Below are 144,179 nucleotides of genomic sequence, written 5' to 3' on the forward strand. Positions count from 1 at the left end.
CAGTCCCTCCAAAATAGACTGCAGAGATGGTTTGTGGGAGGTAAACTCTCTCAGCTTTTGCTTATCTGGAAATTGTTTAATCCCTCCTTCAAATTTAAATGATAATCTTGCCGGATAAAGTAATCTTGGTTCCAGGCCCTTCTGCTTCATGGCATTAAATACATCATGCCACTCCCTTCTGGCCTGTAAGGTTTCTGCTGAGAAGTCTGATGTTAGTCTGATGGGCTTTCCTTTGTATGTGATCTTATTTCTGCCTCTGGTTGCTTTTAACAGTCTGTCCTTATCCTTAATCTTTCCCATTTTAATTACTATCTGTCTTGTTGTTGTCTTCCTTGGGTCCCTTGTGTAGGGGGATCTGTGGATCTCCATGGCCTGACAGACTATGTCCTTCCCCAGATTGGGGAAATTTTCAGCAACTACCTCCTCAAAGACACTTTCTATCCCTTTTTCTCTCTCTTTTTCTTCTGGTATCCCTATAATGCGAATATTGTTCCTCTTGGATTGGTCACACAGTTCTCTCAATATTCTTTCATTTTTAGAGATCATTTTTTCTCTCTGTGCCTCAGCTTCTTTGTATTCCTATTCTCTAGTTTCTATTTCATTTATTCTCTCCTCCACCATATCCAACCTGCTTTTAATGCCCTCCATTTTGTTCTTTAATGATTGGATTTCTGACCTGAATTCATTCCTGAGTTCTTGGATGTCTTTCCTTACCTCCATTAGGATGTTGATTATTTTTTTTTGAACTCCCTTTCAGGAAGAGTCATGAGATCCATATCATTTAAATCTTTCTCAGGAGTTGTATTAACAATTTTACTCTGGACAAGTTTCCTTTGGCGGTTCATGTTTGTATATGGCGCCCTCTAGTGTCCAGAAGCTGTAGTCTCTGGAGCTGCTGAGCCCCTGAAGCAATGTCAGGGGTTGCAGGGAGCAGTACTGGGGGGAGGAAGGAGCTGTTCCCTGCTTCCTGGCTCCTGTGCCTGTCTCCACTGTCTGAGCCAGTGGGCTGGGCACACAGGTATAAGTTTTTGTCCCAAAGCAGCCAGATATGGATCCCTGCTTTCCACAAGCAGCCAGAATCCCAGTGTTCCCAGGAACTTGGCCTGTATTAACTTTCCCACCTGGTAGTCATGCGAGTCTCATGAAAGCACCATGAAATGTAGGTTTGTGATCCCTGTGCAGATCTCCGGAGCTATGTATTCAGCAGTCACAAGTCTTCCACTCCCTCGCTGCTCCGTTTCTCTACCTCCCACAGGTCAGCTGGGATGGGGGAGGGGCTCGGGTCCCATGGAGGCACAGCTCTGGTATGTTACCCCACTCACTGAGGTCTGCTCTTTTCTCCAGGTATGTGCAGTCTGACGTGTCCTGTTTCCTGTTGCTCTCTCAGGATTAGTTGCGCCTATTAAATTTTATAATTGTATCCAGTTTTAGGAGGAAGTCTCTGTCTCTCCTCTCACGCCACCATCTTTGCTTTGTATATTTTTAAACATGGTATTAGGATCAAACTTTTGTCTTCTTTAAGACATAAAATAATTTTATAGTACAATTTATTAAATATAATTATTTTACATTGTATTCAAATGCCAATTTTGTCATTGTGTTAGATTTTATTGCTACTTTACAAATTACTAAAAATTTGGGAGCTTAAAATAATGTATATTTATTACGTCTGAGTTTTGTGAGTCATGCCAGGCATGAGTGAGCTTTCAGGGTCTCATCAATTTGCAGTCCAGGTGTTGGCTGGGGCTGTGATGTCATCTGAGGCTTGGGATCCTCTTCCATGCTCTCTGATTTGTGGCAAAATTTAGTTATTTTACATTTGTAATACAGATGTCCTCGTTTTCTTGTTAGCTGTTAAGTGGGGATCATTATCAAGTCCTCCTAAAAGCCATTCTCTCATTCTTTCCCTGTGGTCTCCATTCTAGGCAGTTCTCAACATGTTTGCTTCTTCAAGGACACCAGGAGAATCTTCTGTGCTTTGAATCGCTCCCAGCAGGTAGGCCTGGATCCATTTTAAAGGCTCATCTGAAAGGAAAGGCTCACAGATAATAACATAACCTTTTATTTTAACTCAGCATCTATTGCTTAGGGATCTTAGTTATCCCTGCAAAATCTCTTTCTTATATAATGTAACCTAGTCATGCGAATGAAATCCCATCATATTCCCAATTCCAGCCTACACTCCATAGGAGGGGATTCCAGCAGGTATGCCTTGGAGACTGCAAACTTAAGGGCTGTCTCAGATGCTGCCTACTGCTGTCTATTCACTTTCCTGTGTGTAGGTTCTCTTCTAGTCCAGTGCCTGTCTGTCCTATTGATTACTATAAATTCAGTGTCATACTGATTTGATTACAGTGGCTTTACAGAACTTTATGATATCTGGTAACTCCAGACCTTCATTATCAAGTCATTTGCACATCATTTTCATACTTTCTATGACTATTCTAAGGATTTTTTGCTTTCCTATTAAAATTAGATGACTTTTTTCCATTTCCAAACAAAATAAAATAAAACTGAGATTTTAATGTGAATTGCACTAAGTTAATTTATTAATACTCAGAAAAAAATTTTATCTTTCTGCCTAAGAATATGGGGTATTTTCAAGTTGTTAGATCTTGTTTATTACTCTCCAGAAAGATTATATAGATTTTAAGGTCTTACTCAATTTACATTTGTTTTTCTGAAATATTATCTAGTTGCAAGGTCAGTGTAATTTAATCAAATATGGACTTCAGAGCTAAACCTCCTGGGCTTGAGTAACAGCTCCTTTACTTACCCTATCTTTAATTTGCCAGTTGTTTGAATTTGGGTGATTTCTTATTCTTTTCCTGCTTCAGTTTCCTCGTCTGAAAGACAGGGATAATAATAGTACATTATTATGGGGATTGATTAAGTTAACCTATGTGAGTCACTTAGAATATTGCCTGGCACCTCTGTAAGCATGTGGTATTATAAACTTACATACTTGATTTATTATAGTACCTTGTAATTTTATTTACATTTCTTTAATAAATAATGAGGTTGAGAACTTTCTTTGTGGCCTTTTGGACATGAAGATATGCCTTTTCAACTCTTCTGCATGTATTTCCATTGGTTATCTTTCTTTTTCATACTGCTTTTTAAGAATGTTTTCTATACCCAGATATGGGTAGTTGTCACATATTTGTATTGGAGCCATCTCCTCACATTTACTTGCTGGGCTTCTCACTCTCTTAAATTTTTCTTGTGATGAGCAAGACTGCTTCCTTTCACGTAATATAAATTATTAATCTTTTTCCTAAGGTTCATGGTTTCAATGTCATGTTGAAGAAATTTTCCCTGCTGCAGGGTCATAAGGGTATTTTAAATTGTTCTATCTTAGAAATTTTATTGCTTTACATTTCTAAATTAGAGCTATCATATATCTAAGACAGATTTGCCAAAGTTCATTATTTTCCAATTAATGGGGCACCATTTATTAGATCCAAAGTGCTTCAACTCACCTGTGTTTTGTAAATCAAGTAACTGCACATCTGTAGTTCTTTTCTTAAACCTCCTATGGTGTTGCATTGTTGTATGTGTCTAACATCATAAAATGCCAACAGAGTAAATACAAAATAAAAATAACAATCTTACTGTAGCTTTTAATATTCCTTGGCATGTAGTAGTATTAATTCTCCAGCTTAATTTTTTTTCTTCAAAATTTTCTCGACTATTCATGGTCTATTTCATTCACAGATACATTTTAGATTCTGCTTGTTCCTTTCCCCCTCTTAAACACATGTGTGCACAGACACAGAGACAGCCTTCTATGATTTTGATTGTGATTACATCAAATTTATAGACCATTTTGAGAATAATTAACACCTTCATGATACTGAATCTTCTAATGCATGAAAATAGCATGTTTCTCCATTTTACTTAAGGTCTTCTGCAATTTCTCTGAATAATATTTTTTTTTCCTGTGAGATTTGTATAATTTTTGTTAAATTTATTGTCAGGCATTTTATGTTTTTTGGTATTATATATGAACGATATTATTCTCAAATGTTTGTTTAGTTGATGGCATATAGAAATGTGATTGATTTTGTTTATTGACTATATCCATCAGCACTGCTAAATTCATTTATTACTTTGAATAACTCTCTAGTTGGTATGTTTGATTTTTCTTTGTAGGTAATCATATCCTCTGAAAATAATAGTTTTAGTTCCTCTTTTCTTTTCTTGCCTCATTGCATTGGTGAATACCTCCAGGACATAGTGAAATAGATATGGTGATAGCTGCCTTCCTTTACTAATTTCAATTTAAGAGAGAAAATCTCAGATTAAAGTAGATTTTCTTATTCCATATATGTGTATACATGTATAATGAGTGTTATATTTTATCAATCTTTTCTTCTGTATCTATTGAGGTAAGCACATAATGTTTCTCCTTTATTCTGGCTTTAAGGGTAGAGCTTGTGAACAAACATCACCATTTATATATATGTGAAAGGATAGATGTCAAAAGGTAACCTACAGAACCAATAGGAGAGATGTTAAGTTTAAGCAGGTTGGTACAATTTGACCTAGGCAACAGTCATCTAGGAGGAAAGCATGGAGTAGATGAGAAGCCAGAAGAGGGAAAAATGCTGTTGAATAGTACAGTTAGTTGTATTATAAAATTAAATAAAATAAGTCCAAATTGGGTGTGGTGTTAGAGCCTAAGAGAAAAGAATTCAAACCTATAATAAGGATATTGACATAAAGACTTTAAATTAAGGATATTGACTCATGGTCTCATTCAAAAAAGAATAAATCTTTTCTTAGGTGCTTAAAATTAAATTTACTAGTCAAATTGGACTGATATTCAGATAAATTAGAATGAAGTTGATTTAACTTTGGACTCTCTAATATAACTTTGGAATTTCTAACATAAGCTGATTATTCACAATTTGGTTGCCTGTGTACATTTTAAACACCTGAATCTTTAGAATACAGTAGAAGAGATTATAGAATCCAAATGTCTCACTTAATGACGATTTTAATTGCCTTCTTTAGAGAAATTATTTAGAACAAAAAGCGGCCAAGTTATTATAGTCCACATGCCTACTTATAAATAATGGATATATTAATATGTTTTACTTTCTGTCTAGTTATTATAACAAATAGATTAATGTGTATTAAGTACTTAGTAAATATACAATACTGTATTATTACTGCTCAAATAGCTCTTCACATTTATTCTCTAGATGGTGACAGTGAACAAATCGTTTGATGGTATATCAATCATTGAGCAGAGAAGCAGAGAAGTGATATGGCATGAAGGGTTTACTATAGGGATTTGACTGATGCAGTTGTGGAATCTTGGCAAGCCATTCACTATAGCTATTATTTCTGCATTTGTTTCTGGGTACGTAGGCAACTGGAGAGACAGTGGAGGCAGTCAATACTAAACAAAAGACAAATCGAAAGTTGGGAAGAAACAAAGGCAAACTGAAGCCTTCATGACCTGGAATAATAAGGTAATCATGGACCCTCAGCTATATTTTATTACATCCTGGCTTCTAACTTTGATGATTGGGTGATGTGCTGGAAAAGTCTGTGCTTTTCTTCAAGAAGCTCAGAATGCCCAGGGGTCAGAAACACTGATCAAGTCCACTCCAAGTTCAGTTCAATATAAGCTGGAGAAGCTGGGACTCACCAAGTTGTGCCAGGAATAGAGTGACCAACTGTCCTGATTTGCCTGTGAGGCTTTTCCCAGGATGAGCAACTTACACTACAAAACTAGGGACAGTCCTGGTTCAATCAGAAGCTAGCAGGAGATCTCCAGTAACTTACGTGGCCTGCAACAGAGTCAACACACTTGACTGAACTTGCAAGTATAAACATGGCAGCTGCTTTACTTAAACTTCCACATCTCTTGCAAATTTCTTACATGGTCTAGCCTGGCATAAAGGGAAGGGAATTCTGGGAAGTGTAGTTCACGTTCAGCTAAGTTTACATTAGTACAGTCTGTATGGATATTCACTGAACATTCTTTTGATTTGATTTTATATTTCAGAAAAAAGTGTAACCTCCTTTACATAGCACTTTGGCTGCAGCAAATTCATGAAAGTCCCGCTCTTCAGAACTGGGAATATGTCTAACTGATTTAAAGTGAGGCACAATGTTTTAGCAAATACTGATAGCAGCTTGTAAATTATCCATAATTTCTGTAAAATTATTTAACATTCCAAAATCTCTCTGAGTACGTACTTTATTTTGGGATAAACTAATGTCTACAAACATCTTGCTTCATAAAGTTTTCCTTCATTATTTTCAAATATTTTCTTTTATTTAAACAACAACAAAAAATGGAAAACCATCTTTGTGTTTCTCATACATAACAGGCTTTTTCTTATCTTGTTCTTTGTTATTTTAAAAGTATTTAGTGAATTTCCTTTAAATTATGATTATAGAGTGTTAAGAAGAAATGTATCCTTAATAAAGAGACATTGGGCCTTTTTATCTACATAGAAATGATCAAGGTAATCCACTGATGAATTGTTTTAATGATCTTTATCAACTGTGCTAAAATGGAGGCCTTTCTTTGGAGAATTCAGGCCATAAAGAAATCACCAGAGCTTGATTTTGTGATTTTAGCCTTCAAGCGATTCCTTTTCACTTTTTAAAAAAGAGCTTAACTTTTCCCAGTTTAATTATTACAAATTAAGCCATTCACCTTTTCAAAACCAAGCCTTATCACTTCAATTTTGGAGAATATAGAGGAACTTCCAGGCAAAATTGCTGACAATTCAAAGTAGACGGCAATTCCTCTATGAGGTGCCATGAGATGTAAGTGGGAGTAGCCAGGGTAAAACTTAATTACAGTCTTTTAAAACACTGAAGCTGCCAAACATGTTTAGTTTTGAGAAGAAAAGCTTTAGTAGCTGATTTCAATTATTTGAAATGTTTTTGTGTAGAAGATAATGGATTTTTTTGTATATGATTCCAGGAGTAAAGGAAGAACTCATCAGGAATCCCGAGTGAGTTCCTAATGGCACTATCCAATGTCTGTTGAAGATTTAATCTCAATAATCTATCCCCCATGTCCATTTAAGATAAATTTTTCCCTTCTCTTAAAAATTGCCTTGTTTTCTCCTGCTTGAATGCTCCTGCTTAGTCTTCTTTTTTTATGGCTCCAATTCCTTTATTTAATCCTAAAAATTGGACATTTCTGAAGTCTCATCCTTGTTTTCTGCTTCTCTTCTCACTCTATTATTGGCTTCTTGTTGATCTTACCCATTTTCAGAATTTGAGCTGCTTTCTTTTCCCTAAACTGTAAATTCAGTCAACAGTGGTTTATTTTAGTAAGTTCCAGATCAATATATCCTACTGGGAATCTCTCCACAGAATGTCCCAATATCACTTAAAACTCAGCATTGCCTGTGTGGAACTTATTAACCTCCCTTTCCCAAACCCAAGTTGGTAAATTTTCTTTCTCTTATAGTCTGAATTTCTGGAAATGATAGCATCATTTGCCAGATCACCAAGGCCAGAAATCAAGGAATGTTCTTTGTTTTCCTCCTCTCTCTTATAATCAAATTCCATCAATCAAGAATGCTTGAATGTTTGATCTTTTTAACATGTTTTGTAACTGCTCTTTGTTATGTAATGCCACTGAGGTTGCCATGGTCTTATCCTTCATTATATTTCAGTCGAAAGATTGCAGTAGTTTCCTGGCTAATATGCCTGAATTCAAATTTCTCACATTCTTATTCATCTTTATCTGTGTGTTAGATGGTGCATATTATGGAGGAAAATAAAAGAGAAAAGGAGATGAAAAGTGTTGGGTAGTATTTAATTTTATAAAAGATGGGGAGGTTAAGTTTTCTTGAGACACCGACGTTTGAATTAAGAATGGAACAAACTGGAGAACATGCAATGAAGATATCTAGGGGATGAATATTTCAGGCAGAGGAAACAGCAAATACAAAGATCCTGAGATAGAAGCATGGGAGCCTTTGCTACTACAAGAGAATGAGTGAAGAGGAAAATAAGATGAGGTTAGAAAGTTACTGAGGGTATTTGGGATGGCAAATGGTGTAGAACCTGGTAAAACACTCCAATGATTATAAATTTCACTCTAAAAGAGATGGAAAGCCACAAACTATTACAAGTTGACTTATATATTATAAGGATTACTGTGGGTGCTACACTGGGAAGAAGGGTGAGTGCTGGAAAGTATGGCAATAGAGGGGATAGTTACACGTGAGGGACAATGGTGACTTGGACCAGGATGACAATATTGGAAGTCTTGAGAAGTTACTGGAGTCTTTGTAATGTGAAAAAAGAAGTGACACTATTCCTCAGAGTATCTAAAGTACCTGATTTGTAATACAGTTTTAAAAAATGCTTTCTTCACCCAGTTTTGAGGCTCTTGCTAGAGGTTGGTCAGTTTCCCTTCTTGAGCAGCTAAATAAGTTCGCATATCAAATCACCTCCCTTATCAGGCCCTCACGTCTGCCTTAATTGCCCCAGGGCCTGCAATTAGACAACCAGGGAAGGCCCCCATTCTCTAGAGCCCAGCTGAAGTTATTCAAATTAGCCAACCCTGAACCTGTCTGCACTGCCTCACCTTCCCCTTCCCACAGGAACCACTGTAAAAACACTTGTTCAGTTTCCCTCCCTACCTCTGCCTTGTGACTGAACCCTGGTGCTTCCCTGAGTGATCCTGTGCTGTTCCTCCCCTGGGAACTGGGATTATTATTATAACAAGGGCAACGTGAACACGAGAGTGAAACTCCTTACAGTTTCTTTCTCTCTTCATCTGCATCTGGCTTCACCATACCTTACTCAAGGTAATACTGTTAAAACAAAGACATAATACATATCTCATAAGTACATTTATTGAATGAATGCTACTCCTTAGAAAGCATTTTGTCTCTAAAAGTTTAGGGACTTGCCAACAATTGGTAGTTGCTCAATGAATATTTGATGACTTGAATTAATATTAAGAAGAATTTTCTAACATATCAATAGGGAAGATAATGCCTTTATGTGCCCACTCTTCAGGGATTTTCACTAATATGTTAGTTTAAAAGGGACTCAAGTGTTGGTAAAGATAATTATATTTTAGATTAATGTTTGGCACACTGGAGATTTTCTGATTTTTTGATGACTACTTTTGATGATGATTTTGATTTTTGTTGGAGATAAATATAACAAAAAAATACATAAATATTATAGCACAAATGTGGAAACATTAGAGCCATCTTCTTTGTTAAAGGTTATCTTTAAGGGTTGATATTAATGGTTGGCAAGTATAATTTCTAAGGAAGACAGGATTTGGGTAAAAGAAGAGAGGAATATAGATGTTTAGGAGTTTCTAGAAAAGAATACTTGGGCACCATTGAGTAAAATGTTGTGATAAATCTTCTGCGGACAGACACCTATTGATTTCCTTGGCTGGAATTGAAAAAGTGAGACTGTCAAAGTGCTATAAATGAAAGCAATTAGATAAAATTGAAATAACAGAAATCACCAACACCCTTTATCCAGTTATTCCCCACTGGTAACTATCTTGTATAACTGTAGACCAATATCACAACCAGAAAATTGACATTCATTAATTAAACCAATAATATCAAGCACTTCAATAAAAACCTGACTGTTCAGGTTACATCAGTGTTACATTACCAATTATGTATATATTTAATTTCATATAATTTTATCACACGTGTAGATTTATGTGAGTATTAGTAGAGACACCCAGTGGTCCCATCACAAAGATCTCTGGAACTACACTCTTATAGCCACAGCTACCTTCCTCCTTTCTCTACCCCTTAATTCCCAGCAACCACTAATCTCTATAATCTCTCTACAGTTTTTTCATTTCAAGAATGTTATATATGTAATGTGGTATCTAACATTTTGGGGTTAGCTTTTTTCACTTAACATAATTCCCTGAGATTTATCCAAGTTGTGATGTGTATCAGTAGTTCATTCCTTTCTGTTGTTGAGTAGTAGTCTGTGGTATGACTGTATCACAGTCTGTAAAACTCATGACCATTTCCTCATTAAAGGAAATTTGACTTGTTTCTGGTTCTGGACTATTATGAATAAAGCTGCTATGAACAATTACATACAGGTATTTGTGTAAACATAAGTTTTCACTTCTCTGGAGTAAACTCCCAAAAGTATAATTGTTGGATGATATGCTGAACACATACTTAGTTTTGTATGAAACTACATACATAGTATTTCCCAGAGTAATATACAATTTTGTGTTCCTACCAACAATATGCAAGTGATTCAGTTTTCCACATCCTCACCCATATGTGGTGTTATGACTATCGTTTTCTATTTTAGCCACTCTGATGTATGTGGAAATTGCGGTCATTGCGGTTTGAATATGCATTTCCCTAATGACTAACGATGTTGAAAAGTCATGTGCTCATTTTTCATCTGTATATCCTCTGTGGCAAAGTATCTATTCAAAGCTTTTGACTTTTTATTAAATTGTGCAGTTTATGTTCTTGTAATTAAATTAGATGTAGGAGGAATTTCCAGAGATCGCACCAACAATTGTGAACAAACAGAATAATTCACTAAATTGGAACCAGAGGCACAGGGAACCCAGGCTCCTAGTACTGACGAGGCAATTGCTGCAAATCCCCCCTTCCCCCAGTGAAACTAGATATGCTTCTACAAATGCATCTTATGAGGGGTCTAGCTGTGTTTGGTAAAGAGGTGGCATGACCCAGTTTCTACTTACTCTTGATGTGGAAGCAGAAATCCAAGTTTTTTTGGTTATGCAATAAATTTCGTACCAATTCTTGATGAGGCCAAAGCAGAAATCCAAGATTTTTTCATTTGTTTTGGCAAGGAATTCCTTACCAGTTCTGGAATTCTTGCTGCTGAAGTACCTCATTTACTAAGATTTACCCATTATTCTTTTATCCTTTCCTTGATCATCATAATCTTACTTCATCTTTGACTTTCACATACATACTAAGCAGTTTTTTAGAGAAAATTAGAGTAATGCTTCATCAATTTCGTTTTTCATACCGCTGCATTTTACTGGGAGGGTATTTATTATATGCAATTACATACCTATGTCAGAAATGCTGTAGCCTTTCTTCAATAATCATCTTAATAAAGATAGACAAGATATTCAGCATTTCCCTAAGTAATGCAAGCATAGTCTAAGGTATATGGCTCTAGTGAAGCTCAGTAGAGAGCAGAGTTCAACAAATCTTGAACTCATGACTACAAAATAAACCTAAATGTCATCCAGCAAAAGCCACTAGATATGTGTGTCACATTTTGTCAAGCCAACTTTACAAATGGTTCTGAAATCCAAATAGAAATATTACTTTTCTCAAAATGCTCTCTACTTATTTATGGGATGCACACACACTTGATACTCTCACAGCCAAGTGTCCCTGAGGTTTTCCTCTGGTGCAACACTCTTCTCTCGTTCCCTTTCTGCTTGCGCACATCTGCAGTTTACAGCGTCATGACAAAGAAGTGCCTACCATTAGGATATCGGTGCCTGAGCCCCTCGGTTTGTCGAAGTATTCTGGATTCCAGGCAGGGAGCAAGAAAATCCTCCTATCTGCAAAGCTGAGTCCCAGTCAGGTATGCTCCATGTCTTACGGAGGGCCCATAGCTCTCAGCGCACCATTTCAACTCTTGGCTCTGACATTCACCTGTCTTGTTAGCTCATGAATCAGTCCTGCCAACTTCGAGTCCTCTTCCACTGTGGCTAATAACTTCTCCAAGAGAAGGGAGGCCACATCACTGCTGCTGCGCGTTCAGGCTTCTCTCACATTTTTGCTTCTCCCACTTTCCCCTTCTTCAATTAATAATCACAACACCTCTGTAAATAGCTGTGGTACCTGTAAGATCCTGGGGCTGAAGTGGGGTGAGGAATCGCACAGCTTGAGTGCGCCAATATTGTTTGAATCCTGACTCAGGTTGCAAAAACATCCTTTTACTGAATTTAAACAAGTTTTCTTTAAATAAGCTAGCTTTAACATTCCATTCCTTTACTTCATAATCTTATGCTGCTAACTCTACTCCCAGTAAGGGAGCAGGGGCATTATCTATAAAGAGCATTGGGACAAAATGAGACAGCTGTTTGCCAACAATGAGTCAATTGCCCTAAGTCCTATTTGAAAAAATAAATTTTAGAAAGAGAAATTTTGAATATTTCTTACACTCATAATCTAAAGATTAGCCAAATAAAAGAAAATAAAAAATTAACATTTTTAGGCTGTTAAATTATTAAATATCTATTATCACTAGATAGACATATTTTAAAAGATAGATACTGAAGGTTCTGCTTCCATTAAACTTCAGTATTTTCCTTGGCATTGATTTCTGTGACTTAGTTCCAGGTTGATTCTTAATAAAAACCATGACATTTTTTTTAAAGGTTTTAAGATTCAGTAAATAAGGAGAAAAAATATTCTTTTTCATATCTAATTCTCAGCTAAGTAAATTTTTTTGCTTGCATTTATCTTATAAAAATCTTCTAGTTCAACATATAAAACTAAGTTGAACGTTTGAAGTCACCATTTCTTATAAAATACATAACTTATTCTAAATTCATATATTTTTTCTCTGTTCTCATCTTAAATAGCGAAAAGTTTAGAATCTATGTGTACATATTCTTACCTATGTTTGTGTTTGTGTATATGTATGCATATATATATATGCATATATATATATATATATATATATACATGAGGATATACCCATCTATTACATGATCATTTATTATACACAGACATATACTAGTGACTATATGCTTACACATTTCAATATAACATGTCTTGCATCTGATCAGTTGAATCTCTGAATGAATCTTAAGCATAGACAGGAAAAAATAACTAAATAAAGCTGTTTTTAAATTGAAAACTGGAAATAAATTTCAAATTTTTATTTACTTCACTGTGAATGTGATTAAAATCTAGAATAGAGGATATATATTTTCTTAAATTGATCAATGCAGCAAAATTTATTGAAACTCCACTCAGTGCTAAATCTGGTAATGAGGGAGGGTGGTTCCCTACCTTCATCCCTCTTTTCTCCCTCTCTTCCTTTCTTTCATTCATCCTTCAGAAAGTGATTTTAAAGACACTGGTTGAAATTCCAATTTGTATTGACTTCAAGGAGAATGATTATTTGTCTTCTCATTTAACACACTGTATGTTCTTTACATATAATAAATAAATATAAAAGTAGATAGCTGATCATTCTTGTTAATTAACGTTTTAACTTGTAGGTGTACAGTTTTGCCCTTTAGTAAGTATTTGAGTAGATTTGTGTTAATATGATTTTTAAAACAACTTTTGTCTTTCTGAGTGTTCGAGTAATATGTGTTAAGTAATGGAAAATTTTAAATCCAAAGAAGTCCAGTGAGAAAGCAATATTAAAGAAATATGATATTGGGATATTGTACAACTGTTCAATTAATATTTTATAAATATTTAATAAACTGATAAAAATGTAAATGATAAATGAGAAAGGATATGAATATGTGAATACAAGTATGGTTTATGGTTCAGTAATGTGAAAATTTGAATGTATGTTCTTAAACTATGTTCTCAGTATTCAGCCAAAATCTATTTTGGTTTCATCTTTTGTATATTGCTTTTTGTATATTGCTATTTTACATTTCATCTTTGAATTCTGGAGGTTAAAGGTTCTCTTAAATGTCATTTACAAAATCCTTGAACTTCACAAAAACGATTTGATCATAGAATGGTATTGCTAATTTACATATATAAGTATCATGACAATGTCAGCAGTGCATGCAAAGCATGCATTTGGAATTTATTGTTAATATCTGATCACTTGAATATCGACTTTCAAATATACGTCAACATTTTTGTCTCAGCTTCTATTAAGCACTTACATGCTTTATGTGGTACAATTCTATTTGTCAGGGGAAATATGAAGTTTTTATTCTATCAAATGCAATACTAATAATTTTGAAAAATTCTAATTCCACATACAACACCATTTATTGAGAAAACTCAACTGTTTAGATTTATTAAAAATATATTAATAGTAGGATTGCTAAAAGAGAGGGTATCAAATAGACTCACAGAAACTGAGAAGTGACTGGTGGTAACCATGTAGGTGTGGTTGGGGGGTGTGGTGGGGAGGTTAAGGGGGATAAAAGGACACAGAAAATTCTCAATCATAATATAAGTTGGTCATAGGGATGGTAGTACAGCATGGAGAATATAACCAAGGGTTCTGGTACATATTCTTATGTTGACAGATGGTAACCATGCTAGTGGGGATGAGGATTTAATAATATGGGTAACTGTTGAACCACTGTATTGTATACTAAAAACCAATGTAAGATTGTATATCAACTATACTTCAATTAAAAAAATAAAGGGCAGGGTAGAGCTAGGATGGCAGTGTGAGTAGAGCAGCGGAAATCTTCTCCCAAAACCAGATATATCTATGAAAATATAACAAAGACAACTCTTCCTAAAATAGAGACCAGAGGACACAGGACAACATCCAGACCACATCCACACCTGCAAGAACCCAGCACCTCGCGAAGGGGGTAAGATACAAGCCCCGGCCCAACAGGACCCTAGCGCCCCTCCCCCCGGCTCCCGGCGGGTGGAGAGGAGTCAGCAAGGAGGGCTAGGGAGCCCAGGACTGCTGAACACCCAGCCCCAGCATTCCGGACCAGAGCGCAGACACAGTGCATGCGTGGGGTCCTGGATACTAGGGAAACAGGGTGGCAGGACTGGTGAGTGGGTGCCTGAGGCTGACACTGGAGAACAAAGAAACGGGAGCAGTTCTTTTTTTTTTTTTCTTTTATTGTTTTTTTTTTTGGAGAGTGCTTTTTGGAAGTCTTAAAGGGACAGGGACCCTAATACTAGAGAAACAGGGCAGCAAGACCAGTGAGTGGCTGCCTGAGACTGGTGCCTGAAGACAAAGAAAATCGCACTATTTTCCTTTTTTTTTAAATTATTTAATTTTTTTCCCTCTTTCTTTGTTGCTGTTGTTGTTTTGGTTTGGAGAGTGCTTTTTGAAAGTCTTAAAGGGGCAGGAGAGGACACTTAGCCCAGAGGCAGGGAATCTGGGGATCTCTGGGCACTCTAACCCCCTGGGCAACAGGGAGCACAGAGGCCCCTTACGGAGATAAATAGCCTACTGCTCTCTCCCTCTCCAATGGGGCTCCACCATTTTGGAGGAGCAGCTCCAGCCAGGCCATGCTCACAGCAAGAGTGGAGATAAACTCCATAGCAACCGGGCAGGTAGCAGAAGCCCTGTCTGCACACAGCTGCCAAACATAAGCCACTAGAGGTCGCTATTCTCCCAGGAGAGGAAGGCCACAAACCAACAAGAAGGGAAGCTCTTCCAGCTGTCACTCGTACCCGCTCTACAAACTATCTCTATCACCATGAAAAGGCAAAACTACAGGAAGACAAAGATCACAGAGACAACAACTGAGAAGGAGACAGACCTAACCAGTCTTCCTGAAAAATAATTCAAAATAAAAATCATGAACAAACTGACAGAGATGCAGAGAAAAATGCAAGAGCAATGGGATGAAGTCCAGAGGGAGACCACAGATACCAGGAAGGAGATCACAGAAGTGAAACAATCCCTGGAAGGATTTATAAGCAGAATGGATAAGATGCAAGAGGCTATTGAAGGAATAGAAACCAGAGAACAGGAACATATAGAAGATGACATAGAGAGAGACAAAAGGATCTCCAGGAACGAAACAATACTAAGAGAACTATGTGATGAATCCAAAAGGAATAATATCCATATTACAGGGTACCAGAAGAAGAAGAAAGAGGAAAAGGGATAGAAAGTCACTTTGAAGAAATAATTGCTGAAAATTTCCCCAAACTGGGGGAGGAAATAATCGAACAGACCATGGAAATACACAGAACCCCCAACAGAAAGGATCCAAGGAGGAAAAAACCAAGACATATAATAACTAAAATGGCAAGGATCAAGGACAAGGAAAGAGTTTTAAAGGCAGCTAGAGAGAAAAAGGTCACCTATAAAGGAAAATCCATCAGGCTAACATCAGACTTCTCAACAGAAACCCTACAGGGCAGAAAAGAATGGCATGATATATTTAATGCAATGAAACAGAAGGGCCTTGAACCAAGGATACTGTATCCAGTGTGCTTATCATTTAAATATGATGGTGGGATTAAACAATATCCAGCCAAGCAAAAGCTGAGGGAATTTACCTCCCACAAACCACCTCTACAGGGCATCCTACAGGGACTGCTCTAGATGGGAGCACTCCTAAAAAGAGCACAGAACAAAACACACAACATATGAAGAATGGAGGAGGAGGAATAAGAAGGGAGAGAAGAAAAGAACCTCCAGACACTGTATATAACAGCTCACTAAGCAAGATAAGTTAGGCAGTAAGATACACAAGAAGCTAACCTTGAACATTTGGTAACCATGAATCTAAAGCCTGCAAGGGCAATAAGTACATATCTCTCAATAGTCACCCTAAATGTAAATGGACTTAATGCACCAATCAAAAGACACAGAGTAATAGAATGGATAAAAAAGCAAGATCCATCGATATGCTGCTTACAAGAAACTCACCACAAACCCAAAGGCATGCACAGACTAAAAGTCAAGGGATGGAAAAACATATTCAGGCAAACAACAGTGAGAAGAAAGCAGGGGTTGCAGTACTAATATCAGACAAAATAGACTTCAAAACAAAGAAAGTAACAAGAGATAAAGAAGGACAATACATAATGATAAAGGGCTCCATCCAATAAGAGGATATAACCATTCTAAATATATATGCACCCAACACAGGAGCACCAGCATTTGTGAAACAAATACTAACAGAACTAAAGAGGGAAATAGACTGCAATGCATTCATTTTAGGAGCCTTCAACACACCACTCACCCCGAAGGATAGATCCACTGGGCAGAAAAAGTAAGGACACATAGGCACTGAACAACACACTAGAACAGATGGACCTAATAGACATCTGTAGAACTCTAAATCCAAAAGCAACAGGATATACATTCTTCTCAAGTGCACATGAAACATTCTCCAGAATAGACCATATACTAGCTCACAAAAAGAGCCTCAGTAAATTCCAAAATATTGAAATTCTACCAACCAATTTTTCAGACCACAAAGGTATAAAACTAGAAATAAATTCTACAAAGAAAACAAAAAGGCTCACAAACACATGGAGGCTTAACAACATGCTTGTAAATAATCAATGGATCAATGAACAAACCAAAATAGAGATCAAGGAATATATAGAAACAAATGACAACAACAACACAAAGCCCCAACTTCTGTAGGATGCAGCAAAAGCAGTCTTCAGAGGAAAGTATATAGTGATCCAGGCACGCCTGAAGAAGGAAGAACAATCGCAAATGAATAGTCTAACATCACAATTATCGAAACTGGAAAAAGAAGAACAAATGAGGCATAAAGTCAGCAGAAGGAGGGACATAATAAAGATCAGAGAAGAAATAAACAAAATTGAGAAGAATAAAACAAGAGCAAAAATCAATGAAACCAAGAGCTGGTTCTTTGAGAAAATAAACAAAATAGATAAGCCTCTAGCCAAACTTATTAAGAGAAAAAGAGAATCAACACAAATCAACAGAATCAGAAATGAGAATGGAAAAATCACGACAGACTCCACAGAAATACAAAGAATTATTAAAGACTACTATGAAAACCTATATTCCAACAAGCTGGAAAACCTAGAAGAAATGGACAACTTCCTAAAAAATACAATCTCCCAAGACTGACCAACGAAGAAACACAAAATCTAAACAAATCAATTACCAGCAAAGAAATTGAAGCGGTAATCAAAAAACTACCCAAGAACAAAACCCCGGCACCGGACGGATTTACCTCGGAATTTTATCAGACACACAGAGAAAACATAATACCCATTCTCCTAAAGTGTTCCAAAAAATAGAAGAGGAGGGAATACTCCCAAACTCATTCTATGAAGCCAACATCACCCCAATACCAAAACCAGGCAAAGACCCCACCAAAAAAGAAAATTACAAACCAATATCCCTGATGAATGTAGTTGAAAAATACTCAATAAAATATTAGCACACAGAATTCAACAGTATATCAAAAGGATCATACACCATGACCAAGTGGGATTTATCCCAGGGATGCAAGGATGGTACAACATTCGGAAATCCATCAACATCATCCACCACATCAACAAAAAGAAAGACAAAAACCACATGATCATCTCCATAGATGCTGGAAAATCATTTGACAAAATTCAACATCCATTCATGATAAAAACTCTCAGCAAAATGGGAATAGAGGGCAAGTACCTCAACATAATAAAGGCCATATATGATAAACCCACAGCCAAAATTATACTGAACAGCAAGAAGCTGAAAGCATTTCCTCTGAGATCGGGAACAAGACAGGGATGCCCACTCTTCCCACTGTTATTTAACATAGTACTGGAGGTCCTAGCCATGAAAATCAGACAAAACAAAGACATACATGGAATCCAGATTGGTAAAGAAGAAGTTAAACTGTCACTATTTGCAGATGATATGATACTGTACATAAAAAACCCTAGAGACTCCACTCCAAAACTACTAGAACTGATATCGGAATACAGCAAAGTTGCAGGATACAAAATTAACACACAGAAATCTGTAGCTTTCCTATACACTAACAATGAACCAATAGAATGAGAAATCAGGAAAACAATTCCATTCACAATTGCATCAAAAAGAATAAAATACCTAGGAATAAACCTAACCAAAGAAGTGAAAGACCTATACCCTGAAAACTACAAGTCACTCTTAAGAGAAATTAAAGGGGACACTAACAAATGGAAACTCATCCCATGCTCATGGCTAGGAAGAATTAATATCGTCAAAATGGCCATCCTGCCCAAAGCAATATACAGATTTGATGCAATCCCTATCAAATTACCAGCAACATTCTTCAATGAACTGGAACAAATAATTCAAAAATTCATATGGAAGCACCAATGACCCTGAATAGCCAAAGCAATCCTGAAAAAGAAGAATAAAGTAGGGGGGATCTCACTCCCCAACTTCAAGCTCTACTACAAAGCCATAGTAATCAAGACAATTTGGTACTGGCACAGGAACAGAGCCACAGACCAGTGGAACAGATTAGAGACTCCAGAAATTAACCCAAACATATATGGTCAATTAATATTCGATAAAGGAGCCATGGACATGCAATGCCAAAATGACAGTCTCTTCAACAGATGGTGCTGGCAAAACTGGACAGCTACATGTAGGAGAATGAAACTGGACCATTGTCTAACCCCATATACAAAGGTAAACTCAAAATGGATCAAAGACCTGAATGTAAGTCATGAAACCATTAAACTCTTGGAAAAAAACATAGGCAAAAACCTCTTAGACATAAACATGAGCGACCTCTTCTTGAACATATCTCCCCGGGCAAGGAAGAGAACAGCAAAAACGAGCAAGTGGGACTACATTAAGCTGAAAAGTTTCTGTACAGCGAAAGACACCATCAATAGAACAAAAAGGAACCCTACAGTATGGGAGAATATATTTGAAAATGACAGATCCGATAAAGGCTTGACAACCAGAATATATAAAGAGCTCACATGCCTCAACAAACAAAAAACAAATAAACCAATTAAAAAATGGGCAGAGGATCTGGACAGTTCTCTAAAGAAGAAATATAGATGGCCAACAGACACATGAAAAGATGCTCCACATCGCTAATTATCAGAGTATTGCAAATTAAAACTACAATGAGGTATCACCTCACACTAGTAAGGATAGCTGCCATCCAAAAGACAAACAACAACAAATGTTGGCGAGGCTGTGGAGAAAGGGGAACCCTCCTACACTGCTGGTGGGAATGTAAATTAGTTCAACCATTGTGGAAAGCAGTATGGAGGTTCATCAAAATGCTCAAAACAGACCTACCATTTGACCCAGGAATTCCACTCCTAGAAATTTACCCTAAGAATGCAGTAATCAAGTTTGAGAAAGACAGAAGCACCCCTATGTTTATCGCAGCACTATTTACAATAGCCAAGAATCAGAAGCAACCTAAATGTCCATCGGTAGATGAATGGATAAAGAAGATGTGGTACATAATCACAATGGAATACTACTCAGCCGTAAGAAGAGGGAAAATCCTACCATTTGCAGCAACATGGATGGAGCTGGAAAGTATTATGCTCAGTGAAATAAGCCAAGCGGAGAAAGAGAAATACCAAATGATTTCACTCATCTGAGGAGTATAAGAACAAAGGAAAAACTGAAGGAACAAAACAGCAGCGGAATTACAGAACCCTAAAATGGACTAACACGTACCAAAGGGAAAGGAACTGGGGAGGATGGGTGGGCAGGGAGGGATAAGAGGGGGGAAGAAGAAAGGTGGTATTAAGATTAGCATGCATCGGGGGAAGGGAGGAAGGGGAGGGAGGGCTATACAACACAGAGAGGACAAGTAGTGATTCTACAACATTTTGCTATGCTGAAGGACAGTGACTGTAATGTGGTTTTTAGGGGGGACCTGGTATAGGGGAGAGCATAGTAAACATAGTATTCTTCATGTAAGTATAGATTAAAGATTAAAAAAAAAAAGAAAAAAGAAAGAAAAGGGGGATTACTCCTTGATAGGATAAAACTATTGGTAAATCAAAGATTAACACATGCTTTAAATATCCTTAATTTTGTTCACTTAAAGGGTGTCAGATGATCGGCTATGGAGGTACTCTTTTCTGATAATATTCCTTTCTCTTAATAAAAATAAAAAAATTAAAAAATTAAAAAAGAAAAAGCAGTTCCTGTGTGCTGACCTCCAATGAGTTCTACACAGTGGTATAGAGGGCATTTCAAAGTGTGGGCAAAGGGTCTGTTTGTTTTTATGCAGAAGATCAAGGCCTAGCTTGGCTATCCAGAAAATGAACTAAGATATGATCTGAGGAGGAGCTTCCGGCATCAGCGCTCTCTGCAGGACTCATGCCAGGGGATGATCATCAAAAAGCCTCCACAGGGATCCGGGCGATGCTGCGGTTCTGGCTGCGTCCATCCCACCATTTCCTGGACTTGCCACTGGAATGAGGAGGGAAATGTCTAGGCTGGCATGTGCATACAGTGAGACAACAAATTTGAGTGGATCTGTACTCTTGGAACTCAACCAGGAGTTGGGAGGGGTGCAAGTTGTAGCGCTCCAAAATCTTACGACTATAGACTATCTACGGTTAAAAGAACATATGGGTTGTGAACAGATCCCAGAAATGGGTTGCTTTAATTTGTCTGATTTCTCTCAGACTGTTCAAGTACAGTTGGACAATATCCATCATATCATAGACAAATTCTCACAAATGCCTAGGGTGCCTAACTGGTTTTCTTGGCTTCACTGGAGATGACTGGTAATTATAGACTTGCTTAGTTTATGTAACCGTATTCCTATTATGTTAATATGTGTGCACAAGTTAGTTAGTAGTTTAAAACCTATACATGGTTAAGGTACTCTACAAGAAGATACGTCAAAGAAATAATCAATCCTCCCATGTTTTCTTCCATATGCTACCTCTATAGCTTTTCTTCTTCCTTCCTAATTACAACCCTTAAATAGAATTCGTGCCTCATATCGAATTTACTGAGTATCATAATTCCTACAGGTGGTAAAGATACTTCGAGACAAGTGCTGGGCATAGAAGCCACAGGGCATAAATCTGCAAAGAAGTAAAAAAACTAACCTTTTCAAACAATATGGCTTCTCTCTCACTTACCATCTTTACATTTCCCTGTATGGCCCCGGAAGATGACTGGTTAACCAGAAAGGGCAAGATTCCTCAAGGGAGGAACAACCTAAGACAGGCACAGTCGAAGGGGGGCCATCAGGTGAGAAATCGGTGAACAATAGTGGTGAAGCTTAGAACCTCAACGCCCCCTGTCTTGAGAGAAAGCTTCTGCATCCGTGGATGTTTTATTGCCCTTGTCTAGGTCGGATTAACACATAGTCTACAGGCACACACCTGATCATCTACATTTGCTGTCTTACAACACTAAACTATGTTTTCTACCTTTATCTTGCATCTACCTACCACTTCAGCATTTTATTAAAAATAAAAATAATAATAATAATTAAGGGAGAAAATAAATAAAGGGCATCAGGTAGGTAACTTTTGGAAGAATATATTTTTTAAACAAATAATATTTACAAAGCTCTAAGTAATATAATGGGGATATTAAATTACATTGTAATACTAAATTTTTGTGTGTAGTAGCATTTATACATTAAGCAGAACAAGACCTCTATATGATTGCTATATCTTCAATTCCAGTTATACCAAGTCTTCCTAGCAAAGAACTTACTTTGTAATTTCCTGCCTATTATGAAGATGAAATAAACATAGAATACCAACTCTGCCAACTCAAAATTTCATGACATAATTATGTCATTGATGAAACATTATTGATACACTTAAAAAATGATGTACTTACACCTGAAACTAATGTAATACTGTGTGTCAACTACCCTTCAATAAAAAATAATTATCTACAAAAAAATGATTTACTTAGAAAAAAATGAACTAATAATTAAAAAATACATGAGTTACCCCCAAATATCTTGCTACTTCATTGACTTCATTCAGAGTGCAACACGCAGCCTACAGCAGTGCAGGGCTGTCAGTGAAGAGGAATTACTGCTCCTTTAAAGTATTGAAAATTTAACCACTAAAAGTTTTGATAAGCCAATTATAAATATGTTGTTATTTTGGAAATGTCTGCAGTTTATTCTTGATCTCAGCAAGTCATTAAAGGCTGTTAATAATCTAAAGCAAACTATTATGATAACCTCTGGCTTCTGGACATTTGGACTACATTCATGTTCAGAGCACCTCTAAGTATGCATATGCATAGGACAATATGAAGAGAAATTCAGAAAAGGAATCATTCATTAGCTGTATTATCTCTAGACCTCAATGTGTACTTTAGTTCTTTCTTCTTTTCTTTCTTCATGAGACCATTATGTGAGACACTTGACTAAGTCAAAAAGCCAACATCAATAAAAATAATTATTGTTTCTTTAATAGTAGAATGAAATTCCATGTTTCTGAGATTTGGCAGTGCAGGGTACTAAATCACCAATAACAAACATAATTATGTTGAATAAAAATCTGTTTTAACACAAAAAACCTGGAAGATATCCATTACTGTTGATCTCAACACAACAGTTTTAAAGGGATTATTCATGCAACATGTATTTATGGATCACAAATTACATAACAAGTACCAAGTTAGGCATTTTGGAAAAAGTAGTAACCATAAAACTCTCATTTATTGAGAGCTTTTAAATGCTAGATCTAATCCAAACACATTATGTACTTTTCAGTACTCACAATAACAATTTGACATTTTAGTGATAAGAAGGATAAGGCTAGTTGGATAACTTGTTCAAGGCAATACAAAAGCAGGTGTAAGCACTCCTTCTAATTAGTGTCTATATAGCTATAGCACCAGTGTGCTCATCACCAGTGTACAATATATACTATTGTTCCTCAGTGCACATGGAAGGGAGACAAATCTAACATACATCAAATAATTTGTGAGCAAGAAAAGAAGTTTGAATTATGTGTTAAAGACAACATATGTTATTAGAATTGAAATAGAGAGAGACGACTGAGGGCTGGGGCTTTAAAGGTTTTATTTGGAAGAAGAGAAGAAGGAAAACATTTTACATAAATAATCAATAATGAGAATAAAGATACTTGAAAGGGCTACTGTTTCTATGGAAGTAGGGAAATACTTTTTTTGGTGGAAGGAGCAGTGAATCCACTATTACTATTATTTCCCTAAGCATATCTCCACAATTTAAATCTTTATAGCTTAGATGTCCTGTTATTCAATGACTTATGTTAAAGACACAGACTGGATAGAGGCTGTTTAAGGCATTCCATAATAAATACACCACCATGTTAAAATTGATGATTAACAGATAATTAAAAATAATACTGTCTAAGTATTCTGGCATAAGTATTTCCTCTTTCTTCTTCTGCTACTGCAATGAAGTAAATCGCTAAGGAAGTATATCTCATTTATAGATAAAGATACTTAAGAGAGAGTAATTTGCCTAAGTACACACATCTACTTACCAGATTCTAAACCTGTGATTTTTAGGGAGTCAACAGTCAAATTTTTACAGGGGTTTATAGCTATTTCTCACATATTTTTCAGACTCAATCTTATCATCCACAAGAAATCTTACTAAATTCAACTTTCACTTTAAAAATTGTCTGCTATTTTGGAATTGTCTTAAAGCTTTATTTCTGGGGTTAAAATAATAAAAAAATGTATATAGGCATATAACTTAAGATTGGGTCAGTTAGTATGTGAGAAATAGTTGTCATATGTCTGGCATCAGAATCTATTCACTGATTGTTAGACTGAAAATATTTCAAAGAAAGTCACTGATGTGCCATATCACTAAAGCACTATATACTAGATTTTTTATTCCATGCTCTTTTTTAATCAAGAACAGTCCAAAATTTCATACAGTCAGGCAGCTCAATATTGGATTTGGAATGCACATTTCATGGGATTCAATTGTACAATTCTTTTCCCCACTAAGCTTGGGATCATACATATACTGCTCTTCTGAAATGTACTTTTTAGATACCAGTTTCTGGGAGAAAGATTACACAAAGATGAATTTAAAGGTATCCATTAGAATCCAGAGATAACTACCAGAGACTGCATGATTCTCTTTCTAAGACAAGTATTAGAGATTGAAACAAATTTCCACAATACTTAAGTATATAATGTATACAATGTGGTATGTGTGTTGGTTGTTTGGTGGGAGTGGCTGGTTCAGAAAAATATTAGAATTAAGTTAATTCCAAATTCTTATTCTGTCATCCTAGACCAGAAACACATAGGTGGATAGGAATATCCACTGTTCGTAGCATGGCCTTCTGGGGAACATTATTATGGAGAGAAGAGAGGGAGAAGATATCACTTCCAGCTGGGTGCTGCTAATTCCCTGCTCAATTCCTAGAAGTAAATAATTTGAAGATAGGAGACTTGCTTTCCCATCAGCAAAGTAAGTGAATGGCGGTATATTTTTAGAGTGTTGTATTAATCAAGTGCAAACATTTCTGCAGGACCACTTTATAAGTACTAGGGTGCTGCATAAATTTTTTATCATTATCATTAGAGCTAATACCCACATTTCATGAAATTCACCTGCATATGAAATTTAGAATCTCTTACTGTAAAGATTTCCTTCATTGTCTGCCTTTCAACATTGAGGAATTTCTATTCACCTCCAGGAAACCTCTGGAAAACCACAGGAATTATTTCTCAGTCATTCTCTTCAGCATGGAGTTTCCATCCAGGAGGCTGAATATGGAATGGTGTTGAAATTCCATCAGGACCAAACAGAGTTTAAAATGTTGTGTAAAGATAAGGAATGCAGGGAAAGGAAATACAGTAAAATGAAAACGGTGGTTAGATTTAAAAAATGAGTATTTTTTCCTTTTTCTTTAAATAATATTCACATAACATTAATAAAATTTCTAGAAGAATATAAATTACACAAATCAGGAAAGAAAAAATACTTAGTTCTTTAAAAAGTATCAACATGACTTCATGACAACGTTTTAGAGTATAAAACTCTATCATAACTATACAATTGTAGTAATTACATGGTTTTTGCTTCCTATGTTTTAAAACCACAGAAATAGTGTCACATTTGGAAGAGTAAACAAGCCTGTGTAACTTTAGAGGAAGGCATGTGTCAATAAATGGCTTCATTAGCATTCTCATGGTTACAATTTAGAGCATTACAGCAGGAAATTATATTGCTGCAAATTAGATACTCTAATTAGGTATTTTTCCAGCTTGAATTCTCATTATGAAAATATGGTTACCTCCTCATCTAAATTTGCCTTCATATCCGTGATTTAAGAGCAGGCTGCAAGATAGGTCAGTTGTGCTCTTCGAAAGTATCTATAACTTCATGGAAGAATGGGTTGCATTTACAGTCTGCAAAGCAACTGAACTAGAAAATCAAATGCTGTGTTTGTGCTGATTTACTGTCACTTTAATGTTATGTTATCACAATCCTCTTATACTTTTATATTCTAGGGTAGTTTTAGGTTAATGCACATTTAATGAAAAGTGAAGTACCTGGTACTGGGCATATGCAGATATAACTGTTGTCACCTGAGTGAATTCCTTCTTGGTATTAATAAGAGCATAGAGCATAAAGACCTCTAAAGTACAACCCTGGACTGGTATAATTGAGAAAGCAGAGTTTTAAATTCTTCATAGGCTTGAGATGAGATAGGAAACAGGGTTATTTGATATTCAATGCCTTGTTCAAACACAAAATCTCCCCTTGTTCATGGGCAAGTAGGGCTGAAGATGCAGGGTTGTACAGAAGTTCCTGTCTTTTGAAGAAAAAGCATTTTCCTCTGCTTTTAGGGGACACAAGAAAACTTCATGGAAAGAGAGGAGCTTCACAATGTTGGACACAATAATGTTCAGTCATGTAAAGAGAAGTGCAGGTACATTGTTAAGAAACTACTCATCCACTGTTGACAATCCTTCCTCAAAAATGTGTTTTCAAAAATGGTTTACATTTGTCTAACACACATTTTTAGGGAGGTAAAAGCCATTGGAAATATAGACATACTTCATAAACTGTTTATCTGTATAGGTGAATGTATAGGAATGGAGCAGCCTAACTGCCTTGGCACATATGTAATGGGTATGGAACCATGGTTTCCATGGCCCAGAACAGAGACCCAGGTTCCAAACTACACTTTGCCACTTTTCTTTGCAGGAAGCCTTAGTTTCCTTACTTGCACAGCATAAGGTTGTCTGAGATTGTCTTGAGGGTCACCAGAAATTTTCCATTCTATCATTTAGATTACGCCTTGTGGTCAAGGATAACCCAAAACATTCCTATTTTGGCAAGGCATGTTATTTTGCTTAACTGTCCTCAGTGCCTTTGATAAAATTAAGTTTTAATTTTTTTCAATTTCTCTAAACATCCTAGCATCCTTTCATGCTAATCAAAGCTTTACAAAAGAAGATGTGAGAAGATATTAGATTGAATGATGACTTTTAACTCATAAGAATAAAAAGTCATTTTAGTTCAGACTATATCAGCAAAACAAACAAGCAAGTTAAAACAGAAAGACATTTTGATTGTAACTTTCCTTACATGTAAATAATCAGATTAGCAGAGAAACCTCATTTACAAATGATGCCAAATTCATTTACTCAGATTGTAATCCTTGTTTTCTATAATATACTTTGATTAAAGAGTGACTTTAATTGGAGAAAGCTGGAACCGTGGCTTTGCCTCAGGAAATGTTAGTAATAGTATCGGTGTCCAATAGTAATGTGTTTCTGTGTCCAAACTGAGCTACCTGTGACCTTGGGAAGAGCATTCTGTTTGCAGGAACATTGGGGGTGAGGGAGGAGATTTGAATGTAAGTCCTTTTTGGGAACAGATGTGTGATGTTTGATGAAGGAGAAGGAGAAGAAGAAAAGTGAAAAGAAACATGTGTTAATGTTCCTGCTCCCAGAATTAGAACATCAAATTTGCTTTTGAGGTGCACAGCTTTCTCTTTTTGGAAAACACCAATAGTCTACATGGTTAGAGAAAAGGAAAACAATATGTGTTCAAGCGGAGCAGTTTGTAACAGTCAAGAGTTAACTGCTTTGCACAGAAATGTCAAAGGACTGTATTCCTTGAATATAGAGATGATTGTGATGTGAAATGACTTCTGGCTGCTAGTTGAGCCAGAGGCTATGATTTGAGGCTGGGAGTTTGAGAAACAGGGCAGCAGACAGGGAATGCTGCTCAGAGAGATAGGAAAATACCAATAACCTGGCACAAGTCTGAAGAGAGGACATGGCCAAACAGATAATCTGGACAAGGAGGAAATGTGGGTGGGGCACTATCTGGAAAAAATAATCAGGTTTCAGGTTCCTCCTCTGCACTGGAATCCCATGTGCTCTTGGGAAGCCGTAAGAGCATCTGTGGGGCACTTTCACCTTGTGTGAGTTGTATGCCGAGGAATGAAAGGAAAGGGAGTCATTTAGCAGCATGGGGCACAGTGAGCTGGGACAGGTGCAGTGGGGGGAATGGCATATGAGGGGCAAGTGCTGTCCAGAGAAGGGTGGAGTGAGAGGGACAGTGATGGTAATATTGCACATTTGTCAAGCATTTCTATGTGCCAGGCATTGTCCTAGGTTCCAATGAGATGCCTGAGGGATCCTCAGCAATATTTGGGGAGGGTCCTAGACTTCCTATAGAAACGTGATGTGTGGCTCAGAGTATTATTACTGACTTATTAAAGAGAAGGTGAGGCAAGAGCCTGAAGACCCAGGAAGTGTTGGATGGATGTTATCATCCAACATCAAAGGAGAGACTCACACACACACACACAGTCTTTTCTAGTTTATTTCCAGAATAAGACTTCATTCAGTGGAGGAATAGTCATGGAAGACATGGAATAAAATAGACATGGAAGACAATCCTATAACCTGTTGTAAGAGCTAAAACTATCCTGTCACAAATTCTAAGGGTCAGAGTTCCAGTCTGACTTTATAACACATCAGCTATGAGTCCTAGGGCAAACCCCATGACTTGCTTGAGTTCCATTTTTTGTATCTGCTATGCGGTTTGCTAAAAAGATGAAATGAGATTACATACAGAGATGTTGAATGTTATCAGATGTTATAAAAATTTTATAGAATCTTAAAATGGTAGCCATTCTTATAACCTTACTTCTTTTTAATCTCCTTTTCTAGTCATTCCATAAAAAATTAGTGGAATAACACATTTGGGGAAGAGGATAAATAAGAAATGAAATAGTTAAATGAAAAATTAAGAGCCATCCTTATCCATCGTATTCTGATGGTTCCCTCTTGGTTCTTCAAGCACTGGGACAAGATATTTAGGGAATCGTACAAAGCCACACACCTTAGTTTTTTCCTTGAAAATTCAAGTCTTATGTTGATTGTTCATGGTAGCATTTTTCCAGTTTTTAATATTACTAAGTTACAAAATTTAAAAGAGTAGACAAAACTGTGACTAACCATCGAAAAATACAGTTAATAAGCATTTATTAATAAACAAAAGGCAAAAAGCAAAAGGTAAATTATATATATTGTTCACTAATTTCCTTATCAGGAGCATTATGGGGTATAATATAAAGAATAACAAACATAAAGATCAGAATGAGATCTAAGAGTAAAAATATTTAAAGGATGTCCTTTTCCTGATTGGCCATGAAAACCTACAAAATCTAGTGTAAATTCTAAATCATAATATAAGTTGGTCATGGGGATGGTAGTGCAGCATGTAGAATATAGCCAGTAATTCTGTAACATCTCCTGCGTTAAGAGATAATAACTACACTACTGGGGGGTGAGGAGTGAGTAACATGGGTAACGACTGAACCACTGTGCTGTATACTTGAAACCAGTATAAGATTCTCTATCAATGATACTTCAAAAAAAAATGTCTGATGTATACTATTCCAGAGGGATGTGAAAGATCATGAATGACTGGGTTAGTGATTTAACAGAATGAAGTAAATGTTTGAAAGTTTTTTTTAATTGTTTTAAATAGTGGGATTCTTGGCCCCAAACCACAAAGACTCAAATTAGAAAGAATTTGTTCTTGCCAAACACAAATAAATTGGTCATTTAAGGTTCAGAACTCTAAGAGACAGATAGCAGTCTAGTGTTTCCAACAGTCATTCTGTTTCAGATAAAATTTAGGTATTTATTTTTAAATCAATGTTTTAATAAAAATTAGGAGATCAAAAAATGTTAGAGGCCTGCCCGAGATTGCTCAAATAAAGTGAAAATATAAAGACTGTAATCACATCTCCTAAAGCTTATCTATCAACACTTCCCCACTATATTTCATAGCCTCTTATAAATTCATGTTTTTATATAGTCTGTTTTTAAATAACAGTCTTCCCTGCTAGCTTTTTATGATCATTTTGATCATTTAGAGAATATACTCCTTTTCTATCTAGATTAATTCTTATCCTGTAGAGGGTAAGAATGGATTTCTTTGGCATTTGTGAGGAAAAGGTTAATTTACTAAAGACAATTCCCCTATGGTGCCAGAGAAAAGAAGTTGGCCTCCTACAAGCTCCATGGAAACTAACTATAGCCAAGTGCATGGAAGAGTCCAATCAACCATAAGGCTTGGAATCTGTCCCTGACCACACTGGTTATCACCTGGCTGTGTATGCTGAGCTGGCAGGTGGGGCAGAAGCCAAAGTTCTGCCACATCCTAGTGCTATTGTAGAAGCGCCTCTGATTGCATGACCATGCGCTGGAACTTGCCTAGTCATAAAGTGCACAGTCCTACCACCCAGGATCACAGTCCCTCTTCCAAAGGCTGCCATCCAGTACTGTCAGATGGCTGTGAGCTGCCTCAGTATGTCTAGGTGGTGGGGGACCCACACACCTACTCCCAGTCTTGTCTCCGTAGGATTTAAGCCAGTGTGTATCTCCACCAGTGGGCCTGACCAGCATGCCACTCAGCACTTACCTTTGTATTATGATCTGGTGTTCAAGAATTCTGTGTATGTGGGTTATTAAAATCAAGAAAATAGATATTGCTACATATTTCTATAAGCATCCCTTTTAGTAGTTTTGTAAGTATATATACTCTCTCTCTCTCTCTCTCTCTCTCTCTCTCTCTATATATATATATATATATATATATATATATATATATATATATATGTATTAGGTCACTATAATTAATAGAAGTAAAGTAGGTTGACTCCATATCAAATTCTTATTTTAACCATTTTTCATTTACAAAAAAACCAGTCATTTCTTATTACTATTACTAGATGTTCTTTCATCCAGAGTTCAATTACAACTGTTCCCCCTTTTACTTCTTAACTAAATAAATCTTTCAATATATACTATTCAGTTTGAGAAAAAAATATATATGTATGCACAATTCATATTTCACAAATGTTAATAGGTGTTAACATTTTGCTTATTTTCTTTAGGAAAATCATACTGCAGATACAACAGTAGAGCCCTTCATGTCCCTTCTGGATGCTGTGTCTTTTCCTCTCCTGTTACAAACCTAGAGACATAAGCCCTGAAAAGAGCTCTGTGAACAACAGAGAGTATCATTTTACATGTCTTAACAATTCTTACCTTCCTAGATGTAATAGTGGTATTGTGGTTAAGAGGAAAAATGTCCACGTTAGCTGGATATATTATATTTAGATATGAAATGGCATAAGGCTTGCAAATTATCTTCAAATGGTTCATGAAGATGTGTGGGCACACGTGTATGTGTGTAGACTAACAGCAAGTATGACAAAATGTTAATTATTATTTTAGATTTATGGGCGGTCATCTTACTATTCTCTCAACTTGTTTTTCTGTAGATTTGAAATAAAAGGTACAAGTTTGGAAATTTTGAAGCACCCTATATAATTAGCATCAACCTATGTATATCAATAAATAAGTTCTACTTTTTTCATAACTCAATACTGCACTTGAGATTTATCCTATTTGTCACATATATGTCTAATCCATTTATTTTAACTCAAATTTAAAATGCTGTACATTATCCTTTCCCCTCTTAAAGAGAATTTAGGTTGTTTCTATTTTAATAATGATACAGTACATCCTTGTGAATTGCTCCTTGTGCATAGTGTAACAATTTCTCTATATGTAAAGAATGCTGCATATAAATATGTGTATCTTTAGCTTTGTTTTGGAGACCCAGAATGGTACATGTTGTCTCAGATTGGTGAGAGATCTTGACTTGGAAGCTACTCAACTTTGGGACTGCACTTGATGTCATATGCTCCAAACTCTGTTGGATCATATACAAGACATGGAAGCAGTGCACGTTTGGTCTGTGATTCTGGCCCTCCTCTCAATGTATTTCTGGGGATTATTTAGTTGGCTTGCAGTCTCCACTGATATCTCCCTTCTTTCCCACTCTGTCTGCAGCCTTCCTGAACCTATACTCGCAGTCCAAGAGGATGATCTTTCAAATAGAGGGGGAACGTTTTTTGCTCACTGGCATACAAATAGCAGTGCTGTCCTGTGAGCACTATAATGGATATTTTAATGTTAAAATGCATCAAATACACACTTAATTTAATGTAGCAGGGCACCTTTAATTTTGTTCACCTTATGGGTTTTATTTCGTTATTTAATCTGAGTTAATTTAAGGTTTAAATTCACCTTTCAGCAAACAATAATTTTTCACAAATTTTAACAGTGTAATAAAATAATCTTTACAGTATAAAATGATGCATCCACTTCGGAAAACAAGTTTGACAGTTTTCAAAATGTCAAACCTGTAGCTGGTTATATACTCAAGAGGAAGAAAAACATATCCATACAAATATTTGTACATGAATGTTCATAGCAGCATTATTGCTAATATCCAAAAAGAGGAAACAACCCAGATGTCCATCAACTGATAGTTGTATTGATAAAATATGTGCGGTATATCCATACAATTAAATATTATTCATCAATAAAAAGAAATGATGCGCAGATTCATGAGACACCATAGATGAACTCTGAAAATATTATACTAAGTGACCGAACCACAAAAGGCCATATATTGTACAATTCTATTTACATGGGAATTCTAGAATAGGCAAACCTGTAGAGACAGATACATTGGTGGTTGCTTGGGGCTGGAGTGGGGATCTGAGAAGTGATTACTAATGGAGAATTTCTTTTTGGGGGATGATGAAAATGTCCTAAAGTTAAACCATGGTGGTGATTGCACAACTCAGTGAATATAACAAAAACCACTGAATTGTATACTTTAAAAGGATGAATTTTATAGAATGTGAGTTATATATCTCAATAAATCTGTTAAAATTAGTCTTCTTTTATGAAGTTAGGCAAAACAAAATACTTTAAGACTGATTGTAAATATGAGACTATAAATGATCTTTGCTTATTAGGGATTTTATAAAATGGCAACCTTGATGTACTAAAAGGTGAGAAACCATATTCACATTAGGGATGAGTAATTAAAGCTGGCATTATAGATTTATCTGAAAATGTAGCAGTTGTACCATTTGTTGATTATAGTGTTTTTCTGATTATTGTTCAGGCACTACAGTTTATAAAGAGGATAGAAATTCTTCAGAAGTGCATTTCTTGCTGTTACCCTATGTTTTTTCAATTTTGGATGAAAAGGCAAGGAACATTGAATAAAAATATATTTTTAAGAAAAAGTCATTAGCTCTTATTTTTTTATTTCATAAGGAACAATTTATATGCCAGTTGTATATTGATGTTTTAAATAAATTAAAATTCTCCTAATACATGAACAGTCTACATAAAAGTCATTCAATGAGGCCTTTGTGATGCTTTAACTTTTATGCAGCAAAGCAGAAACATTAAACAAAAATCCCCATGAGGCTTACTTTCCAGGAGTGGATAGTGAATACAAGCCCTAAGCATTATCAATAATTGACTTGCATAGTATGTTAGGAAATAAAAAGATCATTGGAAAAAGAAAAAAAAGAAAAAACAAGAGCAAAGAAAGGGGACCAAGAACACAAGGGGCCAAAGGTTAGAGTTGCTGCTACCGAAATAGGAGAGGCTAAAGGGAGAGCAGGTTTTTAGTATGTAAGTGCAGGAGATTGAGTTCAATTTTGACATGTTGGTTTTGAGATATTTATTAGATATCCAAGTAGAGATGCTCACTTGGCAGCTGCACAGGTGAATGTGGAATTCAGGGAAGTGATTTAGGCTGGGGGGCATTAACTGTGATATGTACCTATGTAGAGTTAGCATTTATAGATGTCATACTGGATCACATCAAGGGAGTGAATGTAAGTAGAGATTTCGCAACACTCAGAGGTCTTATAGAAAAGGAGGAATCAGCAAAGAAGACTGAGAAAAGAGGTAGCTGTTAGTTTAGCCACAAATAGTATGGCACCCAGAACTGGCCCTTGGTTATAACTTTGTCATTATCAGTGGCTATAATTGCAAAGGCAACATTAGTGAGCTGAGAACATCTCCTTTTTAGGTTAAGGTCCCAACCCTTGAGATCTGACAGGATCACCCATCTTGCCTCAAGTTATGGTGTTCATAATGTTCAGCTTCAGTGGAGAGAAGGAGATATTGAGTTTCTTAATCAGGCTGTTAATAACAATTGAGGAATTGCCTTATTAGGTGAGAAAAAATTGGTGGAGGGAGAAGAGAAAATTATGTTCAAAGTTAAAAGTTAGGGACTCTGAGTCATTTGATAATTAAAATCTATTTTGTACCCCATCCTGATGAATTTGATTTATTTATTAGAACTAAAATTCCACATTCTAGTAAAATATTTCATGTAAAAATAATCTTTTAAAGTATTTGCAATACCCTCAGTGCCTTCTTGTTTCTTGCTTATAGGCTAGTGATGCTAAGGCTAACAAAAGGATTTAAAATTACTACAAGTATATTACACAGTCATACCACCTATTTAGTGTAGGTAGACAGTAAAGGCAGTAATTTTCAGATGTATCCATAAAGAAATAGAAGTTGAAACACATCAAAACTAGCCAACCTTAAGCAGGTAGGCAGATAATTCTGTTCATTTTAATCCCTAAAGAATCCAAGCTGAGAGGAACACTATCAATTTCTAACTCTGTCTTATCAATGTGAGGCTTCAGGTTTCTCCAAGACTGAAGCCCAGAGTGGACAATGGGGACTGAACATTAAAGGCTTAAGCTGTGAAGACATGTCTCTCAGCTTACATTGTCTTGACCAAAACATGTCACTTGGCAACGCCTGTTTCTCTAGGAGCAAACAAGACTAACTTCCTTGTGCCTGGCATCAGAGAGGAGCCCGGAGCACTGGGGAATGTCAGTGATGTCTCTTAGACTCAGTGTCCCTGTGACCTGAGCCTGCTACATCTCCTACTACATTTAGAAGCTTGTGAATTTGAATTGCATTGGAGGTGGTGAGGAAAGAAAAATAGTTCCCTCTGACCCTTAGGGTTTCTATCTGAAAAAGGAATGGGATGGAAAAAGGAAGGGTAGAGGGTCAATATTTTCTTAATACGAGAGGCTAAGATTGTCTTTGTAACAGTATTTTGAGCTATTAAGTGATATGCTTTTATATCCTCTTCTTTCCCTGTTACATTTAGTCTCTCTCTTACTAGGAGGAACTTCTGCCAGTTAGAGTAAACCATGTCACCCATTGATGTGGAGATGGGTAATCATATCAAATGCATGATGGCAGGAAAATTAAATTTAAATTAATATATTTAACTTTGCAGTCTCGTAAGTAAGATAGAAAAATGTGAGTCTGTTTGAGCATAGTGGATTTCCCTGGCTACATTGAGACTCCTTTGGTTGGGGGAGGATTCTGAGAGACAGCCCACAGAAATACGATGTGGGCAGGAAGGGAGCACAGAACAGAAACTCTCTTCAAACATTTTCTGCAAGTCTTAGATGATAAATGTCTCAGAAAAGGAGAGACATCTGCAGGAAGTTAGAGTGTAGTAAGGATGTGGCAGGGCCTTAAGTGGAATTTGGGCATATGAACAGCTGACATTGAACAAAGAAGTTGATGAGGCATAAAGAGTAGGCTTACAAGCACCAACGTGAATTTAAAGAGTGTAAATTTAATGTGAGCCAAGAAGACTCTGATGTGAAAATTTCTGCTTTGTTGCCTGAAGCAAGAGAGAGCAAGAGAAACTTAGGGGACATGGTTGGGGGCATGGTAGTAAAGGTTATAGGAGGTTAATGGAAAATCCTGGGGCACTACTTCTTTGAAGTCACAACCATACTATCTTACACAATGGATTATTATAAGATAGCACTAGCATATTATAGTGTGTTTTTAAAGTTCTTAAGAACAAAACTTTCAGAAAGAAAAAAAATGATTTTCCTTAAGATGCCATTTTAGAATCTCCTAAATTGTTTATTCATTTTATCCACTCTGGAAATGTTAAAAGCCTTTTGGGAGTGTGTTGATGTTGAAAGAAGTTAATGCATTCCACATGCTTCTATGATTTTCTATTAAGTTCAAGTAATTTTACTCATAAAAAGTAACACAATAAATCCTTTCGATTTTGTTCACTTTAGAGTCTGTGCAGTTTTCCTGGATGAGAGGCAGCATGGTATAATAGTAAACACAAACACCTGATGGCCAGATACAGTTTATTAGATGGGTGCGCATCAATGTTCCCAGCTGTAAAATGGCTATCATAATACATCACAGGTTTCTTGTGAAGGCTAAGTGATTTATGTGTTTAAAATGATCAGCAAAGTGCCTGGCACAGGAAAGATATCTGGCCAAGGTAGATTACTATTTTTATCACAAGAAATCTTTGTCATTAAAAACAGCTCCTCTCTTTTGATAAAAATGCGTTCTTTACAAAAATGAAGAAAAGAAGACGTAGAAGGATCTCTGTAGCATGGACTTCAGTCTCCCACCAGAACTGGGCTTGTGTCTTGAGTTCCAGACAACATTCACCCAACGTAATGGCTAATTTCGTTGTTAGCATGCACGTGGCATTAGAAGGGTGCTAAACTTGATGAAAGAGAGATTCTGTTTTTAAAACATTGTTCTACTAAATCCAGCTCCTCTCCAACCCTTTGAGAGTCTCACACACTAGTATTTATTCTGCCTTTGGAACAATAATAATGAGAAAAGCATCTTCTATCTTTTACATGGAAATCCTTGAAATAACAAAGCATTAATATGTTCCCCCTGCTCTGATATCTCAGGGCAAAAGTAATCTTCATGTAATATGTAGATTATGGTGTAAAATCCTTATCATTCAGTAAATACTCATTTCTGAGAGCATGACTCAATTAAAAAATACGTTTTAAAATGGTTATCTCTCATTTTATCCTCCTCTAAAGGAATATTACTCTCGGTCACCCTGAACTCTGGTAAAAATGACAGTTATTATCTAAATCTCTGGGTAATGAAATAGGAACTCATGATACATACAAGTTAACCAAATAGTTTTTAGGTTGGACAAGATTAAAAATTCTATATCATGTGGGAAAATATAAAACAAAATCTCCCAATGCAGAAAATCTCTGTACAGAAAGAAAAACATTTTTATTATTGTGTAAGCATTAAACCACATTGTGATATGCATCACAGGTAATCAGCTGAAGATTGCAGAGACAGAAGAAATCTCATTCTTTTATAAAATGAAATAGATGTATATTGCATACATGTTTTTATAGAGAAAACATTTTATCTCAATGAAGATCACTTAATAACACCACTTATTACACATAATTTGCCCTAAATTCACCTGATAACTGGGGTGACTATCTGTGTTAGTTAATTTTTATATAAAGGAAAAATAATCTTCTCATATCTTTAATGATAACAGGTAGTTTGCAACTGGGAGCAAGGCACCCACTGAAGTTAGGTTCCTCCCTCCTATAGAAACTGGGAGATGGAGGTGCTATCTTCCTGAATGTTTACATTTCCAAAAGATGCCTCACAGATCCTTTAGAAGGACATTCCTGGGTCATAAAGATGGTAACAGCCTCATCTAACTTTTAAAATGATTGAAATACATTTCAAAGAGACAAAAAAAGAACTTACAACTTTTCTAAATTTAATTCTCTAAAAACAGAAAGGGGGCAAAAATATCTTCCTTTATTTTCAAAGGAAATAATTAAATCTCTTATTTTTTATTTTTATCTGTCCTTACACTCTATAATTCATGTTTGTTATTAGATTTTGGATTGTATAATTATCATGGAATACTATGAACTTCAGAGGTTCATTCCTGGGAAACTGAAAAGCCCAGGAATTCCATGTACCATGTAGAGACACATGAAAAATTTGGAGAAGATAAGGAAAGAAATTTGTGTGTGCTATCAAGAGAACTTTGACACCTAATTTTATCCATTAAGAAGAGGAAGGGATAGGACTTTGTTAGAACCCCTGGAGCATCTGAGCATTCATCCTGAGCTAAGAAGAGATGGAGAGAAATAATCTACAGTTCACCACACAGTAAATCACTCCTAAACCTGATATTTACAAAACATGTGCCTGCAGTTCACACCAGGAGTTTTAAGGACTCAGTTAAACATTCAGAAGCCCGAGTCACTTGGTTTGAGTCCACTGAGGACAGGAACCACAGCCTCCTAGCAGGGCAGCTCCAGGCATTCTCTGTTCCTCTCTGCGGGGGTCCCAGCATTAATAGTCCACATGGTGGCTCACAGAGCCGACAGGGAGCTTTCTCCACAAATGAGAGCTCATGTCTGAGGAGATGGGACCCTTGGCAAGTGTAGGAGTTGCTGTAATTTCAGGGTTTCTGCTTAGAGGCTTCATGCCCCAAAGGAGAGAATACCTCTTGTGTCCAGGATCTCTGAAAGGGATAAGAGTCATTGAACCCAAGGAAGCTGAAACTATGGCATCTCTATCAGGAACTTGGAGTTCACTTATAGCTCCTTCCACTCCAATGCAAACTACCAATCAGGGGTCATTCTTGTAATAATAAATGTTGACTAGTATGTATATACTAGACATTTTATATTTAGCAGAAGTATAGTGTCAAGTTGGAAGTGAAATGGCAATAGAGAAAGGTTGTTAACCCTCGGTCCATCATGATCTTCAGCAAGTTCTTCAGTTGCTTAACCCCAAACTTTCTCATCTTTAAAATGGAGGCCATATCCTTATCTCATAGTGTAAGCTGTGTAGTTTCAAAATGGCAATGGGAAAGAGGGCATCAGAAGATCAGCAAGTATTCTTTGAAGCGGTCTGCGGTGTTCCATGAAGTTATGATGGTTTAGCTCCTATGTATAAAAAGTTCTGCTCTCTAGGGAGCTATTGAGAGAGGAAACCTGAAGGATGAAAATAGTTCCCACCCTCAGATCTGGAAATGCCTTTTCAAGGGAATAGCCTGTGGCAGAATTGTAGCAAATGCATGGTTAGAATCAACTTGGATCACAGGTTTCATATCAACAGTGGACAGGGAGTGTGAAGCCAGGGGAGGCAGGTATCAATCTAAGCCCCATCACAGTTAGTTGACAAAAAATCATGTAATTCAGTGTAAATATACATGAATCAAGAGAAGATTAAAGATGGTGGCATGAGAGGTGAGACAGAAGCTTCCTCCCAAAACCACATATAATACGAAAATACAATCAATACAACTAATCCTGAAAAAGCAACAGGAAAGAAGGATGTGCCAGACTGATACACCTGGAGAAGAGAACACATGTCACCGAACAGGGTAATGTACCAAAGCTGTGATCTGGTGGGACCCAAGCCCTTCCCCCACCCCAGCTCACAGGCAGGAGGAAGAGAAATGGAGCAGGGAGGGAGTGGAGGCCTAGGACTGTTGAAAACCCAGCCCTGGAGGTCTGCTCTGGGAGCACGACCTTACATTGCATGATGCTCTGCAGATTAATGGGGTTGGAAAGCTAAGACAGGTGGAATACCTTGAGAGACTGAGATTCTAGCCACTTGTGGAAAACAGTGATCCAAATACAGCTGCTCTGGGACAAAAGAAAGGGGGGAAGTCTGAGAGAATTCCTAACAGTGAGAGGGATGCTAAAGGGGAAAGGAATACACAGAGTTTACTGTTCAGAAGAAAAAACGGGTAGACAAAATTGTCTGTGTGCATTCTGCCCAGCAAGTTGGGAACTTTCAGAAGCTTCAGGTACTCTATCCCCCTAGCTGGCTACACAGCTCCAAGGCTCCCCACCATGATACACAGCTTACTGAATCTTCCTCCTGGACAACACACACTGGTTTGCAAACTGGCAGTACCTGCCCTGGCATTAGGCCTGCCACAGGGAAGCCCCACCCATGGCAGCTACAAATGCTAAACATAGAGACTCACACGTGTGTGCTCAGCCCACTGGTTCTGGCAGTGGAGACAGGCACAGCAGCTGGGAAACAAGAAACAGGTCTTTCATCTCCACAGGCACCAGTGCCACTCCCCTGCGACCTCCAACATCACTCTAGGAGCAGAGCAGCTCCAGAGAGTAGAGCTTCTGGGCACTAGAGGGCGTCATATACAAATATGAAATGTCAAAGGAACCTGGTACAAACCAAAATTCCACAAACACCAGAAAAAGGGTCAAGTGAAACTGAACTCATCAATCTTCCTGAAAGAGATTTCAAAATAAAAATCATAAACATGCTCATGGAGGTACAGAAAAATATTCAAGAACTCAGTGAAGAATTCTGGATGGAAATCCAATCATTACAGAATACAGTATCATAAATGAAACATAAAATGGAGGGATTTAAAAGCAGATTAGATATAGTAGAGGAAATAGTAAGTGGAATAGAATTTAGAGAAGAGAAATAGAAAGAAGCTGAGGCACAGAGAGAAAAGAGGATCTATAGGAATGAAAGAATATTGAGAGAACTGTGTGACCAATCCAAATTGAACAATATTCACATTATGAGTGTACCAGAACAGGAAGAAAGATAAAAAGGGATAGAAAGTATCTTTGAGGAGGTAATTGTTGAAAAATTTCCCAATCCGGGGAAGGAGATAGTCTCTCAGGCCATGGAGGTGCACAGATATCCCAACACAAGGAACCTAAGGTAGACAACACCAATACATATAATAATTAAAATGGCAAAGATCAAGGATAAGGAGAGACTATTAAAAGCAGCCAGAGAGAGAAAAAAGATCACATACAAAGGAAAACCCATGAGGCTATCATCAGATTTCTCAACAAACCTTACAGGCCAGAAGGGAGTAACATGATATATTTAATGAAATCAGGTGGAAGGAATTTGAACCAAGAATAGTCTTCACGTGCTCACCAGTCCCAAGCTTTCTTCATCCTTGAAACAAGTTTGGAACCCTTCAGAAGGGGAACTTTTTTCCTGCATGTGAGCACTTGTTACTGAACTCTTATCATGTGCTTAGATGCTGCTTTTTAAATTGGACTCTTTTGCACCAGATTTATGCTACTGAGCTGACTTTGCTGGGCTCAGTCTTTTAGCAAGATGAGGTTCTCTGAAGCAAACTAGTTCTGCCCAATCCCCAGCTGAGGTTCACATTCCATTCAAAACACACTAACTTATTAATAGCATTTTATTTAGAAGACAAAACAAAAAAAAATAGCCCCCAAAAATCCCCAATTTTAACTATGCTTTCTAAATCACAGATAACATTATTAAATTACATCAAAGCGCTACAAAATAATCTAATACTTATAATTTACCAGCTACTAAATGTAATATTTATTTTCTATTTCTTTAAGCTAAATTTAATGGTGAAGAGTGGTAAGAGAAAAGCTAGTGCTTAAATAGAAATGAAAATATGAATTATCTTTTAGCATAGAAAATGTAGGCTAACAGTGAAATATCTTTTTACTGTTTAGTTTTTGGGATACTTAAGAACTTTAATTCAGTAAAGCAACTCATCTATCTAGAAAGAAAAATGCTATAACCTTTTTTTTAAGTTTCTAACTGATCATTTTATTGTCAATTTGTGTGACCTTCAACTTTTAATTAGCTGGATGGAATATAAATGTCCATTTTGTTTTTCACAAGGCTAGATATGACTATTTTATTTCCAGAGAAACATTGTTCACTTACATAATCATCATATGATCTCAAGCGTTTCAATATTCTTCAACTTTTTTTATCACTCTTAGCTGTATACATGCACACACACACACACACACACACACACACTTACACACACACTATAAATAAACTTCAGTAGGACAGAAAATATTGAGGCAAACATATAGACAGAAGGAATATTTTGCAGATCAACAAATCTCCTTTCCTATAGATGATTTCCCAAATTAGTGTAGATATATGCAAGGTATTTTATGAATACAATTTGATGAATGCTATGAATATAATGTAGGTACTGGATTAAATTAGCCTATTCTTTGGTTCAGATAAATTAAAAATATCTGGTGATATTATTTTATGTTAACATAGTTTTTATATTGAGTAATGTGGAAGATGGTTTCAATTAACAGCTGCCAGTACATAAGAAGACTTGTTTCGAAGCCATGACACACACTGGTAAGAAAGTGAGTGGTTCTACTCAAACCAATCCAACCCCAAAACGTTTCTTTTCATTCTTGACAGTTGCTGAGAGGAAAACTTTAATATTCTCACCACAAAAACAAACGAAAAAGAGTTAATTAAATGAGATGATTGATGTGTTAGTTATCTTGATCTTGGTAATCATTCCACCATGTACATGTATATCAAATAATCATGTAGTACATTTTAAATATATATGTCAATTATTCCTCAGTAAAGTTTAAAAATATTTCTATTACAGATGCTAATTAGTGGGTTTTAACTTTCTTTCTGGTTAGGTGACCCTGATAGCTGTAATTCTATACATATCTCCATACAAGATCATAAACCTTTGAGATTAATTTCTTCTTATAATGATCCTTGGGAAGTGTTTCTGGAGACACTGATTCTAGGTTATTGATGCCCACAGTAGCTTTTAACTTTGCAGTTCCAAGATTCAGGGTAGCTGTGGGGCTGAACATATGACTATTTCACCATTATTGGATGATGATATATTTTTCTTTTTCTTGAAATCTGATTGAAGGACTGGACTCATTAGACTATATAAGAACTCAATATAATAATGTCTTATACATTGTGTCTCAACGTAAATTTTTTCCTATATGCCTCAGTAAGACAATGTTTATAGCAAATGAAAATAGCTACTTGTGCCTAGAAGCCATCAGTTCCATGCAACCAGAAAATTATCTTATTGATAAGAAGGGATTTTAGAGTGTCAAGATTTTCACCATCTTCACCTTGAAGGTGCTTTAGATGTGAAATGTTTATTGTCCCCTATACCTGAAACCATTAGAAAGGAAGATCTTATCCAAAGAGCAGCTGTCCCAGGTACACAGATTTTGTGGAAATCCCACCATTAGTCACACATAGAGAAAATGCCCTTGACATGTTTCAGAGCTGCCATTTTTACTTGATTGATTGATGGTGACATATCCTGAGAAGAAAGCTGCAAATCTGTACAGGATGATTTGTTAGAGACAAAAACATATTTGAGAAAATTCCAGAAAGTGTTTGGAGAGAAGTAACTTATGATTTGAGTTGAAATAATTTTCTATAAATTTAGTACTGACTCAGTAAATTCAGTATTGCGAAAGTAACACATATCAGAGAATATTATGACACATTCACTTTGAATTATGTACAGTACAAAAGTGATTTCGTTCTTTAAAATTAAACTCTGTGAGGCCAGAAGAGAATGGCATGATATATTTAATACAATGAAACAGAAGGGCCTTGAACCAAGGATACTGTATCCAGCATGACTATCATTTAAATATGATGGCAGGATTAAACAATTCCTAGACAAGCAAAAGCTGAGGGAATTTGCCTCCCACAAACCACCTCTACAGGGCATCCTACAGGGACTGATCTAGATGGGAGCACTCCTAAAAAGAGCACAGAACAAAACACACAACATATGAAGAATGGAGGACGAGGAATAAGAAGGGAGAGAAGAAAAGAATCTCCAGACAGTGTATATAACAGCTCAATAAGCGAGCTAAGTTAGGCAGTAAGATACTCAAGAAGCTAACCTTGAACATTTGGTAACCACGAATCTAAAGCCTGCAAGGGCAATAAGTACATATCTCTCAATAGTCACCCTAAATGTAAATGGACTTAATGCACCAATGAAAAGACACAAAGTAACAGAATGGATAAAAAAGCAAGACCCATTGATATGCTGCTTACAAGAAACTCACCTCAAACCCAAAGGCATGCACAGAATAAAAGTCAAAGGATGGAAAAACATATTTCAGGCAAACAACAGTGAGAAGAAAGCAGGGGTTACAGTACTAATATCAGACAAAATAGACTTCAAAACAAAGAAAGTAACAAGAGATAAAGAAGAACAATACATAATGATAAATAGCTCTGTCCAACAAGAGGATATAACCATTCTAAATATATATGCACCCAACACAGGAGCACCAGCATTTGTGAAACAAATACTAACAGAACTAAAGAGGGAAATAGACTGCAATGCATTCATTTTAGGAGCCTTCAACACACCACTCACCCAAAGGATAGATCCACCGGGCAGAAAATAAGTAAGGACACAGAGGCACTGAACAACACACTAGAACAGATGGAACTAATAGACATCTATAGAACTCTACATCCAAAAGCAACAGGATATACATTCTTCTCAAGTGCACATGAAACATTCTCCAGACTAGACCACATACTAGGCCACAGAAAGAGCCTCAGTAAATTCCAAAATATTGAAATTCTACAAACCAATTTTTCAGACCACAAAGATATAAAACTAGAAATAAATTGTACAAAGAAAACAAAAAGTCTCACAAACACATAGAGGCTTAACAACATGCTCCTAAATAATCAATGGATCAATGAACAAATCAAAATAGAGATCAAGGAATATATAGAAACAAACGACAACAACAAGACAAAGCCCCAACTTCTATGGGACGCAGCGAAAGCAGTCTTAAGAGGAAAGTATATAGCGATCCAGGCACACTTGAAGAAGGAAGAACAATCCCAAATGAATAGTCTAACATCACAATTATCGAAACTGGAAAAAGAAGAACAAATGAAGCCTAAAGTCAGCAGAAGGAGGGACATAATAAAGATTAGAGAAGGAATAAACAAAATTGAGAAGAATAAAACAAGAGCAAAAATCAACGAAACCAGGAGCTGGTTCTTTGAGAAAATAAACAAAATAGATAAGCCTCTAGCCAAACTTATTAAGAGAAAAAGAGAATCAACACAAATCAACAGCATCAGAAATGAGAACGGAATAATCATGACAGACTCCACAGAAATACAAAGAATTATTAAAGACTACTATGAAAACCTATATGCCAACAAGCTGGAAAACCTAGAAGAAATGGACAACTTCCTAGAAAAATACAACCTCCCAAGACTCACCAAGGAAGAAACACAAAAGTTAAACAAACCAATTACGAGCAAAGAAATTGAAACGGTAATCAAAAAGCTACCCAAGAACAAAACCCCGGGGCCGGACGGATTTACCTCAGAATTTTATCAGACACACAGAGAAGACATAACACCCATTCTCCTTAAAGTGTTCCAAAAAATAGAAGAGGAGGGAATACTCCCAAACTCATTCTATGAAGCCAACATCACCCTAATACCAAAACCAGGCAAAGACCCCACCAAAAAAGAAAATTACAGACCAATATCCCTGATGAATATAGATGCAAAAATACTCAATCAAATATTAGCAAACAGAATTCAACAGCTTGTCAAAGGATCACACACCATGACCAAGTGGGATTCATCCCAGGGATGCAAGGATGGTACAACATTCAAAAGTCCATCAACATCATCCACCACATCAGCAAAAGAAAGACAAAATCCACATGATTATCTCCATAGATGCTGAAAAAGCATTTGACAAAGTTGAACATCCATTCATGATAAAAACTCTCAGCAAAATGGGAATAGAAGGCAAGTACCTCAACATAATAAAGGCCATATATGATAAACCCACAGCCAACATTATACTGAACAGCAAGAAGCTGAAAGCTTTTCCTCTGAGATCGGGAACTGGACAGGAAGGCCCACTCTCCCCACTGTTATTTAACATAGTACTAGAGGTCCTAGCCAAGGCAATCAGACAAATCAAGGAAATTCAAGCAATCCAGATTGATAAAGAAGTTAAACTGTCACTATTTGCAGATGATATGATATTGCACATAAAAAACCCTAAAGACTCCACTCCAAAACTACTAGAACTGATATCAGAATACAGCAAAGTTGCAGGATACAAAATTAACACACAGAAATCTGTAGCTTTCCTATACACTAACAACGAATCAATAGAAAGAGAAATCAGGAAAACAATTCCATTCACCATTGCATCAAAAAGAATAAAATACCTAGGGATAAACCTAACCAAAGAAGTGAAGGACTACCCTGAAAACTACAAGTCACTCTTAAGAGAAATTAAAGGGGACACTAACAAATGGAAACTCAACCCATGCTCATGGCTAGGAAGAATTAATATCGTCAAAATGGCCATCCTGCCCAAAGCAATATATGGATTTGATGCAATCCCTATCAAATTACCAGCAACATTCTTCAATGAACTGGAACAAATAATTCAAAAATTCATATGGAAACACCAATGACCCCGAATAGCCAAAGCAATCCTGAAAAAGAAGAATAAAGTAGGGGGGATCTCACTCCCCAACTTCAGGCTCTACTATAAAGCCATAGTAATCAAGACAATTTGGTACTGGCACAAGAACAGAGCCACAGACCAGTGAAACAGATTAGAGACTCCAGAAATTAACCCAAACATATATGGTCAATTAATATTTGATAAAGGAGCCATGGACATACAATGGCAAAATGACAGTCTCTTCAACAGATGGTGCTGGCAAAACTGGACAGCTACATGGAGGAGAATGAAACTGGACCATTGTCTAACCCCATATACAAAGGTAAACTCAAAATGGATCAAAGACCTGAATGTAAGTCATGAAACCATTAAACTCTAGGAAAAAAACATAGGCAAAAACCTCTTAGACATAAACATGAGTGACCTTTTCTTGAACATATCTCCCCAGGCAAGGAAAACAACAGCAAAAATGAGCAAGTGGGACTACATTAAGCTGAAAAGCTTCTTTCTGTACAGCAAAAGACACCATCAATAGAACAAAAAGGAACCCTACAGTATGGGAGAATATATTTGTAAATGACAGATCCGATAAAGGCTTGACGTCCAAAATATATAAAGAGCTCACACACCTCAACAAACAAAAAAACAAATAACCCAAATAAAAAATGGGCAGAGGAACTGAACAGACAGTTCTCCAAAAAAGAAATACAGATGGCCAACAGACACATGAAAAGATGCTCCACATCGCTAATTATCAGAGAAATGCAAATTAAAACTACAATGAGGTGTCACCTCACAACAGTAAGGATGGCTGCCATCCAAAAGACAAACAAATGTTGTTGAGGCTGTGGACAAAGGGGAACCCTCGTACACTGCTGGTGGGAATGTAAATTAGTTCAACCATTGTGGAAAGCAGTATGGAGGTTCATCAAAATGCTCAAAACAGACCTACCATTTGACCCAGGAATTCCACTCCTAGGAATTTACCCTAAGAACGCAGCAATCAAGTTTGAGAAAGATGGATACACCCCTATGTTTATTGCAGCACTATTTACAATAGCCAAGAATCGAAAGTAACCTAAATGTCCATCGGTAGATGAATGGATAAAGAAGATGTAGTACATATACACAATGGAATACTACTCAGCCATAAGAAGCAGAAAAATCCTACCATTTGCAGCAACATGGAGCTGGAGGGTATTATGCTCAGTGAAATAAGCCAAGCAGAGAAAGAGAAATACCAAATGATTTCACTCATCTGAGGAGTATAAGAACAAGGGAAAAACTGAAGGAACAAAACAGCAGTGGAATTACAGAACCCAAAAATGGACTAACAGGTACCAAAGGGAAAAGGACTGGGGAGGATAGGTGGATAGCGAGGGATAAGGGGAGGGAGAAGAAAGGGAGTATTAAGATTAGCATGCATGGAGGGGAGGGAGAAAGGGGAGGGCTGTACAACACAGAGAAGACAAGTAGTGATTCTACAACATTTTGCTCTGCTGATGGACAGTGACTGTAAAGTGGTTTATAGTGTGGACCTGGTATAAGGGAGAGCCTAGTAAACATAATATTCTTCATGTAAGTGTAGATTAAAGAAAAAAAAAAGAAATAAGGAAAAGGGGGATTACTCCTTGATAGGATAAAACTAACTGTAAATAAAGGATGAAAGCATGCTTTAAATATCCTTAATTTTGATCACCTAAAGGGTGTCAGATGATCGGCTATGGAGGTACACTCTTCTGATAATACTCCTTTCTCTTAAAAAAAAAAAGCAGTTACTGTGCAGTGACTTCCAATGAGTTCTACACAATGGTATAAAGGGCATATCAAAGTGTGGGCAAAGGGTCTCTTTGTGTTTATATAGAGGATCAAAGCCTAATTTAGCTACTCAGAAAACGAACTAAGATATGATATGAAGAAGAACTTCCAACATCAGCACTCTCTGGAAGAGTCATACCAGAAGATGATCATCAAAAAACATCAACAAAGATCCAGGCGATGCTGCAGTTGTAGCTGCATCCATCCCACCGGTTCCTGGACTTGCCATTGGAATGAGGAAGGAGATATCTAAGCTGGCCTGTGGATACAGTAAAACAACAAATTTGACTGGATCTATACTGTTGGAACTCAACCAAGAATTAGGAGAAGTGCAAGTTGTAGCCCTCCAAAATCTTACAACTACAGACTATCTACTGTTAAAAGAACATATGGGATGTGAACAGTTCCCAGGAATGGGTTGTTTTAATTTGTCTTATTTCTCTCAGACTGTTCAAGTACAGTTGGACAATATCCATCATATCATAGACAAATTCTCACAAATGCCTAGGGTGCCTAACTGGTTTTCTTGGCTTCACTGGAGATGGCTGGTAATTATAGATCTACTTTGGTTGTGTAACTGTATTTCTATTATGTTAATGTGTGTGTGCAATTTAATTAGTAGTTTAAAACCTATACATGCTTAAGTTACTCTACAAGAAGATATGTCAAAGAAATAGTTAATCCTCCCATGTTTTCTTCCATCTGCTACCTCTATAGCTTTTCTTCTTCCTTTCTAATTACAACCCTTAAATAGAATTTGTGCCTCATATCGAATTTACCGAGTATCATAATTCCTCCAAGTGGTAAAGATATCTCAAGATGCTGGGCATAGAAGCCACAGGGCATAAATCTGCAAAGAAGTAAAAAGCTAACCTTTTCAAACAATATTGCCTCTTTCTCACTTACCAACTTTACATTTCCCTGTATGGCCCTGGAAGATGACTGGTTAGCCAGAGACGGGTAAGATTCCTCAAGGGAGGAACAAGACAGGCACAGTCTCAGGGGGGCCATCAGGTTAGAAATTGGCGATCAACAGTGGTGAGGCTTGGAACCTCACCCCCCCTGTTTTGAGAGAAATCTTCTGCATCTGTGGATGTTTTAATGCCCTTGTCTAGCTTGGATTAACATATAGTCTACAGGCACACACCTGATCATCTATATTTCCTCTCTTACAACACTAAACTATGTTTTCTACCTTTATCTTGCATCTACCTACCACTTCAGCATTTTATTAAAAATAAAAATAATAATAATAATAAAGGGAGAAATGTGGGATTCACATGTAAATCAAGTATAAAAATCAAACAAATATTCATATTTGACCTGATTGTTTATAGTTCATAATGCGTGATCAAAACCGAAAGTTTCTGTGATGACTGCCCTTGTACTGTTCACCATGTAAGAACTTATTCACTATGTAAGAATTTTTTCACCATGTAAGAACTTGTTCGTTATGCTTCAGAAGATTGGAGACTGACGAGAATTAGGCTGGGGATGTATTAATGATTGTGCATTGAGCATTGACTTCCCTGTACAGAATTTTTTTGTTGTTAACAACCATTTGATCAATAAAGATGAGAGATGCCGTCTCAAAAAAAAAAAATTAAACTCTGTGGGAAAACAAAGAGCAAAAAATAATAGCTCCAGTGAGGATTCTACTGCAAATAGTTTCACAAATAAAACCATGAAGAAACAACTATTAAAATACATAGAACTAATAATATTTTAAGTAAAAAGTATATTTGAAACAAATTTGCAGTTGATTTGGAAATATGCCAAAGAGGGAAATTCTCAATGCTAGCCTAAAAGTAATTGCAAAAGACATTAATAGTTAGCTTTGATTTGGGTAAAAATTATGGCACTCTAGCATTGTAGTATATCCCTGGCACATTCCACGTCCCCCATTACTCCTCATTCTTCTTCTTCTCTACTTTCATCTTCTACTTCTCATCTTCAAGGTACATTCCCTTGAGGAATGTTTCTTAGTGTGGCAGGTAATATTAAAAGGTGAAAAATCCACGTCTTTTTGCTTACCTGTCCTCCATCCTCATAGTGGGAGCTTATCGAGGTCAAGACTCAAATATATCAGAAAGGATCTCTGACCATCAGCGAATTCTCCTTTTACTTCATCAAAATAAAATTAATGTCATTTAGGAGATGATTAGATTTTCTGCCTAATTTTTACTGTAGAATAAAAAGGTTTTGTCTCAGTTTAGAGGGTTGTGAAGAATCAGTACTGGGTGAGGACATGAACCTGTTTCAGAAATGATGTCACAAAGTCACATACTTTATTCCAATAGAAGACAATCCCTGAGACAAATTGATCAGCAGAATGACACTTGAACTGGATTAGCTGGTGCACATTCATTTAGAAAAGCAAAATTCAATATCAATATAAATATATACACATACAGAGGATAGGATATTACTATTTTCAATGTTCAACACATCAGGATTTAAATCATAGATAGGGACTAGTTCAGTGCTACTTATTGGTTACTGGATCCCATAAGTTTTCCAATAGTATAAACTTCTACTCCACCAGAAGTGCTTCTGAGAGTATTTAAAGCTTATGCTTGTGAAAATACCTGAGACACAGGGTGCTTTTCTCCATGACCATATAAAGATGATGCATTACTGGAAATTCTTGTTTCTCTTTGCAAAAAAATCATTTAAGAGTGTTAATTTTGGGGGACATTACTGATGAGTTGTTCGTGCTCAGTGAGGGTTGAGTTAACTACGTAGCCTGGGTAATTTTAATCAGTAGAATTATTGATTTGACATATTTGAAATAACCTAACATTTTAATTATATGTACTATATAATTGAGAATATGAGGTTGTAATTAAAACCATGCTATAGCAGAATATTTAGCATCTGAGGAACTGAGTCAAATTATATAGTTAATGAAACTAAAATTCATTTTATAAATCTGTGCAATGGAGCCAATGTAGTCTGTTATATATATAGATACAAAACAACAACAACAATGGAATTCTCTTAGTGGTAGGATTATGGGTAATATAAAAATCTATCCTGTGTAATGTTCAGTATTTTTCTTTCTTTTAATTTTTTTTTCGTTTTCGTTTTCATCTTTATCAAATTATACATACCCATAGTTTGAGTCAAAATATTCCATAAATGTTTGTTTCGAAAACCCGTGGTGCTCCTTGCATTTCTCCCATTCAGAATCATTCATTTTCAACTGCTATAGCAAACCCTATGCATTTCCCCCCCACTGGTCACTGCCTCGCGGTCCTACCTCTCCGCTCTGGAGTTGGGATGTCATCTTTGAACTCGCTTCCGTCACTCTACCGAACAGTAACCAATTCTCTTGGGAGAGTTATACAGCACTTTTAGTTACATCAGTATGTCGTGTTCAAATGTCATGATAATATGAATGTTATATAAAAAACTATTATTTTTTTTCTTTCACAACTAAAATTTTTCTTTTTGGTGACTTTGGAATTATTAGTGATTGTGGGGGTTTTTTCTGTTTATTTTTCTAAGTATTTCTCACTAGCACCAATTCTTTACTAGTTATGTAGTTCTCCTCTCTAGACAGGCAGGCAGACCATGTACTATGTGAATTTTCTTTTTTTGTGATATCTGGTTGCCTTTAGGCTATCCTGAGTGCTCCTTCCCACATTCTTCTGGGAATATCTTTGCTTTTTTTTGATGTGTTGGGTCTCCTGTTTGTTATGTCTTTGCTCTTTCTTGGCTTACTCTCCCCTTGTGAGTGGAACATACCCTCCAGAGGCATTCTGAGAAAGGACAGACGCTGAAAATGCCCTTATTCTCCACTCACACTGGACTGATACTTGGGTCAGACATAGAATTCTGCATTTGAAGTCATTGCTCCTCACTATGTTGAAGGCCTTGCTCCATTGTTTCTAGCTTTTGTACTGCCTTTGAGAAATAAAATGCTTTCTGACTCCTGATACTTTGTGATCCTCCCAGTTTTTTCTCTAACCTTTGGAAGCTGCTGGATAAGAACACATCCTATCCAGAGTGTTCTGAAATTGTAAATAAGCAGTTATCTCCTTTTATCCATTATTTGGGCATCAATGCGTCTTTTCACCATGGAAACTTGTCTCTCAGTCTTTGTTCGTTCTATACTTTACCTCTCTCAATTATTCATGATCTCTTTCTTTCCAGAATGCATATTACTCAGATACTAGACCAACTGAGCTGTTATCCAGTTTTCTTATCTTTTACATTCTATGTCTATTATATTTTTTATTATTCAGGGAAGGCTTCTCAACTTATTTCTAAAACTCCTATAGATTTTTTGAAATCTCAGATATTTAATTTTTAACAGTATTTTTCCTTTTAAATATTCCTTTTAATAGTGCAATATTTTTTCTTCTCTCTAAGGCTATGGATTTGGTTCTTTATTTTTCCTCTTTGCTGACTTTAAGATGTAGATCATATTTTTCTTTTCTCCTTTTCCTTCTCTCTCTCATCCTTCTTTGGTTTGGTTTGGTTATCTACCATTTGCCTAGCTGCTCACCAGTTTGTAAGAAATTTACTACTGTTGTCTCCTCTCTTTCCATTTCTAGTGGAAGTATTTCTTTAAAAATATTTTACTTCTGCTTTATTGATTTTTCAAAAGAGAATAAAAGGGTTTATTCTGTGTTTATCTAGACAAGAAAATATCTTCAGGACAGCTTTCCCCATAATTTACCCATTTTAGTTATATTTATAAGAATTATAAATATGTGCTGAGTCTTACAATGAAACAAAAGAAGTTCCATTAAATCAGCTCTCTTGGAGCTGAAAAGTTTATTTTTAAATAATATCAACAGTATTCCAATCTGTATGCATAAACCAGTGGACACTTATAAATCTTTAGCTTACTAATTTAAAGACATTTGCTAAGGACCTGCATTTCAGGTGCTATTCTAGGTTATGGGGAATAGAAAAATGAGGCAGTGCAGTGTCCTTCCCTTAAGGAATTTCAGACTGCAGAAAGAATTCTGGAAATAATTTCTGTGTTGAAAAAGTACAATCCAAAGGATGTTGATTAATACACCCAGGGCCACGTGTTCATTAGTTTGGGATTTTGACTTGGATTCCAGTGCTATATCTATTACAAATACATTGTATTTACATATATATGTTCCATATTTGTATTATATGTGCATGTTTGTGTGTGTGTGTGTGTGTGTGTGTGTGTGTGTATGTGTGTGTGTGTGTGTGTGTGGCCCTGCAATGCTGCTGGTGGGTTTGATAATGTAATAATAATTGTACAAATCTATTTTTGCTGGTGGCTTTAGTAATGCGGTAGTGTTCATGTCAGCTGTTCTAAGGCTCTGCTTTGATTCATGATGTTGTGTAACAAAGGGACAAATTGCACACATGGAGGAGACAATCGGCCTAAATCTGAGTTCTGTGTAATTTAAGCAAGTTACTTAAGTCCCCTAATGCCTCAGTTTGTTTCTGGTTAACATGGATATGGTAATAGCATTAACCTTAGAGAATTATTGTGCTGATTACAAGAATTAGTATATTCAAAGGAGTTAGAAAATGCTTGGCAATGAAAACACTGTTTAAGAGTTAGTTATTGTATGGACTCTTGCATCCCCCATAATTTGCATATTGAATCCCTTACCTCTAGTGTGACTATTTGGAGACAGGGACTTTAGCGAGGTATTTAAGGGTAAGAGGGATCATAAGAGTGGGGTCCTAATCTGATAGGGCTGGGGCCCTTATGAGAAAAGAAAAGACACCAGAAATCTCTTTTTTTTCTGTGTTTTTACAGAGAAGAGGCCATGTGAGAAATGGCAAAAAGGTGGCTACCTCTAAGCTGAAAAGAGAAGTCCAATACGAAACTAACTCTCATACAACAACTTGATCTTGTACTCCTAGCCTCCAGAGCTGTGAGGAAATAAATGTCCGTGTTTAAACCACCCAGTCTGTGGTATTTTGTATGGCAGCCTGCACAAATCAATACAACTGTCATCATTTACCTAATGACACATAGTGTAGTTTTGGCATAATGCCAATCATCTACCCTGTGTGTGACAATGGTGCTGTGTGACTCTGGTGCCCCCCTCCTCCTCTGCCTTTATAGGCATTTACTTGGGCATTTGGCTAGAGTTTGGTGATCCAAAGAGATAAAAATTTTCTTAGTTCTTTGAGCATATTATACAAAAAGTAGTCAACTAACAATTTTGGCAATGATTTTCCTATGCCCAAAAAATGTTCGGGGAGGAACTGGGACTTGATCCAAACCTCCAATAAATGATTAAAAATATACAAGAGAAGACAAGATAGTGAAAACTGAGTGAGAAAATCCCCAGAGTTGGAAATGCAGTGGTTCTTCTCACCTATGTGATCTTACCTGACAAGCAAGTCACTTATCCTTGCTCAATTTTAGTTTTTCGTTGTGAATGAGGATGCTAGTAATTTTGCCTGATGAATTGTTTCTAAGTTTTAACATTTGTCCAAAAATATGAATGAACATTATCTAACAGTGTTTATTACATGCTTGGAGTAAAATGAAAACAAAAATAAAAGACTTTTTTATAGGAAAATGTTGAAAAAGGACATTGGGGCCAAATTTCTGACAACCCAGTCTCAGAAATTTTAGGGTTCATTCTAGAGGCACCAAGGAAATCCTGAAAGTTTATAAGCATGGACATGGTACTGCTTGAAAAAAAGTGATCTGTAACCTTGGAGAAGAATCCTTTAAAATAGTGAGAATTAACATACAAATTAGCAATCTTTTACATTATTTTAGGAGAGGGGATGCTGATTAGGTTTAGGGCAATGATATGAGGAATATAACAGAGGAGAGAAGTACCACAAGGAAAATACTACCAGGTTTGATAGCTGAATACATTTGGGGAATAGACAGAAGCACATATGATAATGAGGTCTTTGAGCTTATCCTAGTAATAAAGCAAATGGTGGAGAAAGTGCATTGCAGAGGCAAATATGTTATTTCTGTTGAAGTGATTTGTGCAGGAATGTGCATGCATGTGTTTGTGTCTGTGTAATATACACACCAAGGGGAGATAATTGAGGTAGAGTGAAAGCCAGGAAGTTGAATGAAAGCATCTAAAAGTGAATGGATGTGTCCTGATGATAACAAATCTGTTTGGCAAAAGAAGAGAGACTTTTAGGTTCATTACTGGTTAAGGTGACAGAAATATACATTTCTGTTTGTAGATAAAATGAAAGTTCCTCTGGCCAAGATTCTCACCTGGCCCTGGTTAGCTAACTCACTACATATGTGTGGGCAATACATTTCTATTGACTCTATATAGAAAGCCCCGCCCAGTGCTCTGGGTGACATGATGGCATGGCTGCAAGGCTGCAAGAGAGCATAGCAGAGGCTGGAGTGGTGGCAGCATGGGGGACAGAGGGCCAGAGGATAGCTGTGCAGGCAGAGAGGCCCAGAGGCAGAGATTGTCAGCTTGTTGTGTATAGACTTGCTATGAGTGAACGAGATTTTAGTGATTGATCTGCCACCATGGAAATAAAATGGGTATAATCCTTTCATGCCAAGAATGTTCTACTGTCATTTATTTGGTCACACTGAATCCATATGAACTTTCCTGGGGCTGAAACCATTGGCAAGACAATTGGCATAGTTGGCAGAATTCATTAGTGACCGAGGAAAAACAACAGGTTGCCCTGATGGAAGGAGTGTTTCAGCAGGCTGCACCTATGAGTGGGGAGACATTCTAGTGTCCCCTGTGGAGATGTACTGTGAAGGGGTGGAGGACTGGGGTCCACCCCAGGACTGAAATGATGTCACTGTGAACTGCTGTGACCCAAGAGGAAACAGCACGAGAAGGAGCAGCAGCCTGAGAAGGAGCAGCACGAGAAGCAGCAGTATGGGAATGCAGGGGGCCAGGGGCCATGGGGCAGGTGAAGGCAGAGCCCCGAGAAGGAGCGGCATGAGAAGCAGCAGCACGCAGGCTGCCAGGTGGGGCAAGAGAAGGATGGGGTGCATCTGTCAGCCCCAGAAACGGAGGAGCGGAGGTTTGATGAACAGGTGGAGGTGAAGGGCCTGCAGGTGCCAGAGGCATCAGACCCTCCTTGGTTGAGACCCCACCTGGTTGTAAGCTGATAGAAAGGCAGAAGGACTCGGCAACTGCGGGTTCTTTCAGGAGAGGTGCAGCCCCATCTTCAGGTTGTGAAGCACTCCATGCTCTGCTTCTATACTCAGGCTCAAGCACAAAAGGAAATATGGTCTGCTTCTTGAAGGAAGAATTTAAAGGGCCCCAGGAAGGTCTCGAGGACCCAGATGTGGGTTGGTTTGAAAAGGCAGGAACAGACAGAAAGAAATTGGACTGGAGCTGTGGCAATTGAGACCGGAGCAGTGGTTCTGGCTGCTGAGGATGAAGCAGAGATAAAGCAACAAGATCAGCCTGTGTGTCTGCAAGACTTTCTGCTGGAGAGGCTGGAGAAGGTGGGTACTGTAAGGCCCACCCATGGTCCCTTTGGTTAACTCCTTTGAGTAGAACTGGTTTGAATACAGCCAGGATGCAATGTATCTCCTCAGGTTTGAGGGTTATTATAATTTGTTATAATTTTTGTTATTTGTATATTATTGTAGCCTCTGTTGTTATTATGGAATTTGGTTATAATCCTCCAGCTTTCTCACACAGGGACTATTGCAGAGGATTGAGGGCACATAGATTGGGAGGAGAGAATCCTGGAGGGGTGGAGTTTGGATAAAATGAGAGTTCCTGTGGCCAGGATTCTTACCTGGCCCTGGTTTGCTAGCACACTACATACGTGTGGGCAATACATTGATACTGACTCTTTATAAAGAGCTCTATCCAGTGCTCTGGCCAATACAGTGGCATGGCGGCAAGGCTGCAGGAGAGCAGAGCAGAGGCTGGAGTGGTGGAGTGCTGAGGACAGAGGGCTAGAGGACGGCTGTGCAGTCAGAGGCCCAGATACAGAGACTGGCTTGCTGCATGCAGACTCGCTCTGAATGAACGGGATTCTAGTGATTGACCTGCCACCATGGAATTAAAGTTCAGTATAACCCTTTCACCCCAAGAACGTTCTACTGTCATTTATTTGGTCACACTGAATCCATAGTGAACTTGCCCAGGGATGAAACCCATTGGTAAGACACTATTGTTGTTTGTTGCCTAATCACTTAAGAAAATTTGAGTCCAACCAGAAAAGGTCAGTAAAGCTAAAAAAGCCCAAAGTGTCTAGGTTTAAGATCTAAAACTTAATCTTTATCTCAGTGATGTTACCAGGACAAGGTATATGTATGGACCACATAAGGTGTTTTCTTTCTTTTTCTAAAAATACCAAGCCATATTTTTAGAATGATGTATATAATTCTGCAACATGTTTCAGGAAAATCACAAAGAAATTTAGAGGACTGGACGGGCAAAGACTTTCACTTACTATGTTAGAATAACTGTGATTTTCTTCTATTGTCTTATGTGGTAGGTTTCTGACATTTTTCTCTTTGAAACTTATAATCTCTGTCTTACTAAAATGATAGAGTTTAGATGAGTCAAGTCCCAAAATTAGTGGGGAAGAACAGAGACCAAATGAAACTTTGCATCTCTTGTGATCTGAAATGTTTTCTATCTGACTATCCATCTCATAAAAAATCTTAATTCAGCACAAATTTATGGTCATAAAGCAAGGTGGATCTAAAAAACTTTTAATACACTATTCAATCTGCAAGAAAACATTGATTTTTAATAAGAGTGCAACTTTACATTTTCTACACTATGACCTATATGTGTATGTGAAAACCTTTCTCTTCTTTACAGTTAAGTTGTTTTAAAGTTGTCTCCTAAGACACATACAACTGTAAAGACTTTATTGTTACAACAGCTTCAAAGAGCTGGATTTTAAAAAAACCTCTGTTGTTAACTCAAACATTTTTTCTTACATAAAATGTGGAAATCCAATCTTTCCTAAAACTTACACTGGTAAATCCCATTGTCTCCCATCTTAATTTAATTGTAGGATGGCTGGATTTAATAGAACTTGGGTGGTAAGTGAAAAGGAATATTACATCAACTTAACTGAAGCTCAGTAGTGTAATTTTCTGACCTAAGAAAACAACAACTTTGGGAACTCATTATAGCTAACATTTATTGAGTGTTTACAACCTTAGGCACTGGGTTCAGACAGATTAAGTCATTCAACCATCATGGCAACAGCAGGTGCTATTAACATCTTTGTTTTATGGATGAGGAAATCTAGTCTGATTGCCTAAGTCAATAGTTCTCCAGCTCTGGTTGTATCAGAATCACCTGGAGAACTATTAGAGCCTATGAGGCCTCGCTTCTTGAAATAGAAGGTCTAGGTCTTTGTCTTTCACGAAGTTTCCCAGATGCCTGTGAATGTCACCAAAGTTATTGGAACACTCGCTTAAGGACCTTGCCTAAGCTAATGAATGGCAGAGCTGATATTTAAACTCTAGTTGATGAGATGCCAATAATTTATGCTCTTAACCAACATGCTGTACAGTCTCTGACTACATTTACTCTTTTTTTCAAATTACTTTGGTATCTATATAGTTTCTCAAACAGCAAATACCTAAATGATTCCTTCCTTCTTTGAACAAAATGAACCAATGGACTCTCATGGTGTATATAGACTTTTTAATCAACTCTATTATAAAGAAGAGTGCTATTGATATTACATAAAAATAAAACAACTATACGGTGTATTTTGTAGAATTGTCACTGCAAATTTTCCAGCAGAAACAGGATAAAGGCATTGCAGAAGTCGTTCCTATACTGAAAGTGTGGTTAAAGATGACAAATTCTGAGATGCCTGCAAACTGGGGTTTACAGTCCTGTGAGACTATACAGGGCATTTTCACAGCTTTAATACAAAAAATGAACTTTGAATAATGTGCTGGCCCTATGCACAGGGCATTCAAATAATTTTTACTGTTAAGAGTATAAAATGAAGCTAACCGTTAGCAATAATGGTTTAACATAGGAACCATCTACTCGGCTGATCTTACTCTAAATCTATTTTTTAAACAAGATAATACAGCAGCAGTCCTGAACCTTGCAATTGCTTCCCCAGGAGAGACACTGATGACAATTTCAGATGCAGCTAAGGTTTTCTCATTCTGGCCCACAGGAATTTTTTGTCCTGTATTCATTTAGTTTGTGGGAAGTTTCTCAAAAAGCGCTGGGTTACATGTGGACATATAGCTATAGCACCCCCTACTGATGACTGTTGGAATTAAAGTTATGTGCAAAGCAGACGTCCGAATCCTCAGGATCCTTAGCCATTTTCACATCATCGGTGAGACAGAAAAATAATGCCTCCTTTCCATTCCTTACCCAAACTTTAAACCACGTTAGGTTTCTTTGAAACTAACTCCTAGGCTTTCACTGATTTATTGGTAATTTTTAGGTCCTGTTGATAATTTTATTCATTCATTCAACAAATATTTATTGAGAGTCCACTCCGTGACTGGAGATATTCTAGTTGTAGGAGTTAAAGGTGTAAACAAAACAAAGCTCCTTCCCTCATGAGTTTACTCAGGGGTGAGAGGGGTCTGGAGGGAGACAGAGAACACAGGGATAGAGATAGATAGAGGTATGGACTGAAACAGAGATAGAGAGACAGAGAGATCGAGGAGACAATGACAGGTAAATATATAATAAGTCCAGCAGTGATAAACATAATGGGAAATGGAAAAAGAAGATAACAGAAAAATGCAGGTGAGGGTTGGGAGAGTATTATTATAGGCTGATCTGTATTCTGTAGTATTTTCTTCCCACCATTTGAAAGAGTGCACTAAACAGAAGTAAAAAGAAGAGGACAACACAGCTGCTTTTTTGGAAAGTGCACAAACTACATCTGTATAACTGCCTCTAGCATGAAGACTTCAAAATTCTCCTGCAATGAGAGTAATGATATGTCCTAAGCAGCAGTCAGAGCACACAGGGGAGGCAGTATTAGGCATGTGAGGGGGGAACAAGAGGGAGGTACAAGGCATGTTTTTAGAAAAAACATTTGTATTCAAAACAAATGCATCAATTTTGCCTAGCATCAGAACTATATTTGAAGCAGTATTTGAGACCAAGTTCCTTTTATTTATTTCTTTTGAAAAAAGTCTGAATTGTCTGTCACTTACAAAGCTAGTGGAACAGAGTGCTGTAACAATGATAACAAGTCACAGCTGTTTGCACATTGCATTTCAAAATCTGAAAGCATGTTATTACAATCCTGTTCTTAATGTGTACACATCTGCGCAATAGAGTGAGAGCCTTCAGCTTTGCCCCTGTTTCTAGCCCCTGTTCTGACACCAATCAGGGTTATGGACTCACCCTAACCATTTCTGCTGGTCAGAGCACAGACAGACCACGTGTATGGAGCTATCTGAGTCAAATCTCAAAGCAAAGGAATGAATAATTTCAGTTTCCAGTTATTTTAAACCAGGAAAGAGAAAAATTAGATGAATCTATTAAACAGCATAAGTCAGTAGACAGGATATGTATTTTAAAAAAGGTAATCCATTATAAACAGAAAGATGGCAAATAGAGCTAAGACCTTGATTACCTTTTATTCCTCTGTCTTTTCTTCCTATTTGTACCACTCCCAAGGTCAAACCACAATTCTGAATCAATCAAGACTTCTGCCTTCTCAACATCTATTCCCAGGATGCTATGCATGCTCAAGAAAAATCACACTTTCATGGGATGGGGAATGTGACAAATTCATGGTCCTCAAAATAGCGTGGGAAGTTCTCAGAATGTTTCTATTCAATTCGATCTCCTATTTTTAACCTTGACTTCTCTCTTCAATTGCTGACCTTAATCAGAACATAATGCAACCTTCCCCTCAGGAGAAGAGCTACCTTCTTATTACAAGCAAAATAGAGGCCCGCCTTGTTGTTTTCCCCTAATCTTCCTGACTTCTACATCAACCAAGCATACCAGCGTCTGCTGAGTGCTTTCTTATCCCCTCCTCCTTAGGTGGCAGGGGTCTCAGTCTGGCTGTTCTAAGATGATCTTTCCCCAGTCCTCCAATCTTCTACTGACATTGTGACATCATTCATCCACCCAGGCCTCTACTGCTTCTGCCTGCTGGCTTTCTGAGGCCAGGTGTGTTAGGGAAAATCAATGGGCTTTGGAGTTATAAGAAATGACCCTGAACAAGCAGGGTTTCTTTCAAGCTCAGTTTCCTCATTTGTCAAGTGGGCCTCAAGATATATCTCCCATAGGGCTTTTGTAGGGATTAAGTGACATAATATGCAAAGCAATTGGATCAGAGCAAGTGTCCAAAAACAACAGCTTTTATTATTGCTATATAACTCTTACTGCAGCATACTACCAATTTTTGCAGCTGTCCTTTTCAAAGCATGTTTACCAACATTTCCAAATTTTTCCTTACAAAAGTTTATAATATAAGCAGGACAGACTAGAAATGTATTCAAAGAACTAAAGTTGTTTTCTCAAGGTCACAGAAATAAGTGGTGGTGAAATTGAGACTCAAAATTAGATTTTCTCAATCCCGCTTTAGTGCTTGTTCACCTACATTTACTACCTCTTTTAGTATCTGATTCCTTCTGGAGAGTATGCTACTGCCTGTGAATTTTGGACTTATTTGAACTTAGGAGCTAATGAACTGCAATTGTTATAAAATAAAACTTGTATCTCTCTGTGTAGATGTCATTTGTGTTTTTCTTTGTGTTGTGGGTTACTTGCAAGTATGATGATCTTCATGTATGTAAAGTGGGGTACGCATTAATTTCACTACCTGAAGCAAAGACTACAGCCATGTAAGGTTGATGAAAGTACAATAGATCTTAAAAGTTGCTTTGTGATCAAAAATCCAAACAGTTATGACTAAGACTGTATAACGGTTTAGCAGCCATTTACATTTCCAAGTGCAAACATCCAGGGAGAGGAAGCATGTGGGTTTTTTTCTTCTTCAGCTATTTTTTTTATTTTATAGGCTCAAATATAGGAGACATTTGGAGAAGTCAAGTAGTTCAGTTGGCTGTTTTCAAGAGTGTATTTAGGTCACCTGAATTTCAAAATACTTTACAACATATATAAACAACTTACAGCAGTATGAAATCACTTTATGAAAATGGTTTCTTTATTCCATTTGGGGGGAAATAACTATTTATTTTCTGAACTTTTAAAATAAAAATGGAGCTAGTGATTGAAGAATCAGGAATACATGAGAAAGTGTAGCAGAAATTGAAGCATAGACGGTGGAATTCTTAGAGGCATTATCAGGACTGAAATACTCATTCCCTAGCTGCTGGGAGTGTTGGAATTTCCATGGCTGAAGAAAACTGCCTCAAATAAGATTATACTTGATCCCAGGAGCAGTTCCCATCTTATGGCCAAGTAATGGGAATATATAAAGGCTTCACTATCTTGGCCTAGTTCAAAATGACTCTGAAGCTGTCAAAGAGAAACAGCCCCAGACATTTGTTAAAGGTGCCAAGACATATTTTATTCAGACTCCTGCATTAGGAGAGAGAGACTCCAGTACGAACTAAGCTCAATTACAACTAAGACAAAGGCAACTGAGAATTTTAAAGGGAAAAGAGAGAGAGAACAAAAAAGGGGTTAGCAGAAGTGAAAAAAGATGGACCAAAAAAAGTGAATAAGGGCTTTCTGGGGAACAGAAGTTACAGAAAGGGGTAAATGGAATACTTGTAAAAATGGTTTGGCAATGAAGGTAGGGGTAATACACATTTTGTGGTTTGTCATCACTGAGCAAAGACTCCACACCAGGGCTGGGAATACCTATAGGGACATGTCCTAGTAGCAGTGGAAGCCAGGCAACTCCTGTGTGCTGTGTGGGACCTCACAGTTTACAACAGTATCCATATTCCGAATTCCTTGCAGGGCTGACTGGACGTCCACTGGGACTTCAGCATGACCTCTCCAGCAGCACAGTTTGGACTCCATTCACTTTCCTCTTTTCCACAAGTATTGATCCTAAGATCTCTAATGAATGCCCTACATGCTCATCTCCATCTGAGGCCACTTCTGGGGGAATCGTGCCTTTAACAATTTGCTTCTCATAACAGTAGTCCCTCAGCAGTTTATACATTTGAAATACATGATTCTTTATTCTCTCCAAAAGAAATCTTTCTATATGAGTCGAACAGTTTTATAGCCTTGGAATATGCACAAACTATATGACTGTGCCTCTTCATTTTAGCTAAAAAGATATGGTTCATTTGGGCTACATGCTTTCATGTCATTTGTATGTTAGTTGCTACACATTCTACATATGAGTTTTTGATTATTACTATGATGGTCTGTTATGTCTCTGAATAACTGAAATGGGTCAGTGATTCAAAGGTGGTCTATTAATCATAAATATAAAGGGAGGCATTGCAACATAAATGTTATAAATCAGATTCTAAATATAAATCGATTACATTTTAAGTACAGAGTTAATTAGATGGACACAGCAAGTAAATCTGACATGATGCTTTTATACAGGCAGTCAAAAAAGTACAAACAGGAAAACCGTATACATGAAAACTGAATTTTATTCGACCAGTGGTGGTTCATCCACTTTTATTCCTTGCAATATTGTTTGCATTGAAAGTTGGTCAAATAACATCATGAAACCATTGAACTGACTGCATAGTTTTCAAACAAAGACAGTGATCTCACCAGCTAAACAAATTAACTGATATTTTAAGAGTAAGTGAAAAATATTGCTTTCTCGTACAAAACTGATGAATTTAGTTGCTGAACTGAGAGGTAGCCAAAGCTTTTGTGTTTTCCAGAGGTGCTTGAAGGATGTAGTATCATTGTGTGAAGTATTATGTTAATTACATATTTTTTCTAAATGTTTCTCTTAAGAGGTGAGTTGTAGTTCAGATGGCTTTGACCAAACTTGCTGACAGATTGGATCCGAAAGCTTTCAGGCTTTCAAAGGATGATTCAGCAAATGGTCAGTTTTTCTTGTGAACCTTTCAGTTTTTCTAGAATAACCCTTTAATTTCTTGCTCTGGGAAATACAAACTTTTTGTAGGTTTTCTAGTAACTGAGTGGGGATATAGGCATTCCCTCACTTAGTTTAGTTTGATTATTTAATTGCCCCATTTAGTCCCTCTATTTTCATTTTGGTAACCAGTGTTAGATGTCCCCAAATCTGACGTCTCTCAGAGACCACCTAGCCTCAGCCCGCCCTTAACATAAGCCTTCCAAAGAACTACTGCTTCCGTTTCATGGGGTGTCTGAGGTTATGCTTCTTATTGGCTTAAGATCCAGAAGACACTTAGGTTTCACCTGTTAAACTAAATCATCTAATTGTCTATGTACTTTTTGGGTTCTTAAATTTTGTTATCTCTCTTCTGTCACTTCCTCTTTTTTCCCTTTATTCTTGTGAGTATATTCCTTTCTTATACTTTTTTTATTAGTTTTATTTTGGTATCATTAATCTACAATTACATGAAGGACATTATGTTTCCTAGGCTCCCCCCTTCACCAAGTCCCCCCCACATACCTCTTCACAGTCACAGTCCATCTGCATAGTAAGATGCTGTAAAATCACTACTTGTCTTCTCTGTGTTGCACAGCCCTCCCCATGCCCCCCACCAACACTATACATGTTAAACGTAATGCCCCCTTTCTTTTTTCCGGCCCTTATCCCTTCCTTCCCACCCATCCTCCCCAGTCCCTTTCCCTTTGGTAACTGTTAGTCCATTCTTGTGTTCTGTGCTTCTGCTGCTGTTTTGTTCCTTCAGTTTTCTTTTGTTCTTATACTCCATATATGAGTGAAATCATTTGGTACTTGCCTTTCTCCGCCTGGCTTATTTTACTGAGCATAATACCCTCTAGCTCCATCCCTGTTGTTGCAAATGGTAGGATCTGTTTTTTTCTTATAGCACAATATTCTATTGTGTATATGTACCACATCTTCTTTATCCATTCATCTACTGATGGACATTTAGGTTGATTCCATTTCTTGGCTATTGTAAATAGTGCAGCATTAAACATAGGGGTGCATCTGTCTTTTTCAAACTGGAATGCTGCATTCTTGGGGTAAATTCCTAAAAGTGGAATTCCTGGGTCAAATGGTATTTCTATTTTGAGCATTTTGAGGAACCTCCATACTGCTTTCCATAATGGTTGAACTAATTTGCATTCCCACCAGCATAGTAGGAGGGTTCCCTGTTCTCCACAACCTCGCCAACATTTCTTGTTGTTTGTCTTTTGGATGGTAGCCATTATTACTGGTGTGAGGTGATATCCCATTGTGGTTTTAATTTGCATTTCTCTGATGATTAGCGATGTGGAGCATCTTTTCATGTGCCTGTTGGCCATCTGGATTTCTTCTTTAGAGAACTGTCTATTCAGCTCCTCTGCCCATTTTTTAATTGGATTATTTGCTTTTGGTTTGTTGAGGTGTGTGAGCTCTTTATATATTTTGGATGTCAACCCTTTATTGGATCTGTCATTTATGAATATATTCTCCCATACAGTAGGATACCTTTTGGTTCTATTGATGGTGTCCTTTGCTCTACAGAAGCTTTTCAGCTTGATATAGTCCCATTTGTTCATTTTTGCTGTTGTTTCCCTTGCCCTGGGAGATATGTTCATGAAGAGGTCACACATGTTTATGTCTAAGAGGTTTTTGCCTATGTTTTTTTCTAAGAGTTTTATGGTTTCATGACTTACATTCAAGTCTTTGATCCATTTCGAATTTACTTTTGTGTATGGGGTTAGACAGTGATCCAGTTTCATTCTCTTACATGTAGCTGTCCAGTTTTGCCAGCACCATCTGTTGCAGAGATTGTCATTTCCCCATTGTATGTCCATGGCCCCTTTATCGAATATTAGTTGACCATATATGTTTGGGTTAATGTTTGGAGTCTCTATTCTGTTCCACTGGTCTGTGGCTCTGTTCCTGTGCTAGTACCAAATTGTCTTGATTACTGTGGCTTTGTAGTAGAGCTTGAAGTTGGGGAGTGAGGTCCTCCCCACTTTATTCTTCCTTCTCAGGATTGCTGTAGCTATTCAGGGTCTTTAGTATTTCCATATGAATTTTTGAACTATTTATTCCACTTCATTGAAGAATGCTGTTGGAAGTTTGATAGGGATTGCATCGAATCTGTATATTGCTTTGGGCAGGCTGGCCATTTTGACGATATTAATTCTTCCTAGACAGGAGCATGGGATGAGTTTCGATTTGTTAGTGACCTCTTTAATTTCTCTTAAGAGTGTCTCATAGTTTTCAGGGTATAGGTCTTTCACTTCTTGGTTAGGTTTATTCCTAGGTATTTTATTCTTTTTGATGCTATTGTGAATGGAATTGTCTTCCTGATTTCTCTTTCTATTAGTTTATTGTTAGTGTATAGGAAAGCCACAGATTTCTGTGTGTTAATTTTGTATCCTGCAACTTTGCTGAATTCTGATATTAGCTCTAGCAGTTTCAGAGTGGATTCTTTAGGGCTCTTTATGTACAATATCATGTCATCTGCAAATAGTGACAGTTTAATTTCTTCTTTACCAATCTGAATTCCTTGTATTTCTTTGTTTTGTCTAATTGCTGTGGCTAGGACCTCCAGTACCACATTGAATAACAGTGGGGAGAGTGCGCATCCCTGTCTGGTTCCCGATCTCAGAGGAAATGCTTTCAGCTTCTCGCTGTTCAGTATGATGTTGGCTGTGGGTTTATCATATATGGCCTTTATTATGTTCAGGTACTTGCCCTCTATACCCATTTTGTTGAGAGTTTTTATCATGAATGGATGTTGAATTTTGTCAAATGCTTTTTCAGCATCTATGGCAATGATCATGTAGTTTTTGTCTTTCTTTTTGTTGAGGTAGTGGATGATGTTAATGGATTCTCGAATGTTGTGCCATCCTTGCATCCCTGGGATGAATCATACTTGGTCATGGTGTATGATCCTTTTGATGTATTTTTAAATTTGGTTTGCTAATATTTTGTTGAGTATTTTTGCATCTATGTTCATCAGGGATATTGGTTTGTAATTTTCTTTTTTGGTGGGGTCTTTGCCTGGTTTTGGTACTAGGGTGATGTTGGCTTCATAGAATGAGCTTGGGAGTATTCCCTCCTCTTCTATTTTTTGAAAATCTTTAAGGAGAATGGGTATTATATCTTCTCTGTTTTTCTGATAAAATTCCGCGGTCCATCATCTGGCCTGGGGTTTTTTTCCTTGGGTAGTTTTTTGGTTACCGCTTCAATTTCCTTGCTGGTAATTGGTTTGTTTAGATTTTGTGTTTCTGGGTCAGTCTTGGAAGGTTGTATTTTTCTAGGAAGTTGTCCATTTCTCTTAGGTTTCCCAGCTTGTTGGCATATAGGTTTTCATGGTACTCTCTAATAATTCTTTGTATTTCTGTGGGGTCCGTTGTGATTTTTCCTTTCTCATTTCTGATGCTGTTGATGTGTGTTGACTCTCTTTTCCTCTTAATAAGTCTGGCTAGAGGCTTATCTATTTTATTTATTTTCTCGAAGAATCAGCTCTTGGTTTCATTGATTTTTGCTATTGTTTTATTCTTCTCAATTTTATTTATTTCTTCTCTGATCTTTATTATGTCCCTCCTTTGCTGACCTTAGGCCTCATTTGTTCTTCTTTTTCCAATTTCGGTAATTGCGACATTAGACTATTCATTTGGGAATGTTCTTCCTTCTTTAAATATGCCTGGATTCCTATAAACTTTCCTCTTAAGACTGCTTTTGCTGTATCCCACAGTAGTTGAGGCTTTGTGTTGTTGTTGTCATTTATTTCCATATATTGCTGGATCTCCATTTTCATTTGGTCATTAATCCATTGATTATTTAGGAGCATGTTGTTAAGTCTCCATGTGTTTGTGAGCCTTTTTGCTTTCTTTGTACAATTTATTTCTAGTTTTATGCCTTTGTGGTCTAAAAAGTTGGTTGGTAGGATTTCAATATTTTGGAATTTACTGAGGCTCTTTTTGTGGCCTAGTATGTGGTCTATTCTGGAGAATGTTCCATGTGCACTTGAGAAGAATGTGTATCCTGTTGCTTTTGGATGTAGAGTTCTGTAGATGTCTATTAGGTCCATCATTCTAGTGTGTTGTTCTGTGCCTCTGTGTCCTTACTTATTTTCTGTCTGGTGGATCTGTTCTTTGGAGTGAGTGGTGTGTTGAAGTCTCCCAAAATGAATGCATTGCATTCTATTTCCTCCTTTAATTCTGTTAGCATTTGTTTCACATATGTTGGTGCTCCTGTATTGGGTACATATATATTTATAATGGTTATATCCTCTTGTTGGACTGAGCCCTTTATCATTATGTAATGTCCTTCTTCATCTTTTGTTACTTTCTTTATTTTGAAGTCTATTTTGTCTGATACTAGTATTGCAACACCTGCTTTTTTCTCTCTGTTGTTTGCATGAAATATCTTTTTCCATCCCTTGACTTTAAGTCTGTGCATGTCTTGAGGTGAATCTCTTGTAAGCAGCAAATGGATGGGTCTTGCTTTTTTTTCCATTCTATTACTCTGTGTCTTTTGATTGGTGCATTCAGTCCATTTACATTTAGGGTGACTATTGAGAGATATGTACTTATTGCCATTGCAGGCTTTAAATTCGTGGTTACCAAACATTCAAGGTTAGCCTCTTTAGTATCTTACTGCCTAACTTAGCTCGCTTATTGAGCTGTTATATACACTGTCTGGAGATTCTTTTCTTCTCTCCCTTCTTATTCCTCATCCTCAATTCTTCATATGTTGTGTGTTTTGTTCTGTGCTCTTTTTAGGAGTGCTCCCATCTAGAGCAGTTCCTGTAAGATGCTGTAAGATTTGTGGGAGGCAAATTCCCTCAACTTTTGCTTGTCTGGGAATTGTTTAATTCCTCCTTCATATTTAAATGATAATCATGCTGATTACAGTATTCTTGGTTTGAGGCCCTTCTGTTTCATTGCATTAAGTATATCATGCCATTCTCTTCTGGACTGTAGGGTTTCTGTTGAGAAGTCTGATGATAGCCTGATGGGTTTTCCTTTGTATATGACCTTTTATTTCTCTCTGGCTGCCTTTAATACTTTGTCCTTGTCTTTGATCTTTGCCATTTTAATTATTATGTGTCTTGGTGTTGCCCTCCTTGGATCCCTTGTCATGGGAGTTCTGTGTACCTCTGTGGTCTGAGAGGCCGTTTCCTCCCCTAGTTTGGAGAAGTTTTCAGCAGTTATTTCTTCAAAGACTCTTTGTATCCCTTTTTTTCTCTCTCTTCTTCTGGTACCCCTATAATGCGGATATTGTTCCATTTCGGTTGGTCACACAGTTCTGTTAAAATTCTTTCATTCCTGGAGATCCTTTTATCTCTCTCTGCATCAGCTTCTTTGCGTTCCTGTTCTCTGTTTTCTAGTCCACTAATGGTCTCTTGCATCTCGTCCATTCTGTTTTGAAGTCCTTCCAGAGCTTGTTTTATTTCTGTATTCTCCCTCCTTAGTTCTTGCATATTTCTCTGCAAGTCCATCAGGATGGTTATGACTTTTGTTTTGAATTATTTTTCAGGAAGACTGGTTAAATCTATCTCCCCATGTTCCTTCTCAGGGGAAGATGTAGTAGATGTCGAAGCTGTCTGGTTTAGTCTTGTCTGGATCAAATTTTTTTGCCTTTTCATGTTGATAGGTGCAATGGAGTGCTATTGACTTGTCTTTCAGCTGGGGGAGTCAAGACTCTTTCCATTTGGCTCCTGGCCTTTCTTTACTGGGACAACTGCAACCCCTAGTGGCTTGTGTTGGGCAATTGCGTGTAGACTGGGTCTGTATCTTGCCTGGCTGGTATGGAGGAAGCTCCCTTGTTGTGGGCATGGCCAGTCTCAGGCTGCTGCTCTGCTATGGTGGGCCCCGAAGGGGTAACAGACGAGGGGCTGTTTGGCTGTTTACCTCCGTGAGGGGTCTCAGAACTGTTGCCCATGGGGTTAGCTCGCCCAGAGTTCCCTGGAATTTCCAGCTGCTGGACTGTGACCCAGGATGCTTCCGTCCAGCTGTGGGGTCCCTGTCCCTTTAAGACTTTCAAAAAGCACTCGCTTTTCTTTGTCCCAGGGGCGCTGGCTTTGGGACCCGCTCACAGGTCTTACTATCCTGTTTCCCTAGTTTCCAGCACCCCATGCACACTGTGTTTGTGCTCTGGTGCAGGTGGCTGGGGCTGGGTGTTCAGCAGTCCTGGGCTCCCTCTCCCTCCCCGCTCCTTCTCCTCTCTTCCCGCCGGGAGCTGTGGTGAGGGGCCTCGGGTTCCGCCGCACTGTGGCTTGTATCTTACCCCTTTCACCAGGCGCTGGGTTCTCGCAGGTGTGGATGTAGTCTGGCTGTTGTCCTGTGTCTTCTAGTCTCTCTTTTAGGGATAGTTGTATTTGTTGTATTTTCAAAAATATGTATGTTTTTGGGAGGAGATTCCCACTGTCCTACTCATGCCGCCATCTTGGCTCCACCTCTTTTCTTATTCTTATATTGTGGTTTTAATAGCATTTGGAAAGAAATGCTAATAAATGTGTTTAATTAATCTGACATATATATAACCAAATAATTTGCTCTTTCTTGTAATAATTTCTTCAAATATCTTCAGATACAGAAAACTCTCACATGTAAGTCTTAACTTATTAGCTACTCTTTCTAAACCTCTTTTTACAGACTGTACTTTTCCTTCCAACCACTGCATTTCAAAATGTTCTCAAAAAGGCTTGGCCCTGTATTCTTTTCTAATATCTATACACTAACCTCCAAATATATGTCTACAGCCCCAAGCTGTATCCAAAGAAAAGAAAACAGGGTATCAGATATCTGCATTCTGATGTTCATTGCTGCATTATTCACAATATCCAAGACATGGAAACCACCTAGTGTCTATTAATAGCAAACAGATAAAGGAAATGTGATATATATATATGTACATACACACAAAATATTGCTCAGCAATAAAAAAGAAGGAAATCCTGTCATTTGCAATAAAGTTGGACTTTGAAGGCATTCTAAGTGAGATAAATCAGTCAGAAAGACAGCTACTGTATGAGCATACTATAGATGGATTCTAAAACACCAAACTCATAGAATGGTGGTTGCCAGAAGCTGGCATCCAGTGTTAGACCCAGATTTGGAGTCTCTTGTAGGCCGCAGATCTTCAGCCCACCCCTTAATGTAAGCCTTTCAAAGGACTACTGCCTCCACTTAAGTGGATTTCTGAGATTATCTGGTGCCAATTTTCATGCTTCTTGTTGGGGAGTTGGGGAAATGGAAAGATGTTGATCAAAGTGTACAAACTTTCAGTTGTAAGATGAATAAGTTTTAGTGATCTAAGGTACAGTCTGATAAATATAGTTAACAATGCTGAATTGTATACGTGAAAGTTGCAAATAGAGTAGAGCTTTAGTCTTCTCATCACCACCACCATGGACAGCAAGGTAATTTAGTGATGTGAAGGATGTGTTAACTAACCTTATCATTCTATATGTTTAAGACTATATACATGTATCAAATTGTCACATTATATACCTTAAACTCACACAATGTTATATGTCAATTATCTATCAATATGGCTGAGGGAAAAAAGGTTGAAGGACACAGATATTACAGATGTACAATGTAGTATAGCCCATCCTAGAGAGTTTGAGTAGATTAGGGTCCATATTTTCCAAATATTTTAACAGGTTAAACACTACTCTGGAAGTATTTTAAAAGTAGCCAACTTTTATGTAAGTTGTAGAAAATATATTTAATGCTAATTTCTTTTTAGTTATCACCATAATTGTACAGAAATATTAAAATTCATTCTATTTATTAGAATTTAAGTCTGTGTCACATATAAAATGAGAACATGTGCTCATGGAGATACATTAGAATTAAAGAGCATAGAAGATTTCAAGAAATATGAAAAGAATTGATCTGGAGTTGAACTAAGTTTTATATTTTGATTATTCCTAGGCACAAAAGGAATGCAATGATTAGAAATTCTGAAGGGTGTATAGAGCAGCTCCAAATTAAGACTGCTTTATTGTTAAAGGTAGGAATATCCTTAGAAGTTAATATGTGTTCATTTACATTTCAAAGATGGTAAAATCAATATAGGAAATGATTGTCTGGAAATTGCATGGTAATTGGGTCAGCAACATATCTACGCATTTTGAGCCTCAGCACATTTCACCCTCTATAGTAATCCTAAATCATATGCTATAAATACCAAAGGAATTAATATGTGGGTGATTGGTTTAATATATTTTCACATGCTATTTAGGCTTTCTCAGTAGGGGGAAAAAGCCATCTTCTGTGGTGAGACTTTATCCTCTCAGCCTAAACTGATGCTTTATGAGTGTATAGTTGGTACAAAAGAAGCTAGACTATGTGAGACATGGCAAAGATATTAGTAAACCAGGCCAACAAACTACATGGCTGTTCATCAGCAGTGTGTCCTAATGTGCTATGATTCACATAGAAATCCCATACTGTGTTTTCTGTGAATAATACAGTTTTAATTTTTAAACAGTTAACAAAATTTTCTTATTAAAAAGGTAAGGTCAAAAATAATAAACCTGGGGACGGAGCCAGGATGGCAGTGTGAGTAGAGCAGCAGAAATCTCCTCCCAAAACCACATGTATCTATGAAAATATAACAAAGACAACTTCTTAAAATAGAGACCAGAGGACACAGGACAACATCCAGACCACATCCACACCTGTGAGAACCCAGTGCCTTGCAAAGGGAGAGAGGAAGGCCACAAACCAACAAGAAGGAAAGCTTTCCCAGCTTTCACTTGTACCAGCTCTGCAAATATCTCTATCACCATGAAAAGGCAAAACTACAGGCAGACAAAGATCACAGAGACAACACCCGAGAAGGAGACAGACCTAACCAGTCTTCCTGAAAAATAATTAAAAATAAAAATCATGAACATGCTGACAGAGATGCAGAGAAAAATGCAAGAGCAATGGGATGAAGTCCGGAGGGAGATCACAGATACCAGGAAGGAGATAACAGAAGTGAAACAATCCCTGGAAGGATTTATAAGCAGAATGGATAAGATGCAAGAGGCCATTTAAGTAATAGAAACCAGAGAACAGGAACATATAGAAGATGACATAGGGAGAGATAAAAGGATCTCCAGGAACAAAACAACACTAAGAGAATTATGTGACCAATCCAAAAGGAATAATATTCATATTATAGGGGTACCAGAAGAAGAAGAAAGAGAATAAGGGATAGAAAGTCTCTTTGAAGAAATAATTGCTGAAAACTTCCACAAACTGGGGGAGGAAATAATCGAACAGACCACGGAAATACACAGAACCCACAACAGAAAGGATCCAAGGAGGACAACACCAAGACACATAATAATTAAAATGGCAAGGATCAAGGACAAGGAAAGAGTATTAAAGGCAGCTAGAGAGAAAAAGGTCACCTATAAAGGAAAACCCATCAGGCTAACATCAGACTTCTCGGCAGAAACCCTACAGGCCAGAAGAGAAGGGCATGATATATTTAATGCAATGAAACAGAAGGGCCTTGAACCAAGGATACTGTATCCAGCACGACTATCATTTAAATATGATGGCGGGATTAAACAATTCCTAGACAAGCAAAAGCTGAGGGAATTTGCTTCCCACAAACCACCTCTACAGGGCATCTTACAGGGACTGCTCTAGATGGGAGCACTCCTAAAAAGAGCACAGAACAAAACACACAACATATGAAGAATGTAGGAGGAGGAACAAGAAGGGAGAGAAGAAAAGAATCTCCAGACAGTGTATATAACAGCTCAATAAATGAGCTAGGTTAGGCAGTAAGATACTAAAGAGGCTAACCTTGAACCTTTGGTAACCACAAATCTAAAGCCTGCAATGGCAATAAGTACATATCTCTCAATAGTCACGGTAAATATAAATGGACTTAATGCACCAATGAAAAGACACAGAGTAATAGAATGTATAAAAAAGCAATACCCATCTATATGCTGCTTACAAGAAACTCACCTCAAACCCAAAGACAGGCACAGACTAAAATTCAAGGCATGGAAAAACATACTTCAAGCAAACAACAGTGAAAAGAAAGCAGGGGTTGCAGTACTAATATCAGGCAAAATAGACTTCAAAACAAAGAAATTAACAAGAGATAAAGAAGGACACTACATAATAATAAAGGGCTCAGTCCAACAAGAGGATATAACCATTCTAAATATATATGCACCCAACACAGGAGCACCAGCATTTGTGAAACAAATACTAACAGAACTAAAAAGGGAAATAGACTGCAATGAATTCATCTTAGGAGACTTCAACACACCACTCAAAGAATAGATTCCACCGGGCAGAAAATAAGTAAGGTCACACAGGCATTGAACAACACACTAGAACAGAGGGACCTAACAGACATCTATAGAACTCTACATCCAAAAGCAACAGGATATACATTCTTCTCAAGTGCACATGGAACATTCTCCAGAATAGACCACATACTAGCTCACAAAAAGAGCCTCAGTAAATTCCAAATATTGAAGTTCTACCAACCAATTTTTCAGGCCACAAACGTATAAAACTAGAAATAAATTCTACAAAGAAAACAAAAAGGCTCACAAACACAAGGAGGCTTAACAGCATGCTTCTAAATAATCAATGGATCAATGAACAAATCAAAATAGAGATCAAGGAATATATAGAAACAAATGACAACAGCAACACAAAGCTGCAACTTCTGTGGGACACAGCGAAAGCAGTCTTAAGAGGAAAGAATATAGCGATCCAGGCACACTTGAAGAAGGAAGAACAATCCCAAATGAATAGTCTAACATCACAATTAACGAAACTGGAAAAAGAAGAACGAATGAGGCCTAAAGTCAGCAGAAGGAGGGATATAATAAAGATCAGAGAAGAAATAAACAAAATTGAGAAGAATAAAACAAGAGCAACAATCAGTGAAACCAAGAGCTGGTTCTTTGAGAAAATAAACAAAATAGATAAGCCTCTAGCCAAACTCATTAAGAGAAAAAGAGAATCAACACAAATCAACAACATCAGAAATGAGAATGGAATAATCATGACAGACTCCACAGAAATACAAAGAATTATTAAAGACTACTATGAAAACCTATATGCCAACAAGCTGGAAAACCTAGAAGAAATGGACAACTTCCTAGAAAAATACAACCTCCCAAGACTCACCAAGGAAGAAACACAAAAGTTAAACAAACCAATTACGAGCAAAGAAATTGAAACAGTAATCAAAAAACTACCCAAGAACAAAACCCCAGAGCCGGACAGATTTACCTCGGAATTCTATCAGACACACAGAGAAGACATAATACCCATTCTCCTTAAAGTTTTCCAAAAAATAGAAGAGGAGGGAATACTCCCAAACTCATTCTATGAAGCCAACATCACCCTAATACCAAAACCAGGCAAAGACCCCAGCAAAAAAGAAAATTACAGACCAATATCCCTGATGAATGTAGATGCAAAAATACTCAATCAAATATTAGCAAACAGAATTCAACAGTATATCAAAAGGATCATACACCATGATGAAGTGGGATTCATCCCAGGGATGCAAGGATGGTACAACATTTGGAAATCCATCAACATCATCCACCACATCAACAAAAAGAAAGACAAAAACCACATGATCATCTCCATAGATGCTGAAAAAGCATTGAACAAAATTCAACATCCGTTCATGATAAAAACTCTCAGACAAATGGGAATAGAGGGCAAGTACCTCAACATAATAAAGACCATATATGATAAACCCACAGCCAACATTATACTGAACAGCGAGAAGGTGAAAGCATTTCCTCTGAGATCGGGAACCAGACAGGGATGCCCACTCTCCCCACTGTTATTTAACATAGTACTGGAGGTCCTAGCCACAGCAATCAGACAAATCAAGGAAATACAAGGAATCCAGATTGGTAAAGAAGAAGTTAAACTGTCACTATTTGCAGATGTTATGATACTCTATGTAAAAAACCCTACAGACTCCACTCCAAAACTACTAGAACTGATATCAGAAGAGAGCAAAGTTGCAGGATACAAAATTAACACACAGAAATCTGTAGCTTTCCTATACACTAACAATGAACCAATAGAAAGAGAAATCAGGAAAACAATTCCATACACAATTGCATCAAAAAGAATAAAATACCTAGGAATAAACCTAACCAAATAAGTGATAGACCTATATCCTGAAAACTACAAGTCACTCTTAAGAGAAATTAAAGGGGACACTAACAAATGGAAAATCATTCCATGCTCATGGCTAGGAAGAATTAATATCATCAAAATGGCCAGCTGCCCAAAGCAATATACAGATTTGATGCAATCCCTATCAAATTACCAGCAACATTCTTCAATGAACTGGAACAAATAATTCAAAAATTCATATGGAAACACCAAAGACCCCGAATAGCCAAAGCAATCCTGAAAAAGAAGAATAAAATAGGGGGGAATCTCACTCCCCAACTTCAGGCTCTACTACAAGTCATAGTAATCAAGACAAATTGGTACTGGCACAAGAACAGAGCCACAGACCAGTGGAACAGATTAGAGACTCCAGAAATTAACCCAAACATATATGGTCAATTAATATTTGATAAAGGAGTCATGGACATACAATGGCAAAATGACAGTCTCTTCAACAGATGCTGCTGTCAAAACTGGACAGCTACATGGAGGAGAATGAAACTGGACCATTGTCTAACCCCATATACAAAGGTAAACTCAAAATGGATCAAAGACCTGAACGTAAGTCATGAAACCATTAATATCTTGGAAAAAAACATAGGCAGAAACCTCTTAGACATAAACATGAGTGACCTCTTCTTGAACACATCTCCCCAGTCAAGGAAAACAACAGAAAAATTGAGCAAGTGGGACTACATTAAGCTGAAAAGCTTCTGTACAGTGAAAGACACCATCAGTAGAACAAAAAGGAACCCTACAGTATGGGAGAATATATTCGAAAATGACAGATCCGATAAAGGCTTGACATCCAGAATATATAAAGAGCTCACATGTCTCAACAAACAAATGACAAATAACCCAATTAAAAAATGGGCAGAAGATCTGAACAGACAGTTCTCCAAAAAAGAAATACAGATAGCCAACAGACACATGAAAAGATGCTCCACATCGCTAATTATCAGAGAAATGCAAATTAAAACTACAATGAGGTGTCACCTCGCACCAGTAAGGATGGCTGCCATCCAAAAGACAAACAACAACAAATGTTGGAGAGGCTGTGGAGAAAGGGGAGCCCTCCTACACTGCTGGTGGGAATGTAAATTAGTTCAACCATTGTGGAAAGCAGTATGGAGGTACATCAAAATGCTCAAAACAGACTTACCATTTGACCCAGGAATTCCACTCCTAGGAATTTACCCTGAGAATGCAACAATTAAGTTTGAGAAAGACAGATGCACCCCTATGTTTATCGCAGCACTATTTACAATGGCCAAAAATTGGAAGCAACCTAAATGTCCATTGGTAGATGAATGGATAAAGAAGATGTGGTACTTATACACAATGGAATACTACTCAGCCATAAGAAGAGGGAAAATCCTACCATTTGCAGCAACATGGATGGAGCTGGAGAGTATTATGCTCAGTGAAATAAGCCAAGCGGAGATAGAGAAATACCAAATGATTTCACTCATCTGAGGAGTATAAGAACAAAGGAAAAACTGAAGGAACAAAACAGCAGCGGAATTACAGAATCCAAAAATGGACTAACAGGTACCAGAGGGAAAGGAACTGGGGAGGATGGGTGGGCAGGGAGGGATAAGTGGGGGAAGAAGAAAGGGGGTATTAAGATTAGCATGCATGGGGGGAGGGAGAAAGGGGAGGGAGGGCTGTACAACACAGAGAGGACAAGTAGTGATTCTACAACATTTTGCTATGCTGATGTACAGTGACTGTAATGTGGTTTTTAGGGGGGACTTGGTATAAGGGAGAGCATAGTAAACATAGTATTCTTCATGTAAGCGTAGATTAAAGATTTAAAAAAAGGCAAAAAAAGAGAGAAAGAAAGAAAAGGGGGATTTCTCCTTGATAGGATAAAACTATTGGTAAATCAAAGATTAACGCATGCTTTTAATATCCTTTATTTTGATCACTTAAATGGTGTCAGATGATCGGCTATGGAGGTACTCTTTTCTGATAATATTCCTTTCTCTTAATAAAAAAAAAAAAAAAGCATTCCTGTGTGCTGACCTCCAATGAGTTCTGCACAGTGGTATAGAGGGCATGTCAAAGTGTGGGCAAAGGGTCTGTTTGTTTTTATGCAAAAGATCAAGGCCTAGCTTGGCTACCCAGAAAATGAACTAAGATACGATATGAGGAGGAGCTTCCGGCATCAGCACTCTCTGGAGGACTCGTGCCGGGGGATGATCATCAAAAAGCCTCCACAAGGATCCGGGCGATGCTGCGGTTGTGGCTGCGTCCATCCCACCATTTCCTGGACTTGCCACTGAAATGAGGAGGGAGATATCTAGGCTGGCATGTGTATACAGTGAGACAACGAATTTGAGTGGATCTATACTGTTGGAACTCAATCAGGAGTTGGGAGGGGTGCAAGTTGTAGCGCTCCAAAATCTTATGACTATAGACTATCTATGGTTAAAAGAACATATAGGATGTGAACAGATCCCAGAAATGGGTTTCTTTAATTTGTCTGATTTCTCTCGGACTGTTCAAGTACAGTTGGACAATATCCATCATATCATAGACAAATTCTCACAAATGCCTCAGGTGCCTAACTGGTTTTCTTGGCTTCACTGGAGATGGCTGGTAATTATAGATTTGCTTTGTTTATGTCACCATATTCCTATTATGTTAATATGTGTGCACAAGTTAGTTAGTGGTTTAAAGCCTATACATGCTTAAGGTACTCTACAAGAAGATATGTCAAAGAAATAATCAATCCTCCCATGTTTTCTTCCATATGCTACCTTTATAGCTTTTCTTCTTCCGTCCTAATTACAACCCTTAAATAGAATTCGTGCCTCATATCGAATTTACCGAGCATCATAATTCCTCCAGGTGGTAAAGATACCTCGAGACAAGTGCTGGGCATAGAAGCCACAGGGCATAAATCTGCAAAGAAGTAAAAAGCTAACCTTTTCAAACTACGACTTCTCTCTCACTTACCAACTTTACTTCTCCCTGTATGGCCCCGAAAGATGACTGGTTAGCCAGAGATGGGTAAGATTCCTCAAGGGAGGAACAACCTAAGACAGGCACTGTCGCAGGGGGACCATCAGGTGAGAAATTGGGGCTCAACAGTGGTGAGGCTTAGAACCTCACCCCCCCCCTGTTTTGAGAGAAATCTTCTGCATCTGTGGATGCTTTAATGCCCTTGTCTAGCTTGGATTAACACATAGTCTACAGGGACACACCTGATCATCTATAATTGCTCTCTTACAACACTAAACTATGTTTTCTACCTTTATCTTGCATCTACCTACCACTTCAGCATTTTATTAAAAATAAAAATAATAATAATAATAAAGGGAGAAATGTGGGATCCACATATAAATCAAGTATAAAAATCAAATGAATATTCATATTTGACCTGATTGTTTATAATTCATAATGCGTGATCAAAACTGAAAGTTTCTGTGATGAATGCCCTTGTACTGTTCACCATGTAAGAACTTTTTCACTATGTAAGAATTCGTTCACCGTGTAAGAACTTGTTCATTATGCTTCAGAAGATTGGAGACTGTTGAGAATTAGGCTTGAGATGGATTAATGATTGTGCACTGAGCATTGACCCCCCTATACAGAATTTTATTGTTGTTAATGACTATTTGATCAATAAATATGAGAGATGCCCTCTCAAAAAAATAAATAAATAAATAAATAAACCTACAATACAAAATTTAAAAAATGAAACCAATGTGTCACCATTTTACATGAGATAATCAATGTTAAGGGTCTAGGTTTTATTTTATATGTGTGAGTATGTTTTTATAAACAGAATTTATAGACAAGGGAAACAAAATATAGTAACTTATTTGTATTTCTCATTTATCATGATTTTGTGAATGCTTTTTCTTTACTAAGAGACAGTATTCTACAGTATTTTCTTTTCTTTCATAAATATTTATGACTTTGTTTTTTATACTGCAAATAAGGCCACTAGAGGAATATTCAAAAGTATTGTACAATTTACATTTTACAGAAAGGAAAAACATTTTTAAGAAGAACTAATTTAGATATTTAGCCTGTAGTTAATAATGAATCAACACTGAAGTTAGTAATAATAATCTCAATAGTTGATCAGTGTTAGATATCCAGCATGTTTGTGTATATCTCTGTGTGTGTGTATGCGTGTGTGTGTATATGTCTATGTGTGATAGTTAGCTTAGGTTATGATATTTATGATAACTGTTTATTTACATAATAAGTAGCTCAGAGGAGTATTTCCATTGGGTGTGCTCATTGCTATAGAAGTATTTCTACCAGAAGAAAGGAGCTCTCTCAAGAATTGGGTTACGGGGTTGAGAACCAAATGAAAAGAAAGCCCACTTCCTGGAAGAAAATATCTTGGTGAGTGCACAGTAGAGAAGCAAGCATTAGGAGAAAAAGCAGAAAGTAACAGGTAAAGTGCCCCTTTAGTTTGCATGGGTAGCTTTATGATAAATCTACTGTAATGTTGGGAAAGAAAAAAACCCTTTTTACTCTATCATAGGTTCTTATAAATTAGACTTACAAAAGATAGATTAACAGAAGAAAAACAAATGGTTTATGAAGACGTACATCTTGCATGCACGTGGAAATGTCTAATAATGAATAACTCCAAGGAGTGGTTAGTACTTAGGCTTATATAGCATCTTAACAAAAGAACAATAAATTTTTAGAGAAGTAACATAACAAAGAAAAAAAACCTGTCAGGTTTTAGAGGTGGCAAATTGTGGGAAGGCAAATGTATGGAGAAACTAATGATAGATAAGACTTAGTTCTGGTAAGGTTTGCTATGTAGAATCCTCTGATGCTGTAGCTGGGCTGATAAGAGTCTAGAATTATCTTTGATTAACTTCTCTCCTTGCTAGAGAGAGGGAGATGCCTTTACCAAAGGTACATTCTGATTTTAGGCAAATAGGAAGAGACAGAGAGCTTTTTTTTGTATCTGTTTCCTCTCAATTGCCTTCAGCTCAAATAATCCTTATGCCAAAATGACATATTTTGGGGTGACATATTCTGCTACACTTTAGTACTATTCTACAACTAAGTACACACTACTTGTACCTCTGCAACCCTAGTAAAAAAATACAGATTTGAATGAAGCAAATTCCCTTTGAAATGTTTTAATAAATTCTTTGTGCTGGAAGTATATATAAATTGGTCCCTTTTTTAGAACCTTTGTTTTAAGTTTACATTTATCAAAAAATGTTAATAGGCTCTCCACAAATTCTTCAATTTATATATCATAATGTGAACCTGGTATGATCATTTTTGGTGCCCATGGCACTTCACCAGTTTCCAGGGGTCATATGCACATTCAAGCCACATTAGATACTTCTTCATGTGCCTAAATCATAACTTCTATTTTATAAGATCCCCACCTTGATAGTAAGAAGAGATATTTCTCTGACTGCATACTTCATAATCAGCAAATTTGCAATAAAAGAAATTTAAAGATGCTATTCAAACAAATCAGTAAGTTAATTATTTGAACAAATCAAGTTAATCAGTTACTCAGCTGACTGTTGACACTTTATGAAACGTAGTAGGGTATTGTGCTGATAATGAGGTATGACATGACTGTTGCCTTAATAGGAAGATTTCAAAGACCAATGACAGAGATGCGGGATAATTCCTTGAAGGGGATAGAGTATTGATGGAAAAGCACTGTAGGATTATTCAAATATAAAAATAGCATACTTATCATACGTTAGTTTTCATTTTCATAATAATATCAAAGTGGTACCAAATGCAAAGTTGGTAACCACCTTCACCAGTTAAATATGCACATGCTTTGGCACTGTAACTGAATCATTCAGTGGCTCAATAATACCGAATATATAAACATAAATTATTGCTTTAGAGACAAAGACAGTTGCCAGTCACATAATTCTTTAGTAACCTTCCTGCTAGTACTCAAATTGGGTTTTCCAATTGTTTTTTGTCTTGAATTGTACTAAAATTTCTCATCTATTTTCACCAAATGCTCCATCTTCTGCTGTTAACATCTGTAAATAAACTCAGTTTCCTCTTGGTTCATTAATTATACAAATATTTATTGAGCACCTATTATGAGCCAGATATTGTTCTAAATACTGAGGTTATAACTATTATGATGTCAAGTGTGAACTATTTTGTGAAAAATATTTTAATAACTTTAAAAATAAATTTAATTTTATATCACAGAACTCATTAAGAGTTTGAAGGGAATCCCACACTTTTTTCATGCAGCCACCAGCATGAAAATTTGAAGAAAACATGACAAATTGACTAGTTTGTAATCAGGGAAGACATATGATGTTTTTCAATAAGGGAGGATCTCTGGTTTCATATACAATATTGAGACGTGGTCCTACCAATCTGTCCCAGCTCTACTCTACCATTCCTCCTCTCTATCCCCAATCCATCCTGTCCTACGTGTTTGATGTCTCAGCTTAGTCTCACTCTTTTCTCCATCCTGCTTTCTTGCCATCTCATTTCAATTGGTAAGTTCACATAACAGCTACAACTCCCAGGAGCCTGAAAAATAAATCAATGCAGGCAGTTTTTCTCTTGAAGTTTTTGGCTGACCTAACATTTTATAAGACATAGTTGGACCCTCTTTCTGGGTCAGATCAGTCCTTCCTAGTGTTTGTATAGTTTCTACTTTTCCCAGAGCTATTTATGTAAGGTAATATAAAATCTCTGTTTACAGTTTTATTTAGACAATGAGAAATACATACCTTTACTTCATAGATAGGGTTGCATCTAACAAGAGATATAGAATATCTACATATGTCAGTTACTAAGATTTCGTGCCTTAATACCATACTTTGATTCTCAAAAATAATCTATTTATTTGGGGGTAGTACAATTCTGAATTATTTAAACCAACCTATAAATTAATCAGTTACTCAGTTAACTGATTATGGAGTGTTTCATTGGTTGGGGAGATTTTGTTGACAAGCTATTTGGAGAATTTTTGGACAAAGCCATCCTGTGTAATAAAAAGGATTGGTAGACTAAGCCCCAGCCCCTACTGTTTAGCCCCTCTTGGGTTACTTAATATTTGTGTGACCTTCTGTATATTATTTGGCCTCTCTGGTTCTTTTTAGACCCATATATCATGAGATTGTACTCTAAATTATAAGAAAATTGGGGAAGGTTAAACACTGATTACAGTTTAAAGAAAGGAGGAAATGGATGTTTTATTAGGTGTTCAAGGACAGGCTGGCTTATTATGCTGAGAAAATTTATGTCTCTGATTCCAAACCTTTGTTCTGGGAATTTGTTTAGCTACTAGTAAAGTTGGTCTATGGTGCATTAAACACCTTCATTTTGTTAGGGTGCAGAAATGTGGATCATATAATCCCTAGAGATCTTTTTAGAACTCTATTAGTCTCTAAATCTATTTAAAGAAATTCGAGCAAAAGCCATTTAATTTTATGTATTTAAAAGAGTTAACTTTACTGTGACCTTTGTAGTATTCCAGAGATTTACTGGCTAATCCCAGCCTTACTCTATTAAACACATCTCCAGTTATAATCTATATTCAGTATGAAATGATTTGGGCATACATTTTTTCTCTCATAGAATAGTTATCCCTCAAATCTATTATTATAATGGAAAAAAATGTGCATACCAAACCCATAATGTACTGTGCACACGGAAAACACAAATCCCTAGAATTTCTTAAAAAGTTAAAGGGACCTGGCATAGGGGAAGGAGATGGGTGGACATGGCAAATCAATGTGACATTTTTGTGAAGCATTTTATTTTTCGGTTTCAGGTATACAAATCCATAAGATGTGAAATCAATCATAATTCATTTCTGTTTATAAATTTTTGGATCAACTAATCATTTTTGGAGTTTAGATTTTTATTTTTACTGTGGCATAGGATTCACTGCTTCTATGTTAAAGCATTCAGCTGTTTGGTGAAAGTATACCAATGAGGAAAGCTTTACTTTGAATATCAACACACTACATAACAATGCTGATTTGTTACTTTTGGGGCATCAGTTTTTTCCTTTGTACAATGATGAATAAATGATAAACTAAACTTGTATTCAAGGTATTATTATTTTTGAACTGATTTAGAAAACTCATTGCAATTTCATTTTCCTGTTGGTTTCCATGACTTTGGTTTTTTGTTTATAAGGTCATGTGAAACTTGTTCAAGCAGTATTAAATACAAGTTATATTTCGTAAAAAAATAATACTACAGTCATACTTATCACTCTCGGTATTTTCTATTTAAAAATAGGCTCTATTGAATTAAATAGTTGAACGTAGAAAAATGTTTTTGCAAACAAGAATTATTATAAGAATGTCCTCTAGAGGGATCCATTTTATTGCTTTATAGCCATGGGTTTGAAATTAAACTAAATTTTTAAGACATATTAGGATATTGAAGATTTACTGCCATTGACTATTTAATGTGGGAGGAAGGGAGGTAAAATCACAAATAAATCATGAAAGATTTAATAAAACATTTTTTATAGAGATCAAAAGTCTGTTTTATTCAGATAAGTATCTTTTAATATGGCATAAAACTGATGATGAAATAGATTTTCATGGAAAAGAAGACATTTCTTTTTCATACATAAGAACTCTTAGAACTTCATTTTTAATTGGAAGTTATAACACCAATTAAATTTTAATCTTGGTTTGATAAAATGTTCTCCAATAAAGTCAAGTCAGGAATTGACGTTCAGAACAGACATAATATGGTGACAAATTATGAAATACTGCATTGTTTATGTATTTGCTGCACATATGTGATTCTAATGTTTCATTGCTTAAATAAAACTATTAAAATACAGCATTTCTAAATAAAACTAAGGGTAGTTATTTTTTAAGTATTCATGTGTAGGTATTTAAAAATGTTATATAACATATGAGTTTCTTTATCTTGATGACACATTTATATTTTGATTTCATTGCTTTGAGGCAATATTTTAAACCTTTATCTTGCCCTTTCTTTTAGTAATAAAGTGATCACATATTCTAACATTAGTGATAATAAGAAAAATAACACTAAAATTTAGTATTTATGACTCAAATGGATTTTCCTGGTGAATTATATTAAAGTTGTAAAATGAAATAACCTTTTCCTCCAGTTATATTATGTTTGTCTACCACTATATCTTTTGTGTAAGTACTAGTATAGACAATACAAGGGATGGTTGGAAGTTCAGAAAACATATCCTGGGTAGACCTTTTCTTTGGTCAAATGATGTTGAACAAATTTCTCTTTGAAATGTTTCTTGAAATTAAAAAAAAAGAGAAAAGAAAAATATGGTAATCCATGTCCTTCCTATGTCAATTTATTTTTTGAATGTTAAGTAAGATTATGTGTTCAGAGAAGCTTTGTAGAGAGAATTCCATAAAGGCAAGCATCATTAAAAGGCAGATGCAACTGTTAAAAAACATTTTGGAGCTTGCAAGTAAACATTTCAAGAGGCCTTTAGTCTCCTTTGGCTGTTGAATAAATGGGTTCTTGTGAGATGTCTAGATTTATGCCTCAGGTTTTTGTACTGATATTTCCTTTTGGTGTAAAGATTGCTGTTTTTGTTAGCCTTCATGAGGCTTCTCTTCTTTCTGAGAGGGACTTCCTTCAACATTCATATACCTGACAAAGATGCTATAAGATCATGGCTGGTACTGGCACCAGAATTGCAACCTTTATTGCCAACTCTGACTGAAAATAAATTGGGTGCAAATTCCACTTAGAAATTAGGAAAACAGCAACAGAATAAACTTGAATGAATAAATATCAAATACAAAGAAGAAAAAGAATGAGACAAAATCAACAAATGTTTTGGAAAAGGGCTGTAAAATATATAATCCCTTGGCAAATAATCTAAGAAAATATGTGAAAAGAAAATAAAAATCACACATACAAGTTATTAACAGTGAGAAATAAGATGTAACCGTGGATATGGTAGCCTGTTAATGAAACTACAGGAGCATATTATAAGGAAATATTACAAAGTAAAAACGCAATTCTGTAAGATATGGACAACGTCCTAATAAAATATAAAGCTCTCTAAACATAAGAAACTTGAACTGAAAAAAAAATAAGAGAATGAAAGGCTCCTAATACTTTTATGGTGTTTTTTTCCCCAGTGGTTTTTTCCCAGTAAGACATACTATTTTAAATAGTTTTACTGAGTCTTCCTAATAGAAAGGATTTATCCATCATTACTTTTAAATAACCATACTTTCTAATGGCAAATTTTGCCTCCGCTTACTAATTGATGCAATCAAGGAAAATTTTGAAAGCTTTTCTGCATTGTAAGCCTTGAGTGTCTTACAAGCAAATATAGTTATCTCTATTTTATGGATAATTTTTAAGATAACTTGCATGCTATTTAAAAATACAGCATTCCTGGTCCAATGTATTAAGTTTTTGTTTCCTATTTGAAACCCTTCCTTGACACCAAAACCTCCATAGAATTTTTTGAAACCAAATGATAAATTCTATTTTGCAAGTATAAGCTCTCATTCTTTTTTTCGAAAGGTAACATATGAACCTAATGTTTTTATTATCTCAAATTGAAAAGACAATTGTTTTAGTCTCTGATAAATAGAATACAAACAAGTGTGCCTCAATTTGCTCTTTAAAAAAACACCCTGCTTGATTTTGGTTTCTATAATACCTCTTTAGCTATTGAACATACAGAACCTATGGAAATTGTACATATTGATTCATTTTCTTAATTCTCCCATTATAAAATAACTCTAGAATTCTATATAAAAGTGTTTCACTTCAAAGTACATTCATTATATTGTTCTTGTTCTAAAGATAACTAACAATATAAAAAATGAAATCTCAACAAGCTTTTAAAATAGGAATTGTAAATTGTTTCCTACTGCCTTTGAAAGTCATACGGGAATTGTTTAAACAGCATGAGTTTTCAAAAACCTTGTGAATTGTATGATGCTATTTTATTACAAAACAACTTTATAAATCATTTTTTAATCTTGGAGAAAGGGGTTAACAATGTCTCAATAGTTAAAGATGCAGATAAATTCAATGGCATAATATTTCCTCAGACCAAGCCCTCCTATAGTTTCCCTGTATATTTTATCTCAGCAATTGGTACTTCTTTCATCTAATTCAAGTCATCTGACATCCTTCTTGTCCTGGATCTCCTTAACCTGTCTGTTCGTTCACCTCTCACTCTCAAAGCTGACTTAGTTGAGACCCTAATTTTCTCTCTTTCCTTCTCTTCCTCCTCCTCCTTCTCTCTCTGTTTCTCTTTCTCTCCACCTGTAATAGCTTGTGTTTGTTTACCTGATCGCAGTGTATCTTGGACACATCCATGATCTATTGGTCATTTACAATTAACTGTAACCTAAGTAACTGTAACCATACTTTCTTTCCTCTACTACTCATGTTAAATCTGAAGGTAGCTAGAGGTGGGATTTCAAGCTGCCTCCCTCTCAGGTATGAAGCCAAAGATATCCTTGCCTGGCCCCTGTTCTCTTAGTTCTGATGGGTCTCCAGGTTGTTGACTGCTTGGCTCAGTCCTATGACTCTCCAGTTAACCTTCAAACTCTGAAGATTTTTTGAAAAAATAAAGCTTGCTCATGTTATTTTCCACTTCAGCTAATCTTTAATGTATCTTCTTTATTCTAGTTGGCTTACCTGTTTTCTGATCCTTTATTTACTTCATTTACTGCATTTAGTACTAAAAATGACATAGAATATTAGAAAGTTCTGGGTTCCAAATCAGGCTCTGTCTTCAACTGGTTTAAGACTTGATTTACTCAACTTTTTAAGCCACATTTAACACATTGGGATAATTATATCTATGTCATCTAATTTTTACGAAAACTTACCTGGAAAACATATGTGAATCGCCTAACACAGTACCAGGGTGCAAAAGTCACTCACTGTTATTTTCTTTCCTACCGCATATGTATTGTTTTCTCCATGTTGGTTTCTTGCCAATACATTTCAACCTACCATTGCTGGTCACTGACCCTGTATTGCCTAATTGGAAATACATTGTTTGAAGTGTATCAGATATAGGAGAAATGAATTATAGCATCAACCATGTCTTGACATTTCTACCTGTACTAACCAGTGAACTCTGACAGATGCTAATAGAGTTTGTCTGCCTTGGAAAATTTAGTAAAAGCTGAAGGCTATTTCCTGTTGATGTGATTAGTCATGCCAAAAGGAATGCTGTTTTGGTGAATTCTCCTAACTAGTAAATGTTATTTTGGTAAAAACTCCTAACCAATAGACATAGGAAGTCTGCATGAAAGGAACTATACTTTTATGTTAAATATGACTTTCATAGCCATACTTAAAGGGTATCTTAATGATAGGAACATTTCTCTTCTTTAGGAAAATGCTTCCCGATTTATTGTTGACTATTTGCTGATAATGTGCTTGAACAGGGGCATGAAAAAAAAAATATATATATATACATATGAAAAATTAAATGTACATAAAATAATGCCTATAGTTGAAATATGACTTGAAAATTTGATACATGTTGCCTCCTGTATGGATAAAGAATCAATTAATTTTTCTAATAAACTATCCTTGCATTGTAGCACATAAGAAATAGAACTGAACACGTCAGAACCCAATTTCAGCTACACCTCAGTATGCTCAGAATCTTCTCAGAGAACAAAAGACCTTAAGTCTGAGAACACATATTATCTTTTTCTCCATTCAATGCTGAAGCTTCTCAGTGACTGACTGGGTCCCTGTCTCTGACACTCTCCTAGTCTTCATTACCCTAGAGCTAGAATGTTCATTTTATACAGGCTGCCCCTTAACCTCATTAACTGTCACAGGGCCCCAGGCTCTAAGCCTTTCCTTTCACAGCAGGAAAGTGCCACCTTGCCTAGAGCAAGACATCACCTGTGCCTTCAGATTGAAGTAACTAGCCCGGTGCTTTGGGAGACACGCTGCTGCTACAAGGGAGCCAAATAACAGTGTCTGATGAGGGCTCGGGAGAAGGAGAAATTGGGGTCACAGAGCCCTCAGCAAGTTGGCTGTGGACGCACTGAGCAAAACCTTCTGGTGATATTTTTCCTGCTTGACTGCAGCCTTTTCCTTCTTTCTTACTCTTTTGACAAATGTTTTCTTTAGTCACCAAGGTTTAGAGAGCTCTTAGCTCTTGAAATATTTCAAGCTTAACTTTCTAAGCTATTTACTCTTTTTTGTTTAAAGGTTACAAATTATGATCCTATAGAAGGGCTTTTTTTTCCCAAATGGAGAGCAGAAACAGCATGAAAAGAGAATTCTCACAAATCACAAACAGTCAACCAGCCTGATGCTTCCTGAAAGTTAGGTAAAAGACTCAGTTTTATATTATCCTTTATCATTCAGATATTTGTTTTGTCTATTTCTCCCTCCATGAATAAAATTTCCAAATTTTATAAACTTAGGTTTATAGAAACTAATACACTATGGATCTGCAGATATTGCTCTTATTTTAAAGTCATAATGCATTGAAATATGAGTAGGTACTAAGTATAAACAGGAACTGAACAAATGGCATATTCCTTGCTACACCCTCAAAAAAAAAGTTGAATTTTGCCTTCAATCTTCAATATACACGAAAAGTTAAATGCAGTTAAAAACTCTATAAAATAACTTTTCCATATGCCATGAGTTTGTCAATACTAGGAATCAATGGAAATTGTGTGGTGCATTGCAAAACGTAAGGGCTTTTAGAAGTAAACACATTGTGGTTTGAATCTCAGGTATGAATATGTAGGCTACGTAACTCTGGGAAAGTTACTTGACCTCCTTGAGTCTTAATTCATTTATCTCTCAAAAGTAGAGAAAAGATACAAATTATGGTTCAAAATTTATGCAAATTAAAAACATGCACACAAAATAGTACTATATATTAACAAAAACAATATCTAAGGAGATGAATGAAACACACTAAAAGAAATGCTATGTATAGGGGAAAGGAAATATGGATCAGGAATGGGGGTGTAAACTAAAGTAGGGAGCTTTGTTCACTCCAGTTATGACTGTGTCGTCTGCCTCTTTCCACAGCCGCCACTCTCATCATCCAACCAACTCCTGAACAAAGTGTCACAGTGGCAGGGATGGAGGTTCTTTCGGCATGGGCTCACCACGAGAGACTTTACTAACTACGGCAGACATGGCTACATGCAGCCACGACTGACCAATCTGCCAGCAGCAGAGACCAACACTGAGCCCCTGTATGGCACCATTCCTGGGGTGATCAGCAAGCTCCTTGGCAGCAGGCTGATTATATTGGGCAGCTTCCATCATGAAAGAGTAAGCATTTTCTCCTCATCAGAATAAACACTTTGGATACAGGTATACCTTCTCTGTACATACTGCTTCTACCAAAGCTACTATCTATAGACTTAAAGAACGTCTTACTCACTGTCATGATATCTGCCTACCATCCTGAAGTGCTTTCTTTGATCGAATGGAGTAATGGACTTTTGGAGACTCAGTTACAGTGCCAGTTAGGTGCCCATGCATTTCAGGGTTAGAACAAAGTTCTCTAGAAAGCTGTATAACCTCTGAATCAGCATCCAATATATGGCGTTGGTTGTCTGATAGCCAGGATGGGTCCATCCAGGAATCAAGAGATGGAAAAGGGGATGACAAAACTATTATTCTCAGTGATCCATAAGAAGCAAAATATTTGCTTCCTCTTCCCATGACTTTATGCTCTGCTGACCTAGAGGTCTTAGTTTCAGAGAAATATTCTACAACAATTATTTCTTTGAACTGGAAGTTAAGACTGCCATTCAGCCACTTTGGATTCCTTATGCCTTTGAATCAAATGGCAAAGAAGGGAGTTACAGTGTTGGCTGGGGTGATCGATCCTGACTACCAAAAGGAAATTGAACTTCTATTCCATAATGGAGGTAAGGAAGAGTATATCTAGAGTATGGAAGATCGCTTCAGATATGTCTTGGTAGTGCTGTGCCCTGTGAATAAGATCAGTTGAAAACTACAACATTCTAATCCAGGCTTACCAGTGGCTCAGACCCTTCAGGAATGAAGTTTTGGTTCATCCCACCAAGTATCATGACCAATGAGATGCTTTATGAAGACAAAGGGAATATAAAATGAATAGTAAAGAAGATAGTTATAAATACCACCTATGACCAGATACAGAAATGAAGACTGATCATCATGAGCATTTCCTTCTTATTTGTTAAGAATATGTTTGTGTGCGTATGTCTGTGTGTGTGTGTGTATAGCAAATTTTGTCTTCTTCCTCTCTATTCCCTTATAATGTAATGTAAGCTGTATTGATTTTGCATCTGTATTTAAATATTGTAAATTTATATCACATCTTGTATACAGGTATGTTATTGAAGTATTTAAGTTACAAGATATCAAGAGAAGAGTAACATCACTCAGGGACTTTCCCAGCTTCACTGACATATTCAAATTCATTTCTGACATCTGATTTGGTAGTATTAATTCTTTCTTTTCTTTGTTTTATTATCTATTCATTCATATCTCTGTTTCTGCCTTTTCTATAGTTTTGCTATCTGATGTAGATAAGCTTTGTTATTATTTCTTTGTGCTCCTGGTCATATGTTATTCTAATCTGTATTTTCTTTCATAGTGTAGCCCTTGAAGAGTCCCAGAACAAGACCAGTGTATTTCTCCTTTCCTTTTAACCAAGGCCCCCATGTCTTTGGTTTTCAAACTTATCTCTTACCTGTAAAATAATATATGGGATGCATTCTTAACTAGGCAATGTTAATTGTAACCACACACTACTATATTAATGTATTCAATGTTCCAAAATTAGAAAATAAAAATGATATTAGAAATGAATGTAAAATATCTGATAAAGGGTTAACATCCAAATTATATAAAGAACTCACTCACCTCAAAAAATAAAAAGCAAATAATCCAATTAAAAAAATGGGCAGAGGAGCTGAACAGACAAGGCTCCAAAGCAGAAATTCAGATGGCCAGTAGGCACATGAAAAGATGCTCCACATCACTAATCATCAGAGAAATGCAAATCAAAACCACAATGAGATACCACCTCACACAAGTTAGGATGGCCAACATCCAAAAGACAAACAACAACAAATGTTGGCGAGGGTGTGGAGAAAGGGTAACCCTCCTATACTACTGGTGGGAATGTAAACTAGTTCAACCATTGTGGAAAGCAGTATGGAGGTTCCTCAAAAAACTAAAAATAGAAATACCATTTGACCCAGGAATTCCACTCCTAGGAATTTACCCTAAGAATGCAGCAGCCCAGTTTGAAAAGACAGGTGCACCCCTATGTTTATCACAGCACTATTTACAACAGCCAAGAACTGGAAGCAACCTAAGTGTCCATCAGTAGATGAATGGATAAAGAAGATGTGGTACATATACACAATGGAATATTATTCTGCCATAAGAAGAAAACAAATCCTACCATTTGCAACAACATGGATGGAGCTAAGAGGGTATTGTGCTCAGTGAAATAAACCAGGTGGAGAAAGGCAAGTACCAAATAATTTCACTCATCTGTGGAGTGTAAGAACAAAGCAAAAACTGAAGGAACAAAACAGCAGCAGAATCACAGAACCTAAGAATGGACTAACTGTTACCAAAGGGAAAGGGACTGGGGAGGATGGGTGGGAAGGAAGGGATAAGGGGGAAAATGGGGCATTACGATTAGCACACATAATGTAAAGGGGGGGACACGGGAAAGGCAGTATATACAGAGAAGACAAGTAATGATTCTATAGCATCTTAGAATAGCTGATGGATAGTGACTGTACTGGAGTATGTGGGGGGACTTGATAATAGGGAGAGTCTAGTAACCATAATGTTGTTCAAGTAATTGTACATTAATGATATCAAAATAAAAATTTTTTTAAATGAATGTAAATAGGTCAATATCTTGTTGTAGCCCACCTAGTTGAATGTCTTATGCACCAGTTCTTCATTGTGTACACACACATAACCTCATCTTGAAAACTGATATATTAAGTACACAGCTATCCAGCAAAGAAGCTGTGCTATTTTATTGTATATTTTCATATTTCTGTGTTCAGTCCTTTCATCTTTGACCCCTGGGGATTTCCTTTCATTTGTGCAAATTCAGGGATGTACTTAAATAAATAAATAAGTAAATAGATAAACAAATAAACAAATAAATAATCCAGCATATCTATTTACCTAGCATTTCTAGATCTTTTATTTCTCCCTGAATTTAAGCATCATCATTTTATATGGAATATTCCAGAAAACTGAAGTGCCTATTAATCTTTCTGTATTATTTTCCCCTCTTAATTCTACTACTTAGAAAAAGGAAGCTATTAAATATATAGTGCAAATATGCCCTTAAATATTTTTAAATAGCAAAAACCCCTTTGTACTTTTTTACTGATCCTCTTCTTTTAATAATTCATATTTAACTGACTATATGCTATTGGTTTAATTGGAAACTTTTCTGGCAAGAGAGAAAATGTCAACACAATATTCCTATAGCAATAATTTTCATCATTGTTATTACTATTGAACATATGGCATTTTAATATAATTGAGGCAAAATTGAATAGTTCTCAAGGCAAATAAATAACATATACACTTTTCTGGCAATAGATTTTTAATGGATACAGGGTTCTGGTAATCTATTAATACATTCTGGTAACATTTTGTCAAGTGATGTAAATGTACTTAACCTACTACAATAATCCTCTGGGTTTCTTAGTCATCAGAACAGAAGAATTAAAAAACAAACAAACAAAGTAGGATTTTCAGAAAGACCATGTGAGGAACTCAGGAAATCTATCCACTAAAGGGATACATATTAAGCTTGTCAAAATTAACAAAGACAATCACTCAAAGTTTTTGGAGACTGACCAAAGAGCTTACAGCAAATGGAGAAGCATTTATTCAACTAAACCTATGGAAACTCAGGAAGAAAGTGAGAGGCCATGGCATTGGAGACAGAGACTGCCTCTATCATCCCACAGTTATGCCTAGACAAGAGCTATTTCAGCTGTTTCAGCAGCTGAGTGGTGGTTACCACCTCCTACATCTGCCTTTGGTAGAGGATATACTCAGGATGGTTTTGGCATCCTGACAGTTCCCATTTCCAAAACCTACATGTCAGACATGGCTTAAATTAGTGGATGGTGGTAGCTAGGTGGTGGTGCCTGTTTCCCCACCCTAGCTCCTACTACATATGGAAGATGTGGATGGGTTAGCTGGCAATAAGTGCAGCCATTTTTCTGGCATAGCTCTGTCTTACAGGAAAATTATTCCAGGTGGCAGCTCCCAGGTCCCCTAGCTTTATGGTGTAGAAGGCCTATTCTGGTAGCTTTGGCAGCCGGTGAACATTGGAAGACTCCATCTTCCCTGATTCTGGGCTGTAGAAAATCCATATTATATGGGAGCAGCTGAGCAGTGGCACTAATTCCTACTGTCATGCTGCTTCCCTCCACCACTCCCCTGCTACAGCTCCTGCTTCATAGGGAAGATCCAGTGGGCAACAGTGAAGAGCAATTTCTGTTCTACTTCATAGCACAGAGGTTCTTCCCAGCAGAAGCATCAGAGCAAGGCTCAAAGATCAGAGCTTCCTCCCAAGAAGACTGACTTCAGTTGATTCAGACTGTGGAGCAATTTATATTCTAGGAATTATGAGAAATGACAAAGGCTAAGAGCTTTGAGTGATCCCAACAGAGGAAGTCCAGTTTGAAGTCTAAGGGGACATTGGGAAAAGAGTTCAAGAGAGCCCCACTAAAACCGCAGACATTCCTAATGGTCAGAAAGACTACATGCATGTCCCAGGCTGTGCATGCTGGTGAGTGACATCAGAAGCTACTCACTGTGGGGAAAATAGATTCACTGGCTAGTCCAGCCAGGTCATGGAACAATTAAATAAATAAACAAAAATGACATCAAGCCTAGAGTAGAGAGAGATATCAGTATCACAAATTGTTACAATATAGTAGTTAACATGTCCAAATTTCCACAAAAATATTAAAAGACATTAGAAGAAAGGGTGACCCATGAAACAGGTAATACGTTAGTTGTAGATGCTAAAACGTAGAACCTACTCTTCCCTTTACAATTTATAACTCAGATTTTTCTAGCCATTTGCACATTCCTATTCATCATTAACCAAATTGCTCTTTTATATTCCAGAGATATACAAATTCAAAACTGCACCTAAGGTTTTTGTGTACACCAAATACATTATAAGAGAAAAATCTGTATGAGCTCTAGTTACCAGTTTTTGTTGGATGAGCTATACTGACGCACATGCCCCAAATCTCAGGAGCCTTGAAAATCATGCTATATTTCTTGCTCATGTTAGGAACTAGTTGCTATGAATTGGCTATGGCTCTATTCCATAGCCATAGAATAGAGCCACGAAGACATGGTTATATTCCTCATGTCTTCTTGTTACAGAACAGAGGAAGCTGTCACTTTACAAGATATCCTTGTTTTTATGGCAAAGAAAATCACAAGGGCACAAGCAGTGATCTAAATGGTTCATAAGGATTCTGCTCAGTTGTGATATGTGTCACATCCACTCCAATGCCACTGACCAAAGCGATGGGGTTGAGGCCTTGTAATTCCACAAGAGGAAGGTCCTGGAAGTCCTGAATCATGTAATACTGGAAGGGGAGCAAGCATTTGGGGACAATAATAAAATTGAGTATGCTTGCTCTCTGCATTATTTCCACATTTAGTATCACACTATCAGGCAATAATACTTAAAATGTAGCATGTCTTTTATCTTATAAATTGTACATATGTAATACAAAGAAGGAAAAGATACTTTTAAAATTAGGAATGGTGATGACATTTATTAAATATTAACTTTGAGTGGTTAGGACAGGTCTATTTGTCCCTTTAAAAACTACCTATAAACCATCATAATCATATGGTAGTTGAGAGTATGCAGGAAAAGTAGCATTATTTGTGAATTTCCAATAAGATGCCAGTAAACGAATCTTATTAAACAGTTGAACCTGGATGACAGTGTTGAAAAATCAAAGTACCTCAAAATCAAAATAGCTACAAACAGTTATGTGTTTTAACATACAGTTCAGTTGTATAATCACTATTTAACTTAAACTCATTATCCTATTAATTCCATAATCTCTATATATTTCAATGAAAATAACTATTATATGTTATCAATGTTCAAGTTAACATTTCCATGTTTTATTTCAGTTGTGTAGATGTTTTGGTATTGGCATAGAAATATTTGAGATTTAAGGTAGATATTTCCCTCCAAATTATGTCTGGTAGTAAAGGAGGATGGAAGACCTTACATGGGTCCCAACATATATTCTGCGAATTTGACCTTTACTCGCCGAAGTACCTTTTATAAATGTAAGACCCAACTTGCAAACTTTCTGTAAAATCAAAACATGAATATAATTTTAAATGATACTTGCTTCAAATAAGATAATTAATAGAAATCAATTCATGTAAAGTATCTTGCTTTATCATTTTTTTCCAGTGTGAATCATTAATTTTTTTAGGTCTTAATGACAAAATAATGTGTAATTTTCTAGTGGGGATGAACATATAGCAAAACTCTTAGACTGTTATTTTGGAAATTTATAATTTTACCTACCTCATTTAATAATTTCTTAATAAAAGTCATACAATGGAAAGCTGTATCTGGGTAAGATAGGTCTAATCAATATCAGTTTATGTTGAACTAACCCAGAGAGTACAGAAGTACCGAAATACATTCTCACCAAGGTTAAGGACTATTGTCTGCATATGGACTATTTCTATCTCAGATATCAACACAGAGTTAGCTACCTTATGTACAACCTTTGGATAAATAGTGTTGTCTTTTATTTTCAAAGACAGTGTTTCAAAATTGTGACTACCATCTATGTATTGGCTGAAGAGCTAATGTACTTATTATCATTTTTTCCTGACCACCCAATAGCTGTGTTTAGTATGAATGGCCAAAATTCAGAGTTATTGCCATCCCAGCATTGTTTTGGTTGAGAAATGGCAATCCCATAGCTTCTAGCTATAGAATACTGCTGTTGAAAGTAAGAAATAAGTCAAAGTGACAGAACATTCATTCTGTGTGAAGGGTGTATTCTTTCTCTATGGGCAAATAGAAGTGAACAGTGAAACCGTATTAGAAGTCTAGTTTTCAGTCTTGGAATCAGAGTAAGATTTGAATAAATAAAGTATACAATGGTCTTAGTTTTAAATTATTTATTTAATACTCCTGAGAACAGAATTAGTGTTCTGAGTGTTTTTCAATCTTTAGTGTACTTAATCCTCATAATAATCCTAGAAGGTAATACTATTATTATCTCTGTTTTAGAGAAAAAGAAAATAAGAAATAGAAGTTTAAGTTACTTGCCTGAAGTCACACAGTAAGGGGTAGGACCAAGCCTTGAACTCAGACAGTCTGGACTCAAACCAAAATCCATACTATTCTGCCTCTCTGAGATTCTGACATATCCATCTCATGAAAATTAATTAATTTGTAGGGCAAAATGTTGAATTCTTTTTTTTGAAGTAAGTTTTATTCTGAACTACATAAATTTTGAAAATTTTAAATGTTTCTTCTTGTAGTATTCACATTATGCTTTGTTCACATTCTAAGATAGGTTCTATCAACATGAGCCTTAAGAGTTGTTTGTAAATAGAAATACAGATCTCTAAAACAGGCTTCTCAGCCTTGGTACTATTGACATTGGGGTCAGTTAGGTTTTTTGTTTGTACGTTTTGGTTGGGGGTGTCTTGTGCATTGTGAGATGTGTAGCAGTATCTCTTGCCTACACCTAAAGCTAGTGGAAATCCCATCCCAGTGTCACAATCAAATATGTCTTCAGACAGTACAAATGTCCCCTATGGGACAAAAATCACTCTTGGTTGAGAACCACTGCTCTAGAATATACTGAATAAAATATCTGAACTCAATAGAAAGCTTTAGTTTATGTATCAAAGAGAAAATTCAGTAGGTATCTTATATGCCATTTTCAGGTGGATGAAATCAAATGATATGTTTCTGCTTATTCTTTTTTAAATTATACTTTTAATTGCATTATTATCATGTAATTCATATCCTATACAATTTACCCACTTGAAGTGTACAATTCAATGGCTTTTAGTATATTCACAGAGTGGTGTGACTATTACCCAAAATCTAGAAGAATTACATCATCCCCCAAAAAAACCTTTGTGTCTATTATCAGCCATACTATTTATCCCCCCATCTTCCCTTGCTAGACCTCAGCACCCAGTAATATATTTTCAATCCTAAAATCTTTCAGGATTTTTTTATTCTGGACATGTCATATAAATGGAATGATACAATATCTGTTTTTTGTAACTGTATTCTTTCCTGTAGTATAATGTTTTCAAGGTTCATCCATATTGTATGTAGCATCTATTAGTACTTCACTCATTTTTTAATTGCAGAATAATATTCTATTGTATGGATAAAACACATTTATCCATTTTCTACATAATTTTATAATTTTCCCATTAATTTCAGTATTTTTTTTTCATAATGTAATATTCATGGTTCATTTGATTTTATCCTGCCTGGGAATTACAGCAGTGTTACATGAACCTATGGCTTGATACCTTTGGTCACATTTGGGAAATTCCCAGACACTATGTCTTTAAGTAATATTTCTTACCCATTCTCCATTAGGGGCCACAATAATGTATTTTGACTTTATTTATGTGCTCAATGTTTCCTGTGCTGTTCTCTGAATTTCCCATCATTTATCCCCCTCTTAATGTTCCGGTATATGTATCTTCTGACACACTTACCAATTCACTAAACCTGTTGCCAGCTGTATCTCTGGTTTGATTCTGTTAAGTCCTTAATTATATTTTATGACTCAAAGATTTTATGGCAAACAGTTAGTGTTATCAAATAACAGGTGCCCAGTTAAGTTTGAATTTCAGATAAGTTCTGTATTTTTATTTACTAAATTTGGCAATCTTATTTGAAGTTTTCTACTGAAAATGCCCATGGTCATCTAATATTTTTAAACAAGTAAAACTAATTTAAAACAAATAAGACCGATTTAAAAATCAGTCATTTAAAAATCAGTCTAAGATAACCCCAATATCTGGATCTCCTGTGAGTGTATTTTATTTTATATTTCTTTCTTTTTGTCTTAGTTATTTGACTTGCCTACTGGTGTGACAGGCAGAATTCTAAGAAGGCTCCCAAGATTCCTGCCCCTGGTGTATATGCTATATAATGCTTTCCCTTGATTGTGAGAGGAAATTGTGACTATAATAGGACATTACTCCCATAATATAATTTTATATGGCCAGGGCCAAAATGTTGAATTCTTAAAGGACACAGGCATTGTTCTAATTGTTTTATTTGTATGATTTCATTTACTTGCCGTAACCATCCTACATGGTAGGTGCTATTAGCAGCAGGGTATGAAGAGAGGAAATGAATTGTTCAGAGTTACAAGGTAGGCAATGGCCAGTTGTCAAGACCAGGCAGTGTGACAGTAGTCCTGGGGTTTGGGGCCAAAAAGGCCAAAATCCTCAGACACTTGGGTCTAGTCCACAAAGGGGCCACTGGTTCTTTACCCTCAGATACTGTTTGACTGAGCATTTTCATCAGTAGCTCTTTTGCTGTTGCTCCATGTACAATAGTTTCTAAACAGTTCTGAGGACATGTTCCTTCTTTGGATGGGTTAATACATGACACCTAGTTTGAGCTGTAACAGGTCAGATTCAGTCCACTAGTGTTGAATTCAGTTGTTGATTCAATCCACTAGTATAGACACTAGAGGACAATTTTTGTCTTCCTAAGCAAATAAGTTCAATATCCTGCTAAACCCACTTAACTATGCTAAGGTTTCTTTCAGCCTTAAAAATCTATAGTAGTTCTTATTTAAGAATGTAAAGACTTAAATTGTAATTAATTATTAACTTACCTGTTATTTTGTCCATATTAACAATTGTTGTCAGGCTCATGGTCAATAACTGAAGAAACAAAACACTTGCATGTTTTATTATAGTATTGTTCTGCCATTTTAAAATTAAATATAAATATTAATGAATCTGTGTTAGATCAGAACAAATAAATCAGTAATTTAGTAATTTAGACAATACATAGCCAATTTTCTATAACTATTGGCTTAATTTATAATAACATATAGAAAAATATGTAACCATATGCACATTTATAACCATTAAATCTTTAATCTCACAAAAAATTCTGTTTATCTAATATAGCACTCTTAAAACTTCAATTATGTAGTGATACTAATTCTATAACACATTTTCATTCACTAAATCTCCCCCAGTGTATTTTGTCTGGTTTAATTGAATTTTATCTAAAATTTATTTTAAATAAAATTTTATGTATGACTGTAATCAAGTGTTCTGGATTTGACTTTACGATATGGGTAAATATTTGAGTAAGCTTATTTCAAGAAGTTGTGGAACTCCAGGTTGGAGTATGTGGAAAACCTTTTATTGAAACATTGCTGTTGCTATTGACTGTAGCAACATCAGCATATGGTATAAAGAAACACATGACTGAAAAACTTAGGGCCAAATAATAGGGAAATAATGTCGTGGTGACCAAAAAACTGAACTAGATGGCGGATTGCTTGAAACTAACCCCAGCCATGCTGCTAGAATGTTCAGTTCCCACCTTGGGCTTTCTGGAGGCTTCATGATTGAAAATAAGAAGATTGAACTATTTAACTTCAATGACATCTTTCAAAAGGATAAATCTTCCATTTTTTTTCTTAATTTTTGTAATTTATCTTATAAGATGTAGAAAATTTGTCATTCTCATTTTTTTTCAGATCTTAGAAGTTAAATTTTGTCAATCTTTTATTAGCAATCCAAAGTTGGTATGAATCCTACGACAAGGGAAAAAAATCTAAGTGTCCAGTTACTCCCAAATATTCTCCTTCTTACAACCCTTTAATATCACAATCTGCATTTTAATTTATTCTTCCATAATTTATGAGTATAACTTTTTATTATATATAAAATAAAATTTTGTATTATATATCCATTACATGGATATTCTATCATTTCTAAGGCTCTTATAGTGAAACATCCATTTATAAAATAGGGAGAAACAAAACTTATTCTAATAAATTATCCTTTTTTTCCACAGTGTCATAAAACCAATATAAAAGTACAAAAGCAAAATTCCAGTTAGAAAACATTTAAGGACAATCTATTGTTACATAATCAACTATTTCTAATGGAATAATCCATAATTCTTGTTTAACAAATTTCATATTCTCGTATAGGTTTTAAATTAGTTTTCTCATTTAAATGAACTTGAATTTATTTATCTACTTTTCACTCTCTTGACTTAATATCCCCTGCTTCTTTTCTCTTTGCCTCTGATATTCTAATACAGACAAAGATGATTAACAAAAGTAGTCTGAAAGGTGGCCAAGTACGGAATTATTGCAAGCTTAGATATTATCAAAATGGAAAATTAGGAACTTACAAAAAACAGCTTTGTAGATTTGTATGCAAATGTGAATTGTTAAATTTGTTTAATTCTAAAACTCTTCAAATATACTCACTATAACCTAATGCAGAGATTTTTTTCTAATTATACAACATAGTTTAAATTATTTCCTTGATGCTGCTTGGCATTGATAAGGCAAGAATTTTGTTTTAAGGCAGAACTTTGAATTTGTTTACATTACAAATTGTTTCATATATATTTTAGTTTCTTAAAACATGTGCAACTTTTGTAGTTTCAAGTTATAAACCATATCAAAGATACAAAAAGTATACATAGTATGTTTCTGATTTAAAAATAGTAACAAAATAACATCCTTATATTCACAATTCAACTTGAAAAATAGACCTTAATGCTTACTTTTGAGACCTCTACTTGCCCCTCTCCAATTGTCTGCATCCCTACCTCCTGCAGTTCCTGATTTTTACGTTTATAATTTTCTTACTCTTTTTAAAATAAAATAGTTTTACTATGTGTCAAGGTATCCCTAACATTATAGTTCTTATTTGCCTACTTTGTGAACTTTACAAAAGTGGAATTGTACCCATAACTTTATTCTGTGATTTATTTTTGCCTAATATTGTGTATCTTTGTTGTCAATGGATGAGGCGCTGATCTAAGTCGCGGTACTGTATGATAGTCCACCACTAGCTCTACCACGTTTATCTATTCCCATGTCAATGGAAAGTTGCGTTATTTCAAGGATTAGCCAAATCTTGCTGCTGTGACCCTTACAATTTCACTAGGAATAGAATTGCTGGGCCATATGGTATTTGCACTTTCAGATTTATGAAATAATGCAAAATCGATTTCTGTGGTGGTTATGTAAATAAAAACATCAACCAGCAGTTTGTAAGTGTTTGAGTTTTTCCACATTCACACCAATAACTTTTTCATGAAATTTTAACTCTTGGAATCCAATGAGTACAGAATTTTATCTCATGATTTTATTTTCTCCTGCTTACTAACAATCATTTGCATTTGTTTTTTCTATTCTTTTTATTTTTTTCACTTAGTATAAAACTTTCTCTTAAAAATTACTTTTTAAAAAGTGAAACAGCTTTTTAAAAATTAATGTTGGGTCATTATTACTATTGTTAATTGAAATTACAAATTAAAATAAATATTTTAGATAGTAATCCTTTGCCTGTTACATGTGTTGTGAACACCTTTTTGGTTTATGGCTTATCTTTCACTTCTTTATGATCTGTGTAACAGAAGTTCTTAATTTTAATGCAGTTAAATTCCCTTATGATTTGCAAATCTGTCACTTACTTAAGAAGTTCTTATTTAAATTTTACTTTATGTCTTTGTCTCTGTATATCTGTCTGTCTCTCTTATGGGCATGTTTTAGAGGAATTTTATTTTCCAGGTCACCCACTGTAGCTGTCACCTTGGAACTCTTTTGAATGAGAATCACCAATCAAACTGCACACTGCTCAGTGTCCTGTGCCTTGTCCTCTGCCTGCCCTTCCTGTGTAGTGAGGTAAGGACAAACCCTGGGACACAGAATTGGTGCAAGTTCTGACATTAGCTCCTGTTTTGTTCTCTAAAGTCTTTCTTTCTCGTTGGCTTTAAATGATGTAGAAAAAAATATACTCAGCATTTTTAAATGTATTACAGATGGAAATTGTCTCAGGTCTATATTTCTGGAAATAAAAGTTCTTTTATCTTTTTATACTCATAGGTAATTAATTTGGTGCAGCCTACAGAGAGGAAGGCAAATTGCAATATCTGTGTATATGAGTTTCTTTCGGACTCAAAATTGTTTTCTCCCGGTTCATATTGGTGTATAACTCAGTTAAAATGTCTGCCATATCCTGATTGTTGCTTACACAGTGATAGCACTCTGGACTTTTTGCTCTGCTTTGTGACACCACAGTCCCCTCTCTGCCATAGATACTAGTACTGGTGTCAACAGCAGCCAGCATATTAGCTAATCTTCCCATTATAATGTGGCCCATGATAAAAATCTGCACACCAGAGAAACATGAGCTTTACCAAGGCTAGTCAGAGATTCCATATTGGATTTGAACTGGACACTATGGAATCAGTCAGTTGGCAGGAATACGGACAGTAAGGAATTCAAGAAAGATGACCAGGAATAAAACAGTCCACAAATGAACAGAAGGAAGTTAAAGAAAAATAAGAGATATAAAAAGTTAAACAAAGAAGACAGCGAGTTGATTAATGGCCTCAGAAAACATAGAAGTAGATTCACACAGCAGAGATGACTAGAGAGAACAAATATTTCTTAACTGCTGCTCTTGGAGGGGTACTAAAGATAGCATGTTCCCTGAAGCTTGTTTGTAAGATAAAAGGACACTCATTTCCTGTGCTTGGAAGCACTGCTGCATTAGGGCACAGAGCAGTGCTGTTTGTGGTAAAAGACCAGTTCTCTGTATTTCCAATTCATCATAGAACCAGTCTGTGATGACTGATGTAAATTACAATAAAAAATATTGGAAAAATTAAATAAAAAATAGACATACAACATGCAAGTCCATATTTTTAAATATTAGATTCAGCAAACAAAACACTACCTTTAAGATTTCTATAAAATTCTAACTGCTCATTTTTTAATTGGATTATATGCTTTTTGTTTGTTGAGGTGTATGAGCTCTTTATATATTTTGGATGTCAACCCTTTATCAGATCCGTCATTTATGAACATATTCCCCCATAATGTAGGGTACCTTTTTGTTCTACTGATGGTGTCCTTTGCTGTACAGAAGCTTTTCAGCTTGATATAGTCCCAGTTGTTCATTTTTGCTTTTGTTTCCCTTGCCCGGAGATATGTTCATGAAGACCAACAGACACATGAAAACATGCTCCACATCACTAGCCATCAGAGAAATGCAAATTAAAACCACAATTAGATATCACCTAACATCAGTAAGGATCACCACCATTCAAAAGACAAACCACAACAAATGCTGTCGAGGTTGCGGAGAATAAGGAACCCTCCTACACTACTGGTGGGAATGTAAATTAGTTCAACCCTTGTGGAAAGCAGTATGGAGGGTCCTCAAAAAGCTCAAAATAGAAATACCATTTGACCCAGGAATTCTAGAAATTTACCCTAAGAATGCAGCAGCCCAGTTTGAAAAAGACAGATGCACCCGTATGTTTATCGCAGCACTACTTACAATAGCCAAGATATGGAAGCAACTGAAGTGTCCATCAGTAGATGAATGGATAAAGAAGATGTGGTACATATACACAATGGAATATTATTCAGCCATAATAAGAAAACAAATCCTACCATTTGCAACAACATGGATGGAGCTAGAGGGTATTATGCTCAGTGAAATAAGCCAGGCAGAGAAAGACAAGTACCAAATGATTTCACTCATATGTGGAGTATAAGAGCAAAGAAAAACTGAAAGAACAAAACAGCAGCAGAATCATAGGGGTGCATCTGTCCTTTTGAAACTGGAGTGCTGTATCCTTAGGGTAAATTCCTAGAAGTGGATTTCCTGGGTCATATGGTAAGTCTATTTTGAGCATTTTGAGGAACCTCCATATTGCTTTCCACAATGGTTGAACTAATTTACATTCCCGCCAGCAGTGTAGGGGGTTCCACTTTCTCCACAACCTCACCAGCATTTGTTGATGTTTGTCTTTTGGATGGTAGCCATACTTACTGGTGTGAGGTGATATCTCATTGTGGTTTTAATTTGCATTTCTCTGATAACTAGCGATGTGGAGCATCTTTTCATGTGTCTTGACCACCTGAATTTTTCCTTTGGAGAACTGTCTGTTCGCTCTCCTGCCTATTTTTTAATTGTATTATTTGCTTTATGTTTGTTGAGGTGCATGAGCTCTTTATGTATTTTGGATGTCAAGCCTTTATCGGATCTGTCACTTATGAATATATTCTCCCATACCGTAGGGTACCTTTCATTCTATTGATAGTGTCTTTTGCTGTACAGAAGCTTTTCAGCTTGATACAGTCCCACTCGTTCACTTTTGCTTTTTTTTTCCTTGCTTGGGGAAGCATGTTCATGAAGAAGTCGCTAATGTTTATGTCCAAGAGATTTTTGCCTATGGTTTTTTCTAAGAGTTTTATGGTTTCATGACTTACATTCAGGTCTTTGATCCATTTTGAATTTTCTTTTGTGTATTGGGTTAGACAATGATCCAGTTTCATTCTCTTACATGTAGCTGTCCAGTTTTGCCAGCACTATCTGTTGAAGAGACTGTCATTTCCCCATTGTATGTCCATGGCCCCTTTATCGAATATTAGTTGACCACATATATTTGGGTTAATGTTTGGGGTCTCTATTCTGTTCCACTGGTCTGTGGCTCTGTTCTTGTGCTAGTACCAAATTGTCTTGATTACTGTGGCTTTGTAGTAGAGCTTGAAGTTGGGGAGCGGGATCCTCCCCACTTTATTCTTCCTTCTCAGGATTGCTTTGGCTATTCAGGGTCTTTGATGTTTCCATATGAATTTCTGAAAAATTCCAGTTTGTTGAAGAATGTTGTTGGTAATTTGATTGGGATTGCATCAAATCTGTATATTGCTTTGGGCAGGCTGGCCATTTTGACAACATTAATTATTCCTAGCCAACAGCATGGGATGAGTTTCCGTTTGTTAGTGTCTTTAATTTCTCTTAAGAGTGTCTTATAGTTTTCAGGGTATAGGTCTTTCACTTCTTTGGTTAGGTTTATTCCTAGGTATTTTATTGCTTTGGATGCAATTGTGAATGGAATTATTTTCCTGATTTCTCTTTCTATTGGTTCATTGTTAGTGTATAGGAAAGCCACAGATTTCTGTGTGTTGATTTTGTATCCTGCAACTTTGTTGTATTCTGATATCAGTTCCAGTAGTTTTGGAGTGGAGTCTTTAGGGTTTTTTATGTACAATATCATGTCATATGCAAATAGTGACAGTTTAACTTCTTCTTTACCAATCTGGATTCCTTGTATTTCTTTGTTTTGTTTAATTGCCATGGCTAGGACTTCCACTACTATGTTAAATAACAGTGGGAAGAGTGGGCATCCCTGTCTTCTTCCCGATCTCAGAGGAAAAGATTTCAGCTTCTCGCTGTTCAGTATGATGTAGGCTGTGGGTTTATCATATATGGCCTTTATTATGTTCAGGTACTTGTCCTCTATACCCATTTTGCTGAGAATTTTTATCATGAATGGATGGTGAATTTTGTCAAATGATTTTCCAGCATCTATGGAGATGATCATGTGGTTTTTGTCTTTCTTTTTGTTGATGTGGTGGATGATGTTAATGGATTTTCAAATGTTGTACCATATTTGCATCCCAGGGATGAGTCCCACTTGGTCGTGGTGTATGATCTTTTTTTTTTTTTTTTTGGTTAGGGCATCTCTCCTATTTATTGATCAAATGGTTGTTAACAACAATAAAATTCTGTATAGGGGACTCAATGCTCAATGTATAATCACTAATCCACCCCAAGCCTAATTTTCATCAGTCTCCATCTTCTGAAGCATAACGAACAAGTTCTTACATGGAGAACAAGTTCTTACATAGTGAATAAGTTACATGGTGAACAGTACAAGGGCAGTCATCACAGAAACTTTCAGTTTTGATCATGCATTATGAACTATAAACAGTCAGTTTAAATATGAATATTTGTTTGATTTTTATACTTGATTTATATGTGGATACCACATTTCTCTCTTAATTATTATTACTTTTAATAAAATGCTGAAGAGGTAGGTAGATGCAAGATAAAGGTAGAAAACATAGTTTAGTGTTGTAAGAGAGCAAATGTAGATGATCAGGTGTGTGCCTGTAGACTATGTGTTAATCCAAGCTAGACAAGGGCAATAAAACATCTACGGATGCAGAAGATTTCTCTCAGAACAGGGGGGGAGAGATTCTAAGCCTCACCTCTGTTGACCCCCAATTTCTCACCTGATGGCCCCTCTGCAACTGTGCCTGTCTTAGGTTGTTCCTCCCTTGAGGAATCTTACCCGTCTCTGGCTAACCAGTCATCTTCCGGGGCCATACAGGGCAATGTAAAGTTGGTAAGTAAGAGAGAAGCCTTATTGTATGAAAAGATTAGTTTTTTACTTCTTTGCATATTTATGCCCTGTGTCTTCTATGCCCAGCATTTGTCTTGAGGTATCTTTACCACTTGGAAGAATTGTGATACATGGTAAATTCAATATGAGGCACGAATTCTATTTAAGGGTTGTAATTAGGAAGGAAGAAGAAAAGCTATCGAAGTAGCAGGTGGAAGAAAACATGGGAAGATTGATTATTTCTTTGACATATATTCTTGTAGAGTAACTTCAGCATGTATAGGTTTTAAACTACTAATTAAATTGCGCACACACATTAACATAATAGGAGTACAGTTACATAACCAAAGTATACCTATAATTACCATCCATCTCCAGTGAAGCCAAGAAAACCAGTTAGGCACCTTAGGCATTTGTGAAAACTTATCTATGATATGGTGGATATTGTCCAACTGTACTTGAACAGTCTGAGAGAAATCAGACAAATTAAAACAACCCATTCCTGGGGACTGTTCATATCCCATATATTCTTTTAACAGTAAATAGTCTGTAGTTGTAAGATTTTGGAGCGCTAAAATTTGCACTTCTCCTAATTCTTGGTTGAGTTCCAACAGTATAGATCCAGTCAAATTTGTTGTTTTACTGTATGCACAGGCCAGCTTAGATATCTCCTTCTTCATTCCTATGGCAAGTCCAGGAACTGGTGGGATGAGTGCATCTACACCTGTAGCAGTGTGTGGATCTTTGTTGGGGTTTTTTGATGATCATCTTCCGGCATGAGTCTTCCAGAGAGTGCTGATGTTGGAAGTTCTTCTTCATATCGTATCTTAGTTCATTTTTGGGGTAGCCAAATTAGGCTTCGATCCTCTGTATAAACACAAACAAACCCTTTGCCTACACTTTAATATGACCTTTATACCATTGTGTAGAACCCTTTGGAGGTCACCACACAGGAACTGCTTTTTTGTTGTTGTTGTTGTTATCATTAATCTACACTTACGTGATGAATATTATGTTTACTAGGCTCTCCCCTATACCAGGTCCCCCCTATAAACCCCTTTAGAGTCACTGTCCATCAGCAAAGCAAAGTGTTGTAGAGTTACTACTTGTCTTCTTTGTGTTGTACAGCCCTCCCCTTTCTCCCACCCCCTGAAGCATGCTAATCTTAATACCACCCTTTTTCTTCCCCCCTCTTTATCTCTCCCTACCCACCCAACCTCCCCAGTCCCTTTCCCTTTGGTATCTGTTAGTCCATTCTTGAGTTCTGTGATTCTGCTGCTGTTTTGTTCCTTCAGTTTTTCCTTTGTTCTTATACTCCACAGATGAGTGAAATCATCTGTTATTTCTCTTTCTCTGCATGGCTTATTTTGCTGAGCATAATACCCTTCAGCTCCATCAATGTTGCTGCAAATGGTAGGATTTGGCCTTTTCTTATGGCTGAGTAGTATTCCATTGTGTATATGTACCACATCTTCTTTATCCATTCATCTATCGATGGACATTTAGGTTGCTTCCAATTCTTGGCTATTGTAAATAGTGCTGCAATAAACATAGGGGTGCATCTGTCTTTCTCAAACTTGATAGCTGCATTCTTAGGGTAAATTCCTAGGAGTGGAATTCCTGGGTCAAATGGTAAGTCTGTTTTGAGCATTTTGATGTACCTCCATACTGCTTTCCACAATGGTAGAACTAATTTACATTCCACCAGCAGTGTAGGAGGGTTCCCCTTTCTCCACAGCCTTGCCAACATTTGTTGTTGTTTGTCTTTTGGATGGCAGCCATCCTTACTGCTGTGAGGTGATACCTCATTGTAGTTTTAGTTTGCATTTCTCTGATAATTAGTGATGTGGAGCATCTTTTCATGTGTCTGTTGGCCATCTGTATTTCTTTTTTGGAGAACTGTCTGTTCAGTTCCTCTGCCCATTTTTTAATTGGGTTATTTGTCTTTTGTTTGTTGAGGTGTGTGAGCTCTTTATATATTCTGGATGTCAAGCCTTTACCGGATCGGTTATTTTCGAATATATTCTCCCATACTGTAGGGTTCCTTTTTGTTCCATTGATGGTGTCTTTTGCTGTACAGAAGCTTTTCAGCTTAATATAGTCCCACTTGTTCATTTTTGCTGTTGTTTTCCTTGCCCTGGGAGATATGTTCAAGAAGAGGTCACTCATGTTTATGTCTAAGAGGTTTTTGCCTTTGTTTTTTTCCAAGAGTTTAATGGTTTCATGACTTACATTCAGGTCTTTGATCCATTTTGAGTTTACCTTTGTATATGGGGTTAGACAAAGGTCCAGTTTCATTCTCCTACATGTAGCTGTCCAGTTTTGCCAGCACCATCTGTTGAAGAGACTGTCATTTCACCATTGCATGTCTATGGCTCCTTTATCAAATATTAATTAACCATATATCTCTAGGTTAATGTGTGGATTCTCTAGTCTGTTCCATTGGTCTGTGGCTCTGTTCTTGTGACAGTACCAAATTGTCTTGATTACTATGGCTTTGTAGTAGATCTTGAAGTTGGGGAGTGAGATCCCCCCTACTTTATTCTTCTTTCTCAGGATTACTTTGGCTATTCGGGGTCTTTGGTGTTTCCATATGAATTTTTGTGATCCTTTAGATATATTTTTGAATTCGGTATGCTAATATTTTGTTGAGTATTTTTGCATCTACATTCATCATGGATATTGGTCTGTAGTTTTCTTTTTTGGTGGGGTCTTTGCCTGGTTTTGGTATTAGGGTGATGTTGGCTTCATAGAATGAGCTTGGGAGTATTCCCTCCTCTTCTATTTTTTGGAAAACTTTGAGGAGAATGGGTATTATATCTTCTCTGTATTTCTGATAAAATTCCGCGGTCCATCATCTGGCCTGGGTTTTTTTTTCTTGGGTAGTTTTTTGGTTACCGCTTCAATTTCCTTGCTGGTTATTGGTTTGTTTAGATTTTGTGTTTCTTCCTTTGTCAGTCTTGGAAGGTTGTATTTTTCTAAGAAGTTGTCCATTTCTTCTAGGTTTTCCAGCTTCTTAGCATATAGCTTTTCATAGTAGTCTCTAATAATTCTTTGTATTTCTGTGGAGTCTGTCATGATTTTTCCATTCTCATTTCTGATGCTGTTGATTTGTGTTGATTCTCTTTTTCTCTTAATAAGTTTGGCTAGAGGCTTATCTATTTTGTTTATTTTCTCAAAGAACCAGCTCTTGGTTTCATTGATTTTTGCTCTTGTTTTATTCTTCTCAATTTTGTTTATTTCTTCTCTGATCTTTATTATGTCCCTCCTTCTGGTGACTTTAGGCCTCATTTGTTCTTCTTTTTCCAGTTTCGTTAATTGTGATGTTAGACTATTCATTTGGGATTGTTCTTCCTTCTTCAGGTGTGCCTGGATCACTATATACTTTCCTCTTAAGACTGCTTTTGCTGCATCCCACAGAAATTGGGGCTTTGTGTTGTTGTTGTCATTTGTTTCTATATATTCCTTGATCTCTATTTTGATTTGTTCATTGATCCATTGATTATTTAGGAGCATGTTGTTAATCCTCCATGTGTTTGTGAACCTTTTAGCTTTCTTTGTAGAATTTATTTCTAGTTTTATACGTTTGTGGTCTGAAAAATTGGTTGGTAGAATTTCAATATTTTGGAACTTACTGAGGCTCTTTTTGTGAGCTAGTATGTGGTCTATTCTGGAGAATGTTCCATGTGCACTTGAGAAGAATGTATATCCTGTTGCTTTTGGATGTAGAGTTCTATAGATGTCTGTTAGGTCCATCTGTTCTAGTGTGTTGTTCAATGCCTGTGTGTCCTTACTTATTTTCTGCCCGGTGGATCTATCCTTTGTGGTGAGTGGTGTGTTGAAGTCTCCTAAGATGAATGCATTGCAGTCTATTTCCCTCTTTAGTTCTGTTAGTATTTGTTTCACAAATTCTGGTGCTCCTGTGTTGGGTGCATATATATTTAGAATGGTTATATCCTCTTGTTGGACTGAGCCCTTTATCATTATGTAGTGTCCTTCTTTATCTCTTGTTACTTTCTTTGTTTTGAAGTCTATTTTGTCTGACATTAGTACTGCAAGCCCTGCTTTCTTCTCACTGTTGTTTGCCTGAAATATGTTTTTCCATACTTTGACTTTTAGTCTGTGCTTGTCTTTGGGTTTGAGGTGAGTTTCTTGTAAGCAGCATATAGATGGGTGTTGCTTTTTTATCCATTCAGTGACTCTATGTCTTTTGATTGGTGCATTCAGTCCATTTACATTTAGTGTGATTATTGATAGGTATGTACTTATTGCCATCTCAGGCTTTAGATTTGTGATTACCAAAGGTTCCAGGTTACTTTCCTTACTAACTAAGAGTCTTAGTACGCTGTTACAGACACAATGTTAAGGTTCTTTTCTCTTTCTTCTCCTTTTTCTTCCTCCTTCATCCTTTATATATTAGGTATCAAATTCTGTACTTTTTGTCTATCCCTTGATTGACTTTGGGATAATCAATTTAATTTTGTATTTGCCTCACAGTCAGCTGCTCCATCCTCCATACTGTGGTTGTACTACCTCTGGTGACAGCTATCCAACCCTAGGAACACTTCCATCTATAGCAGTCCCTCCAAAGTAGACTGCAGAGTTGGTTTGTGGGAGGTAAACCCCTCAGATTTTGCTTATTTGGAAATTGTTTAATCCCTCCTTCAAATTTAAATGATAATCTCGCCAGATAAAGTAATCTTGGTTCCAGGCCCTTCTGCTTCGTGGCATTAAATACATCATGCCACTCCCTTCTGGCCTGTAAGGTTTCTGCTGAGAGGTCTATTGTTAGCCTGAAGGACTTTCCTTTGTATGTGATCTTATTTCTGCCTCTGGCTGCTTTTAAAAGTCCTTATCCTTGATCTTTCCATTTTAATTACTATGTGTCTTGGTGTTGTCTTCCTTGGTCCCTCACGTTGGGAAATCTGTGGATCTCCATGGCCTGAGAGACTATCTCCTTCCCCAGATTGGGGAAGTTTTCAGCAACTACCTCCTCAAAGACGCTTTCTATCCCTTTCTCACTTTCTTCTTCTTCTGGTATCCCTGTAATGCGAATATTGTTCCACTTGGATTGGTCACACAGTTCTCTCAATATTCTTTCATTTTTAGAGATCCTTTTTTCTCTCTGTGCCTCAGCTTCTTTGTATTCCTCTTCTCTAGTTTCTATTTCATTTATTTTATCCTCCACCATATCCAACCTGCTTTTAATACCCTCCATCATGTTCTTAATGATTGGATCTCTGACCTGAATTCATTCATGAGTTCTTGGATGTCTTTCTGTACCTCCTTTAGGATGTTGATGATTTTTATTTTGAAATCCCTTTCAGGATGAGTCGCGGGGTCCATATCATTTAAATCTTTCTTGGGAGTTGTATTAACAATTTTACTCTGGACAAGGTTCCTTTGGCATTTCATGTTTGTATATGGCACCCCCTAGTGTCCAGAAGCTGTAGTCTATGGAGCTGCTCAGCCCCTGAAGCAATGTCAAGGGTTGCAGGGGAGCAGTTCTGGTGCCTGGGGGGAGGAAAGAGCTGTTCCCCACCTCGTGGCTGCTGTGTGTGTCTCCACTGCCTGAGCCAGTGGGCCAGGCAGACAGGTATAAGTTTTTGTCCCAGAGCAGCCAGATATGGATCACTGCTTTCCACAAGTAGCAGGAATCCCAGTCTCCCCAGGAACTCTGCCTGTATTAACTTTCCAACCCGGTAGTCATGCGTTTCTCATGAAAGCACCATGAAATGTAGGTTTTTGCTCCCAAAGCAGACCTCCGGTGCTAGGTATTCAGCAGTCCCAAGCCTTCCACTCCCTCCCTGCTCTGTTTCTCTTCCTCCCTCCAGTAAGCTGGGGTGGGGGAAGGGGTCAGGTCCTGAGGAGCCACAGCTCTGGTACGTTACCCCGTTTGGTGATGTCTGCTCTTTTCTCCAGGTGTGTGCAGTCTGACGCTGACCTCTTTCCTGTTGTTCTCTCAGGATTAGTTGCACCAATTAAATTTTCTAATTGTATCCAGTTTTACGAGGAAGCCTGTCTCTCCTCTCATGCTGCCATCTTTAATCCAATCTGCTTTTCAGTTTTGATAAATTTTATAAGTTACATGATTACCTATAATTTTACTGTTGAAACCCACACCACTGAATTTCAGGAAAAAATCTCCTAAAGATTTTCATTATCATTATCATTAAATGAACTCTGCTGATTTTGGTTTTCAAAGTGTCCCTTCATTTTTCTTCTTGCAAAGAGTTTCTGGGTATAGCATTTCAGGTCAACAAGGGATAGAGCCTTGGCTTTTTCTGTGGGTTCATGTGTTGTTCAGTGTATCCTTGGTGGTCTGAACTGCAAGAAAAGTAGTGGGATTTGAAAGCTAAGACCCTTGTCCTGGACCATGGCTGAACAGTGCAGCTTCTCTAACTCTGTATAGTATCATGCTCAAACCTGGGTGTTCACCAGGTGTCCCTGACAGTGAAGTCCTTAAACACTGAGTTCTCTCCTTATTCCAGACCTTGACTGGTCCTCTCAGCACTTCCATGTGCAATCCCATCCCAGTTTTGATGTCCTGGTTAAGGCAATTCTTAGATAGCTGGCCATTGGGAATCTTGGCTGTCTAGATAGGCTATTCTGAACCATGTTGCACTATTGTTTATAACTATGCTGAACAGAGGTCTGGAAGCCTCTACTAGGCTATGCTTTAAAAAGCATGCTTTATCTCCAGTATTTTCAGATTCCTCAAAATTATCTATATGTTTCTACCAAATATTCATTCCAACTACCATCATTTATATGAGCCTGTGGCTTCCTTAAAGGACATTGAAGGAATTTAGAAAAATTATTTTCTCTTTTAAATAATGCTTGACTTTTAGTCTTTTCATCTACGTATGATTTTTTTTTTAAGCTACAATTTGGGAATTTAGGAGTCTGTATGTTGTAGCCCATTGCATTTCAGCTTCATTAGGAACCTTACATGTAGTCCCACACCCCCTTTGTAAATAGTGCAAGAACCTATTCTCTGGGTAGCTATTGAAACCCGATGCTCTAGATCATTGATTTTTGGCAAAAATCCTTAGGGCTGAGCATCTGCTTACTACCTGAAATTGTGGACTTGCTTACTTTTTTTTCAGGTATGTATGTTTAGTTGTCTGTTTTCCAAGCTCAGCTGCACAGTTGAAATATTTTAACTATTTTTTAAGTATATTATGTTTTAATTTAAATATATAATGTTACAAATGTTTTATAGTGATAGAGTTTTCAGAACATCTACACATAAGTATTAGCACTGATTTTGCTTCAACAATGTCTCAGTGTCTATCATGTTTTTTCTGTTCTAGCTGTAACTTCATAACAGTTGAATTTTTCCTTCCATGTTTTCTTTAGCACTAATAAGTTGTTTCATTCCATCTTCTATTTTGCTATTCCTTATTTCAGCCCATTATGCTTTTTCTCTGAAATCTTGTTTTAGAGAAAATAAATTTTCTTTAAATGAAATAGTGCCATGTTTTTAAATTTCTTTGTGACTTAGATTTTGGTGTTTCTTTCTATAGTTCATATACTTAAATCTCTTTCTTTCTACCACCTGGATCTAGTTCTCATGCTGGTTCCGTACAGATTAGTACTCCTGTTTGAATGATCCAACTAGTGACTGAAAGAAAGCATGAGCCAAGAGTGGTGGAAGGCTGAGCCCTGTCAGCAGAGAACTTGGCATCTGGGCTGTCACCAAATCCATTCTCCCCTGTGCTCTGCACTCTGCCTTTTTACATCCCCCCTCACTCCCACCCCTGGGCTGATTATAAAGTGTTGCCCAACCAGCTGGAAAGTTCCATGTTTACAAAATAGGAAGTCTCTTCAGCCATCCTAAATTAACTATATAATTCTTTCTGCTCACATTTTTTTCCTATGCTGTGAAAAGAAAGTCCTTCTTTTGATGTAGGGCAGGGACATGGGACAAGCATCCTGATTAACTTTTCCTGTATATGATGAAAAATACTGAGATATAAACAGTAGAGTTAAGAGCAGGAGGTACTCCATCTGAAGGCTAAGATTCCATTTTAAAACCAGGGAGTTAGTAGGTAAGATTCCTAACATATTCTTTGGTAATCTGACAATAACTCTCCCCACCCATCTTAAGGCAGGGCAAGCAGTCTTAGCTGGTATGTTTCCAGTGCTTGAGGGAAACCACAATCTTGTAGAGGAATTGTAAAGGAATCAGTAAATTCCTTGTGTTAAGTTTATCTTACAGAATTATCTGGAGGACTGACTGTGGATTATGTCTCTCACTGGCAAGAGACATCATGAGATCACAAGTCACGCCTACACCCAACAACCCCCACTCCTGTCCTTTGCCCCATTCTTGAAAGCCTTAAAAGACAGAATCCTAAGCCCTTAAGTGCATCTCCTGTCTGAGGTTGCTCACACTCCCCTTCCTTCGAGTGTGTACTTTTTAAAAAAGCCTTCACACTGCTCAACTTACTGAGTTTTGTCTCTGTATTCTTCCAGTGGTAAGAGTATTTTTTACTTCATTATTTCATTCTATTTTCTATACTTTAGCACAAGTCTTCACTCCTTCTGTCCTACTTGAGTTTCCTTCCTCTCTGCTGCCTGCAAGTCAGCTGCCATACCCTTACTATTGCTTTAATGAATTCCTTCCTTACCTACACTCCTCTGACCTCCTTGAGAATTCTTTCCCATTCAGTATCAAGAACCCTCCCCTGGCCAGGTTGAAATTTCTCCTACTGCTTCACCTAGTGTGTAGGGAGATACCTCCCCAGATGCAGCTTCCTGACAACACTTCACAGTTGACATGCCTGTAAGTTTCCTTGTTCAGCCCCTCTCCTCTTACATTCAGCAGCATGAGGCAGCATGCTGGTTCTTCTGGATATGCAACCTACTTGGAAACAAGGTCTGCTATTTAATATCTGCAGCCTCACCTTCAGGCAACTTTATTTCACCTAGTTCTATTTTCACTGTTTTTAATAATCCTTTTATATGGGTTATGACATTTTATTGGAGCTTTTTCTAGGTGAATCGAATATGTTATTTTGTCTCCTTGTTTCCCTTCTGGTTTATGTGTTTGTTTGTGTAGGCTGCCCCAAGACGTGTCACTTCAGTATGCAGATTTTGTTGAGCTGAAAACAATCAGGGTCCACAAGACTCAGGAAGAAATTTTGACCTTCACTCAACTGCACAAAAAGAATTTAGATACAGAGAACTTCAGAAAAGGAGCTACCACATATAGTCACATAAAACATTTAATGACCTAGGCATTGTAGACAGGGAGGAATTTAGCAAAATCTGTATTAAAATTCCACTCTATGTGTCCCAGCAAACATTTGTTTATGAAACATTTACTCTTTCATCTTCTTGTGAATTGCTTTCCTTCCCCTTAAAGATGCAGACCCCTATTCCCTCTTCTTCAGTTCAGGGTGGTGACACTTATATCTCATATTCCCTGACTGTCTTTGGAATTGCACATCTATGTGGATTCCTCATGTGTAAGTGATTAAACTTTATTTTCTACTGTTAATCTGACTCATGCCAATTTGACTTTTCCATCAGCTAGAAGAAACTTGAAAGGGACAGGATATTTTTTCCTCCCTAATATTTTAAAGACGAAATTTCAATGCAGCAAAGAAAATGTTACCTCTGTGATTTCTATGCATAAATAGAACAGTGTAATTTCCATAATTAACCTAAATCTGTTTGCAAAGTCCAAGTCATCTTTAACTAATTTCTCCTCCCTCCCCCTTCTTCATTCATTTTCTTGTAACAAATCCTAAAATGCCTCAAATTACTTTTATTGAAAAAGTGAAAACAAAATAAAGAAGATACTTTATAAAGTAAGAAATAAGAAGATAGATTTTTCTCCATTACCCCTATTTAACATTACCATAAATATGGTGACTATGAGAAAAATAATTCATAATAATTGGTAGATATTAATACCTTTCAAGTAAGGTAAACTTTAAGGCAGAATTGTGTTCCTATTAAGATGCTCTGTTTCTCCTGTCATTCTTGTTAAAATAGCATTTCTTTTTCTTTTCTTTGGTTTTCTTTTTGTTCTGCCTTGAAAGACTGGGAAATGACCTTACTAGCTGTTTTCCTTAAGCAGTGAGCAGTGAGTGAACCTGGAACTCCCTGTGGACTATGCATTTTTGTGCAAATTTCCTCAGAAAAAGAAACAGTATTGCTGATTGCTGCAGAACCACTGTACCTCTGAGTGGGGAATACTTCACTGCTCTCTTTTCCTGGGACTGAGTATTAACTACACTATTGAGCAGCAAGTGCTTATCATCCCTACTATTCAGACAACAAATCTCTGGAAAGAGACAGTGTCCCTCCAGGGAGCTTAACTAGCCCATAAAATGTCAAAATAAAATAACAAAGTCAAACTGTATTTAGTCCATAGAACTGCAAAAGCTAAGGTGATTGGGCTATTAAAAAAATATGTATATTATTACCACCATCAAAACAATTGATTTTCACGAAGGCTTTGTTTTGGGGGCAAAAAAGAATGATTTCTTTAAATAAAAGTATTTCAGCCATACAAATGGAAAAATCCTATAATTCTGTATATATTTAACTTGCTGTTACTACCTCATTGCATTACTAAATTATTCTTAGATACTAGAAGATGCACAGAAAACAGTGATGGGACACAGAGAAGTATAAGGTTGGATCTCACTCTCTAGAATTATAGCTTCCCCCAGCTCTTGTAGCTGTTCCCAATATTGGAGGCTCTGAGGGATCACTCAGGAGGATTAAAGTCTGTGGTTTCCAGGTCACACTGTGCAATAATGGAAATAACAAGGACTTCTGGAGTCAGACAGTACTATTATTTTTATTTCCAAAAAGTATTCTCTTATAGTGCACTACTTTTAAACTGGCATTTTATTGATAAAGAAGTAGTGTGTACAGTAAACATGTATATTAAAATATTCTAACAGTACAAGATTATAGACTTAAAAGTAAACTTCCTTTATACTCAGACACTACTCCTCTTCCCAGAGGCAAAAATATTTTAATATACTTATTTGGTTATTATTTTAGAAGGGTTTTTAGTCATCATGTGTTTGCCTCCCCCCTCCAGAAACCTCAAACCCTTTTTCCTTTGTTTATCTTAAGATGGTATATAAGTCCAAGTCCTAACCATTCCTTCCAGTTATTCATTAATTGGTGCTCCCATGTGTACATGAGCAATGCAAAAGTTAATAAGCCTCTGTTTATTTTTCTCTTGTTAGTCTTTTGCCAGTATAATTTTCAAGGCACCAGCTGGAACATCTAAAATGGGTAGAGAAAAGATGTATTTTCCCCTACTCTACAATATGAAGTGTCAGTATACAGGAATATGTGTATGAATATTTACACGAGTGAGTGCATGATAATTCATTCTTATCTCATTATGTTTTTTATTTAACAATATATTTGAAGTATTTCCCTTAATCAATACACAAAGGTCTTCCTCATTCTTCTGGTTGCATGAATCTATCATATTTTAAATCAATACTTTGGTATTTGTGATTGTTTCAGTATTTTTCTATTACATATAATATTGACATGAGTATTTTATACATAAATCTTTCTAGAAGTCAATTATGTCCTTTGTATGATTTATTACTAGAATTCTTCAACTAATAAAAAGTCTGGACTTAGATATGATGTGAATTTAATAAAATAACTATTGCAATAGAGGGAAAGGGATTGTTAAAAAGAGGAGATACTACAGTAGGGAGGGAGCTGCAATCATGAGATCTGCAAGTGTCTCTCAGGTCAGGCAGAAAGGGCTTTTCTTGATAAAGAGGAGTAAATAATTTCTGAGCTAGAAAGAACCAGCTGTTGGGAAAGGGGAGGAGCAGATGGAGTCAAGAGAAAGTTTATCAGGGAAAGTTTTGATCTGAGGTCAGTAGATTTTCAGGAGGGACCATTAAGAGGGACCTTCTACATTTCAGTGCTTTCTCAAGTTTGAAGATGATATAAGGTCCAAGGCCTGTGGGAAGGAAAGAATCCTGGTTTAAGTTTGGCTAATGCACATTAGTAGACATTTTGTCCACACTGGCCAATGGAAATAAATAATTCAGCAATAATTTATGAGACCCAAAAATGGTAATTTGTAAGATCTGTATCTGGACTTTTCATAGGTAAACAAATGGGTCATCAGGAAGTCTTATTTAAGACATATAGGGAAGGGTGTTGATGGCAGTAAGCTACTTCCCTGAACACAAAAGAACCAGAAAATTTCTTAATCTTCACTGTTTTCCAGGAGCACAAAGCTCTGTTTAAGTTCAACGTTGTCAAATAGTTGGTGGCAGGTGTAGCTCTGGGCAGGTGGGGGATTCACATCGCATCCCTGGGCAAGTTCATTCTGGATTTGGATTGTGCAATAGTTTTTTAATTCAAGTCTCATCATATCTAAGTTCAGACTTTTTCATTAGTTGACAAATGACAACGGAAAATTTTGTTGGGGAAAAAATGTTTAAACCAACCTTTATTCTCATGATGGCAGATTGAGTGCTAGAATCACGTTCTGCTTGCAGGGCAGTCTGCTTTTCCCCTCAGCCTCTGTCGCCAGCCAGGGGTAACAATGGGCAGAGATCTTTATATAGCAACACAGAAAATTATGGTTCACTGCCAAAAGGTGTGCAAGCATGTACCTGTGAGCGTTGCACATACACAATGAGCAAGTACATTAGGATCAGGTGAGGAACTTGGTCATTCCATTTTCCTACACAGAATATTTGTATTTAAATTCTGATAGTGTTTGTTTTAATTTCTATGATGTTCTTTCTAGGTATTTCATGGTCTCTCATTGCTACATTTAGTTTTTAATTTTTCAAATTACATTCATTGTACCTCCAGTTAGATTTTAACCTCATTAAAATCAAAGACTGCCTTTTGTTATTTCATCTTCTATTGCATTCATACTCACAAAGTAATTATTTAGCAAATACACATATACATACGTACACATATAGTACACTTGAGCAGATAATACAAATGTGGGTAAAACACACAGAAAGCATTTAAATACTGCTTTATGACAGGATTTAAAATTGCTCTAGAACATGTTTCTCAACTGGAATTCTGTAGAACCCTGGGGTTCCATGATTCATTGCTATGAGTTCAGTGAGAAAATATGATTTAAAAAGCAAAATTAAAACACAAAAACAAACAAAACCTTATTTTTTTTGAACTTCGTATTTCATGCAGTGCTACCATGTGCAACAGTGGTGGCCTGTGATCAAGCTGCCCTGTTAGCGATTTTTTAGAAATCCTATTGACCTGTATGGCAATGAGCAGTAGTAGGGTGGAGTTCATTTGATTGAGTTGTAGTTTTCTGATGTAGGTTAGGAGAGACCATTTTCAATTGCTGAAAGGTGAAACTCATGGAATCAATGATAAGAAGATGATGATGTCATCCTGATGTACCTCTTTGGATATCCAGGTGACTTAAAGGTAAATACACTCCACTGGGATAAGAGAAAAATCAGAGGAAAAATTTCATTCTAAAGAAGACATTTTTTAGTCACCATGACTCAGCTTCCTCTTGCATATTTTGTCATTATAAACATTGCAAAGTAAGGATTGTGCAGATTAAAAATGGATTGTGTTATGGCATTTTCACCTTTTTTTTTTGCTGTTTTCTCATGTATCTATTTATTAGTATTGTTGTTTAACACATGTCTAATGATTCAATAGGGCCAAGAAAAAGGTTGTTGAAAGAAGGATTCTATGCTTATGACTGTTGACAATTCTGATAAGGTTAAGATGAAAAATCACAATGTTTTGAGTCACTTACTAGTATAACAAAGGACACACTAAAAGTATGTCTTCACACTGAAGGATACTTACCAAAAGCTGATACAATTCCACTCTCATACAGCTACAGAAGTTGACATAATAATGACATGTCAAAGAGAACTGTTCTATCCAGGTTGGTGAGTCATCAGATGTCCTGATAAATGTTATATTGTAGCATTTGTAAGATTTCTGAGTGAAGGCAAGATTCAAGAAAAGTTTACCTTCTGTAAGTCACTGTCTGTAATAAACAAAGACCTAAGATTTTGTCTTCATCTTATGACAATAACCCAAGAGATGCAGTGTGATTTTTCAGACTGCATCATAAAATGTATTTTTTTTGGCCTAATTCTCAAGTAATGCTCATTCTTTAAATTCAGCCACCATGCCATGAGGAAGCCCAAGTAGTCTGTGGAGAAATCTGCATGAAAGTACAAGTTCCAAAGCCCTAAATTTCCAGCTATTTACTAGCACCCATTTGCTGTCCCCAAGCTCTCCTCAAGTTGTCTATTTGTTAGCAAAACAAACTATTATAATTTAAACCATTAAGATTAAATGCAGTTTGTTTCACAGAAGTAAATAACTAGAATAAATTTTGGTACTGGGAATGGAATACTGCCATGATAAAAACCTAAGAAAGTGTGTTGGCTTCATAACTGTGATAGGTGATGACCAAAAGAATTTCTAGACAATGACTAATTTCTAGACAAGTAGACTTTGGGACAGTGTTTCCAGGGAGGGCTTAAGGGAAGGTAAGTTAAATGTTACTGAAAGCTGATAGAAAAGAGATCTTTGTTATGCAGTGGGGGAACGTTTGGCAACATGGTCTCCTGCAGTCCAATGGACCACAGGAAATGTACTTAGTGATGGCAAAGGTAAGATATGGGAAAGAAAATTTTGAGATAGAGTATTGGAGTGATGACGTGCTTTTTCTAGCTGTCCATAGGGAAAGGCAGAGGTAAGCTTAAAGAAAAAAAGGAACTATTAAATTTGTAAGTAAAATTTCAAGGGAATATAACTGAACCAGAACTTAATGGGGGTGAAATTAAATCAGAAGACTGATTTTTATTCCCAGATGGTCTGGAAAGCAAATTACTCTGAAATTAATAAATGGCTCCCAGGTAAAAATACCATTCAGAGTAGATCTGTGAGATCCTTGAAGACCTTGGGGAAAAAAATTATTTAGGGTGCTGCTTTGCAGACAATTTCAAAGACTCCCACAGAAAGCTTTAAGAACATTTCTCACAAACTCTATTACAATAGGTCTTCTAAGAATCTTAAAGCTATTGTCCCACAGAACTTTTACATGGGGAAGATGGTAGAGAAGGGCTTACCTTAAAGTATGGGTATGAGTTTTGTCTTATATAATGGATATAAATCGATAGGCAAAGAGCCTCCAAGTTTTTGAGGAAGTGTACCAGCTTGGACTGTAAGTATCAGAAAGAGTACAAAATAAGTTGATGCCTTGGATTCCCAAATGACTGTGGGCAGGAAGCAAGCAGAAGAAACTACTGAAAACATAGGTTGTTTCTTATGGCAAAGGAAGGGTGACTTGGAGACAAAAATCAATGTCTAGAAGGTGGAGACAAGAGCTACAGAGGACAGTTTCTAGGCACTAAATCTGAACCCTAATCAAGGAAGTGACAATATATGTCTCTCTGTATTTCAGAATTTTATAGACCAATAATTGTGTCTTTCAAATTTCCCCCCTTTTTGAATGAGAGTACCAGTGGAAGTTCTCCTCTCCCTGTTGTCTATCTCACCACTCTATGTTTGTGGTGGTTAGATAATATATCTTTTTAGTTCTCAGTTCTTTAGATCAAGAGAAATAGTATGTAAAAAGCTGTATACCTACCCAAGAGCTTCATCCACACCTGGACTGATTGAGATGACAGATGCTGGCCTTCAAGCTGATGCTGTGTTGGGACAGGTCTGGGGAAGGTGACACAATATTTTGCATGTTGGAGAGATCTAAACTTTTGTGGTCATAGGACAAGCTGTGACATTATAGTTTCCAAAAATGGGTACTAAAACATATCACATTCAGCACAGTCTATTTAAAGTGAGACTTTGATACTACTTCAGTTGAAATACTAACTCCATGTCCCTTACCTTTAGATTTGGATGGACTGCTTGGTCTGGGGAAAGTGAGACATTTACTTTTGAGACTGGGTCATCAAATGTGATATTGCTTCTGCCTGTTTTTTGGGGAGACACTTGCTCTTGGAATACACTCACCATGCTACCAGAAAAACCAGTGAACTCATGGAGGGGCCCTTGTGGAAGAGAAGTGAGGCCTCTGGCCCTGTCTGAGTGCCCTGTCACAAACAGCACTTACTTTTCAGGTATGTGAGTGAGCCAACTTGTAAGGGGGCCCCCAGCTGAGTCACCCCAGTGGGCATTGCACAAAAGCAGAGAAGAGCTGACCTGAATTCTGCCCAAACTGCAGAATTTAGAGAAAAATAAGTGGTTTTCTTATTGAAAATCAGTATATTTGGGAATATGTTATATAGTTGAAATATGCATATTTTCTGAGGCCTGAACATTATTTGAGGATTCCTCCAAAATGGGGGAAAAGAGAGAAATTTGACTGTAAAGTAAAATTCATAGAGCTGTCAGGTGTTTGTATTCTTCCATCTTTTGGAGATGATAACTCTTCCCAGGACTGTGATTGTGATGATTTATTATGAAAGTGAAATTAGTTCCATCTCTTTGGGGACTCTGGACAAGATACTATTTGCAATATATATAGTGCTTTGAATGCAAGTGATAAAGAAAAATTTAAAAAAACAGAATTTCCATATGTTAAGTTTTAAAATTTCTTAATAGTTTCAGTTTATATTTGATGATCTTGAGAAAAAATTGCACTGTCTAAAATATTCCTGCAACTATGGACTCTTTTATATAAGAAGATAGCTTAGGTATTAGCCCAGACAAATAACTAATTTTTTCTGAGAATAAAGACAGTATTATCAACTGTTAGTTAAAACCTACTGCCTGACAGGTACTACAAACCAAATATATGAAAGACTATTTCAATAAAATTGTTTCCAGGGAATCCTACCAAGGAAGGTTTCTCCCTGAACACTAGGTGAAAGCTCAAGCCCTCAGAGTAAGGCTCTTGACTCTGATAGGGAAGAATTTGTGAACAGGTCTGACACATGTAGGTAAGGAAGGAATTCATTAAAGCAAGAGAAATAGCGAGGGCCAGAGTAGCACAATGTCAGGAAAAGTGATTCATGCATTTGTGCACAGACAGAGTAAAGGGATGTTCATTGAACTGCTTGGCATAGCAAAGATCTGTTGCCAACTCTTAAACCTAGGGTCACCTGGCATTCAGGGTCCACATGAATTTGCCTGGCATAGGAACAAAACCCCTACCACCCCAGAATTTGGAGGAGCAATGGAGCACTGGATGGAGTGAGATTATATTCTGAGAACTTCCCAAAGCAAAGAAAAGAGATTTTTTTGGGTAGGCTACTAAAGAACATAATCATACAGTTGCAGTCTCCCGTCTGAGTCACCCAGGTGATGGGAACTTGTAAGCCCTAAATCAGAGATCCCAGTAGCCAGTTCTCTTGTCTGAAGTAAAACAGGGAGAGAGAAAATACTCGTGTTTAAGACTAGAAAATTGAATGAAATAACAAAGTAATGAGATATCACCAGTGATGGAAAGGGTCTCTCTTATTACCCTCCCAACAAGAACTTGGCTTGGAAGAATTTAACACAAAATACATAATAAGCTGAACAGTAAGAATGCATTATTTAAAGTAAAGTATGCACTAAAAGAAAGGGGAGTGTGGACAATCTCAAGGGAGAAGTTACAGAGGAGTATAGGCTGATGTGTGGTCTCATTATGTCTATCTACAGTGATAGAGATATTATGTCACTATCCATGGTCAGTCCTCTAGATGTGCTGTCAGATATACTTACACAAGGTAATGGTGATCCTCAAGCGTGAAAACAGATCATTTAGAATTGCTTGCCCTGCCTTAGGATAGGGTCGATTGTTGACTAATCACCATAAACTATGTTAGGAATCTCACCTCCAACTCCCTGGTTTTAAAATAGAATCTCAGCCTTAAGATGGAGTTTCTCCTGTTCTTTCTATATAAATGATTTATACCTTGGCATTTTTCATCAGAGGCAGGAAAAATTAATCATGATACTTGTCCCATGTCCCTGCTTTACTTCAAAATGACATGAAATGAGAGCACAGACAAGTACATAGTTTGGGGTATCCCCAAATATAGTGTTATATTCCATAGTCCCAAAGACTATTTTCTCTGAAAAGATAAGAATGCTAGTTTTTCAATGGGATTTGGTATTACAAATAACAAAACATAATAAACAGTGGAACATATTTTCAAAATTACACTAATTCAGTAAGGAGACCAAGTAGTGCTATTGTGTGGCCTTATTTTCATTGAATTTATTCAATTTCATTGAATTAATTCAATTTTATTTCATTACTGCCAGCTGCTAACCCTTTTTCAGTGTTGATTTCTTTCCAAATGTAAAGTAAACTTTTGGCAAGCCCACTGTTTCTTATTGAATTATGAAAGTTAGAAAATGATTCATTATTGAAAATAGTCTGTAAGAATCTGTTTGTAAAATTGAGTGTAATTTCAAATTGTAAATGGAAACTCAGATTTAATAATGTTGAAAACATAGCACTTGAAGGGATTCAGAACTTGCCACCCCAAAATAATGCTCTTTTGGCTTGACTATCATTTTGAACTGAAGACAATCAAGACCCTACAGACTCAGGAAAAATATTATATTCCCCCACTTAACTTCCCCCGAAAAAGTATAAATTTCCCCATTGGTGGGGCAGAGGGGAAAAATCTATATTTATATGGCAATTTACATTAAAAACTTAACTGGTTTGTACCAGGAAAAAAGCTATTACCAGAGATCACTTTTACTCCTGAAAGACTTATCTACATGGGACAACCATGTTTACCATACATTTCCACCACTCACCTTACCTGCCCCATCCTCTAGAAGCCCTAGCCTCTATCACTTTCCTTAGCTAAGGGTGATATGAAGTCTCAGTTGTCTGGCTGCAATTTCAGCATCATATTTTTGTGGCACTCCTGTGTGTAAGTATGTAATTAATTTTTTTCTCCTGTTAATCTGACATATGTCAATTTACTTAGACCAGCCAATAACCTGGGAGGGTAGAAGGAAAAACTTTCCTTTCCTGCACACTACATCACGAAGTCTCCATGTGGGGAAACAGAAAAAATGTATAACTTTTAGAAAATATACCTCTTTGAACCCATGATAAGTCATAAAAGTCATCCCACATGAAGATTTATGTACAAAAAGGAACATAGTAATAATAATTCATTGAAAAGGTTATTTCATGACTAAAAGTCAATTAGTGGGACATTATCTCCATTATGGAAAATATATTTTTTATTATAATGTAGAATTTCAAATTTCTTTCAAGAGTATTATATTTTATCTCTTTTTCATTATGCATCCTTCAACTACACCTGACATTCAGGCTAAAATATGAATATCAGAACTAAATATATAGGAAATTATAAATGGAGATAAAGGTATAGGTGGGAAGAAGGAATATACAAAGATCATAATTATCTTAGTTATATGTATTATCATGCTACTACCTTTCATGTTTTATAGGATTACAGAGAGTGCAAACTTTAAATTAACAACAAAACATAGCTCCCTGTCTTCTGTAAAGAACTGGACCCCACAGACTTTCTCTAGGACATTTTGTGACTTTGTTTAAAAGTAAAAAGCCAAAAAGAGTGAATAAGAACTGTTTAAAAGTTAAGGAAAACAGCAAATTAATAGGTCTAATTTGTAAAGATGTTTCTTGTAATTGCCTGGGCACATTGGGCACATTGCTTTGGATTCTTTTAATAATCTCAGTAGAAATTTCTAACAAAAGGAAAAAAACGTTGAGATCTGTTGCATTGCCTTCTTCTCAAGTTTTCCCTTAATCACAATTTAGTCACATCAGATAGCACCATCAATGATAAAAAGTGCTGTCAACTCAGTGTGGCTATTTTCTTACAGGTAGTAAGTGTTGAAGCAGCATATCCCAAACACACAGGCAGCAATCAGTCCTACTCTCCATCAGTGTCCTAAGTTTCACGGATTGCTTGCAACCACCCAGGCAGCGTGTCTTTATTGAATGTCTGAGTGGCACGTTCAGGCATTTCTGTGCCTAAGTATTGAACAGGCTTTTACAAAACTAAGAGGAATAATAGGTTAGCCTTTACAAAGTACCCATGCTGCGCATTTAAAATAGGTTATCTTTAATCCTCTCAACTACTTTTTAAGGTAAATACCATCATCAAAACCATTTGTGATGTAGATGCCAAAGACTGTAAATAGTAGGGAACTTGTTCAAAGTCACTGAGTTTGTCAGAGCAAGGATTCCAAAACATTTCTTTTCTGACAAAGAGCTTATGCTCTTTTCTACATGCTTCATCTTTAGTACAATGATGATGATGATGATTACAATATTTTAAATGCTTACTGTTAACTCCAATGCTGAGTGCTTTGTATACTTTTTCCTATTATCTTACATTATCCCCTTAGGTCTCTTTGTAATAGTAAAAGATTTAAGGGATTTTTTCATTTTAAATCCACTATTATTTTAAAGGGAAAAACTGAGAGGTTAAGTAATTTGTCCTAAATAATAAGGTTCACAAGTGGACTATCTAGTATTTAAACTATGACTGTCTGAAATCTCAGCTAAGGCCTTTAACCTTTACACAGAGAAGCTTTCAAGCTGAAGCTTTGAGGAGAGGAGGAAAGCTGAATGCATCCATAGAAGAGAGGATTGTGTTTTAAAATAGCTCTCCATCCTCGGGAAGATTCTGTAGTCACTGACAAAACTATCATGTGGTCAGAGTATAAACAGCAATATTGTTCTGTCTTATTTGTTCATTTTTTACTAATAGGACTTACATACTTGGATCCCTTATTGTGAAGTTAAAGCATTCAGTGCTACCTCCTGAGTGTTCTAAGAAGAAAATAAGAAAGAGAGGGTTGGAGAAAGGAAGTAGTGTTCTTGGAAAAACATGTTTGGGATTGTGAGGAAGCAGTTCTAGAAGCAATCATTCTCTTTCTAATTGTGGGTAAAATTGTAACATTTCCAGAATATCTCACCTGGCTTTAGTACATCTGCATATCAATAGGCATTCAGATGTGGAAAGAAGTATGGCTTTAGTGCATTTGCATCATTCCTCGGGGGTGGAGAGAAGTTCATCTCCTTATCAATGGGTAATTACCTGGGCAAGGAGGGCTTATCTGTACCTGAGAGGTGATGGGGAGGGCTGGCTTTGCTTTTGCTGGATCAGGAGAGAGACATGGGCTGGACTGCAGTTTTGTAAACAATAAACGGATTTTAAACTTTATTTTTCCCTTTGACTGATTTCTGTTTTTAGAGGTAATTTGCCATGGGATTTCCTTTCCCTGGACTTACACTAATATTTAAACTATTGGGAAAATTTATATCAAATTTAGTAGGTGTCTTTAACATCTGGAAAAACTAGAATAGGCAACCAGGGACAGTGGAGGAAGCAGGAGAAGGAACAATGGGGGGAATACAAATTGTAGCGCTGCTGCTATGCTCTAGAGGAATGGCAAGTACATTATTCTAGTTACTGTCAAATTCATGTTCTGCGTGTTTACAACTACAGTTGTATGTAAGCACGTGGAAGTACCATGGGAATGAAAGAGCAGGACATGACAAAAGGATAGAATGCTGCAACTCTATATTCCCCCACTTAACTTCCTAAAAAAAGTATAAATTGCCCCATTGGTGGGGGAGAGGGGAAAATCTACATTTATAAAGGCAATTTACATTAAAATTTGTACATGTTTGTACCAGGAAAGAAGCTATTACCTCCAAAATATTTGAAGGATGAAGTCTATAGTCCTAAATGTTTTCTCTGTAAGACCACTATTCTACCAGAAAGCAAATAGGTTGTAGAGTCCAGACATCTCAACTCAGGCTGTAATTATTTTTTCCAAATATGGGTGACCTTGTGTATTTACTTAAACTTTGCTGCTTCTCAGTTTTTAGTGCCCAAGAGGAATAATGATAGCCACTGCACAGTATTGTCAGGGAGACTCCACCCCTACATGGTACCTACGTGGAGATGATAAATGGGCAGTGATTCTGTTTATTTATTTTTCAAAACATAATCTGTGCCTTTAGGATGATTAGAGTGTAAAAATGCAAAAGACTTAAACAAGTGAAATGAATGTTAATATTGTATTAAAAAGGTATTCTTTCTCAGCTCCAAAACAGTTAGATTTAGGGTCTGTTTTAATGTTGGGGTGAGGGCGAGATTGAGGCTTAGGGTTATGGTGATGTGCAGGAGACATTGATGGTGATGGTGAGGGGTGAGATTCATGGGCCAGGGTTACGGTTAGGATTAGGTTTTTGGTAAGGTGCATGGAGAGGATAGAGTTATGGTTAGAGTTAGGGTTCAGGTTTAATATTAGGAAGAGGATGAGATTGAGGTTTAGGGTTATGGTGAGGGGTGGGTGACATCGATGGTGATGTGAGGGGTTAGGTTCAGGGGCCAGGGTTAGGGTAAGGGTTAAGTTTTTGGTAAGGTATATGGAGAGGATAGGGTGATGGTTAGAGTTAGGGTCCAGGTTTAATGTTAGGGTGAGGACGAGATTGAGGCTTAGGGTTATGGTTTGGCATGGGTGATGTCAATAGTGACAGTGAGGGGTTTAGATTCAGGGGCAAAGTTTATGTTTAGGGTTAGGTTTTTGATAAGGGGTATGGGGAAGATATTGTTACAGTTAGAGTTAGGATCTGGGTTTAATGTTAGTGTGAGGGTGAGATTGAGGCTTAGAGTTATAGTGAGGCATGGGTGAAGTCGATGGTGTCAGTGAGGGATTAGGTTCAAGGGCCTGGGTTAGGGTTAGGGTTAGGATTTTGGTAAGGGGTATGGGGAGGATAGGTTTATGGTTAGAGTTAGTATTCGGGTTTAATGATAGGGTTAGGGTGAGATTGAGACTTAGGGTTATGTTGAGGCATGGGTGATGTGATGGTATCAGTGAGGGATTAGGTTCAGGGGCCAGGGTTAGGGTTAGGCTGAGGTTTTTGGTAAGGGTTCCAGGGAGGATAGGGTTATGGTTAGAGTTAGGTTCCGGGTATAATGTTAGAATGAAGGCATGGTTGAGGTTTAGGGTTACGGTGAGGAGTGTTTGACATTGTTGGTCATATGTTTCTGGGCCAGTGCTGGGTTAGTGTTAGGTTTTTGGTAAGGTGTACAGGGAGGTTAGGGTAACTGTTAGAGTTAGGATCTGAGTTTAATGTTAGGGCTATTGCCAGATTGAGGTATAGAGTTTCAGGGAGGGGTGGGTGATGTTGATGGTGATGGTGAGTGGTTAGGTTATAGGATTCAGGGTTAGGTTTTGGTTAAGGTGTATGGGGATGATATTGCTATGGTTAGAGTTAGGGTCCAGGTTCAATGTGAGGATGAGGGCAAGGTTGAGGCTTAGGGTGATGGTGAGGCATGGGTGACATAGAATGTGACAGCTGGTGGTTAGATTCAGGGGCCAAGGTTATGGTTAAGGTTAGGTTTTTCATAAGGTGTACAGGGAGTATACGGTTACGGTTAGAGTTAGAGTCTGGGTTTAATGTGAGGGTGAGAGCAAGATTGAGGCTTAGGGTGATGGTGATGTGTGGGTGATGATGGTGGTGGTGAGGGGTTAGGTTTAGGATGCAGGGTTATATATTTGGTAAGATGTATGGGTATTATAGGGTTGCAGTTAGATTTAGGGTCCATGTATAATGTTAGGATGAGGGTCAGATTGAGGCTTAGCATTACAGTGAGGCATGGGTGATGTCGATGGTGACAGTGAGGCATTAATATCAGAGGCTAGGTTTAGGGATAGGGTTAGGTTTTGGTAAGACCTACAGGGATGATAGGATTATGGTTCCAGTTAGGGTTCTGGTTTAATGTTAGGGTGAGGGAAAGATTGAGGCTTGGGTTACAGTGAGGTGTTGGTGATGTCAATGGTTATAGTGAAGGGACAGGTCCAGGGGCCAGTGCTTGGGTTAAGGTTAGGTGTTCGGTTAGTTTAATGAGGAATGTAGGGTTGCTGAATGAGTTAGGGTCTGGGTGAGATGTGAGCACGAGGGTGAGATTGAGGTTCAGTGTTACAGTGAAACATGGGTGATGTTGACATTGATGGTAAGGGTTCAGTTCCAGGTGTCAGGTGTAGGGTTAGGATTAAGTGTTCAGAACAGTGTACAGAAAGGATGATATTACATTTAGAGTTAGGATCCAGATTTGATATGATGGCGGGTGTGAGATTGAGCTTCCAGTTTATGGTAAGGTGTAGGTAACATGGATGCTGATGGTGAGGGGTCTGTCCCAGTTGCCCCGGCTAGGGTTAGGGTTAGTTGTTCGATAAGCTGTAGAGGGAGGATAGGGTTACGGTTAGAGTTAGGATCTGCATCTGATGTTAAAGTGAAGGGGATTGATCTTCAGAGTTATGGTGACATTTAGGTGACATTGATCATGACAGTGAGGTGTCAGGTCCAGTGATTAGAGCTAGGGTTAGGTTTAGGTGTTCAGGAAGGTCTACTTGGAGGATAGGGTTTCAGTAAGACTTCTGGTCAGGCTCTGAAGTGAGGGAAAGGGCAAGATAGAGGTTCATGGTTATGGTGCATTGTAAGTGATGTCGAAGATGACAGTGAGGGGTCAGGTCCAGGGGCCAGTGCTAGGGTTAGTGTTAGCTGTCCTTTAAAGTTTATGTAGAAGATAGGGTTGTGGTTTGAGTTATTGTCCAGCTCTGATGTGAGGGTGAGTGTGAGATTGAGCTTCAGCATTACTGTGAGGCATGGGTGACATTGAAAGTAACAGTGTTGTTTCAGGTCCACAGCACAGGGCTCGGTTTAGGGCTAGGTTTCAGAGTTCAGTACTGTTTACCACAAGGCTAAGGTTATGGTTAGAGTTAGGATTCAGCTCTGATGTGAGGGCAAGGTTGAGATTGAGCTTCAGGGTTATGGTAAGGTTTAGGTGATGTCCATGCTGATGGTGAGGGGTCAGCTTCAGCAGCCAGGGCTTGGTTTACTGTACGGTGTTCAGTTGGGTTAATGTGGAAGATAGGGTTGCATTTAGAGTTATAGTCCAGTTCTGATGTGAGGGCAAGGGCGATATTGAAGTTTGGGAATAAGGTGATGTGTGGGTGATGTCGATGGTCACAGTGAGGGTTCAGGTTCAGGTTCCAGGGCTAGGGTTAAGGCGGTAAGGTTTATGGGGAGTATATGGTTACAGTTAGAGTTAGAGTCCATCTCTAATATGAGGGCAAGAGAAAGAGGGAGCTTTGGGGTTCCTGTGACTCGTCAGTGATGTCAATGCTGATGGAGAGGTTTCAGGTCCATTGGCGCAGGCTTGGGGTATGATTAGGTGCTTGGCACTGTGTACAGAAAGCCCAGGGTTATGTTTACAGTTAGGATCCATCACTGAAGTGAAGATGAGGGTGAGATTGAGCTTCAGGTTTATGGATAGGTGTAGGTGACATCGATGGTGTCGGTGCAGGGACAGGTCCTGGGGCCAGGGCTAGTGTTGGGGTTAGGTGTTTGCTTAGTTTTATGTGGAAGATAGGATTGTGGTTAAAGTTAGGGTCTGGCTGTGATGTGAGGGCAAGGGTGAGATTGAGCTTCAGGGTTACTGTGAGGCATGGGTGATGTCAAAGGTGACAGTGATGGGTCAGGTCCAGGTTCCAGGGCTAGGATTAGGATTAGAAGTTCAAAATGGTGTACCAAAAGACTTGGGTTATTGTAAGAGTTTGGATCCAACGCTGATATGAGGGCGAGGGTGAGATTGGGCTTCAGGGTTACATTGAGGTATAGGTGACGTCGATGGTGTCGGTCCAGGGTCAGGTCCAGGGGCTAGGATTAGTGTTAGGGTTAAGTGTTCGGTTAGTTTTACATGGAAGATAGGGTTGCAGTTAGAGATTGGATCCCACTCTGATGTGAGGCTGAGGGTGAGATTGACCTTCAGAGTTACTGTGAGATGAGGGTGATGTTGGTGCTGATTGTAAGGGGTGTCCAGGGGCCAGGGCTAGGATTTTGCTTAGTTGGTTGGTAATGTTTACAGGAAGGATAGCCTTACAGTTAGAGTTAGGGTCTGGCTATGATGTGAGGACAAGGGCAAGATTGATTGTCAGGGTTATGGTGATGTGTGAGTGACATCGGTGGTGACAGTGAGGGGTCACGTCCAATGGTCAGGGCTAGGGTTAGGCTAAGGTGTTCAGTGAGGATGAGGGTTGGTTGTTCAGTAAGATCTACCTTGAGTATAGGGTTACATTTCCAGTTAGGTTCCGCCTGTGATGTGAGGGTGAGGGCAAGATTGACATTCAGGAATATGGTTATGTGTGGGTGATGTAGATGGGCACAGTGAGGGGTCACGTCCAGTGATCAGGGCTATGTTTAAGTTTAGGTGTTTGGGAAGGTATATAGGGAGGAGAGGGTTATGGTTAGAGTTTGCGTCCGGCTCTTACGTGAGGGTGAGGGTGACATAGAGGTTCATGGTTATGGTGAGGTGTAGGTGACGTCAATGCATATGGTGAGGGGTCAGTTACAGTGGCCAGTGCTAGGCTTAGGATTAGGTGTTCGGTAAGGTGTGCATAGAGTATAGGGATACATTTAGAGTTCGGGTACAGATCTGATGTGAGGGCCAGGGTGAGATTGAGCTTCAGGGTTTTTGTGATTTATGGGTAATATCCATGCTGACTGTGAGGTGTTAGGTCCAGGGGCCAGGGACAGGGTTGGAGTTAGGTGTTTGGTAATGTTTACGGGGATGATAGGTTTATGGTTAGATTTTGGGTGTGGCTCTTATGTGAGGGCAAGGATGATGTACATGTTCAGAGTTATGGTGTGGCATGGTTGTCTTCAATGGTGACAGGAGTGGTCAGCTCCAGGGGCGATGGCTAGCGTTAGGGTTAGGTGTTTGGTACAGTGTATGGAAAAGATATGGTTATAGTTAAAGTTAGGTTCTAGCTCTGATGTGATGGTGAGGGTGAGATTGATCTTCAGGTTTACAGTGAGCTGTAGGGGATGTTGATGGTGACGGTGAGGGGTCAGGTCCAGTGATCAGGGCTAGGATTAGGGTTAGGTGTTTGGGAAGGTGTACAAGATGGATCGGCTTATGTTTAGAGTTCTGGTCCACCTCTGGTATGAGTGCAAGGGCAAGATCCAGGTTAAGGTTTATGGTTAGGTGTAGTTGCAATCAATGCTGATGATGAGAGCTAAGGCCCAGGGTCAAGGAATAGGGTTAGGGTTAGGTGTTTGGTACGGCGTACGTTGAGGATACAGTTACGGTTCGTGGTAGTGTCTAGCTGTGATATAAGGGAGAGTTGGAGATTGATGTTCAGGAATATGGTGATACGTGAGTGACATCAATGGTGATGGTTAGGGGTCAGTTCCAGGGGCCAAGTCTAGGGTTAGGGTTACATGTTCAGTAATGTTTACAGGGAGGATATGGTTATGATTAGAGTTAAGGTCTGCCTTTTATATGAGGGTGAGGGTGAGATTGAGCTTCAGGGTTACTGTGAGGCATGGGTAACATCGATGCTGTGAGGGGTCAGGTCCAGGGTCCAGGACTAAGTTTAGGATTAGGTATTTGGTAATGTTTACTGGGAGGATAGTTTTATGATTATAGTTAGGTTCCAGCTATAATGTGAGGGCAAGCACAAGAATGAGCTTCATGGTTATGGTAATGTGTGGGTGTCATCGACATTGACAGGAAGAGGTCATTTCCAGTGATTAGGGCTGGGGATAGGGTTAGGTCTTTGGGAATGTGTAAGGGATGTATAGGCTTATGGATAGAGTTCTGGTCCACCTCTGATGTGAGAGTGAGGGTGAGATACAGGTTCAGGATTATGGTGAGGTATAGTTGATGTAGATGCTGATGATGAGGGGTTAGGTCAAGAGTCCAGGGCTGTGGTTAGGGTTAGGTGTTTGGTAATGTGTACCTTGAGGATAGGGGTATGTTTCGAGTTAGGATCCAGCTGTGATATGAGTGCGAGTGTGAGTTTGACCTTCAGGATTATGGTTATGTGTGGGTGATATTGTTGGTGTGGGTGAGGCGTCAGGACCAGTGCTCAGCACTAGGGTTACAATTAGGTGTTTGTTAAGGTGTACAGGTAGTATAGGGTTATGGTTAGAGTTTGGGTCTGGCTATGATGTGAGGACATGGGTGACATACTTCTTCAGGTTTATGATGTGGCATGGTTGACATTGGTGGTGATGGTGAGGGGTCAGGTCCAGGGGCCAGTGCTAGGGTTAGGGTTGGGTGTGTGGCACATTGTATAGGATTATAATTAGAGTTAGGATCCATGTCTAATTGTGATGATCAAGGCGAGACTGAGCTTCAGGTTTATGGTGAGGTGTAGTTGATGTCGATGCTGATGGTGAGGGGTCAGTTCCTGTGGCCAGTGATAGGGTTAGGATTAGGCATTCGGTTAAGTGTACTGGGAGGATAGGGTTATGATTCAAGTTAGGGTCTGGCTGTGATGTGAGGGCAAGTGTGATATTGACGTTAAGGAATACGGTGATGTGTGGGTGATGTCAATTGTCACAGTGATGGGTCAAGTCCAGGGCCCAGGGCTAGTGTTAGGGTTAGGTGTACCTTAAGTTGTATGGAGGGGTTATGTTTGCCTTCATATTTCGTGTCTGTCTATGATGTGAGGGCGAATGTGAGATTGAGGTTCAGGAATACCATGATGTGTGGGTGACATAGATGGTCATGGTGATGGGTCACTTCCAGTGATCAGGGCTAGGGTTAGGTTTAGGTGTTCCAGAAGGTGTATGGGGAGGATAGGGTATTGGTTAGAGTTCGGGTCAGGCTCTTATATGATGGCAATGGCAAGATTGATATTCATGGTTATGGTGAAGTATAGGTGATATCGATGGTAATGATGAGGGGTCAGGTACAGTGATCAGGGCTAGGCTTTGGGTTAGGTGTTTCGGAAGGTGTACGGTGATGATAGCATTATGGTTAGATTTCGGAACCTGCTCTGATGTGAGTGCAAGGGTGAGATAGAGATTCATGGTTATGGTGACATGATGCTGATGTCAATGCTGACAGTCACAGATCTGATCCAGTGGCCAGGGCTAGGGTTAGGTTTAGGTGTCAGTTTAGGTTTATGTGGAAGTTAAGGAAATTGTTAGAATTAGGGTCTACCTGTGATGTGAGGGCGATGGTGAGATAGAGGTTCCAGTCTATGTTTATATGAGGGTGTCATCGATGGTGACTGTTAGGGATCATGTCCAGGGGCCAGGGCTAGGTTTAGGATTAGGTGTTGGTTAAAGTGTACCAGAGTTTAGGGTTACACTTAGAGTTCAGAACCGGCTCTGATGTGAGGGTGACATCGACATATATGTTCAGGGTTATGGTGAGGGGTGAGTGACATTGATGATGAAGATGGTGTGTCAGGTCCACTCACCAGGGCTGGGGTTAGGGTTAGGTGTTTGGTACGGTGTAGGGAAAGGATACATGATGATTTGAGTTAGGGTCTACCTCTGATGTGAGGGTGATGGCAAGTTTCAGGGCTACAGTGATACATGGGTGACATCAATTGTGACTGGTAGGGGTCAGGTCCAAGGACCAGGGCTAGGTTTATGGTTAGGTGTTGGTTAGAGTTGATGGGACTTTATGGTTGCAGTTAGATTTAGGGTCTGGCTGTGAAATGAGGGTGAGGGTGAGATTGATCTCCAGGGTTTCTGTGAGGTGTTGGTGATGTCGATGCTGATGATGAAGTGACAGGTCCAAGGGCAAGGGCTAGGATTAGGGTGATATGTTAGGTTACTTTTGCATGGAATATAGGGTTGCATATACTTAGGGTCTGGCTTTTACCTGAGGGTGAGGGGGAGATTGAGTAGGGTTATGGTGATGTGTGGGTGACATTGGTGGTGACGGTGAGGTATTAGGTCCAGTGATCAGGGCTAGCATTAGGGTTAGGTGTTTGGGAATGTGTACCAGGAGGGTAGGCTTACTGTTAGAGTTCAGGTCCAGCACTGATGTGAGGGTGAGGGTGACTTACATGTTCAGAGTTATGGTGCAGTGTGTTTGACATTAATTGTGATGGTGAGGGATTAGGTCGAGGGGCTAGGGCTAGTGTTATGGTTAGTTGTTCGGTACAGTGTATGGAATGGATAGGGTTACATTTAGAGGTAGGATCCAACTCTGATGTGAGGGTGAATGGGAGATTGATCTTCATGGTTCATGGTTACAGTGAGATGTAGTTGACAACAATGCTAATGGTCAGGGGTCAGCTTGAGGGGTCAGGACTAGGGTTAGGTGTTAGGTTAGGTTTGCATGGAAGATTGGGGTGTGTGTTTGAGTTAGGGCCCACCTCTGATCTGAGGGCAAGGGTGAGATAGAGGTTCAGGGCTACAGTGATTTGTGGTTGACATAGATGTCTGTTAGGGGTCAGATCAGGGGTCCAGGGTTTAGGGTTAGGGTTAGGTGTTCGTTAAGGTTTATGGGGTAGATATGCTTATGGTTAGAGTTAGGGTCTGTCTGTGATATGAGGCCAAGGGTGAGATTGAGCTTCAGGGTTACTGTGAGGCATGGGTCACATCAATGTTGACTGTGAGGGGTCAGGACCAGGGGCCAGGTCCAGGGTTAGGGTTAGGTGTTCGGAAATGTTTATGGGAAGGATAGGGATATGGTAAGAGTTAGGATCCAGATATGATGTGAGGGTGAGGGAGATATTGAGGTTCAGGGTATGGTGATGTGTGGGTGACATCGATGTTGACAAGGATGGGTCAGGTCCAGTGATCAGAGCTAGGTTTATGGTTAGGTGTTTGGGAAGGAATACGCAGTGCATAGGCTTACAGTTAGTGTTTGTGTCCACCCCTTATGTGAGGGCAAGGCCAGTATTGAGGTTCAGAATTATGGTGAGGTGTAGGTGACGTAGATGCTGATGAGGGGTCAGGTCCAGGGTCCGGGGCTAGGGTTAGGGTTAGGTGTTCAGCAAGATGTATGTTGGGGATAGGGTCACAGTTCGAGTTAGGGTCTGGCTGTGACGTGAGGGTGATTGTGAGATTGACGTTCAGGAATATGATTATGTGTGGGAGATGTCGATGGTCACGGTGAGGGGTCAGGTCCCATAATCAGTGCTAGGGTTAGAGTTAGGTGTTGGTTAAGGTGTACGGGGAGTATAAGGTTACAGTTAGAGTTCGCATCCAGCTCTGATATGAGAGCAAGGGCAACATACATGTTCAGGTTTATGGTGAGGCGTGGGTGACATCGATGATGACAGTGATGTGTCAGGTCCACAGGCAGGGTTAGGGTGAGGGTTAGTTGTTCAATATGGTGTATGGAAAGGATAGGGTGATGGTTAGACTTAGGATCCAACTCTGATGTGAGAGTGAGGGTGAGATTGAGGTTCAGGCTTACAGTGAGGTATAGGTGATGTTGATGAGATGATGACAGTGAGGGGTCAGGTCCAGGTGCCAGGGCTAGGATTAGGTTTAGGTGTTCAGTTAGGTTTATGTGGAAGTTACGGTTGCAGTTAGAGTAACAGTTCGGCTCTGATGTGATGGTGAGGGCGAGATAGAGGTTAAGGGCTATGGTGATATGTAGGTGATATCAATGGTGATGGTTAGGGGTCAAGTTAAAGGGCCAAGGCTAGGGTTAGGTTTACGTGTTAGGCAACCTTTTACTTGGAATTTATGGTTACTGTAAGAGTTACGGTCTGGCTCTCATATGAGGGCAAGGGTGAGATTGAGCTTCAGCATTATTGTAAGGCATGGATGACATCGATGATGATGGTTATGGGTCAGGTCCACTGGCAAGGGCTAGGGTTAAGGTAAGGTGTTCAGGATGTTGTACGGAAAGCATAGGGTGATGTTTGGAGTTAGGATCAAGCTCTGAAGTGAGGGCAAGGGCAAGATGGGGGTTCATGGTTGTGGTGGGGTGTAGCTGACATCGATGTTGATGGTGAGGGGTCAGGTCCAATGATCAGGACTGGGTTTAGCTTTAGCGATTTGGGAAGGTGTATGGGGAGGATAGGATTATGGTTAGAGTTTGTGGCCAGCTGATGTGAGTGCGAGGACGAGATAGAGGTTCAGGTTTGTGGTGAGGTTTAGGTGCCATTGATGCTGACAATAAGGGGTTTGGTCCACGGGCTGGGGCTAAGATTAGGTTTAGGTGTTCTGTAAGGTGCACATTGAGGATAGGGTTACGTCGTGATTTAGGTTCTGGATGTGATATGAGGGTGAGTGCGAGATTGACATTCAGGAATACGGTGTGTGGGTGACATCGATGGTCACGGTGAGGGCTCGGGACCAGTGATCAGCTCTAGGTTTAGGGTTAGGTGTTTGTTAAAGTGTCATTGGAGTATAGGGTTATGGTTAGAGTTTGGAGTCCCTCCCTGATGTGAGGGCAAGGTGACATAATTGTTCATGGTTAGGGTGTAGTGTGGTTGATGTTGAAGCCTATGGTGAGGGGTAAGGTACAGGGGCCAGGTCTACAGTTATTGTTAGGTGTTTGGTAGAGTGTATGGAAAGGATAGTGTGATGGTTAGATTGAGGATCCAACTTTGATGTGAGGTTGATGGCGAGATTGAATTTCAGGGTTACAGTTAGGTATAGGTGATGTCAATGCTTATGGTGAGGAGTCAGGACGAGGTGACAGGGCTAGAGTTAGTGTAAGGTGTTGTTAGCCTTACATGGAAGATAGGGTTGCGGTTAGAGTTAGGGTTCAGCTTTGATGTGAGGGTGACGGTGAGATAGAGGTTCAGTGCTTAGGTGATAAGTGGGTGACATCAATGGTGATGGTGGTGAGTCAGGTTCATTGATCAGGGCTTGGGCTCGGGTTAGGTATTTGGAAAGGTGTATCAGGTGATTCATGTTATAATTTGAGTTATGGTCCACCTCTGATGTGAGTGCTTGGGTGACCTACATGTTCACAGATATGGTGAGGTTTAGGATATGTCAATACTTATGATGAGAGATCAGGTCCAGATCCAGGGCTAGGCTTAGGGTTAGGTATTTGGTACAGTGTAAGGAAAGGATAGGGTTACTGTTAGAGTAAGGGTCCATCTTTGATATGAGGGTGAGGGTGAGACTGATCTAGGTTATGGTGATGTGTAGTTGACATAGTTGCTGATGGTGAGGGTTCAGGTCCAGGGACAGGGTAGGGTTAGTGTTTGGTGTTTGATGGAGGGAGCCATGTTGCTTGGGCTATTTGACAAAGTCCAGGCCCGAGGAGGACCTTGGCACAGTAGAGGTCCTCACAGCTGGCTTCCGCTATTACTTGCCTTGATGTTTTTGATAAGCATAATAATACTGGTTGTACTTTTGCCTGTGTTCCTGCCAGGAGCTTAACCTTCTTTTGATAAACTTAGCATAACAAATGGGAGCACTGATTTCCTGGGAAATTTTTAGGAATGTAATTTAGAGAAATATAATAAAATGCAGCCACTTGAGCTATCAACCCCAACTGCTTGATCTCTGTCCCCCACTCTGCAACAGCACTAATATGACTAATTAAGAATTTTATAATAAAGTATATCATAGGAAAATTTGGAACCCAGGCCCCTGGGCTAGCACCCTAATTTAAGATGATATAAAAAGCCCCAAAAAGGTGAAACCAGTTGTTTTCACCATAACAGGACCACATGGCCCTGCTTATTTAATTGGAGGACATATTTGGTATCCCCCTAGAAGAAGAAAGTTTATGAATAAAATCGAGCCCTTAACCTTGCTCCCTATAGTCCCTTATGAAGGAGTTTATGATAAAGATATGAATTTGTGGTTGTGGATAAATTATAAAATGGTTAGAGCAAGCTCTATGTCATGATGGGAAAGAATAAAAGGAGGCAAAAGACCCTGGTGTCTTCTAATAAAAGAGCAATGAAAAAGATGGATAGACATGTGGAATAGATGGTATAAGAAAATAAAACATTACCAATGTATTAGAACTACAGAGGATGAATTGTGGTAAATAGAGATGTCTATGAACTTTAAGTGAACTCTTGCACCTGTCCTTTACCTGTTGCATGCATTATGTGTTCTGGTGAACTTGCTTTGCATAAAATCGAGACATTATCTAAATATCATCTTTTTAAGAAAAGTACATACAAGGAAATAGAAAGATCAGCTGTCTGTAATTAAAGGCAGCCACCTGGAATAAGAAACAAGAAAGGAAAAAAGATTGTATCATCACTGATCAAAGGATAAATAAAATTGTAACATTATTTATCAAAGGGTAACTGGAAATTATCATATAAGTAAAACCACTCCTGGCACATTACTAGGAGCTGTGACTGGGAGATGCTTTCAGTCTGACTTTGTGTCTCATCTCCTCATTCCCCCTTCCTCACCATTTGCTGACTCCATCCTGCACCTTTGGGCATCCCACCCCTCGGCTGGAGCTGGACTCTGGCAGTTTGGTTATGTTAACATGGAAGATTGGGTTGTGGTTAGAGTTAAGGTCTGGCTCTGAGGTGACATTGAGGGCAAGATAAATTTCAGGATTATGGTGAGGCGTAGTTGACATTGATGCTGATGGTGAGGGATAGGTCCAGGGGTCAGGGCTAGGTTAGGGTTAAGTGTTTGTTAAGGTCTATGAAGAGTATAGTGTAACTGTTAGAGTTCAGGTCTGCTCTGATGTGAGGGTGAGATCGACATAGATGTGCATCGTTATTGTGAGGCATGGGTGACATAGATAACGATGGAGATGGGTGAGGGTTAGGGTTAGGTTAAGGTGTTCTGTACAGTGTATGGAAAGGATAGAGTGATGTATAGAGTTAGGATCCAGCTCTGATGTGAGGGCGAGGGCGACATTGAGTTTCAGGTTTACTGTGAGGTGTAGGTGATGCAGATGCCTATGGTGAAGAGTCATGTCCAGGGGCCAGGGCTTGGGTTAGAGTTAGGTGTTCGTTAAGATTTACATGGAAGATATACTTATAGTTAGTCAGGTTCCAGCTGTGATAAGAGGGCAATCGTGAGATTGAGCTTCAGGGTTACTATGAAGCATGGGTAATATCGATGATGATTGCGATGGGTCAGGCCCACTTGCCTGTGCTAGGGTTGGCGTTAAGTGTTTGGAAAGGTGCATGGGGAGGATAGGGTTATGGTTAGAGTTCCAGTGTGGCTCGGAGGTGAGGTCTAGGGCGATATAGATGTTCAGGGTTATGGTGAGGTGTGGTTAACGTCGATGTTGATGGTGAGTGCTAGGTCCACGGGCGAGGCTTAGGTTAGGGTTAGGTGTTTTTTAAGATCTATGCAGAGTATATGGTAACTGTTAGAGTTCCAGTCTGGCTCTGATGTGAGGGTGAAGGTGACATACATGTTCACAGTTATGGTGATGTGTGGATGACATCGAAGATGGCTGTGATGGCTCAGGTGCACGGTCCACGGCTAGGGTTTGGTTTTGGTGTTTGGTACAGTGTATGGAAAAGATAGGGTTATGTTTAGAGTTATGATCCAGATATGATGAGAGGGCAAGGGCAAAACTGAGGTTCAGATTTACAGTGAGGTATAGGTGATGTCGATGCTGAAAGTGAGGTGTCATTTCCAGGGATCAGAGCTAGGGTGTGGTTTAGGTGTTCAGTTAGGTTTGCATGGAATACAGTTGTTAGAGTTCAGGTCTGGCTTCAATGTGAGGGCGAAGGTGAGACTGAGCTTCAGTGTTACTGTGAGGCATGGGTGACAATGCTGACTGTCAGGGGTGAGGTCCAGGGATCAGGGCTAGGTTTGGGGTTAGGGTTTGGATAGGCTTACATGAAAGATACAGTTGTGGTTAAAGTTCTGTTCCAGCTTCGATGTGAGGACAAAGGTGAGGTTGAGCTTCAGTGTTACTGTGAGGTGGGGGTGACATCAATGGGATGGTTAGGGGACAGGACCAGTGGCCAGGGCTAGGGTAAAGTTATGTGTTAGGTTAGGTTTGTGTGGAAGATAGGGTTGTGATTAGACTTAGTGTCCACCTCTGATGTGAGGGCGAGGGCGAGATAGTGTCCGAGCTACAGAGATTCGTGGATGACACCTTTGGTGACTGTTAGTGGTCAGTTCCAAGGGCCAGGGCAAAGGGTAGGGTTTGGTCTTCGTTAAGGTTTATGTGGAGGATATGCTTATGGTTGTAGTCAGGTTCTGGGTGTGATATGAGGGCGACAGTGAGATTGAGCTTCAGGGTTACTGTGAGGCGTGGGTAACGTCAATGCTGACTGTCAGGGGTCAGGTCCAGCGGGCAGGGCTAGGGTTAGGGTTAGGTGTTCAATATGGTGTAGAGAAAGTATAGGGTTACAGTTTGAGTTAGGACCAGCTCTGATATGAGGGCAATGGCAAGATTGATCTTCAGGTTTACAATGAATTGTAGGTGATGTCGATGGTGATGATTAAGGGTCAAGTCCATGAGCCAAGGCTAGGGTGAGGGTTAGGTGTTTGTGAAGGTTTATGGGGAGGATATTGTTATGATTAGAGTTATGGTCCAGTCTGACATGAGGGCAAGTGTGTGATTGAGCTTCAGGGTTACTGTGAGGCATGGGTGATATTGATGATGATGGTGATGGGTTAAGTCCATCTGCCTGAGATAGTTACAGTTCATGAATGTGTCCAGAGAGGATAGGGTTACAGTTAGAGTTCCAGTTCTGGCTCTGAGGTTAGATTGAGGGCAAGATAGATGTTCAGCATTATGGTGAGGCTTTGCTGATGTTGATGCTGATGGTGAGGTGTAGATCCAGGGGCCAGTCCTAGGTTAGTTTTAGGTGTTTGTTAAGGTCTATGTGGAGTATAGGGTAAATGTGAGAGTTTGGGTCTGGCTCTGATGTGAGGGTAATGGTGACATATGTGTTTTGGTGAGGCACAGGTGACATCAGTGATGATGGTGATGGCTCAGGTTCATGG

The sequence above is a fragment of the Manis javanica genome, chromosome 3 (genome assembly GCF_040802235.1).
Source record: "Manis javanica isolate MJ-LG chromosome 3, MJ_LKY, whole genome shotgun sequence".
In the NCBI taxonomy this organism is placed as follows: Eukaryota; Metazoa; Chordata; class Mammalia; order Pholidota; family Manidae; genus Manis; species Manis javanica.